At 41.8% G+C, this 144,179-nt stretch overlaps 2 protein-coding genes across 4 annotated transcripts in view; both read left to right on the top strand.

Annotated features, from left to right (window-relative positions):
• ror1 (receptor tyrosine kinase-like orphan receptor 1) overlaps positions 1-41,899 on the top strand; it is a 126,675-nt gene extending 84,776 nt beyond the window's left edge. The window contains exons 2-12 of one of the 3 annotated variants that reach the window (XM_085774891.1): positions 511-573; positions 8,235-8,525; positions 8,844-8,877; positions 29,796-29,923; positions 31,049-31,366; positions 31,947-32,192; positions 32,277-32,494; positions 36,115-36,294; positions 36,951-37,178; positions 37,450-37,814; positions 38,524-41,899. In XM_085774891.1, the coding sequence (XP_085631017.1) occupies positions 511-573; positions 8,235-8,525; positions 8,844-8,877; positions 29,796-29,923; positions 31,049-31,366; positions 31,947-32,192; positions 32,277-32,494; positions 36,115-36,294; positions 36,951-37,178; positions 37,450-37,814; positions 38,524-39,223 (2,771 nt within the window). In that variant the 3' untranslated portion in view covers positions 39,224-41,899. The remainder of the gene's footprint in view (positions 1-510; positions 574-8,234; positions 8,526-8,843; positions 8,878-29,795; positions 29,924-31,048; positions 31,367-31,946; positions 32,193-32,276; positions 32,495-36,114; positions 36,295-36,950; positions 37,179-37,449; positions 37,815-38,523) is intronic. The other 2 variants (XM_085774892.1, XM_085774893.1) reach the window with 2 other exon arrangements.
• A 17,235-nt stretch (positions 41,900-59,134) lies between these two features.
• Positions 59,135-142,579, top strand: cachd1 (cache domain containing 1). The gene is made up of 27 exons (XM_085774880.1): positions 59,135-59,713; positions 91,287-91,349; positions 97,471-97,619; positions 105,999-106,105; positions 112,584-112,710; positions 114,663-114,807; positions 114,891-115,107; positions 115,645-115,794; positions 118,230-118,508; positions 119,051-119,200; positions 122,087-122,210; positions 122,353-122,470; positions 123,959-124,127; positions 124,243-124,385; positions 125,391-125,572; positions 126,034-126,144; positions 127,075-127,197; positions 127,834-127,933; positions 128,317-128,433; positions 128,977-129,137; positions 129,386-129,472; positions 130,589-130,705; positions 131,038-131,189; positions 131,799-131,960; positions 133,122-133,199; positions 133,356-133,457; positions 138,878-142,579. The coding sequence occupies exons 1-27, from the start codon at positions 59,462-59,464 to the stop codon at positions 139,120-139,122; spliced, it is 3,930 nt and encodes a 1,309-aa protein (XP_085631006.1). The 5' UTR covers positions 59,135-59,461; the 3' UTR covers positions 139,123-142,579.
• Positions 142,580-144,179: the final 1,600 nt, after the last annotated feature.

Below are 144,179 nucleotides of genomic sequence, written 5' to 3'. Positions count from 1 at the left end.
TTTGATTAGAGGCATCACATTTATTCAGAGGGTCTAGATGACGGCAATGTAAGTGTTTCTGTGGCAGTTACTTGGTCTGTTGGGACACATTGTTTCTCATTTAAGTCTTGTTTAAGTTATATTATAGAGAATTGGGAAGCCATGAATCTGTGACACTTCCCTTCACGCAGTCAAACTCTTCTTAAAAGAGTGGAGTGCAATACATTTGTTCTCCGTGGCAATCAAAAGACATGTGATTGGTTATTGCATTGGCACATCACATGACTTTTGTGTAAAGTTTAAACCTTTCTAAAGTCACATCACTTGACTATTGTTTCTTTGAGCAACAGTAGACAGCACTATCATGTCCACTTTTACAAGAAGTGATACAAAAACACACCAAAACTGTTGATTACTCAATTACTGGGTTCACGATCCATCAAGTGAAAAGACTTGTTGAACCAGTGAAAGTCCACGCTGCCTAACAGTCACACACATACTAATAGTTGTCTCCATTTCCTCCTTTTACAGGGTCTGAGTTTCCCCAAGACCCCAGTGTGCTAGCTACCACTTCATGGAACACGTCTAGTGATGGTAAATGCACACACATAAACACACACACACACACACACACACACACACAAAAAAGCAGGGCTCAGTTTCATCACACACACACCTTGACAGCTGTCTGCTCGACCCAGCTGCTGAACACATCTGTTACAACAAAGCACTGATGATATGTTCACAAAACAATTAACACATGCTGCTGCGTTGAACCGTAGCACCGATGCTTTGCCGTCTGGAGTCACATGCAGTGATGTGTTAAAAGCGACCACACCCTCGGTCACTCAGACAACACCCACTGTCCCAGCCCAGGTCGCTGTGGACTACAGGATAATTGATGGAACGAATTACACATTGATCCACGCAGCATGTGGGAGTCCAGCCACAGGTGCACTGCACTTCACTCATTTCCACTGACCTACTTTTAGTTCTCTCTCATTGTGAAGCTTCAAAATGTGCTGCTGCTTTTAACCCGTCTTCTTACACCGCACATACTCAATGAAAGACCTCTAACCCCATCATTTAACAGACTTGCTCCTATTCATATTTGTGTAAAGAATACAGGACTGTACTGTATAGTGGCAGATAAGGTACATAACTTCAGGTCATTGCTGTATCAATTTCATATTAAAGGTTGGGTTGGAGATCTTATTCTGGATCATTTTTACTAATCTGCTAGAAATCCTCTTAACACCCAATTGCAACTGAGTAAATACAGGCTTTTTTACAAAAAAAATCACTTGCCTGGGAAATGAACAAGCCTCAAAAAACACCATCCAATCACGTACAATGTCACGTTATAGTCAATTGGATCGTGATGTGTCAATCAAGCTACTGTCTCTCTCCCTCCCTCCCTCCTCTCTTCACCGACGTCCGCGGAAAAGCCACATTCCGGTCTGGTGGGTATCAATATAGCTCTGGCAATGCGCGTTGAGTGTCTTCACCCACGTCTGCGGAAAGGGGAAGACGTGGCTTCAGACAGAAGCTGGGACTTTTGACTTGTGTATTTTCAATACATATTTTCAATGGCCTGATAGAAGCGATTTTCCAGGATCTCCAACCCTACCTTTAAATGTGACAACACTTGATGATGTATGGGATCCCGCTGGGTTCTCCAGCTTCCTCCCACAGTCCAAAGACCTTCACACTTGGTTAATTATGTACTCTAGAGTCCCCATATTGTAGGTGTTGATAAAGTTAGAGAGGGTTGGATTAAACTTTATTGGGAATTTGTCCACAGCACAATGCTACAGTGAAATAGAATTAAAAAACACCACAGGAACACACACAGCAGACAGTTGCTTGGCATGAAACTTCCCAAAAACACAATTAAACATCTAACTATGCATTTCCCACTGACAATGACATTGAAACAAAGAAAAAAATGACTGAAAACATGGCAAGATGCTTTGTATATATTGCACTTTTTGCCTATTTAGAGTGCAGCAGCTCGATGGAGGCCGGAACAAACGATAACTTGAAGTGATTATTATGTGATGTGTGAGTGTGACTGGTTGTTTGTGTCTGTATGTGTAAGATAGATCCTCTGATAGACTGGTGGTGACCTGTCCTGGTCGGGTGTACCCTGCCTTCGCCCATTGTCTAGGATTGGCTCCAGCCCGTTGATCCAAAACCCCGTTATAAAATCGAAATTCAATATGGAGATGAAAATGTCTTCAAGGCTGCTTGGTTGTCCTGAATACAGTTGGCCAGTGTTTTCCTTCCCTTTTCTTGATCAATACGGATTCTTTCCAGGGTATTAAATTATTTATTTTGTGGTGAGGATGGTCACGTCTCCTGGAGCTGCCCAGGTTTAGATCAGCGGATCCTGACAACGGAGGCATTTAAAACAGCTGGTCCTCTGTCAGCACGGCAGGAACAACTGACTCAGATCCTCATAATTTTCTGGATATTTTCTCAACACTGTTGCCCGGAGTTATCAGTCAAATCTTGCCCCCCCTCCTCTCCTCAGTTTCCCCCTGAGCTTGGAGAGCCAACATCCGCCTAATCCCCCCACGAAGACACCCCGACTTGGAAAATCTTCAGTGTAAAACTTTATTGATCTTGACCTTCATTTGTGCTCCTTCATTTTTCCTGGTTTTCTTAATTCATCTCTCACGAAGCCAGCTCTCCCACAAGAGATCCACCCCGCAAGAGAGGCTGTGTACACAAAAACAGACATTGTTAAACACATGGGCAAGAAGGAGGAGGAGGAGGAGGAGGACAGTAGTTTTCTGGCATGATTAAGCAGTTTAGTCAAGATAATGAGTATGGTGACCAATCAAGAATGTTTAAAAAGTCATCAATACAACGAGGAGCACTTCCAAACAAATCATAGAGACAGCTTTGTTTTTCCACAACATCATGAAATATGAAAATCTACAAAGGCTGCATGTGTGCACGCACGCACGCAAACCATGTGTTCAAAGTATTGTATCTGTGTGTGTGTGTGTATAAGTGTGTGTGTGTGTGTGTGTCATTTTGCTCAGCTCAGCCCCGTGACGAACATCTGTTTCTTATCTGATGGATGGATGGTGATTGCACCACTTGTTTTGTCTGCAGGCAGGGAATGGTTTTGATTGACCAAGCAGACAGCATTCAGGTAGCGTGGCTCTATCAGTATGCATCAGTAGCAGGAAGTTATCATGCTGAAAGAGGCTCATTATTGGGCTAAAATCAGGGGTGATGATAGTTTACTGAACTGATTTCCCCCCTGGCTTTCTTTCTTTCTCCCTTTCTTTTTCTGTTTCATTCGGTACACTTTTTTCCTCCCTTACTTCCTCTCCTCTCTCTGTTGGAGAGTGACCCAACTTTAATGAAATTCACCTTTAACCATAGCTGGCAGTGCTACAGTCCCAGCTCCTCGGTGTATCTGCTGAGTATGTTTAGTTAGCTGTGCAGCCACTCAGGTTTCTGAGCCCGTGTCTCGCTGAGAGCGGCCTGCCTAGCACAGCTCCACTGCCATGTATGTTATTGAATATATAGACATACATACACATATAGGACGCAAGCATTGCTGGTGAAATGAGACGGTATAGTGTAACGTGGCCAGTTCTGAACGTGGGTAATTTGTGTGCGTTGCGGTCGTGTGGGTGTGCGTGTGTTTACGTTTTGTGTGCTTGCGTGTGAGTGTTTGATTGTACGAAACCTCTGCGAGAAATGGTGCCCCGATGACAGGGCACCGTTTAGTCGCCTGCCACATTAAAGGGACAGTCCGCAGCGTGGGCTTGAGTTTCACAGCACTCCTGGTGCCAAATACCACAACACTCACCGCGAGACAATTACGTATAGAGTGGCTTTGTTACACACAGACATTGGCAGGACATCTTTGCAGTTAAATCACTCGTTGCTCTCTTTCCCCTCTTCCCTTCTCATCATCTCCCCTAGTCTCCTCTTTCCCTCTCTGCCGCTTTGTTCTCAGTTATTATAACAGCTAATGAAGTGTGCAGCCACACAACTCCAAAAACCATTTTCTTTTCCATCAACCCAACTAATGAGATGGTGATAAAGTGACTCACTTTGTGTGACCTTCTTGCCGTCTGCAAAACAACACGTGTCTTTTCAGGGCAGGTCTGTTTAATATTTAATTTACCAAGTAATACATGAAGCACTCTTCTGATTACAGGAATATAATCAGACTCAACAGGCAGATTAAGGCAGTGAAGTGTTTAGTCATTATATAAGAAGAAGGATTCAGTTCACTACACTCATAACAGTGTGTAGGACAGATTCCCAGCAGATCCCCGTGACTTTGTGTTGATAGTCGGGAATCAAATCATAATTAAAACTCACACCTACACACAGAAGTTCGCTTGGACATGCACGCTTTCATCCGTGCAGGGTCGCAGGAGGGCTGCAGCCAATCCCAGCTGATGTTAGAGAGAGGGCGGGGCACACCCTGGATATACTGTAGCTATAAAGACAAACAACCTCACACATTCACGGGTAATTTACTGTAGAGTCGCCAGTCATGTGGGTTTGGGTTTGGGCATGTGTTTGGACTGTGGGAGGAAGCTGGAGAACCTGCAATCTCCATCCAGACACACTGTCCTGTAAAAAGATAAATGTATCACCCAGCAGGAATGACCTTCGTGTGTGGTGTAACAGCTCTGTGACTGGTACCGGCATGTTCCTGGTGATGAGTGTACTGTGGATGTTTCAGTGTGAGCGGAGGTAATGACCTGTGACTGTGGGGAGTTGTTGCAACATCGAGTTTTCCTGATCTGAGTCACACTGTACTACGCACCAACCTAAAACCATGTTATGCCCTCGGGGAATACAGCAACAATAGCACAACTAGGCACAAGATCAAAACAAGCTTATCAGCACAGACAAACCAAAGTGTCATAGCTGTCACATCGACACTGATTTACTGTCGAAGTAAATAATAATTCTAGCTGCGAAATAAATGATTAGATTTTCCCTTTTCATTCACTCACACACACACATGATGGTGATACCGCTGATATGATCATCTAGACATAGAAGCAGAAGATGTTAAGAAGCTAATTTGACAAATTCAGAAATGCAAGAGTAATGAGACAAAAAACAACCGTTTGTGGCTCGACACAGAGAAAACACGGTCACATCCTTCATCTGATCCCGGCGCACTCTCAGTCGCCTCATGACATTTAAAGTGATTACTAATGGTAACATGATCAGGAGCGATTAAATTGAAAAGCAAAGCAAAACAAAAAGTGGCAAAACAGCAGAGTAAACAAGTTATGAAAAGAAACAAGTGACACAAATTAACCGAAGACACCGCTTGCACATTTTTCTGCCATCCCAGTCGTACACGTGTCTTTATTTATGATCATATCAGAGGTTGACCTGGTTATCTATTGTCTGTGCAATCCTCCTGATACACCACCGATTATATTTTGTTATTAAGTTTTGCCTTGATAATCCATTTACAAGGCTTGTTAAAGCAAACAGAAGAGACTGGGATCTGTGTCTGGGATCAAAGTGTGTTTGTGTGTGTCCTTGCTCCTGACTGTATCCACAAGTTTCCAAACGTCATCTATGGTATTAAAAAAAAAACGGAAGCCGGTTTTGCATTTCTGGTGGAATTGTACGTTTACGTTTCCATGGTTTTCAGTCGTTGTCATAGTTGCGGTAAAAGTATGGATCTATTAACGCTGGCTTTTAGCACGGATGTCAATTTGTGTGATATCCATTGTTAAAAGCAGGTGTGATGATCCATGCGTTTTACAGATTTTCATTGAAAAAAAAAAAAATCCATGCATTTACCGCGACTACCGAAACCATGGAAACGTAAACCTAAAATTCCACCAGAAGAGCAAAACCGGCTTACGTTTTTGACGTTTGGATAAAGGTGGATAGAAAGACCTGCAAGATGATGATGTCTATATGATGTAATGCAGGAGCATCTCTCCCCCACACACACCCAAGTGAGATTTGTTTTTTTTATATATCTAGCAGTGTAGCACATGCTTGGACAAGTGAGCGGAGGAGTAAGTAGATGGGAAGATACAGGAAGGAGTAAAGGGGGAGAATCTAAGTGGAGGTGATGGGTGGATGTCCTCTACCAATCATTTAAGTGTCTCATTAATTGTAGCCTATTAGAAATTGTTCTTTCTTTCTTTTCTTTTTTTTTTCTTCCTGAAAACCATCCCGATGTTTTTGGATACTGACCAGATGTTTTGTCAGATGAACTGTGGAGAGACAGAAACTGTACAAATAAGGAAGGCCGTGGTTTATGTAGAGAGAGGAGGACAGATAAAAAGTGGGTGAGAAGGGGGCGGTGGTGTGGTTGATGGTGGGAGTCTCCTCATATTGTCACACACTTGTTAGTACCACATTGCTGTGTTAAGCCTGAGGCTTTAGGGAGTACAGTCACACACACACACACACACACACACACACACACACACACACACACACACAGGCTGTATGCCAAGACAAATGTGCCCACTTCTCTTTTTAGCAGACACCTCGTAGGCACTTATGACAATGTGTTCGCTGTTGGCGTCAGCTAGGCTATACAGTACATACAACCACAAGGGTTGCTACAGTGACAGAGTAGCCTACCAAGTAAGGGCACCGGCATGCTCCAACCTGAAGTGTGAAATTGTAATTGTAACTTGGATTAGTTTTGTGACATTTGTCCATTTCCTTCAATACTTGATGTAAAACATGCTCAAACTACATCGACCGACCGTCTATTGGCCTGAGAGACACAGGTGCCTTACAGTCTGAATTCAGGGCGCACACACACACACACACACACACACACATATTATAGCTTCATACCAGCTATTACAGGAATTTATTTATGATTATCCAGGAATTCTATCAATGTTTTTCCTGCTCACCTCCAACATATTTATGTAACTATGCTGTCGTGAACATCAGAGGATGAACTGATATATCGGGGGAGATAAAGACTCGGAGAGCAGCTCGGAGGAGACAGCAAAGCCCTTGTAGGGAAAACCCAGGTTGCGGGGAAATGAGACCTGGTTACTGTGAAGTGTTTTGGTAGTTACGTGTTCATCGTCCAACATCTTTCCACCTCCAAAGTCACATTCCTGACACATCTCCCCTGGCCTGTCCTGTGATCTCATCAGACAGACGTCTCATATAGCAACCAGTCACAGTTTAAGTGTGTCCAAACCTGACGGATGCTGTGTCAAGCACTGGAAAGCTGTGATATTTTACAAGGAGCACAGTGGACGGGGCCAGTGAGTGGTGTTAAAAGTTATGTTGTTCAGCCCCGAGATGGTCGAACTAATTAATTTACACGGCATAGTAAAGATTTAAATGTGTGGGTTTCCCTGCATACGTAAGTGCCTGCCTCTATTTTTACTTCTCAACCTCTCTATTCACACTCGCTGAGGTTCATCTGAGTAGCGTTTGAGATTCCCCTCTATGTGCTTTTCTTTCTTTGTTTGTTTTGGCCAGTTTGTGTAACCAGGAGCATTTCTGCATACCTAAGATGGGTTTTTGGGGTTGAGGGAACTTTCCAGAGGTATTTCATGACATTAACACTAATGTTTTTCCTGCACATTAAACTCTTAGGTGGCCCTCCAGATTGTTTTTTTCCTGACCACCTCGGGGAAAAATGTGGTCCTGGAGATAATCATGCAAAAATGTTTTGCTCTGTATTTTCCAACACCTTCCCAACAGATTAGGATCACACTTTGCTATTACAATAAGTTTAGATAACATGATTTTTTTCCTCCGCCTCCTTATGGTTGTTTGGTCTTTTCCTGTCTTCTCTGTACACCCACTACACAGGTGGTGTTTCCTCATGAGATCATACTGTACTAACTGGGGAAAACCCTCTGGCATCATACAGCCATGATGAAAAGTGAAATTAGGTGTCACCACAGTGGCAACCACAAAATAACTTGCAAAACCAGGCTTTGAATATGTGTGTCTGAAAATAGTGAGTTGTTTTACCACTATTATTTCATACAGCAGCATGTGTTTTTTCGAAAATATCTGGCTCTGTTGTAGTTCAGTAAGTGTTGTTTGATTTATGTCTCGGCTCTTGGCCGTGTGTAATACAATGTCTTCCCTCTCCTATTGTCTGTTTCCCCCTCAATCATCTCTCTCCTGATATTTCTTCTCCCTTGGCCCCCTTCTATATTTTTTCTTCTAATTCTTTGTGCTCAATCCCCTTATCCTCTTTATTTATGTCACTCATATTCTTCTATTTTGTCTTCCAGAGCCCTTGTTTATCCGTCTTGAAGCTCCCCTGAACAACATCACCACCTCTTTGGGCCAAATGGCCGAACTCTTCTGCCGTGTGTCGGGGAACCCGCTGCCCACCGTGCGCTGGCTGAAGAACGACGCCCCCGTTGTGCAGGAGCCGCGCCGCATCTCCTACCGGTCCACGCCGTACGGCTCGCGCCTGCGCATCCGCCACCTGGACACCACCGACACGGGCTACTTCCAGTGCGTGGCCACTAACAGCCAAGGCACCGTGTCCACAACGGGCGTTCTGTTTGTCAAATTCGGTAAGAGAGAGATCTGGAAAAGTGAGAGTTGTATTTGATCCAAAGCTGCAAGAGCCAAAGCTTTTGCTTTTTAAAGACGTCTGGTGTGCAGATGTCACAGTAAATTGGATCTATGAAGAGTATTTTCTTCACTTTCTGTGACAAACAATGACATTTTTTTTCTTTAGTGATCTTTTCCTACTAGAGATCTGGCTCCTCTTAGCAACACTCGTCTCTACTGATTCTTGCTTGTAGCTGGCAGCGTGCACAGAGCAAAATCTGGGAGCAATATTGTTTATCCTGTTGTAAAAAAAAAAATCCCCCTGTCTTCTTTTCCAGATCCACTCCCTACACCTCTGCCAGGAAGACCAACGTAAGTTTCTCCTCCTCCATCCATTTTTCTCTCTCTATCAAGTCTGTTCATGCTATACAATACTTACCACACTGCAACAAGGGGGGTCTGGTTCGCACTTCTCTGACGCTGATATGAAAATGGTTTCTGGGTTTTATCTCAGAAATGATTGTCCATTGAGAATTGCAGATAGATTTGTCAAGTGCTGTTGCATGCTGATGTGGGAATGGCAAGTATGTTGTCTGTTTTGAATAGTGAAACCCCAAAATCACAGCTTGTGATTTTCACATTTGGTGGAATGTGACCCTGGATCACGCAAAGAGAGAGAAGGATGATACAATAATGACTCGTCGTGGGTCTGTTTTATATTGTTTAAAAACATTTTTTTGTTTTAGACAATGCAAATGACTTAAAGGCATAGATTTACTGTAAGAGCCTTTGACATATCCAACAACGTCCCCTCAGTTTGATGACTTATTGTTTGCGGTCTGAAAACTGGAAATTGTTGCATTGTTTTGCATCTTAAACTTCTCATAGTAATTTATTGCCTACTTGCAAAGAGCCACCCCGAAAAAGTCCTAAACAGCATATTCATTGGATAATAACTCACATTATAAAAAGGCCTGACCTGTACTTTTCCATATCATTGATACAGCCTCAATGTAGCTTAATGAATTTTTAATATTAGCCTTTAAATCCCTGTCACTCTGATGCTTTATGCTGCTGTTTCTGACCAGTCATTACAGCTCACCAGGGCTCACGTCTGAATACAGGCTGTGTGCAGCAGGAATGTGGACCATGTGGCTCTGTGTGCCAATCACAAACCAGCATGTGAAGCACATGGTGTTTTCAACATACTGAGCCACACTCAGTATTTGTGGGGTTAGGTTAATTTACTTTCAGACAGCTTTAATCAGACTCAAAATGATAACAATCTCAAAACCGGTACTATTCATTAGATTTCAGGGCAATAATTAGGCTTTCGTCTGATTTCAGGGCTATAATGAAGTTATTGTAATTAAGAGTGAATGTCCTGCGTCTGCTTTAGAGTTCAGTTGATGAACTGTCTGTGTGGTTGCTGTTATATGACGTTTTATAGGCGCCCAATTAGCCACCAGCTGTCTGAACGTATAGTCAAAGCCAACCTCAGTCCTGATCTCTTAACATGGAACACACATTTCAAATTAAAGGTCTCGAGAGCAGCAAATGATATAAACGATATAAAATGTTGTACGAAAGTATCTAAATTATCTTCCACTAAAACGTTTCCATCCCGTCCTGTCTGTAGCGATTCTGTTGCCTGACGCAAAATTTAGTTTGAGTCTGGTGAGTCTCCTTTGCTTTGTTTTGACGTCTTCTCAGTGTTATGGGATAAAACTCTCTGAACTTTCTCAGCTCGTTTGATTCCCGCAGGATCAAAGGAGTTAAGCTGGATGATTTTCCCCAATGACATTATGGCAAGGCCCGCTGCCATGTTCCATGCGGCGTTCTGTGAATCAAAACTGCTGGCACAAGGTGGATATCAGACACTTACTAAATCCAGCGCATGCACAGTCGTACACATGTGTGCACATCTGAGCACGTACCCGATTGCTCGCTCTCTCAAACATCTGTTTCTGCCATTCCTTTGTTTACATGTTTTTGGTTTTTTTCCTGCGCAGCTTAAATTAAAGCTTGTTGCAGAGATGAAAGAAATCACAATGCAATTTCTGGAGGGAAATATCAATAAAAGAAATGTAATCGATTTTGGCTTCACAATAGAGTCATGAAAATATTAGATATTAAATAAACTAATGGAGACCTTAAGCCTGAAGATGTGATTTTGGCTTCAAACTGTATATTTACATAAGAGATTATCAGGATGACATTTCAAGGCTGTCTTTTATTATAATGTTAGTGTGAGAATTTGTTTTTAATCCAAGTTCACATATTTAGAGGAGAATATTGTAGCAAATGAGATAACAGATGATTGAGTCACCCTCCCCACTTCTCTGGAAATGTGAAGTGAATCACAGCACATGCACACATTTTCTGTGGATTTGTTCGCCCAGTTAAAACTCTCGGTTTGCAGCTCTTTATTTAATACTGTTAACTATCTACACAGTATCAGAAGAAAACGTTTTCTCTGGCCAAACGAATACAGTGAATGGATGTAAAGTATGGCAACTTCCATAACCTTCCTTTCTCAACATCCTTTTTAATTTCCATTTACTATTTTCCAAAAAATGTGACTGTGAGCATCATACATATAACAACTTAGTAGATTTATATTTATAGAAGAAGAGAAATTGTAAGAATGTGTTTTTCCCATTGCCTAAACTTCATTTATTATCCCTGTCCATGTTGGGAGTGTCAGTGAATAAACAGGATACTTTGTATATTAAACATTATACTGTAGTTCTGTGCTGGAGCTGCAAGACCATGATGCATTTGAATTTTTTTAAAGTCTCAACTGGCGATACGTAACCTTACCTTAAAAAATCCCTAAAAGAGTTAGAAGTGATAGTTAAAATCACTATAATAAAGATTTTCATTCATTTTTCTTTGGCTAATTTGACTTTAGCTGACTTCAGATGCCTCGTCCTTAGGGCTTCCTTAGTGTAACAATCTCAAAGATTCAAACTCAGTTATTAAAAACCACACACTACTTTACACTTTACAAGTTCAAATATATTAACTTCTCCTTGTGTCATTCATTTTTCCCCCACTGCCAGCTTGTAAAGGAAAGTGTTGCAGTCGAGCGAGGAGCAGCGTGCAATCTTGAGTCTCATTACAGTCATTACAGACCTCATTTAAATAGACAGTGGCCTCCTTTGACGGCGGTGGAGCTGCGGCGGTGGTGGGCACATCGTCACTGCTGCTCATCATTAGTGTCACGGCCAACTTATTAGCTGTAAAGTCAGGGTGGCAGCCGTCAAGGAGACAAGGTCGCCTAATGATGACACATGATGACCTGTGCCTGCTTACCTCATAACGCAGCTGTTCCTATGTCAAAACTTCTGCTCCTTCCGCTTCTCAACGTTTTTGGAAAGACATCTGGCTCTGAAGCTTGTCACTTTAAATGAAACATATTCATTTGCATTCCAGTAGCCTACTTGCCCCCTTTTTTTCCCTTTTTTTTTAACCTCCAAGCTAGAGCGCCGTGACTTCCGTTTTCTTGGGATAATTTAACCACAAATATTACTCACAAATTTAGGGAAAGATTTCTCGCCACCCACCTCGTCGAACCTGAACATAACATGAACTTCATGTCCTCTGTGTTGTCTTTGCTTCGGTCTGTGCTCTGATTTCCATCCCCTCCACGTCGGCCTTAAGTATACACTCTGTGGTGTGTGGGGCATTGCTGTGTGTGTGTGTTCGTATATATATCCTCAGGGTTGGGTTTTTGAGAGTAGCCACAGGCAAACTCAAAGCTGACAACCATCGAGGTTTCGACCGTAACCCAGGCAGCTTGTGTCTAATACAACCAGGTCAGAGATACAGTCAGAAGTGGAGACGTGAGGATGAGCTGAGCTGCTCAGAGAAAAAGAGGGAAGAGATGGTGGAAAGTTTGAAGCATGAACTTTTCCTTAAGCACAACTTGGACAGCTTCCTTCCTTCCGGAGCCTTCTTTGAAAACACGTCCAGGTTCAAGTCATTCAAGACAAGTTTATAAGTCGAGTCTCACGTCTTTCGGAGCAAGTCTCAGGTCCTTGAAGGCAACTCTGAGTCACATCACAAGATAAATGTCAGGTCAGGTCTCTGGATACTTTGAAATGACGCAGCAGGATTTTCATTTCAAAGCTGTGATGATAGTGTTTCATTTAGTTGAGACCATGTCCTTTCACTGTAGAGGCCAAACAATTGAATGTATGAGGTGTTTGTGTGTGTGCACAGCGACATCTTATTGACCAATCATTTTTGCCAGGTCACAAGTTGAAGACTTGAGATTCTAAAGCCAAAACATTTTGGTTTAGGGTCAGTTCAGTGTCTTGCATGTTTCACATGAGTTCGATGAGCAGATCGCTGCCACTCGATGGTAGATGTGGACATGGCTGGAGCGAGCGGGCGCTTGCGCTGAAACCGCCGCTGCCTGGCTCTGTCTAATGGCAACAACATCCATCTACCAGCACCTCTCTAGCTCACTAATTAGCACATTGTAGCTTGTTTGTTTAGTCCATGTCAAATATGGAAAAGTGGCATTTTATGAGGTGCATGTGTCGTAGTGTCAAAGGCGAAAAATTGCTCCTTAAAGTCAAATCTCACGTCTCACTTCAAAATTTGACTTGAGTTCAAGTCGAGAGGTTTTTTTTGCATCCACATCTGGGATGCAAATAAATTTCCAAACCAAAGTTTTTTATCAGTTTGCCAGCAGTTGTTACTAAATAAGAAACATTAGCGCACCTCCTCTAAATAGCACCCACGCTCCTCCTCTACATTCTCCTCCCTCCTTCTTTCTCCTCCCTCCCTCACCTCCCGTCTTTGGAGATGTTTTCATAGAGCCAGAACAAACACAGGGTGAGGGGAAAAAGTCTCGCCTGCCAAAATCAGACCCCCAACTTTCTCCATCTCTCTTTCTCTCTCTCTCTCTCTCTCTCTGTGTGCTGCCACACTTCTTTCATTTGCAGCAAAAAAAAAAAAAAAGAGCTGGATGGAGACAGCGGGAGGGTGAAAAGAGTGAAAGAAAAACAGTGTTAGCGGAGTGGGAGGAGGATGGTACCATTAACACTCCGGGTCGCATGTTGTTCTTTGATTCCCGGGTTCTGCGGGGTCGGCAGTGTTCAGGTGTGATTAGCGGTGTGAGCCGACGGGAGGTTTAGCTGTAAGCTCAGATCAGAGACAGTTAATAACTCCTAACCCGTCGCCCTCCTCACTGAGGCCTGTATGCAAACTGCCCAAGCTACAACAGAGGAGGCCAAAAGTATCTTTGATGCTTTATCAGTCTGAATCATCAGCTGGATGAATTAGATTTGCTGAAATCTGAAATATAAATTACATTTTCTTCTTACTTTCTGTCTTTCTTGGAGACAGCAGAATGAGAAATTTGATCATGAGATATTATTGGAAAACTTGCAAGCCAAAGACATATAATCAAAATATAATGAGTGATATGAAAAATGTGTTTAGTGAGAATATATTTTCCTCTTCAGTCACTGTCACATTATTTTTATTCCAACTCTTTGATGGAGGGTAACACATGACGCATAGCCCATGCACACAAGCTTTCTTCAACTGGTATTTTGCATCGTATCCTGTATGTATTCACAATAATGTGAAACTTGTTGTTGGATTTCTATAGAGCTGAAGCATTTTTCAGCTAATAGTTTTTGGAGAAAAAACTTTTCATGCTCCATATGCAGCACGACGAATATACCTGGTGAAAGCAAAAGAGAAAAATGTTTCCCTCAGGAGGTAATTGAGGGAAAAAACAGCTAAAACAGAGCAGATATTACTGTAGGTTTACATTTATCAGGTGGCAAGAAACATGACTCCAAATGAATGATTATCTTGATTGGTTTCTACTGCATGAGGGACATGAACCTATATGTCAGTGTTTATCTTTACAGCTTGTTTCTGTTGCTCTCATGTGACCAAAAGATCCGTTTTCGCTGCTTTCACTTTTTTTTATTCTCGTAATTTCCTGTGCTATTTCTGAAAAGCAGCTGCTTTTACATTTCTAAAAGTGTTGCCTTTTCCTGTTCTAGAGGTGTTTAATCTGACAGCAGCGATAAACACACTATGGGACATGGCCGCTGATCCCAGAGTCTCTGTCTGTGTTTATAATAGAGGGGTTTTCTCTCTGTTTGAAAAGATTAATACCACTACACCCTGGCTGTCAAGGCTGTTTAAATTTCTCAAAACTTTCCCCACCACTTTTCTTTCAGCACAGGCAAAAAAAAAGCAATTACAAAAATAGCTGGGTTTTTTTCTCCTCCCTCTGCTGTGCTGCCTTTCCTGCTCTCTCCTCTGTCCACTCTGCTGCAGCATGAAGGAGAGACAGGTTTAACAAAGAACAGATTCTCTCTGGCCTGGTTTTTGCTGCCGTCTCTTCAGTCTAACCTCTCTGCTTGTTGCTTTTCTTCCATGTAGCTTGTCATTTGTGTTTTTGAAATATAGATGTTGGGTTGGATTTGACAGAAGATGCCCTCTGCTGATCTTTTTATTTTCCTACAAACACCAGCGGAGCTTATTTGAACAGAGCTTTACTCTCATGTGTCAACTGAAACCACTTTTGACAGTAGAGCCAACAATCACACACGCCTGAACGCGCTGGTTGGTTAATGATTAGATTTTCTGTGTGCACATGTACACGTTCATTTGGACATGTGTACTTAGATCTATGTAATCCTATAAGCTCTGTATTTACTCTTTGTAGGTTTGTGATTGATTCGACGGTTAAGATCTTGTTTGTGTGTAACTTGATGACTCTGAATGATTACTATAATTAAGTGTGTTTAACTGCAATACACTATAAACACATACACACTGTAACTTTTTCTTTAAACTTGTGTGTATGCCTCTGTTGTTCCAGAGTGATCTGACTGTTGCGTGTGTGTGTGTAGCACCCACAGCAGCACAGGGGTTGATTGACAAATTAGTTTAAGGAAGTCGTTTCCAAAATGTGTAATGACTTGAAGATGTCACACTAAGTTGATCTTGAAGCCTGCTCAAACTCGCTCAGTGGTATTAGGCACTGTGTGTGTTGTGATCTCCCTTCTGCTGTTGTTAGAGGCTTGTACTCGTCACATCATGTGTATTTAATGCTTGATTTATTAAGACGGCAGGTAACTACACAATCATTGCCATTGTGGTTCTGTAAGTGAGGGAGAATCTGATCTAAAGATGCTGTTTTATCTGGTTAACATCTGCAAAACATCCAGAAATCCTCATTAATGAAAAAACAACATGTCACAGCGTGTACTTAAGCTGCAGTAAATTAGATAATTATTCATGGAATCTGCTGCAAACATTTTGCTCGCAGCTGTATTTTGCGTTTTCCCTCTTGAGAGGTGACTGATCAACCAGCTGACACTGGCATCTACACAGCTTCCCACTTGGGTGGCAGAAATTCAAGTCACTGCAAAGAACCATAACATATCTGTTTAGCTCATTTGTGGTGTGTGTGAACATTACTTTCAGATTTGATGAGCAATTCACTGATGTGACAATTATTGCCTTTTTTTTGTTGTAGTTTCATTACACTCATTGCAAACTCCCCGGTGTCCTTTTCGTCTTCACCTTTTATCCCCTGTCCTTCTGTAAAATGCAGGGTAATTGAATTTTAGCCTCCCAACCACAGACTTCTTAATATACCTGCACCTCTTAATCACCAGGTTTTTTTATAGACCTGAGAATTTTTCACACAAACCCGGCTCTTGTAAGATGCTGGTACCTAAGTAAATCCACAGGATTATGCAATTAAACACAGATGTTTCCCCTCCATATTTCCTTTATCCTTTTATATTAGACTATTTGATTTTATTTTTATTTTTTATCTTTCTTGCCAAAAGCAAGACGAAAATACTACTACTACTACTACTGCTAATAATAATAATAATAATATTAATTTTATTTATATAGCGCCTTTCATTACAAAAAATGCATCTCAAGGTGCTTGAACAAAACAACATCCTTTTTAGAGAGACCCCGAGGAGTTTGCTTTTGGTTATAAAAGAGTCTCATATTAATGTGGATGAATCTATTACCCACACTTGTTAATGGGTCCATTTTTGATAAATATATTGTTTTGTCTTTATAGTTATTTTGATATTATTATTTAGTGATCGACTCGCCCAGCATTTCCTAGTTTCGGTTTCATGGGAATAACGCCGCTGGATTGCTAGTTGGTCAGACCTACGACAGTATCTGGTCGTCTTCGAACCTCCGACTTTCATTCTTGATTAATGAAAACATTCTTGGCAAATGCTTTCGCTTTCGTCCGTCTTGCGCCGGTCCAAGAATTTCACCGTGCGCGCGGAGGCTCATGGGAAATGTAGTGTGAAACACTATGCTTTCCGAAACTCCTGGTAGTCCCTTTAAAGGAGCAATAGAGTCTAAGGTTGTACGATCAATACCACTCTCACTCATGACTGTAATCCAGCAGGCAGTTATCTTATTTAGGAAGTTGTTTAAAAACTACTTATTATAATTATAGTCTATAGTCTTCAGAGGTGGTGGTAGAGTGTGCTACCTTAGAGCAAGACAGGCTGTTTTTGTTATTATACTAAACTTTGCTAACCTGCTGCTGGTTGGAGCTTTCGATTTAAAATACACAGAGAATATCATTCTTCTTATCTAGTTCTCAGTCAAGAAGGTAAATAGACATATTTACCCAAAATGTTGAGCTACTGCTTTAAATGCATAAATACTGATCCACTCATTGATAACATGTGGGTTGACAAACTGCAGAGCAGGGCTGGTGTGTCTGTTTGATAAACAACATGCCCCTCCCTCGGCGCAGAATCTGAAATGAGGCACAGAAGCCTAATGTGGTCCTGAGTGTCCTGCTCAAGGACGGCTGAGCCATATATGCAGGTTTGGACCCAGGTCCACTGTGTAAAGAAAAAAAAAAAAAAACACCCCTCCTCTTCCACCGCGCCACCCCGCTGCCCGCAGCACAGAGCGAGTGCTGTTTTTGGTCACAATAGCCTCTTAGCTCGGACCATGAACGTGTGTTTGCTGTATTGAGAAACCCTGGATTTTGGTTTCACTTCTCCTCACCTCAGTGCCAGTGTCAACACTGCTGTGGTTCTCAGATGCTGGCCAGGATTGATGATGATTTGCTCCACACCACAAGCATCGCACCCATTCAGACTGAGGGGGATGACAGGCCCACTCATTTTTTGGATGCACTGCTCCTCTGCCACATACTGATCCACTTCAGCGCTCCACATCAGACCCACGCAGGGGGCTCTGCTGAACTTATTTCAATTTTGGCGTCCAGTCGAGAAAAAAAAAAAAACACCCATCTCTCTCTCTCTCGGTATGAAATTCACTAAAACTCTATTCGGACCTGCCAACAACAGGCTCCGTAGCTGTGGAGTTTTCTCAACCCCATACTTTAACCAGGAGTCAGAGCAATAGCTGCTGTAGTATCCCCAAATTGCATAGTAGTCCTCTTAACTGCCAAACATGGAAAATGGATTAAACCTTCTTGGCAAAAGGTAAAATACGGTATTCTGGCCATGTTTGCATTCCCTTTTGGAGTCGTTAAATGTGTGTGTGTGTGTGTGTGTGTGTCTGTGTGTACGTTAACCACTGTGTGTATGTAGTTACACTGATACACAAGGAAAAACAAAGACCTCCCGAGACTTTCTTCACCTCTGTCCTCTACCCTGCACGTCCTATCCGGAGTGAGCTGGGGTTTTGTCTCCAAATGCTTTTACACACTCATGGTCACACAAAATGCACACACTCACACTTCTGTGTAAAACCTTAGAGTCAAAAGACCGACACACACCGTTAGCCGCACAAACCCTATCTCTCACACGTGTTTGGTTAAGTCCTCGGTGGGGCTTAATTGCCGTCTTGTTGTGGATTCTTTTTAGCGTGGTGCTGATTGATTGGGGATCAGGGCCCTAATATGGCTCATCGGGGACGGGCCCTTTGACACGGCTCCGGTCCCAGGGCACCGGCTCTATTTGAAACCAGAGATCCCACTGCAGCCCCCTCCCACAGGCCTGGATGCCTCTGGTAAAGGCTGCTCAGCTCAGGGGGCTTCACACACATGCAGGCCGAAAAAATGTGAACACACACACTCAAACTCACACATGTGGAGACTGTCATAACGTGTAGCCGACTTTAACCATTACAACAATTTACATTGTTAGGCGTTAGCGGGGGCACAAGTCCGTCTTTACCACACTTTACCACACACAGAGAGTTTCTTACACAACCTACTTTGTGAGCAGGGCTTTCACACTCAGCCGGGACAGGGCCCACTTCCTGTTTCCTGTTTCCCAGAATCCCCTGTGTCTGTCTGTCTGTTGGTGATCCTGTTGGCAGGTCTGGTCAAGGTCAGGTCTGGTAAAGTCTGTGGTTTAAGTGTGTGTGTGTGTATGTGTGTGAGAGAGAGAGGGAGTCATGGCTTCCCCCTGAGGGTTACAAGGGCTAGAAAGAAGGGGTATGTGGGGTTTCCCTGAACTCTGACCTAAACCTTGCATGAACACACACGCACACCCACTCCTGCGCAGAAGAAAACACACATGCTTGCAAGACAAGTATGCAGAGAAAGTGCTCTTTCTTTGCCCTTGCTGGTGGCGGTGGAGTGAGAGTGAGAGAGAGAGTGAGACAGAGGGAGGCACAGTGTACCTGGGTATAAATAGAGGCTTTTATTTGCAGCGTGAACTTGTATCCTGCACGTCTGAGCCAGGGGATGTTTAGTTATTTGCAGAGCTTAATAGGATCAATGCAGTTTGATGTAGCGCGTGTTGATCAAGGCTGCCCTTTCCCTGTATCAGTTGATGTCAGTTTATCAATCAGTTTTGTCGTCATTGGTCCTGGCGCCTTGCAAATTGCACGCATATGACCGGAGAACCTTTTTTGGGGGTTTTGATAGAGCAGAAAGTCAGGACTCTAAATTTATCTTTCACCTCTGAATGCTCAGTTCAGACAACAGTAGGCTGATTCAAATGACTTAGGTAGTAGTCCATGCTCTTTCTTTACACAGAGATCAGATAGTCAAATTGGACTAATGTGAATATTACATGGAGAGGCAGAGAGCAACATTAAATTCATTAAAATAGAATTGATTAGTTGTTAAGAATTAAACTAAACAGAATTTATTAAGTTTCATCATTGAGATAACAGAATAAATGTCGTTATGTTTTCAGCTGGATTTGTAATCTTTTACGGCCTGGGTGGAAAGAACTGGAGGCTGCTTTGTCAGTGTAGCCTGAATTAGCCCCAAAAGGCCGACATGTCAGTGAGCTCTGGAGACAGAAAGGCAGGATCAGAGAGAGACTTTAGCTCGACGCTGTTCAGTTTCAATTGAAAGCTTGGCTGCCTGTTGTGACCCAGATGTGCTATCAATTGAGTTTTCATGTTTACGTGTGATGCAGAAATTTTTTGAAAACACGAAAGCTGAGCATGTTTTTTCCCCCACAAGTCTAAGTCATAAAGCAGTGGTGTTTGCCCAGATTGAATTCATCTGTACAAGTCCACCATAACTTCATAGAAAGTGACGACCTGAACCTGACATGCAAACGGATGTACTGGTTTTGTTTATTGTTATCAGACTCAATACTGACTTCATGAAGGATGAAGTAACCACCACCACAATGAAAACAGTTTCAGTTGACAGTCAATGTCATTATAAAATCAAAGTTTACATTATTTGCTTCATTAATTCAGTCACTGACTTTGGGCCAACAAACACAGTTATTGGTTCCTCATCACCAAGGCCCATTGGATTAGCAGTAGGATCTCTCTGGGTTCAGGTCACCATTGAGGTTGATACTTACAGATGCTGCATTTGTATGTTATTAGAATTAAATATTATCATCCCTTCCCCTTCTGTCTTCAGTCAGCAGTTTATTTATTTTCTCTCTGCTTAGAGACGACCCTAAGCTGTAAGTTCAGTCTTTATGTGCACAAAGAAGAGCATACATGACATAAACACATCCATGTTGTAAAACATGGGTGACAGCTCTGAGAGCGTGTGTCTGGCCGTTGGTGCTATAGCTGAATAATGTGCTAGTTAGTCTTGTTTGGTTTTAAGAGTGCAGGAGCCTGTAAATTATCTTTTATTGGAAGATTCAGGAGCCGTATCCTGTCCAGACTGTTTTGAGAAGTCAGCACTTTGCAAAACTATTCAGTGCGTCTTTGTGTACATGTCAGGTTTCTTTTTTTTTTTGGTGTGCAATGTTATTTTATCAATCCGATAACTGGCAGCGTGTGTGTTTAGTCCGCCCTGAGTCCAAGACACAGGCTGTCTTTCAGCAGAGATGAACTTCATTAATGGTCTGTGATATTCAGTGCGTAACAGGAGCATTTTCCTCAGGAAGTGTCGGTGTATCTTTCCGTTGTGTCCACATTCCTTCAACACGTCTTATCTCCTTCAGCTTCATCAAACCGTAGCCTTTTTTACTTTTTCCCACAATCCTCTGAAAGTTCAGCTGAAATGCCTCAGTTAGCTCAGTGTCAGATGTGGATTTTATGCGTAGGCAGAGACGGCACTTGTCATAATTAGTCATCATTAGGTCACCAGTAAGTCCTGCAGCTGCACTGTATTCTCATGTGATGAGGCAACGGTTAAACAGTAAATTCATGAAAGCAGAGAAAATAACCAGATTTTCAGTGATTGGCATCAAAATGTACCATCTTCCTCTGATGATTTGACTTCACCACAGAATTGATCCATTGGACCAAGAGATACGGCTCATCAGCAGCATCGTCTGACTGTGTGAAAGTGTTACGCTGTATATCCTTTAACCAGACTGGAAGCCCCTTTCTGTTTGCTCTGCGTGTCCTGCAGACACCTCTGACAGCAGCAGTGTGTGTGTGTATAGGGATTATTTACGGGCTCCATGGTGTGACAGTGTTTTCCTTCCCCACAATACATGCCTTTAGTGACTCTTAATCGCTCTCATCAAGGATTACTCCACTTTCTTCAGGAAGCCACGCTTCTCTCCCGACGTGTGTATTCTTGCTCCTGCAGCTCCGTCAGTAGTCAGTCAGCCAGAACATGTGTCCTCCTGTCTGTTTTAAGTGTCGGCCTTTGTGTGTTCAGAGTCTGATCTGTGATCTAGGCAAATAAGCCGTCGTAAATCATGCAGGAAAGTGTGTGTGTCTTTGTGTGTGTGTGAGGGGGGCTTCGCTCTCGGCTATCTCTTTCCCCTTTTCTTTCATACTATTTGGTTTTCCTGTTATTATTATTTCCACACGGATGTTTGGAAGCAGCCTGGAGTCAAATCAAGGAATGCTATTAAAAAAAAAGGAGCAAAGACAAGAATTTTTACAGCAGCACAAATGGAAAACAAGAGGGAAGTTTGTAATATTGCTCCGGGGGAAAAAAGACATTAAAAAAGAAGTCGATTATGATCTGCTATTTTAGTAATGCTGTAATGCGGTACTAAAATACACCATCCCTAAAGAAAAACTGATTTTCATGTGTTGGCCCTTCCTGATTGTCTGTAAAAATATGATGATGAGTTATGTTTGGCTTATTAAGGCCATAAAGTAGGGAGCTCCACACAGTTATGATTAATTAAGCAATGAATGCATCTAATAGACAAAACATGAAGTGTGTGTGGATAGGTGCTTCTTCTAATGCTGCACGTGGCATCAACAAAGGATAAATTAAACGCAGACATTGGTGTGTGTTCATGGCGCCAAAGCGTGAGCTGTGTTGGTACCAAACCGGATAATTTACATGTGGACACGCAAACAGGTGAGGTCAGCCCTGTCAATGACGCGGGAGGGGGCAGCGAGTCAGAATAAAAACCCACACGCTACTACAGTAACATAACACACAGGCTGTGCCAGTGGCAGCAGCAAGCAACGGAGGAAAACACAGAACGGCAGCTCAACTTTTCTACATCGCTGTCGTGGCTTGGTGTGTGACCATGGCAACCACAAAAACCGCAGTTAGGGAAATTGTTTTTGGTTAAATGACTCACCTCCTCAGATAAATGAGGTGAACTATTTAGAGCCTTAACAGCTTAATTTATCCCGTCCAAGACAATAAATGTTTATAACACTAAGAAGCAAGACTTGCCACATTAATTGTGTCACGCTAATAACCATGTCAACTTTTTTTTTTAACTCATGAAATCATGACTAAACTGTGAAAACAACCTGCGGTCTAAAGGCTGGTGGGACTGGAGGAGGTAGATGGGAGCTGCCACTGATTCAAACCAAGAAACATGGAAGTTCCTCTTTGATGTTTAAACACCATCACTGCTGAGATAGTGAGTAGTGACATTATTGTAATGAAAGCACAACAACAACAGATTCTTTTAGCCTGATGTTGTTTTGAGGTCAAACACACACACGCACACAAGTACACACACATGAACACACACTAAATAGTTCAGCAGCAGTTGGACCAATCGACTGGAGCTAACTGTTTCCAGTCCTTCCACTTTCTCTCTCTGACTTCACTTCTCTTACTTTGCCTTCCTCGCTCAGACTCTCTTTCTTTCACTTTCTTCATCTCTGTTTTCTTATTCTCGCGGATCCGTTCATCCAATGGGTCGGTGATTAGTCAAACACCCCCTTTCCCCCTCCCACCCCCACCTCTAATTCACCCCTGTAGTAATGGATTCTACTGTGTGACCCCTGTGCTCCGTTTGTTTGTGTGTGCATGTGTCTGTCTAAACACCACTGGGTTTATGTTAAGTTTTAGGAGACATATTGCTCCCCTGTCCTGCTAATTGACAGGCTGATTGACACCCTCACTCCCCCAAACCCCCCAACTCAACTCAACTGCACCTCGTGATACCGCGCAACCCTCCAGGGAAGTGATGTCATCAGATCGGGAGCTTTTGCGAGGAGTGACGGGATTGATGTAGGGTCCCTTCCCTGCATGTCAAATCACTGAGTATGTGTTAACCCTGTTATTAAAACTCTTTAGCTTCATCCACAGTCGTGACTTCCAGCCTGTGTGGGCAAAGACTGGGCCCTGAAACAAATTCCTCGGCGGGAGCGCAGTCCAACACTTCAAACGGCAAACATCTATATGTGGGAGTCATTCTGCGCACTATTTTAGATCAGATTGGTATCCAAGCTCCAGTCAGTGAAATGTTAACATAAATAAATGTTTACTTTCTATCTCAAATCGAGAGTAATTCAACCGTGAGCAGTTTCATAAACGCTTTAACATTTACTCCTCAAGCCCTGCAGTGCCAACCATGTGTTTTATGGGAAAATTCCTCTTACTCAGTGGAAGTGATGCATTTCACATTGCTGGCAACAGAAACAGTTGCTTGTTTTAAATAAACACAAGCAGTGTCCACACCGCTTAGCATGAGCAGGGATACTCACTGTGACTTTATATTCACCATATTCAGGCACTTTCCTGTAAAAAAAAAAAAAAAAAATCCAGTGATGCAGAGTGTGGGTGTCAGATACTAAAACGTTGAGGTCAGTCAAATCCATTCAAGTATTTGCTAAATCTCTCTCGCATCTTTATTCATTTGCCACAACAGGATATGACTTAAGTAATAAGATAAGTTACAGGTGGGTAACTAGTAGGTAGATTCTCCAGAGAACAAAACATCAGCTGCAGTTACTTTTACTTTTCGGCTTATTTCCATGTCATCTCTTCTCCTCCTTCTTCCTGCTTCCTCTTTCTCTCGGTGCGCTCTGAATCTCTCCAGCCTCTCCTCTGACAGAAGCCTCTATTGTTGCAGTCAGTGAGCAGAGGTTACACAAGGACCCAGGTGGGCCTTCGCTTTCTCCATTGTATCTTAATGCAGCGCCTCAGTTGCCCTCGCTCACTGTTCATTCCCAGTACGGTCACGGGCCACTGGCAGCCACAGACCCCAGTCAACCTCAGCCTCTGGTGGCCATTTTGGCTCGCTGTCAGTGAAAGATCCTTACATACTGCAACCACACATGCATTCTCCAATTCTCCTGTGATAATTGAATTACACTGTCTATGAGCTGACGCCAGTATAGGAGGACTTAACACATGAATCACCTCCCTACAGTCATTGTTGGCCGTTGCAAAATATCAACATATTTCACCTACAGTGTACAGATAAAAGTGAAAAAGAGAGACCTTGGCAACATCCTAAATCCATGTTTTACTTCAGCATTAATTCTGTTGTACCTTTCATAATTGTAAACAGACAAGATAATGTTGAGCAGATTGTGTTTTTCTCATTTTTTCTTTTGTGTTCGACCGGCATCCAGGGAGGAAACACAGTCTCTAGAGGACAGCAACGACACGATCGTCTCTTGTTTTCTTCTTCTCATCCTTTTTGCTGATTCATTCCTTTCCAAACCCACAAGTGTCTTTGATTTGTACTTGGACACCTTCCCTTTAAAATCTTAACAAACAAGGGGGTACAATGCAATGTGTGTTAGCTATCATTTCTCCTGTATGTCACCTTATCTTGCTGCAAAATGAATTCCTTCATTTATCTTAATCAGGTGGTTTTGAAATGCTTTTTTCATACATTTTATTTTCCATTTCAGCCATCCATCTATTTTTATTAAAAATGTAATATTTATATATATCACAGTGAGGATGCACTCAAACTGCAGTAATAGTCATAATAATATGAATGCAAATAATTCATTTGACAAAATATATACAGACTTTATATCCACAATGAACCACACTTTCAGACACAGCTATAGAGAAATGCATGAAAAACTTATAGTACAGTAGCTGGACCAAATGTGAAGCATAAATTCTTATTGAGCAACAGAAAAAAGAAGCTAATTTTCATCTGTTTTCCCTGAGGCACCATGTGAATGGCCCTTTAACACACTTCTTGATTTCATTTAAGTTGTTGAATTGTTCCATCAAATCCTAAGTATCCAAATAAGTCACCACAGGCTATACATGTAGATATGTCTACACGTCAGCAGGGAGCTGGGGAGAAATGTGGCCCAGTAGGTCTTTAGAATAAAAAATCCCACACACACACATGTTGCGCAGACTAAAGGGGCATCCCCAATCAGGATCCAGCGGCTGTGACCTCACGCAGCTCATCTCCTCCTCACTCAGCAGCCACAGCAGCTCCTACAAACAAAACCTCCGAAATGTAAAATGTCCTTCGGCTCCGCCCCCCTCCCTCATCTATACTCGCCCTCAAATTGCATCCTCGCCGTATCCCCCGCTCCAACAAAGAGTGTTGAGTTTCACATCCTCTAAACCCCAAAAGTCAACACAACCGCGTCATCCCAGCCCGCAGCTTGTTGCCGAAAGATTTCCTCCTTCATCAAAACATAAAAACCAAAGCAGACCCAACAAGGGGGTTTATATTACTCTTGAATAAACAGAGAATGTGCTACAGTAGTAATGTCACATGTGTTTTAAGACGGTATTTTAAGAAGGTCTGTGAAGTCATTCTCACATAAAGGCCAATATTTTTTGAAATTGCACATTGTTGCTGAAGAAATTGTGGTCCTGTAGTGATTTTTGTTAAACTCACACTTCAACAGCTTTGTCAAAAAAAAGCTGCTCTGGCTTTGATGGGCACTGAAAGAGACAGCTGATGAAATAATGAGTGTCTTTCTTCTTCTTTTCTTTTCTTTTGTCTTCCTTTGCTGGTGTACTTTTACTTTTCATCTGTTAGTTTTCAGCACTGTGCAATTGTGTGACAGTCTGGGTGGAAAAAAAAAAACTAAAGAGTCATCTTTGCAGGAGAGAGTCGGGGCGGGGGTGTTCTGACATTTTGATTGATGGCGACTTTTAAAAGAATCCAGTTGTTCTGTCTTTTGATGCCAAATTGAACTTCTTTCTGAGGGTGATTAAGTGTGGAGTTGGCTCTAAATGAATCATCCGTGTTTTGTGGGTTGAATATTCAAACCTCCTCAATTGTTAATAGTTTATTAGTCATCAGTTATCACGCGCATAGCAGGGGAGAGTGTCTGTTATTGTGATGTTGTGTCTGTGAAGTGCATTGTATCCTGTCGCTGCCTTGCAGATATGTTGCCTTTTTATTTCTGGGGGTTATATTGTTTCTGGCTGTTCTTCATTTTTACATAAAATCACTTCATAATCGTTGAGCTAACTGCTACATAACTCAGAGGAAAGTTGTCTACATCATCTTTTTATGTGCATCTCTGCTAGGATGGATGGTGCCAGCCAGCTGCGTGTAGTCATATTGCTATTGCTACATAGCCAGTTTTATAGCAATAACAGCTTTTGAATTACCAGTACAAAGCAATACCAGTGTTAACTCTTGTCTTTATTCCATCTTTTCTTCGATTGAAAAGAATATTTAATCGATTCTGACTGTTTGAATGAAATTAGGAAAACTTGAGGTCAAAATGTCATATATATACTGAATATATTTTACTTTATCCACTTGATTTGCTCACACCTTTTTCTTGATTGAAAAATGTCATTACACTTCTGTGCATGTGCAGTTGTAAAGTGCTTGTTAAACATCCCTGTCTGGAGCCCCAGAGCTGCAGTCTGGGTCTTATTGGCACAACTCAGGTGTAAATGTATGTAACCATATGGATGTGAATCCGGGCGGTGCTGGAAAAAGAGCGTGGCAGCTTTACCGAGCGCTTCCCTGAATAAATAATGAGGTTGGAAAAAATGTAATTGGACAATGAATCAGTGTCCTGAATACATTGTTTAGGTTCTGTGGTGGAGCTCGCCTTTCTGTTTAGCTCTGGATTATAGATTGGGCCTGAGACGGAAAAGCCTCTCCTTGTAATTAAATATTATAAAACATTACACTGAGGGCCCGTGGCGTTGGTGTGTAAAATAAAAGGCCTAAACAGCCATCCACTGTTTACACAAATAGCAACCGCACTTGGCTCTCCTGGCCCGGGATAGCTTACACAAACACACAGAAATAAATGGATACTAGGGAAAGATTTTCAGAAAACCTCAGATGTCTCACAGTGATTAGGTTTTTGTAGATGTGTCTTTCCTACCCATTTCTCTCTTTAAACATGCTGTAAGTCATTTATGCCACACTGGACAGGATACAGGCACTTTAATGCTGCCTCTCAGACACGGCTTTCAATCTTAACTGTGCAAGGAGAAAAGCAAAACGAAACTCAGACACACACACAAGATGGGAGAGGGCCGAGTTGTGATTTGGACCGAGCTTGTTCGGCTCGGTCGAGGCCGTTTGGACCCGGGGCTTAGAGCTGTAATTTGCCCGCGGGGATCTGGCTGCATTGTGGTGGATCGTCTTGCTCTCCCTTGTCATTTACTTGTCTGTGTGTGGCTTGACGTTTGTGTGGATGTGTGTGTCCACCGTCCTCGGTGACGCACAACCAGAGCTAACCTCTGGACACGCTCCAGCCCTCGCTCCCTATCCTCTGTGTGCTTTTTCTCATGCTCCAGCTGCATTCTCATATTCTGCTTCATTACATTCAGAATGGTAGCAGCCCAATCAATCAGCAGCCCCTCACATCACTCAGTACAGTATGGAAGTTTTTTTTTGTTTTGTTTTTTTACTGCGGAGACTCTCCTCTTACAGATTTAATGCCAGACATGATTTTCACCTAAACAGAAGAAGCTTTCAGCAAAGGAAAAATATCTGAAGATGTAGCAGTTTGTGGTTTGATGAAGGGGTGCTAAGCCATGTGCAGGCGCACCACAACATGAGCTCATTATTACTGATATCCACATTTTTAGTAGGAAATTACATATTCCCAGGATAAAATCTGCTTAAACCTGTATTAAGCTATAAATGTTGTGTTAACATATCTCTGTGGAATCGGCAGTTTTCAGACCCATGCTCTATAGTTCTGTGTGTATGTTCGTGTGTGTCTGGAAAGCTCATTTAAATGTGTACAGACAGGGGTTGGAGTCAGAGATCTAACCTTGACCCTTCAGTCACTTAACACTCCTCAGAGAGCAGGAACCTCCTGACCTGAACTCACACCGTGCTTTCACACAACCTTGACATTACGAAAAGTTGAACGTGTGTGTTTTTCTGTGTGTTGTGCCCACATCGGTGCTGCTCGTGCATTTAGCTTGCACCTTGTTTTCAGGTGCATCTTAAAAAAAGCACTTTTTTGCAGGTTCTCAATTTGCAGAGTAATTAGTGCAATTCACACATTGTGACGTCGCCTGTAAAACAAGCTGACTCATGTTAACAGAGGCAAGCAGACATGGACGGGGGGTGATAATGAAGCGTTAAGCCACGAGACGCAGTATTTTACAGTCATTTTCAGTGTGAAACGAAGCATTGTGTTGTTGTTTTCATGAAGAAGGAGCCACAGTTTATTATAGAAGCAAAGGAGAAAATGTTCTGTTTGTTAAATCAACATGAAAACCCTAAACAAAGCTGGAAGTCTGTGTTATTATTTAAAATAGAGCTCTTTTGGGGTAAAACAGCTTTTCAAGTATTTTCACAGCCTTGTTAGTTTCAAACGGAGCTCTTGTGTTTGCTATTACATGAGCAGCAGTGTCTGACGCACAAGGATGTGCTTTCATATCAGCCAGTAGCTACTATATGCTTCTTTTGTGCTTCCCTGTGTGTGTGCGTGTGTGTGCACCATGCTTTCCCCTATATATTGTGGTTGTGCCTGGTCTTACAGTCCTCATATGGCACAACTTAAAGCACATGACACAGTGATCTCACACTGAGCAAATAGCCTGCTAGTCAGCATGTGGTTTGTGTGTGTGTGTGTGCACGTGCGTGAGTGCAGAGAGGTGAGAGATCGAGGCAGAACAAGAAAGTGGGTGTGAGATAAGTAGATTAAAAAGAGAACAGAGCGGAATAACACGGTACTTAACCTGGGAAGTAAAATCAGAAGAGGGGTGTAAAAAAAAAACCAAGAGTCACTGAAGGAGGTAAAAGTTGTGTGTTATTTTGAAAACATGGTCATCAGCCACTTCTCCCTCTGTGCCCATATGTTTCAAATTAAGGCTCATGATGACATCTCTGTGCCATAAACAGGAATAAAGTCAAACAGCTAAACATTAATTCTTAACGTGGGTTACAACTGTACTGTGGTTGAGTCTGTGTGTACATGTATGTATGTATGTGTGTGTGTGTGTGTTTTTGAGCGTGGGTGTGTTGTGTGTGTGGACCTCAGATCTTTTACTTAACTGTGACTTATCTTCAGCCAAGCAAAGGGAGACCTCTTGTTATAGTACCCACAACGAGAAATGTCCATTCTCTCTGCAGAAGTGCAACCAGATGGTTTTAAGTGTGATATACAAAGAGAGTCTGACATCTAGTGGTGCAGATGTGTATTGCACCCTATTTGGCATCTGTATTTAGCAGGGAGCTGTACTTACATTGCAAAGACAAATCTGAACTAACCTCTCTTTTCTCCTCCTCCTGTGTTTCTCTGTGTCGCAGGGAGGATTTTGATGAGGAGGGCTTCTGCCAGCCGTACCGAGGCATCGCCTGCGCCCGCTTCATCGGCAACCGCAGCATCTTTGTTGATTCATTGCAGATGCAGGGTGAGATCGAGACCCAGATTACAGGTGAGTAAGAGGAAGAGTTTTTCACTTGGTTGGACCCAGTATTGACCCTGTATCTTTTTGTTTTTTCTGATGTGTGACTAAGAAGCTTGGGAGATATTCATTATTTTAGATTAACATATTTGTACCCACATTGAATGTTGCCAGATCAACACAGCCCAACTTTTTTTTTTTAAGATCAAACTAGTTGTTCCCTCTGTTCAGCATCATTCTGTCCTGACTTGAAGACTCACATATGTTTCCAGCAACCAGGGTCTGTCTGATAGAACACCTTTGTGAGTCTACATCCCCTTAAATCAACGACAACCTTGAACAAATAAACCCCGTTTAGAAGGCAAACCTCAATTAAAAAGCAGCAGTAGGAGGAAAGCAGAACGTCACTCATGCAGTTCAGAGGAAGTTCAGCGGGGTCACCGCTGTATGCGGTGCACATGGCCCACATACCAATCCATACAGTCCTACTTGTCTGTGACTCTGCATCTGTGTTTTTGTTTTGTGTGTTTGCATGTGTATGTCTTCAGTGGTCAGATTAATGTGTGCGTTATTGATTACATCCGTGCAGCCGTCAGCTTTTTCCCCTCCGAACGGTTCGGGGACAAAGAGGCCATGAACTCAGACTGTAATGTGAAACATCAAGGAGAAGTGATAATTAAGATTTATGTTGCCACAGAGCTGTAATAAGCCTACTGTGGAACTGTAAATCAGTCATTTCATATCCAGAAATCATTTGGTAGCCATTCACTATCTAAAACTTAATGTCACGTTTACTGACCCTCATTATCATAACGATGTGCTGGAGAAGTGTTTGGACCAAAGCCAATGTTACTTTTTTAATTGTTTGTCTTATCGTCTTACTAACAGTGACCCCCACAGAAAAGCATATGTTTGCAATAACCGTGCAGTGAGACTATGAATCAAACATTTAAAGTTGCAGCTTTTAGTATCAGTTCCCCTCTTTTATACCACATGTTTGTAAATTCCCAAAGGTTCATACCAACATGAGTAGAGAGCTCATCACGTCTTTATGTCTTTCAATAAATGTAAGAAACAATAAATCAAAGAAATAATTAATTTCTACTCAGTCTCCTATCTGTCTATTAACCCCACCTTTACCCGTCTTGTTCCCAGCGGCCTTCACCATGATCGGGACGTCCAACCATCTGTCCGACCGCTGCTCCCAGTTCGCCATCCCGTCCCTCTGCCACTTCGCCTTCCCGACGTGCGACCGCAGCTCGGGCACCGACAAACCTCGGGACCTGTGTAAGGACGAGTGTGAGATCCTGGAGAACGACCTGTGTAAGACGGAGTACATCATCGCCCGCTCCAACCCTTTAATCCTGAAGAGACTGAAGCTGCCCAACTGCGACGACCTGGCTGCCCCCGACAGCCCCGAGGCTGCAAACTGTCTGAGGATAGGAATCCCCATGGCCGAGCCAATTAACAAGAGTAAGACTGGTTCACATGCTTATTTAATGAAGTCCTTTATTCGCACTTCTAAGACTGCTCATTATTATTGTCTGAGGAGAGTTATCCCTGCTGTAGTCATTAAAAGGAGCTGTTTGAGATTTTTAACTTTGTGGATCTGCTCATTTGATGAACTCCAGTGAGCCTTTCGAACTTATGCTTGAATAATTACTACCAAAATAGTTGGTAATATTTTATTCAAATCAGACAATCCTTTTACCACTAGTCGAACTTAGAAGAAATTTGTCCTCAATTGCTCTCAAAGTTGTCAGTATACTACATGATACTACTGTATGATATTTATAAGTGCAGAGAATATCGATCATTGACGATCATATTGTCTCTCATGATATTCATTAGGGAATTATTTCCATCTCAATTTGTTATTCAAACAAAGTGGTTTGCAAAGAATCGTCAGAAGCCATGCAGACAAAGACCCTACACATGAGCTTTTAACACACCTGGGTGTCTTAACTTTAGCCCCATGTCGTATCCACTTCCAGCCGAAAAAAAGCACCCAACACTCAAACCATTAAAGCACAACCTCGCCTTGCCTTCCCAGATCACAAGTGTTACAACAACAGCGGGTCAGACTACCGTGGGACGGTCAGTAAGACAAAGTCGGGGCGTCAGTGTCAGCCGTGGAACTCCCAGTATCCTCACACCCACCCCTACCTGGCCATCCGCTATCCGGAGCTGAACGGGGGACACTCGTACTGCCGTAACCCAGGGAACAAGCTGGAGGCCCCGTGGTGCTTCACGCTGGACGAGGGCGTCCCGTTGGAGCTCTGTGACATACCCGTCTGTGGTGAGAGACCAGAATATGTTCTCTGAATGAATACTCAGTTATCTGTAGATCTGATATTAACCACCTGTCCGTCCGTCCCCGTAGACCATAAAGACAACTCTGGCGGCGGCGGCAACATGGAGATCTTGTACATCCTGGTTCCCAGCGTGGCCATCCCATTGGCCATCGCCTTGCTGTTCTTCTTCATCTGTGTGTGCCGCAACAACCAGAAGTCCGCCAGGCCTCCTGCCCCCCGCCAGCCCAAACCTGTCAGAGGGCAAAACGTGGAGATGTCCATGCTCGCGACTGCTTACAAACCCAAGGTAGAGAACAGCACAGTCACAGAATATGACACTTTGTGTGGATGGAAACTAAATGACCAAAGTTTTTTTCCCTTTGTCTTGTGTTGGCTTTCTGCTACCATCTATGGTGTTAGGGTCAGTTTTGACCCATGTTTTAAATCAGCTGTAAAACACACTAAAAACATCCAATCTGTTTTTCTTCTCTTGGCTACATTGTTAGGCTTCCTTATCCATGAAAAGGTTGGTTTTGCAGTTATGATTTCAGTTTTTACTCTAATTATTGTTCTTATCGTTATAACCGGGTCAAAATTGACCCTAACACCACAAATGTCATAATTTTAACCAGATCATTTTAGAATTTTGTGAATTTTTTTTGTTTGTTTTATGTTGTTTAAATAGAGGTTTCTGACAAAGTCAAAAAGCTTTGATGCTATAAACAAATGTATGTGGTACCTTTAGGCATTTAAAACCGGAAAACAGGTCACTGACCCAAACACAAGAGGAAGGTTAAAGAACAAAATGTAACACAACTCACCAGCAACTCTAACTTGAGTCCACACATCAAGGTTATTATCTTCACGAAGGTAGAATTTACCTAGAATTAGACTGGCTGAGTTTTAGCCAGGTGTACCTAATAAAGTGGCAGCTGGGTGAAATCTCACACAGCATTTTGGACTTTCCTGTGGTGACTCAAAATGAGCACTGTTTTACTGTCTTGGTCTTTTTTAGTCATAAGAGCAGACTGAGGAAGGAGTCAAAACACTGGCACAGGCCTGTGTGTGTCAATGGAGATACGTTACAGCATGCAGAGGTTACTGAGTTGACTGTGTGTGTGAGAGAGAGAGAGAAAGAGAGAGAGCTTGTGTGACTGTCTATGTGTGTTTGTGTGTGTGTGGAAATGACCTGTCTCAGCCAGAGCTTCAGATCTATCATCAGAGCTCAGCAGGTCCAGGAGGGTTCAACTGCAGCTCCTCTTCTCTCTGTTTACGTCTCTCCCTCCGTCTCTCTTCCTCACGCTCCTCTCACTTAATCCGTCTTTCTTTGTTCCTCTTCTTCTGCCTCTCTCCCTCCATCTCTTTACCTCTGAAACTCTTTCCCGTCCCTCTCTCCACTCTCTCCTCCCTCCCCTCCGTCTCTCACAGAACCTCTTTGTAATGTAGATTAGCCACCACATCGCTCACATTAGGATCCGTATCATATTTCTTTCAAGGTTGCACACTCGGTCGTATCATGTCTGTTTATCTTTTTCCACATCATTTTGGTGGGTGGGTGGGTGCACTGCGGTTATGTAGACAGTGTGTCTCTGCTTGTGCAAAACCAGAGCCGATGCTCAAGGTAATGTGTATGACATTACCATCAACAGTTGTAGGGAGAGCTGCAAAATGTCACAGAAGCGTCAGAAGCCATTAATATCTCTGGTTCATTTTGTTTTTTTGGAATGGAACAAATGTTTCACTGACCTAAAAAGGCAATCTTTGCTTGCTGTGTTTAGACGGCGACCGACCTCGCATCTGCACAGAGTCAAGTTCTTACAGTACATGAAAGAAAGTTTTCAAGAGTGACAGGCAGCCATGTGCTTATGGAATTATACAGCTGATTTCCGATGCTCTTTGTGGACAGCAAAGGTCTCGTGATATGGTTCACACATATCAGACCACAGAGCCATCAATTGTAGGACGTCAGAAGCAAAACAACAAAGCGCAGCCATTTCCTGTTTTGCCACTTAGTGCCTAACTACTGTAACCTACCAGATCGCTTCAAACAGATAAGGATTTATATGAGATCTCTACTTTTTTCCCAAAGTGACTCTCATTCTTCTCTACCCCTCAAATCTACACCTTTGTGTTGAGTCGGGGTGAGGCTGCTACCCAGCAGGCTTTGCGAAAGGGGGGGGGGGGTCACTCAGGGGTCACTTGCCTGTGACAATCCATTTAGACACACATAAACATAGACGCGCTCACACACACGCACACACACATTGAAAACTGTGGTGGTGTGAGGAGGATCTGAGGGTTTGGGTGTGGGTGTGGGGAGGAAAGAAGGGGTGAAACAAACCCATAACTAAAAACATCTGTGTCTCTCATAACATCAGCAGGCCCCACACTCCTCTGATGCTCACAATCTGACACACAATCAGAAACACACACACACACACACACACACACACACACATTCTCTCACGCACACACACTGCCCCCCACCCCCACTCAGAGCTCTTACAGGCCTGTGTGTGTGTGTGTGTGTGTGTGTGTGTGTGATTGTGTGTGTGTCCTGCTCACCGAGGAATTTCATTATTCATCTTTGAGTTCCTGGAATCTGAAAATCTCTGCCAACCTCTCCTCACCTTTTATCTTCTCCCAAGTACAGCTACACACACACACACACACACATACTCCCACTGTTTCTGAGATCACCTGGACAGCTCTTTAGTTATGAGACTTTAGCTGGAGTCACCAAGCATAAACAACAAAACCAAAAGGGACAAAGGACTCCCGCACACTCATAAACAGATGTGCCGCTCTGATTACGTCCCTGTGCAGTTCTTTAGACAATTTGTGGGGTTTTTTTTGTTTTTTTTAATATCTTAAGCTCTTGTTTTGGATCTGTGGCCCTGCGGTTGTTAGAAGTGGCTCGGCAAAAATTATAATAACGCAGCCCGAAAATTGTCACGGGTCTAAGTTGTCAACAAATCCCATGAAAACACCAAAACCGATGTGACCGCACATCGATACTTTCCAACCTCCTGACTTGTTCCTATGTGAAAACAGAGGAAGTAGTGTTTACAGCTGCTGATTGACTCAAAATAAATTACAGAACTCATTTTAATGAATGAACTCAGTTTTGTGTTTTTGGACAAAAATGACATAAAGACATATCAGATTTACCCGTTAAGATCAGGTGCACTAGTCATCTGTGATTACAAGGTTTCTATGTTTGTATATTTCTATGAATCCATCTCTTACTTTGTTCCTCTCTCTCACCATTTGTGTTAAGATTAGATTAAGTCCAGCTCAGTTATGAAGCTTTCTTGTAGTGTTAAACTCTACAGTTCAGCTCAGCCTTGTAGGATTTAACTGTACAAATAAACCTTCCAGTCTGAGTCCTTCTCAGTGTGGGCACCAAAGACTATGAAGACAATGCCACCCCCTTGGAAAGAAAGCTAAAAGCTCTTTTCTGTTATTTCTGCAGCCAATTCTACAGTTTTACTGGAAAGAGAATTAAATGCTTAGCCTTCCTGAACGCCGCTAACCTGTCAGATAAATAACATTTTTAAGCTGCCAGATTGCATGGTTTTCCCACATTGCTTTCCAAAGGCTTAAAGGGAGTCATTATGAGCTGATGTAATGGATTGAGTCTGATTATGACAATTATCAACTCTCCAGGCTATACTTTTTTTTACGCGCACTGAAATGAGCACGCAAGCTCAGACACATATTTGGTGTTTTATCAGGCAGTTTGCCTGCATTGAATTAGAGGCAGCAGTGTAAACGTCGTGTCAACATTTCACTTTTCCATACGAGGATAATGGTGAGGAGAGAGAGCTGCCCTAACAAAGTAAATAATGATCTAATTTTTCTGTCACATCTCCTCTACCCACTGATCTCATTCCTCCTGCCTCTCTTTTCATTTTCTGTCTGCAGAGCAAGGCCAAAGAGCTTCCTCTATCAGCCGTGCGTTTCATGGAGGAGCTCGGAGAGTGCACTTTGGGGAAGATCTACAAGGGTCACCTGTATCTACCTGGCATGGATCAAGCACAACTTGTGGCCATAAAGACCCTGAAGGATCTGTCCAGTGCGCAGCATTGGGGCGACTTCCAGCAGGTACAGAATGGATCGCTGCCACCAAAGCCTTGGGTTTACTTAATATACCAAAATCCTTACATATCCGTCTTAAAAAACAGTCTATATAACCTATGCAGCAGCACTAAGTCATTTTAAAGGGCTGGCGGTTGTGTGTGGACTTGTAAAATGAAATGTGATACTAAAACACTGCTGTTTGAAACCATAAGGGACGGCTTTCCCAGTGGAAAGATCGTTCTTCCCACAAGACTTGAAGCATGACTTGTTATATTTCCACAGAAGGTGAATGTGGTGGGCAATGAGAGACTGCGTATGGCGAAAACTCACTGAACAGCAGATGAATTTGCTTGAAATAGTTCCAAAAATATACTGTTACTACGGGCAGGTTGTCCAGATAAATTTAGATGTTAAGGAGAACTGAAACAGATGACTTGTGTAAAACATAATCCTCACTTTCCACTGGCGAGACAGACCCAAACTGTCGGCATTTAAAGCGACACTGCACCCAAAAATCCCGACTTTCTCAGTATGAAACAAACCACCGTAGTTTTTTTTTAAAAAGGCAGCAAGTGGATCCAGTATCACTTTAAAGTCTTAGACCCTGTCTAGTCTGTGTTTGGGCCTCTTTCGTTTCTTCTCCAAAAGTCACCATTAACTTGTCTGGTTTCCCATCGCAGGAGGCTGCCGTGCTGACAGAGCTGCAACACCCAAACGTGGTGTGCCTGCTGGGTGTGGTGACCCAGGAGCAGCCCGTCTGTATGCTGTTTGAGTTTCTCCCTCAAGGCGACCTCCACGAGTTCCTCATCATGCGCTCGCCACACTCTGACGTGGGCTGCAGCAGCGATGAGGACGGCACGGTCAAATCCAGCCTGGATCACGGAGACTTCCTGCACATGGCCATACAGGTGAACAGATTTATTTATTTATTTGTTTGTTTATTTCGGGCATGTCAATTGAATCATCATCATCACACTTCATCTTAGTTCAAATAATACAATACACATGGCCGAAAGGGAAAGCGGGAGAAGCAAAAGCTTATCTAGTCCCACCCCCATTACCCACAGAATAAAATCTTTATCATATTCTTTTCTTTTCTCGTCCTATTTCATCATTCAATGAGAACTTTTAATTATGAGTTTTCATTAACTATTGTTTTTTCTAACTGATCTAATCTAGGTGGCCGCGGGGATGGAGTACCTGGCCAGTCACTTCTACGTCCACAAAGACCTCGCCGCCCGCAACATCTTAGTGGGCGAGCAGCTTCATGTTAAGATTTCAGACCTGGGTCTCTCCAGAGAGATCTACTCCTCAGACTACTACTGCTTCCAGCCCAAAACCCTGCTGCCCATCCGCTGGATGTCCCCCGAGGCCATCGCATACGGCAAGTTCACCACAGACTCGGACATCTGGTCGTACGGAGTCGTGCTGTGGGAGATCTTCAGTTACGGCCTGCAGCCCTATTACGGCTTCTCCAACCAGGAAGTGATGGAGATGGTGAGAAAGAGGCAGCTGCTGCCCTGCCCGGAGGACTGCCCACCAAGGTGTGTTTGTGGAAAATATGACAGGTCAAAATTAACTGTTGGGTAAATTATGAGGAGGTAAAATGGTGCGTACGATACATGGTTTACTCACACTTATGTATCAGTACTTTGTGTTACAAAGCCATTGAACTTCATCTGTGTCTTTGTTTATTTTGCAAGTCTAGGACCATAATTTATCATGTATTCTTCATACTATAGTTCTCTATCATCGAGTGCACCTGAACGCCTCCTGGATTCATCACCAGTGTCATAGCCAGCTAGATCTCTCTATATATGGCTGTGCTTGGGTTATCAATGACAGCAACCTGAGTTAACAAAATAAGCAGAACGTTTTTACGCCATTGCCTGTAGAGGTGTGTTAGTATTTATTTCAAGGTTTTTTGAGGACGCTTTTTTGGCCTTGAGTTAAGTTGAGAGAAAAGCAGGAAACATAAAGTGAGACGGAGAGTTGGCATATAATCGCACAGTTATGACATACATCTTAACCACTAGATGTCACTAGAGCCTCAGTATCAACAGTATGTACAGTTTTTATAATTCATAATTTATTGATATGTGATCCAACTGAAAATGTAGAATGAAAAACATCCAAAAATGAGATTTCAAGTTTATATTTAGTGTCTTAAGTATTAAAAATGTGTTTATTAAATGAAACTAAATATTGTGACAGTAGTCAGACATGATAACAACAAAATCTTTAACCCCTCAGGTTCTATGGGTTGATGACTGAGTGCTGGCAGGAGGGACCGGGACGCCGACCAAGGTTCAAGGACGTCCACGCCCGCCTGAGAGCCTGGGAGGGGCTGTCATCACACGCCAGTTCAAGCACACCGTCTGGGGGCGGGGGCAACGCCACCACCCAGACCACCTCGCTCAGCGCCAGCCCCGTCAGCAACCTGAGCAACCCCCGTTATGCTGCGGCCGCCGCCGCGGCGGGGTACCTCTACCCGGCCCAGGCCATCCCCGCGCCGGGCCAGATGGCCACGATCCCAGCCTGGACGCCCATGGCCGTGCCCCAAACCCACCAGCGCTTCATCCCCGTCAACGGATACCCCATCCCGCCAGGATACGCAGCTTTCCCTGCCCACTACCCCGCCCCGGCTCCCCCCACCAGGGTGATCCAGCACCACCTGCCCCCTCCCAAAAGCCGCTCGCCCAGCAGCGCCAGCGGCTCCACCAGCACGGGGCACGTCAGCGGCGTGCCCTCCACCACGGGCTCCAACCATGACGCCAACGCGCCGCTGCTGTCCCACTGCATCATGCCGGGGAGCGGCGGGGGGTCGGTTCAGATGTACGGACAAATTTCCCAGAAGGGGCAGCTGGACCACGCGTCGCAAACAGCAGCGCTGCTCGCTGGTGATTCTGACGTACTGATGTACAACGACTCGGTCATCACCGCAGACCTGTAGATAGACGAGACGGATACTCACACTCTTTTCCTCTTGGGACCCAAATATGAGACGATTCGCTTCTCACCCCGGGACCTGCTCTAATAATTCTCCTCCGGCCGTACAGAGAGCGAACGGAAACAGGCAGCACATCTGGGTGTGCAAGAAACACTGTCGCAGCTACAAGTATATACACAGCTGTTTGACTTTTTAATGCCTTATTGTCTAAAAAGCAAGTGTACTTACTACCATGGTTTGAAAATGTTTTTATTTTAACCTCTGTGTAAATACGGTACATACGTCCTGAATGAATGAAATACAAAGATATATATTCGAAAAAGAACATTTTATTATGGAAAAACACTTTAAAGTGGAAAAAGTAGTAAGTCCATCCTGTGTCCTTACTGTGTACGACAGTCTGACAAAAAGTTACTGCATCAACAGCTAAAATGACTGTTTCATGCAGACACTGACCTTCATATCATGACCTTTAGGTGCCTTTGCAGCGGTGGTGTGACCTGTTTGACTCTGGACATTAAGACACATTTGCTTGTACAGTAAAAGAAAGAAGCTGCATTTATCAAGCGACAGCAGCCTGAACAAAGCAGACGACCGGCACCAGTACAGCAGGCGTACAGGCGACGTTCGCTGCCCTGACGCTGGACCCTGAAGTTAACTTTAGATCCTTACCATAGAGCTCTCCGTAGAATGCAGCTGGAACTAAAATACTCGTCTTCACACAAAAACCTTTCAGAAATGACACCTGAATGTTTCTGTGCAACCTCAACAATGACTGTCTGAGACTTTTGCAACATGGATGCGGGCCTCTTAGCCTCTTTGCCTTTTTCAAACCTCAGTATACTGCAGGCTGTCCAGGCTGAGAAACAAGGAAGGAGTTTTGTTTTGGTTTTTCTGTTTGTTTTTCTATTGTTGTGATTGAATTTTAAACTCCACATCAGCCTTCCATTTTCTGAATTTCCCATCTTCCCTATTTGAGCATATAGATCATTAGTGCCTCTCAGTTTTCTCAGTGCCCCTTTCATCATTTTATCTTCTTCCCTGTGAATCTAACTCTTCAAAGCTGTCTGCAGAGAACAAATGACAGATCTATCAATAATATCACACAGCTCTCATATCCTCCTCACACCTAACAGCAGAACTGGACGGCTCTCAGGGCATCATCCACCATGTGAGTCCTGGAGTCATTTTTACTGCCCTTTACAAAAGAACAATTTTATAATAGATTGGATGTGATATTGAAGTATTTTTCTTTCTCTCATCAGTGTTTAAATTTTGAAGGAAATTACAGGTTTTATTGACCAGGCTGGTATTCATATCTCTGTCCTTTTACTCCCTGTTTTACAGCGTCTTCATTGTGCAAAAACTAATTATATATATTAACTGTGGACAGATTCTTGTGCAGTGTGCAGAGAGATGTATGCATCTTGCTTTTATCTGCATCTGTATCCGTTTTTTTTATAATATTCAGAACCAGCTGTTCTGTCTTTCAGGTGATACCAACAAGAGCAAGGTTTTAAAAAAATAGGATAATCAAATGAATTAGCTCTTTCTGTTTGAGAACTAACAGCTGCGTTTATCTGTTAACATGTCCGGTGTCCAGCAGCATTTGGTTTGGATGCATTTAGTCTGATAATCCTCTTGTGATATAAAGCATGTTCATTTTTTGAAAATAATTAACTCTAAGTCCTGGAATAACATGAGCGATGCTGCATCTGTCTTATTAATGTTTCATGATGATGCTAAATATGAAGCTTTTATTATAAAGAAAAGTGATAGAAGCAGCAGAAGAGAAAACAGAGTTCTGATTATCCCCATGGTTCCTTTGTAGTAGACAATCATTGGTTTTTGGTCATTTAAAACATCCCAACTGTGTGTGTTGCACTACAGATTATCATGTTACCAAAACAGCTGTGAGTGTGTCAAGCTTAAAGTGCAGTAAAAAAGAAGACGGAAAAAAAAACAGTGCATTGTTTCCAAGTTTTCAGTTTGAGAATGTAGAGGTTTAGTTCATCCTGTCTTAAAGTCACAGATAAAATTGGAGAAAATCAAAATAAATCAGATTTTCATCAATGAGATGAGGTCTATTTTACCCCGAGATCCTTAATCCAAATCAAATGTGAGCAGCTGCCATTAGCAATATGACGGGAGAGGCTTTTGTTTCCATCCACTCCTCATGTCAAATCCCGGCCAAATTTGAATTCAATCACTTTAGTTAATTTTTACCATCAAGTTTCATTTCTATCTTTTGTCTCCGTACTGTATCTCTCTCTTTTTTTCCGCTGAAGCAATTTGAGCTACCTAGGCATCTGAGTGTGTACACATGACCTCCGGCATGTAAAGGATGTGTGTGTACTGCTATAACGGTGCAAAAACCACTTGTACACAAGACTGTGAATCTTAATCAAGTCTAGGTATTTTTGTATTTGGCAAAAAACTAATCATTATTGTACCTTTTTTTTTGTTTTATTCTAGATCAAGTTTTTTCAAAAAAAAAAAGAAAAAAAACAACATACAAATAAATTTATATTTCAATAACAGTGTACCCATCACAAAAGGTTTACATTCATATCCTTTTGACCAAGAGAGGCCTTGTCTTTGTATTTTGTCTGAACATTTTTGCACAGATGTTTTGTATTGCAAAATCATTTATTAAATGATTGGTTGGTTAACGTTGCAGTCGATGAATAATCATTGTTTTTGCTTGTTTGTTTTTCTGGAGTTGTGATGGCAGTGTGAATCCACTGGGCGCCACCAAATCACCTCTACTGTGATATTGCGAGAGTTTGTTGCCTCTTAATGTCATTGACTGTCGTCGGCCAGGCGGTGGTGCCGTTCAGCCATCCCATTAGTGTGTGTGTGTGTGTGTGTGTGTGTGTTGGCTTCCAAGCAGCTGGAAATAATATCAGTCCAGTTAGAATTTGGCCAAAGATGGAAAAATGACTCCAGTATATAGTTCCTCTGTGCTCGCTCCTGTGTCTTTACTCTCATTTCCTGCATAAAGTCACACTCTCAATGAGCTGTTAGAGTGTGTGTCTGTGTGCGTGCGTGCATGCATGTGTGTGTATATATTTATGAGTGAGAGAGCTTTATTCATAATAAAGTGCAGTCCAAACTACTGTACACATCACACTAAACATACTTTTCAATTTTGTGTAATTTGAAGTATTTAAAGTAATTTGCTTTTAGTTTATCCTGTTATTATTTCATTTGAATAGTTCCTAAAGGCCCAACCAAAAGAAGTGTCTGGTGTTTTTTTGTTTTTGTTTTTTCAGTCCAAAACCCTGTTATTCTACCTGAATTGTGGTTGCGGGGGAAGCAGATATCTCGAAGACAGATCTCTCAAAACCTGGATAAATATAGTCAAAACCACCTGCAAGCGTATACCCACTTGAAACATTTGACTAAATATGTTTTTCGGCTTTTTTTGTGGGTGAGGAAAAATATGAGTGTCACTCTCACCTTCCTCTTAACCCCTAAATCTGTGTTTGTGTGTGTTTGTAGGCAAAGATGAATCGAAGAAAAGAGCAGAAAAAGCTTTTAGTAGCACACAGAGCTGACTCCTGAAATCATTTTCTGCTGCTGCTTCTGGAACAGTTTGTATAATGAACAAGCATCAGCAGCAGAGGAGTAAAGTCCCATGACATCTTCATCAGAGACACAGCTCTCTGAAACGATTGGATATAATTTCTTCCAAGGCAAGAACGAAAGCTATTTGTTATGCTTGCAAGTGCAGCCAGAGAGTGGAGGAGGAAAAAAAGGAAACACGACAGCTGTTCCAGCCTATCTACACAGGGATGCAACTAATTATCATCTTCGTCACAGATCGTTCCTTTTACTAGTCTATAAATTTAAGAAGCTCCCTTTGTCTGATTCAACCTCATTGGTATGTATTTCAACTTTTCTGTGTGGTTCATGTTGCTGACAGTGACTCCATGATCCATCACGTTCAAGAATGTGGACTTGCACATCACCAGTGAGTGCTGGGAAAGAATATGAATATCAGATAATGTACAGAATAAAAGATGGAGGCAAAAAATATTCAACTTGTTGCTAGGACGAGATGGCAGGAATCGCTTAATGCTTGTGATTAAGTGAAGGAGCAGATAAGCATGATAAATTACACACTGAAAAAAGAAATCTGAAAAAGATGTACAAGGAGAACTTCCTAAAATGTTGCAAAGTGACTCATTAGTGTTAAGCACCTCTGTTTCATCATTGTTTTCTGTTTCCTGGAATCAGAAAAAGACAATAATACATGATATACAATAAAACCAGTGCAACAATTTAAACTTCATTTTGTTTAGAGATCAGCAGATGCTGCACGTTATTTTTTCTCTGCTGCTTTCTGAGGTCTGAATCAAAAGCAGCTGCTGAGGCAGGTGATAATTATCGGCAGGTTCATTACTGTGAGACATCTTTCTTTCACATGTCTCCACGCTGTCATTTCATACATTGGCATAAAAGTTATTGATTAAGAAACCGTAAAGTCAAAATATAGGAGTGTTATCAGCGAAATTGAGTCTGGAACATTTAACATCTGTAGTGGACAAAGAGGAGTTAGTACTTTGATTTTTCATTTATTCTTCTCCAAATCCAACCTCGCTGTTTCGTGAAATATTCCAAGAGTTCACATCTTCAGGCCTCTATTAGTTATGATTTAAGAGAATCTCTTTGAAGTGTGTGTATATTAATGCAGTGTAGACTTTGTGTTTTATGTAAAATCCAAAAGTAACAAATAGCCTAACAGTAGCTGTTAAAATTAGTAACAACACTATGGAGCATCAACTGGGATAAAACTGAGATACTAAAGTAGGTCAGAGTTCTACTGGAACTGAGTTAAAGAAGTAAGTCTTGACCATTGTTACACACCGACATAAACATCACCCTCTCAGTCTGATTGATAGGTGTAGTGGGAATGGGTGTGTCCCTTTCCCAGTGCTAAAATCCCTCTGGTTCAAAGCCAGAACTTCTGCGACCAGACCGTGTAACTGAGGACGACCACTCCCTCTCCACCAGTGACAGACAAGGCCCGAGGGCGCTCTCTGCTGAAGGAGCCTCATTTAGCCTTTTGAGTTCACAGTGTAATGTCCTGTAATGGCCTTTGAAAGTAAAGGAGAGGCTGAAGAAGAGAATGGACGTGTGTTTGGCTTCAAGCGAGAGAAATGGTTGGATGAATAAACGGTGGAAGGAGAGGAAGACAGGTAGAGTGCAGTGGGTGACTGACAGAGGAGAGGGATTATCAGTGGTTTAGAAGTCGGCCTAGTGAAGGGATCATCAAGGTGAAATGTGCTTTATCGTGAGGTGTTCGTGGACACAGCAGTGAGTCAGAGAGGATGTTATTGTTTGAGCAGGTGAGCTGAAGAAAGAAAGAAAGAAGACTCCTGGATTTGAACTTCATTGCAGTTCTTGTAATGGCCACTTCAGGTTTATCCAAACTTCTCAGCAGAGGAACATGTTGCTACAAAACACTTTTGGTCTCTAAAGATAATTCCTCCCTCACAGATTTTTATTTATCAATGTCTCTGTCTAAATGAGGGCGTGGTCGCTTTGAGTGACGTATGCTCGCTGACGTCACGGCTAAACACAACAAGCCCCTCCTCTTTCCCCATTTACGGAGTACCCGGAAGTTTCGCAGCGTCAGGTAGGCTACGTTCAAGATGGCGACGTCAGATTCAGGTGATGAGTGTGACAGGACACATGTAGGTTAGCGCGGGTTTGATGTGTAGGTCTTGTTTGCTTGTTCTTTAGTTTTTTTGTTTTTATCTCGATTTTTTTGTTGAAATTGTTCTGAGTTCTGATTACCGTATCTGCTTCAGGTGTGATGATCAGTCTCACCTGTTTGAATCCCGGATGTCACCAAGGAGACGACAGAGGCATGATACAGGATTTGATCTAGAGTCAGACCTCCTGTCAGGTGATAATTGTCTTTTGTCTAGATGTAGTTTTATATTGATACAGACTTCAGTTGAAGTAGTAGGCTACTTTTACTGGTCCATGCTGCACCAGTTTGTCTGATGTCTTTTGCTACTAATTTAAACCCATCTTGTTTATGAGTAGCTCATCAGAGAGTTTTTTTTTAAAATCAGACTATAGCAAATCTTTTACAGGCTTTGTTTAGAGATTTAAAGTAAATCATAGTTTTAAAAAAATAAGGGTTTTGCACTAAAGGTCCCAGAGATTTCATGTAAACAAGTTTGTGTTTACATTCAGCTTTTCTGATTGTATGTGCCAAACAAATGTGTTGGATTTGTTTATAAAACATAAAACAATTGCAAAGCCGATTTTAAAAAAAAACTATTTTGAACCTTAATTGTTCACATCCAAGTTTCCTGTCCTCTACTCTTCATCTTCTCTATCTGATGTTGACTCATTTGGACTTTTCTTGGCACATTGTTCCCACTAGCTGTGTGGATCTCTGGGATACCTTGAAACTGTTTAAGTGCATTGCATCACTTGCTGCCTTTGTGGATTATAGCCGACATTCAAACAAGTCAGGGACTCTGTCTCGCTTGGTGTGGCCTTTCCAATTGTGGCTGGTGAGTCAGTAAAGGAGAAGAAGAGGGAAGGGATACAGTTTCACTGCCATCTCTGCTCTGTCATGATGGCGCTGGAAGCCTCCAACAAGCCCCTGATTGTTGGGGAACATGAGCTGTTTTTGTTGAGGGGCTGACAGGCGCTTGACCTCTGCTGTCCATGTTGCTGCATACTGACCTTGGAGAGGGGAAGTGAAGTGAGGCCTTTGAATGCTGTCAAGTGAACTATCAGAGCTGGGTTTAATTTCCCCCGGGGGCTTTGACAGAGATAAGATGGGTCATGTGACCTGTATAGCCATCTCCCTGACTCATACAATTTATTTTCTATGGTTATACATATAAGTGTGTTTTTTATATGAATGTAAACTGTTGAATTCTTTGAAGTTTGTTTTCATAGTACAGACCTGAGGGATATTTACACTAGCTGGTATAAACTTAAACTATGATGTAGATGTTATCACCAAGATGTTGGTAATCCCAGTAGCTGTCATACATTCACTGTATAAACATTAAAGGTGGATGTAGTGGCCTGTTGCTCAGGCCCTGAAATCAAAGACCACTAACTGAGTAAACTCCAATTCAAGTGTGAAAGCGGTCACAAAGTGTCATACTGTATACACATACAATATTAAATCCCTAAACTTCCTGTCAGTAACATTATCTGTGGAAGTGCTGAAGCGAGGCCTGTGTCTTTGACAGCTGAAACTCATTGTTCTGGTCGAAAGCATTCAGCTGTTTTAAACATTAACAGTCCCCTTCATTGTCAGACAGATACTCATACGGCTGCAGAGTCAGACAGACGAGCGGAGAGAGAACAATAGAGCGAGAGATGGATCTGCATTCTTTCTCCCGATCCATGCCTCACAGGTCTGAGATCACATGACCCCTCTTAGTGTGTTGTAACAGTCTCCACATCAGCCTCAGAGGAGTGTGGTGATGGTGTGAAGCTCAGGATTACATATTGAACATGATCACCTCATGGAGTGAATAACTCAGGTACCAGCTTTATTATTTCTCTTAACATCTCCTGAACACAGAAAACTGCGCACTCAGTCAAATCGACTAAACAAACTCACTTCATGCAGGTGTTTATGCATTAAATGATTCCAGTACCATTATAATAATCATCCCCACTTGGCCTGTAACGGCACTAATTTGACCTTAAACTTTAAATGTTTTGACTAAGTGCAACTTGTTTAGTCAACTGAATGAAGAGTAGACTGGTCTTTGCATCCTGAAGCCTAAAAAACACTGTAGCACTGTTTAATGAGATTTAAATGAGTAGAGAGAGACCACGTTGATTGTTAAATTGGGTGTGTGTGTGTTAAGTGCTGCCCTTCAGATTCAGTGCACAAACCTCTGGTAGAGGATAAGAGATGGATATCTTGTGACTTGGTGCATTTGATGGTAAAAGTGAGAGTGAGTATTTATGTAGAAGGAAGTTGTGTATAAATAGATCAGGGATTGAGGACATAAATAGCCTACAGCACCCACTGCACCTATAAATGGTGCATGTACACAAAGAGAGATGTGTGCATGTGTGTCCCCTCAAGATTATTAAAACAAACGCACTATCACCTGATACCAAGAGGAGCTTTATGCACATTTAAAACAATTAGTAGTTTAATGAGGTGAATCGGGAAACTGATCTCCAACTGTTTGGATAATTAGATTATTATTTCCTAAAACATAAATTGATTGGACATTGCACTTTTTTTTTTAGCTTTTAGGTGCAGCTTTTTATCTTTTTGGATCATTGGTGAGACAGAAGAAGACATTTGGAGACACCACGCAGGCCTGTCGGAAATTATAAAGTGTAATTTTCACTATTTTATAGCTTTTTATAGACTAGGGTCAGGAAATAAGACAGTTTTTTGGACCTTTATCTTGCTCCTATTAATTTTCCCGGCTATTACTTTTGTTTGGCTTCTGAAGGCATAAAAGGGAAATGTTGGTCTTTGATTCAGTCTAATACTCAGTCCTCCTCTTTCGCAGTGTCTCTTAAATATTCTTGAGTGCATGCAGTTTATTCTCTGTGTAGTGTTAGTTTCACGTATACTCCTTCCCCTCCTCCTCACTCCCCTTCTTCTTTTCTCCACCTCTCTCTGTCTTTTTACCCCACAGTCCTTCCCCTCTCTCCTTCTTTTCCCCTCTCTCCTCCCTCTCCACTCAGACTCTCTATCTAATAATCCATCCATCTTTGTGCTGGAATGGAGGTCTAATGCTTTCCATCTGTGTGTGTTACTGGTGGGGCTCCAAGGGCAAGGCCTGCCACTCTTTATTCACTCCCCTCTCTCCACTTCAACTCCTTTCCAACAAAACCCAGAGTCTGGTTCCACTCAGCTCTTAAATTCTAAGATCTCTCTCTCCGTGCTGGGGCCCCAACAGGCCCGAGGCGGCGGGAGGAGGTCAGTCGGGGCCCCTGGATCCGTGCACTTTGGATCATGGAGATGCTGGGTCACGATCAAATGGATGAATGAGCCAATTAATCACATACCTTAAGTTTCACAGACCAGAGTATTTTATGCAATGTCAAATATTCAAAATAGAAACAGTATAAAAGGGAAATATTTGCAGATTAGACGCCACATACTAACTCTCTCCTTTCACCTTCTCTCATGTGGCTACAGGCAGCATGTGGACTACAACGGGGATACTTAAAGAAGGACTAATTGTACGGAGGACAGCCCAAGCTCTGCAGGAGACTTTATAGTATAAAGACATCTGTTGTGGTGGAGGAATGAAGTTGTGCCAAAAAGGGAAAGTCCACCCTAAACCTGAACACCGCCTAATGATCTTGGTCCATTCTAATCAGATCGGGAACATGATATCAACTTATTTTAGAAGTATTTGAGTCCAGATAAACAAAAAAACTTGTGTTTGGTCATGATGAAACTACACCAGGACTTCAACATTAGCCCCAAATATCGCATGGGAATTCTGGTTTAGGATGGAATTCTGCGGCTACAAAAGTCAAACCATTTTAGCAAATTAATGGAAGAAATGGTTTGAGGGAGATTGTGCTTTGTATGGCTGGCACTGAGACATTCATACAACTCTGAGAAATGCTCCTGCTTTCATCTCACCCCCCCTCCCCTCCTTACATTGTGACCAGCACAGAACTGCAGCCTCAACAAAACTGGCTTTGTGGAAAAGTCCTCGTTTGGATTAAAAGCAGTGAATGTGTTGTTATTTCCTCGGCACTGTGCAGAATCGCTGGGATCAGATGTGTGGTTTTGATCACTGTCCTGGTTTCCTGGTGATAATGGATGTCTCTGCAGTGTTAAAGAAGGCAAAGAGAAACACATTTTTAATTTATTTGCTCTCAGATTTAATAGGAAGATTGATACTTTTCATGTCTCTACACTACATGTGAGCCAGTACCAGAGGTGGGTCATCTTTTAGCTTAGATTATTTTAGTGTGAAGACTGGAAATGGGGGCAAACAGTCTGGCTCTACCTTGTACCACCGCTAAAGCTTATGAATTAATAAAATTATGTCATGACTTTGAAGTTCAATTTAGTGTGATTTCAGTAGGACTAACAAGATAAAAGCCTGGATTCATTTGGACTAATACAATTAATTAGACTAACACACAACATCATGTAAATGAACTTATTGTTAAACGTTCCCTCGTCTCCAGTTGTGTGAAGCAAACTAGTTTGTCTCCATTAGCACAGAGACATGAGAGTGATTTCAATAGCTTATAAAGTATTAGTCTACAAAATAAGTGAACTTGTTGTTGTTGTTGTTGTTGTTGTTCTAAAGGTATAAGTCAATACACTTGCACCCCTCTAGCTCCACCCTGCCAAGTGCTAACCAAATGTTTTTCTTGGGGTTCATGTGTTACCCAGATTTGTTTCACCCCTGGACAGAATTGGACTCATCATTTCCCCATTTCCTGTCTTTATGCTCAGCAAAGCTAAGTGGCTGGAGGCCAGTTTCTTCTTTGCGTCATAGATATTATATGAGCATAGTAACACTTTCTGTAGATATAGTCCATGTTGTTGTGCGTGTACATTAAAAAGAGGCTAATTTCCATGTACCTGAGGTCTTTAGTTCATTCTCTTGTGTGGCTTGTGGAAAAGCTCATATACAGTAATTAATTTAACGGTTTCAACTTCAGGATACCTGAGTATTTTGGAAAATGCATGTATTCCCTTTAATACAGCCTGCTTTCTGACTAAATCTGGACTGAATTTAAATTCCTGGGAGCTACATGAAGCTTAAAAAAAAAAAAAAATCACAGATCTGTGGGTAGTTAGGTGTGAGCCGTGTGTTGATGTTCTAATTAATATTTCATATTTCTTTTACCTGTGTGAGACACAAAATTGGAAACAGGATGACAGCAGGCCATGTTGCAGTGCTCCTCTCCTCTTTTCTTTACCTCCTTCTGTCTTCCTCTGACTGTCTCTCTCCTCTTTCTCTCCTCCCCCTCTTCTCCTTTCATCTCCTCGCCTCTTCCTCTGCTCCTGCCGTCCTTCTCTTTTCATCTCTTCCTCTCTCCCCTCCTTCTGGTTTTGATTTTTTTTTTCTTTCAGGTCTGTGTCTGTACTTGCACGTGGTGCACACTCATACACACACACACATACACGCTTGCTCACACTTTAACACATGAAACAACATTTCTCATTATCGGTCCCGACCAGCAGGCAGCTTTGTAATCACACTGTTTGTTTATGTTTGTTACGCTGCAAACACACGTGTACATATACCTATCTCTTCTGCTTTTCCACACACATCCTTCATACACAAGCTAACTGAGTCATTTTCTCTCTCTCTCTCACACACACACACACACACACACACACACAGATGTCAAACACAGCACTGCAACAAAGCCACAGCCCCAGTGTTGAATAGAGCCAGAAATAGCATTGGGTTTGACTTGGAATCGGCTTAAGTCTTCAAAGAGAAATTTTTTGATGTAGCAAAGGGAGTGAGAGAGGGTGGAGGGGAGCGATGGAGGGAGATGGGGGAGTATACTGGGGGAGAACAGAGCAGATCTGGTTGTTATATCCAGCTGTAAAAAAAAAAAAAAAAAAAAAGGGGGGGGGGGCAAAAAAAAACTTCAAAGTCTCAAGTTGCCATGGTAACTGTATGGTGCCTGCTTTAGAGCCCCACCCACCCACCCTGCTCAGACACATGTAGAAAATGTATTCATAAAAATTGATGGCAGCAGTTGTGGGTGCACATTTACTCCCTAATACTTTTATTTTATTTTTTTTCTCCTTCATCTCCGTCCGTCTGTGTTTCATGGACACTGCTGCGTGCTCTCCCTGTCCGACAGAGATCATATTGATGTGTGTAGTGATGGGCACCACTGCCGCTAATTAAAACCCAATAGGGATATCAGCTAATGCTTTAGCTTGTCTCTGTGAAATGATTGCTTTGGTTTAATCTGGCAGTGCTGAGGTCGCCTCTTCATGTTTTTCCTGTATTGATGTTCGGGACTTGTTCTCTGTAATTATGAGACATGCTATCGCTCCATAGCCGGTGGATCTAAATACCATTTGTAATCAGATCCATCTCCTACTCTGTCTCTTCCTTCTCAGTGATGGCACACACCATCTTTTTGTATCTGTTGCTGTTCTTTTATTGACTTTTGAATTGATTTCCAAGCACCAGCACCAGCTTCTTCCTTTCACAGATAAACAACGGGGAAACGACTTTCTTATAGGTAAAAGCTGCCACAACGTGGAAACATGTAGTGTATGATGATATGATACATTTCTTGAAATGTGGCTTGATCTTTAATTAATAGATAATATCATCTGATTATATTTCATAATCTGGGCAAAGTTAGGCCTACTTACATTGTCAGGTTAATTTATCTTATACACAGTACATGTCTCCTAAAATACCTCTTTTTACACCAGCTGCCTTGCTCTCCATTTTGTTTTTGGTTTGACATTTGGAATCTAGATGGTTTGTATAATAATGTTCTTTTTAATTATGTTTTTAAAGGCGAGAGGGAGAGTTAGAGTCTGAGAAAGGTTAGGACTAACTGACCACAGGTCAAACATGTGGGTGGCATGTTACAGGCCATCACAACCCTTGAATTTTACCTGAAAATTGAATTTTTATTTTATTAGTTGGCTCATAAGTGATCTTGTGACTTCATAGTTGAATGAACACATATTTCACTAATCCTATTGCAGTGCAGAGGACATTAAAGAATGAGGTAAATAGTCCAGTGAATCTTACTAACTACACATTATGTTGAAACTAAATATTGTATAGTCATACTATCAATAGGTTGTTGATTCTGTGTGGGGAGAATAAAAAGTGTATCCAGTGTGTGTGAATGAGGCCCAGCTTTTTGTCCTCCACCCCTGTTTGAAGGTTCAGTACGACATTTTTTTTGTATCATTCCTGGAAACTGAGTGGTAATAATGTCATCAGGGATTCAAGGTCACATAGGTCAATAGATATTATGTCCAGCTGTGTCTCCATGTTTGTCCATGACCCTTGAACAATGTGAGCCTCGGCTGCCTTTTTGATCCATTTCTTAGCTTTCCTTTTTTTTCTTTTTTTTTGCAGCCTCACTCTGTCCTTCTTTCATGGCCATGTGAAGCACAGGGGTCTGTCATGCATTAAGAAGAACTGGGCCCTGCTAGTTTGTCCCCGGAGCGTTTCCTGTCTGCAGATGGATGGCTGCCCAGAGACTCTGAAGCTCTGAGCTGAAGCTGCCAGTGAGTTCACGTCAGCTTGGGGATCTGGGAGGTTGTTTACGTCTAAAGCGATTTCTGTTTTTACCCCTGGGTGACCACGCAGGCGCCATGGTCATAAAGAGACAAAATCAGGTTAGTCAGTCAGTATCACTCCTCTGTGCTCATATGCTATCTGAGGTAATTGGTGTTTAGAGTGCCTGACAAGCATATCATGTATGATGGTTTAACAATGGTGCCGTTGTGTTAACAGCATCATGAACAATCACGGGCGGATAAGAGCAACAAAACTGCAACTTTTTGCATGTTGTTGATCTGTTTTCCACTCTCCCTTCATCTCTCTGATTAGACTTGAACAGGGGGTGAATGGTGATTTTCCTTGACAGGATGATGCTGGTGACTAAACCGGAGCAGCTGTACCCAGAGCATTTCCTCTGAATGGTTTGAGGCTGACCCAGGACCAGCTGGGAGAAGAAAGAGACAGCAAGAGCTGTGGTGAGGACACATAGACAACATGACCATTGTCATACAATCTTGTACCTCCAGTCAGTGAACATACCCACAATTCACAAAACCAGGCTGGTTTCCATCTTAATGAATATTTTATTTCGCAATTTGTCATTTTTTCATGTCTGACACACGAACTAGGAGCTGTATTATTCGTCTTATTTTAACATGAGAGGTGACCAGACTCCTCATCAAAGGGATGTTTGAGGAGCTTTAATCCACCATTGCATGCAGCACATGCAACAAGAAACAGAACTACATCTGCAAAATCCACAGAGCAACAAACAACAGCCAGTACAGAGTAAAACTAAAATGCAATGCCAGCTGGAGCAGACAGAAAAGTTCATCCCTGCGTCACCACAACAATGTCCTTCTGTACATCTAAGGAGATGACGATTCAGTTTCCCTCATTCAACTGTAACTTTCACTAAAGTACCATTTTAATTTTTAGTCCCTTTTTAAATGAAGTCTGTTTATTTAATCTGCAGAAAAACTAAAATTAGAATGAAAATGGCAACATGACCCCTAAAAACCTTCTTAGTTTAGTTGCTAACATTTTGTAATTAGCTATAAACAGCAACAAGTGTGAGTCAAAAACCAGATTGTTGGACAAATTAAGTTTTTTGCTCTGATGCTGCTGGATTAAAGGTTAAAGAATTACCTAAGTTTTCCTGAACATTAAGTATAGACCAAATGTCATGGGACCCCATCCAGTCCGGTCCAGGGACATTAGACTCAGACATTATGAATGTCTTACTCTTGAGTTCACACTTCTTAGTCTCTGCAGTCTCAACAGAGTTTGTTGTAACCCGTTTGTTAAGTCAAACAACTCAAGATGTGATCAAACAAGCTGTTTTATTTGCTGAGGGTTGATTTTAAAAGGAGTATATTTTGTTTTCATTCTCTCGCTTTTGCATCTGTCTTTCATAGAGTTCATTTTAGTGACTTTCTCTCCGCTGCCGCTTGTGTTTCCGTGGTCATTTCCACCTATTATTTCTCACTGGCGTTCCATACCTCCTATGTTATGTAAGGCCCTTGTTTGTCGGTCGGAGTGTTGCTATTACAAGTCTAACAAGCTTCCACACGTCAGTATCAACCCCTGTGTTTACTGATTGTTGCAGTGGGAAACTGTCAGTCGCATTTGCTTTTGGCTTCATTTACACAGCATGAGGAAATCCAGTTGTCGCACACAAAGATGCCAAACCCAGCTCAACTCTGTTTTTATACTAAGAGGTGTGTAACCTCACATAATCTAGTCTTGGTTCACCGCTTCCGAAAGGTATCAAGTATTACTAGATCCTGAGCCAAATATTTCCTGTTTACATCCCTGTCACAGTCTTTGAAGCCAGATGTGAACTGCCAGCGTCTTCCTGTCACGTTTGAAGAGGACTTCCATGCATCTCAACCCAGATCTCACTTAATATATTCATAAATCCTGAATCCTGGACTAATCAGCAGCGCTTTCTCCTCCTCTACCCTTTATCTTCTCAAACCAGGTGGCTCTGTGGGTCTATGTTGTAATTAAAAAAAAATGCTAAAAAGGCTAATCCTGTAAAACAAAATCCTTCTGTCTCCGTTAATGAAGACCCCCAGACCGCTGTCTCGTGTAATGACATATTTGTCTCTGAATAAACCAGCGGTGCTCTCTCCTCGGAGATATGTCACTCAGGATTAGTCATTTTACAGACAGACTTTTGGCTGAGCAGCAGTCTGACAGTGATCCAAGAGATGGAGAGAAGAAAACAATGAGCACAACCAAAACTGGTTCTGCGGTTACTATTTATGGCAGAGACTCACCTGTGTTGGCTCATACATAGTGGCATGTCTTATTGCATTATAAACCAGCCTAAACCCTCTGTAATTGAGGTCTGATTTGAAGACATTCACAGACCCTGATGTTTTTCGCATAAGCTCATGCTTTAGTGTCATATATGAGGCGACAACATTTTAATTATAAACCACAGCAATGGAGATGTCAAGGAAATGTGTTTTTCTTCAAGTAATTTCTTGTCACTGAGCTGTCAAAGCAAATCTCAAACAGACTTGAAAAATCCAAATTCATAAGCAGTGACTCTGGCTCATACCCTATTGCTTCATAGCAAGTCGGGTCAATTTTTTTTTTTTATAATCCTGAAAAACAAAGCAACAGACAGACACAGGTGAATCATCAACTCCTTCACTGTGGTGTCAAAGTCTTGTGTCAAGATAGGATAATCCTTTATTCATCCCACAATGGGGAAATGTATGTCAGCGTAGCAGACAACATTGAAGGAATATATAATGTAATGATAAATTTAAAGCAATAAATAGAGCAATATTTGTGAGAGAATATGTACATTAAATAAAAATCTACAATGCAAAAGGGAAACATGTGGAGTCTCCGCCTGACTCTGACCCTTGCCTCTTTTTGCCCGAGCTGTGAACATGGTGCACCTGCTGCAGCACTGCACACAGTTATTTACAAGAACACAAACACATTCATGCACACATAACAGGTGTGCAGCAGAGTGAGTTGAGTCTATTTCAGAAAGAAAAAAAAAATCCCCCAGACTCATAAACACTTCTCCGACCGAGCTTTGATGAGGTCAGCTCAGTCACTGTGGCACAGAGCATGAGAGAAATTGACCATATGATTTTAAATAGTTGTGGCCTTTTCAAATTTTACCTTGAGTTATTTCCATCTGCTTCAGATTATGTTAATTTATGCATTTTTTTCTAGTGTTTGCACAAAGATCTTTAGAAATTTTCTCCTGCAGAAATATCTCAACTAATTCAGGAAATGGGTTGAGAAAAAAAAGGTGTAGTTTCTGTCCTCATGAATAAACAACAGTTCGGTTCTACCACAATGTGTAAATAAACTACAGAGCGGAGAGCTGAAGGTGAAACGACACAAAACTTATCTACAACTTCTGAAGAAATGATAATGTATGTGGTGCACACACTCGATCTAACCACTCAACAAACATCCTTGTGTTTGTAAGTGTCTAAAAGCATCTGACGGCCGTGCAAACATCTGATGGAGTTGGCAGCCAAAGACACAGACAAGCGGCCCATTCAGAAACATGGCAGAGTCTGAAGTCAGGAACTCTTTTCCTGCTGCGCAGCCATGTGTTTCGCCGGCTGCATCAATCACACTTCCTTCTTACAAACAGAGCAATCCATTTGTAGTAAGTCATGAGAAGACAATTGGAAGTTGAAAAGTTGGTAAAAGAGAAAATATTCTTCTTGTGAGAGGTTTACAGCCTGAAAAAGGCTCCACTGATAACCTCAATGTTTTCCTTTAAGTTAAGACTATTCAGTTTACAGACCTCACAATGAGTTTCACTGCATCCCAATGTAACAATGGAAGACTTTTTTTCTTCTTCTCTAAACACCACACACCAAAACTATTGCTGCATTTGACAGCTGATATTCCACTAAAGAGGCACTGGAGTTATTTTGGCTCCAGTGTGAAGCGACCGTGGTGGGCTGGCTGCTCTATCCTCTCTATGATCAAAACCGTGACTAACCGTGGTTGACTGGCTGACTAAAACATAGAAATTATACATTGACTATATATTTATGTATACCAACTCTCGAGAAAGCGATGTTTCATGAAGGATGTGAAAATAAAAATGAATCATCCAACAGTTAAAATGACACAGCTCATGAATGCTGTAGCTCCAGGCACAGTTTCCACATCTGCTTTGCAACAACTTGTTATGGGAAACATTTGTTTCTTCCATAGGCTGCTGTGATGATGATGATGATGATGATGATGATGATGTTGTTGACGATTGATATGAGCTGATGGATTAGTTACTAGGTAGACTCTATTTTCTGATTTGGTGTGATTGACACATAAAACAGAGCACTAAAATGCCACCAGGGGCTTCATTACATGACTAACAGTGTTGGGCAGAAAGTGTGTTTTTTGATCTCAATCCATCCGTCTATCACGTGTTTCTGCAGGTGAGCCCTAAAACTAAAGGACAGGTCTGGCGCTAGATAATATTTGTAATTATTACCTCTGGCAAAAAATATGAAATGTGAACAGGCATGACTGAGCTGCACTGTGCAGGATCAGGATTTATGATGGGTTATCATATTCTGTAAATCATTTATGACCCAGTGCCACTGCTTATCTCACCGCTGTTGTGAAGATTTACATGTTAGTACAGCAACTCACATTCATTCAGAAGAGTGTTGTGTACCCACAGGCATGTTCAGTAAGAGCTTACTAAATTAAAACTGTTATATAAGATGTTTGACTGTTCATTAGGGAAAAATGGGGAAAAATCTAAATTTATAGAGGAAAATGTCGAACCTGGAGGTTGAAAGAAGTTAATTGTGTGTGAATTTGGATATTGCATTTTGACAATTTGTAAAATTATTGTTTTTTTTGTTGCAGGATTGTAAAATCTAAAGAAACCAAGTGATTTGACGTTTCCCTGTTCCAGCAGCCATGGAACAAACCTTTTGTGTGTGTAATGCAGCGTTGGTTAACCACAGATTCTCCAAAAAGTCCTGAGAAGCAGTGAGATGGCCGAGAAGAGCCCAGCTGTGCAGCTGCAAATCAAATACACTCAACACAGCAGAGTGAAGGAGAGAGAGAGAGAGAGAGAGAGAGAGAGGGAGAGCAGTGATTAGAGGTCAGCTGTTGGATGGGCTAGAGTGCTGTTATGCTCCAGAGCTTCACATCATCGGCCTTGACTACAACACTCTTCACCAAATGAACTGTATGTCACTGATTCTTATTGTGCAGCCAGTAATTGTGCAGTGTGGATAGTCCAACCACACATACACACACACACACACACACACACAAGCCTTTGCTCTTTCTCAAAGCTGCTCCGCCAAAGTCAAAATGAAGCTGCAGTAAAACCATGAAGTGGATTCACAGAGAAGCGGAGCCTCTGAAAGTTACTACGCCCACAGCCCTGGCTGCTTTCATTCATGTCCATGCAAACACTGTAGTTTCCCACGTCAGTTTCCGTTCCAGAAGAGTGCTACCACAGTTGTGCGTGTGTCACCAGCACCTGTGTGGACCCAGGTCACGTTAACACACATTAACTATTCAACTGTGCAATCAGAAAAAAAAAATCTACAGATCAGTCATGATATAAAAACTAGTTGTTTGTCATAATGTCACTGCTGATCAGCATTTATCGCACAGAGGAGGTGTTTTTAGCGGAAAACATCCAGTGACCCTGTGACCTCAACAAAAGGCCTTAAACATATGTACGTGATGTCACATAGGGATCATGAAAGGCGCTGCGACTATGAAAAGAATATTTTGAGGACTCGTTCGTCACAACACAGACCATGTGACAAAAGAGTGAGTATATATGCAGCTGATATATATGTTAATTAATTCACCCCATGACAAGTTAGAGTGGAGTTAACAGTTAAAAGGGTTTTATGTTATATAATAGACTGAACACAATGTTGCTAGAAGAAACGGGATTACAAGGCACAATCACAATACAAACCATGTGTCATCCTCTGCTTTTATCAGCAAAAATAGGTAATAAATAAATATGTAGTAATAAAGAAAATGACAAATAAATTGTACAGTCTACAGGTTATATTGACAAGAGAGCTTGTTTTTTCATCTTCCATGTTTTATCCAGGAAACAAGCGAGGCTAAATATAAAACTGAATCATATAGCCTATGTTTATTCTGGGGAGAAAAACCACAACTCATGTGTAGAGGATTGACCTTTAAACTCATTTTGTGAAGCTAAAGGTCTAAAGATGCTTCAAAGCGTTTATAATTTGAGATTATATAAATAAAATCGAATTGATTTGTGCTATAATCCAGAAATTAACAAAAAGGAAATAAGAAAGAACCAGTCTATTTTACCATGACCATGACCATTTTACCTGTATTTTATTTGTTAGGATTTTCTGAGGGCCATTATTAAGAGGGAGGGGGGGACTAAAAACCTCGCTCCGGCCCTGCTGGCTGCTTAAGAATCACATGTAAGTTTATCATAATAATACATTTTTAAAAAAATTTCAGCTTGTTGTTTATGGAGGCTACTCTGTGGGTTACGCCTCACAGGCCGCTTTTTATTACCATGGCTCTTTTCCCAGCAGTAGCGCCGGCTGAAGGCGGAATGAAACCCTGATCCATTGATCCGGAGATCCAGGCGCCGGTAGGACTCTGGTGTTTCCACGCCTCCTACTTTCACCCCCACTGTGGTGATTCTCCGGCTCACACACACACAAACACACTTTGCCAGACTTCCAGGAGTTGGAGCGACTGATCGAGGACGGAACACCGACAGCGTTAAAGAAGAAAAACCATATCCTCTTTCACGCATGGATCTGTTTTCTTCTCTTGCGGGATTTCAAGGAGGTGCGATGTTTTACGCGGCTCGAGATTTTGGAGACTCGCTCCGGAGAGACAGAGCTCACGTCCTCAGCGCTGCAAAGTTGTAAAAGTAGTTTCCCTTGAAGTTTTTTTTCTCCCTCTCTCTCTCGCTCTCCACTGCCACCAGTTCAGACTCCGTGTTTCTCCAGTCTGCAGAGCCACAGCCATCATGGCGAGGCGGACAGTGGGGAGATCCGTGGTTTTAACGCCGAATAGTACGCGCGCAGCTTTCCGGGATAAACACCTCCGGTTTCACAGGGGCTTGTTGGCTTTTTCGTGGAGCTTCGTTTTAATCTGCTCGGCTCTTTCTTGTGGATATTGTGGAGCCGAGTCTGAGTTTTCCATCCTGGAAGAAGCGCAAGTTCTGGCCGATCAAATGAAGAAGCTGTCCTCCCAGGAGCTGGGAGTCTTCACTATGCAGGTAAGAAAAGAAAGAAAGAAAGAAAGAAAGAAAGAAAAAAAACAGCCGGCGATTTTCTAACGTGTCTTTGAATGTATGTTAGTGTGAAACAGTGAGATGTTCATGTGGCACTGCCGAGCTGCCGCCGCTTTAAAACACCGAGAAGTGTCTCCAGCAGCAGGACTGTCCGAAGCAGACCTACACGGTGAAACAATGTGAAATTCACAGGGGGGGAAACTTTATTGACAGAGATGTTACAGTGTTATGAAACAATCGGCTCTTTTAGTTATCAGTGCTGCAGTGCAACAACAGGCGCTTTGAAGTTAGGACGCGTTTATCTGGGACACCAACACGCTGGAGGTTTGGTGCTGTGTTGTACTGTGCTGTGTGGCCCGTTCTTCACCTTTTACTATTGCATTTCTCTTTATTCGTTTTAACAGAGGAGGATCTCATGTATTTAGACTCACTGAGTGTGTGTGTGTGTGTGAGTGTGTGTGTTGGCTTGAGTCTAATGAAACACGCGGATAAACTGTCACCCACCATGATCATCAGGAGCAGTCAGCCATGAAGCAGCGTTTCATTGTACTTTTCTGTGGAAGGGTTGTTCCCTCATCCCTCACAAATAGCAGCAGCTTGATACAATTGACTGTGATGTGACTTGAGCCTGGTTTAAAAAGGTGGACTCATCATGCCACGCTCAGAAAGACAAATGTAGCTGGGGTTTGAGGGTCGAGGAGAGAAAATATAGGTTTCCTCATCAGTTCAAAGGGAGAAATGCATTTTAATCTGAGCTCAGTCCATTTTAGAAAATCAAAAGTCAGCCTTTGGCCACAAGGATAAGTGGTCATTAATCGGTTTGTAGTATGTGAAAAGGTATACATCCTCTCCATCAGCTGTGGCTGGATCAGATTTGACTGTCATTAGCTGCAGCTCATGCTTCTCTATATATGTTTAATTGTTTAGTTGATAAAATGACAGAAATATCTCTTTTGAAAATCTGAGGTGTCAAAGATCTTGAGGTGATACCTTTAATTTGCCTCTTGTGACCATCCAGCAGTTCAAAACCCAAATATATATACAATAATGCATCAGTTTAATGAAGAGAATGAGCAGAATTAGAAATGTGAGAAGATGGAACCGGTGATTTTCCGGTCTTTTGCTTTTTTTGGCTTTGGCATTAAACATTTATTAAAGCTGCTCTTGATTTAATTATCTTTCAAATGATGGATTAAACAGAAGCGACCTGGCTCATTGTTGTGAGTCATTTTTCTGCCTTGTTGGAGACACATGGTGTATTTTTTTGACCAGTAATTGAAGGACATATTCCTGATTGATGGTTGCATTTTTTAGCCGAAATATTCAGTTCTTTAATATTTTAAGCACGATTTATAATTATGCCTTTTTTTGTTTCCTATATATGTGCACAGCAGAAACACTTCCCTGTGTGTGCCGAGCTGCACCGACTCACCAAATGGCAGGAGGGGCAGGGTGCAGCATTGCTGGGTGCTGCTGGGTGTGAGGAGGGGGTGGGGGTGTTTTAGCACTTCAGAGGCAGAGGAGCTCACAGGCCCTGAACACAGAGGCGAGGCAGCAGGGGGGCCTCAGCCCCAAATGGTGTTTCATCTTCTCTGCCTCCACACAGAGCAGCCTTCATCCCAGCTCTGGGAGGCGGCTTTGAGGGCTTCCTCTGATCCCCGCGGATCGGCCTTTGTCACCACTCGTGACCCAAGCTTCGGTTTGTGCTCAGTTTCTGTCTCGTTCCTCCTCTTCCCATTTTATTTTTTTGCTGCTGTATTTTCAAAATATCAATCACCTCCCTTTTAATTCTGTCTTCTTCTTTTGCTTACATCTCTGCCCCTGTTCCTCTTTTTGTTCTCTCCTCAGAGATTTTTTTCTATTAGCTTCAAAGATGCAATTAATGCAAAACAATTAAGGCTTTTGTCGCTCTCACTTAATATTTCATGACTCATTTCAATTTCACATTGCCCCGTCAAACCATCGTGAAAAAACATGAAGTCTGCATCATCCCTCTGTATCGTGGGAAAACAGGTCTGAGACGAACGTGTTGTCGTACAAACTGTGAAAATCCGACTTGGCGCGAAGCTAATGTGAGTTTAATTGAAACGGTGAATTTTATGGATTTGTGAGGGCGTTTTTTTTCTACCAATGTTAAGAGATGTGCATCCAGCAAAAACAGCCTGCATCTGCCCGTGAAAACAACTGCAGGAATCTGTCGGCCATGCTGGCTGCTGTGCGGACACCTGCTCTGCTGCTCAGATGTGGCCTGACTCTCAGTCTGCAGGTGTGTCAGTTGAACTGGATTTCACTTTATCTCTCTGTCTCTTTGGCCTTTACATTTTCTCCCCTGTGCAGTGCAGGAAGCCGATTTTTTCTTTTTCTTTATCATTAGTATTATTTCTTCTCCCTGTATAACAGACTCACTGACTTTCAGTTGACATTCATATTCTCTCAGACGTTTTATTTGATGTTTTCCTTTCAAGCTCTGGGAGTTGTTTCTGTGCTATTTCTGATAAGATCTGACGGTTTTCCTATCAGACGAAACATCCCAGCATCTCCATTTAAAGCGTAATTCTAACCCTCTCCACTCCACCCCTCATTCTCTGGCAGATGTGTAATTTGAGGCTTGCCTTGTCGGTGCTTTACTGAGTCACTGGGTCAGCCTTGTTCAATCTGTCATTGAGTTACTCAATTATCAGGGGACAAGCGGGTGTACAGTTAACACTTTGTTTAAGTCGATAGGTCAACTTTACAAAGCTGTTTTTCAGCGTAGCATTACTTTTCTCAGCTTTATACGGTAATAGCTTTTTTTAAAGATACATTTCAACGATCCGATTATTGATTACAGGTACAGATTTGTAACAATCACATCATCCATATTTCAGAGCTAATTAGTCAACTGTGCTGCCATTTGTTTCATTTTTGAGCAACAATGCCAAACATTTTCCTGGTTTCAGCCTCTAAACAGGACGATGATATGATGCTTTTCTTTGAGTGATATGATAGTAAACCTTATTGTCTGTGAGCTGTGTAGAACAGCGACTAGTTTCAGCCTTTTTATTTTACATTCGGTGTCCGTGACAGTCGATCGTGCAGCATCTAGTCCAATCCATCCAGCTGTTTACCACAGAAGTAATGTTATGTGGAATTATTCAGCTATTTACAAGTCACGTTTTCCCTTGTGTCTGATGTGTTATTTACTTCTGATTTGTTGACGTCTATCTCTTTTGCTCACAGAGCTTGCAGTAAAAATCCCCCACTCCCAGAAACTCTGCCATATCATTCACAAAGATTTATGAGTGTGATTTCTTGTGAGAGACTCTGCTGCATGGTTGTTGTGAAAACAGACAGTCGTCACTGATATGTAACTAATGAGCGTTTCATGACAGATTTTCTGTGGCTTACAGTGGGAGGTTTCGCATTGCAATCTGGATTTAGGTTTGGATCTAAATATGAAATATAAACTCCTTTTTCCATGTTATTAAAAAAACACGGGTGCCTGGTGCTGCTCGTGTCATGTGGGAGCCCGGACCACAGTTACATGTTCCCACCAGCAACAGCTACAGCAACATGGGCACTGTATAGGAAACTTTAATGTAAAGGCATGCATAGATTGCGAAGCCAAAGAGGAGAGATCACTCACCACCATGTCAAAAGTCCAAGAGCCTATTGCTTTTTACTGAGAGGCTATTTACGCCTTATTGGCTGATTATTTATGCAGGAAATTTCACCGTGTTAGTTTAAAGGGTCATAATCCACAGAGAAGTGTGGTTTGTTATTGAGGCCGGCTCGTCCTGTATCCCCGGCCCCCCTAATTGAATATTGATAGTAATTTGAGGGCAGTGGAGGTTTGTGCAGGAAAAGAGAAAATTGGGGGGGGGGGCTGGCACTGTCATTAGCCTGGGATTTTCTGGTTTGGGTTTGGTCCAAGGGCAACGGAGCCCAGATTCCTGCTTTGTTGTTTTCTTCCACTTGGACCAGACAATTTGATTAGGTTTGTTTTAACATGTAGGCCTATGAATATCTCTCTTTTTTTTTTTCATTCCACCTGCCTTTTAAAAAAAAAATCTTCTCACCCTCAGCTCGTTCTCTCTCTGCTTTCTCCTTTGTCTGTCTCTGGGCTTGCGATTGCTGTGTTTCCTTGCTTTTCCTCACTTTATATTGAAAAGGGGTTGCTGAGCCGGGCAGATAGAGAGGAGGAGGAGGAGGGTTTGAGGATGTACAGCAGGACATCAGAATTCCTGCTTGGTTCTCTGCAGTACAGCTTCAAAGCCTTCTTGCCTCTTACTGCATTGCCTGCATGGCTGTGTGCTCAAACAGTCAAGGTTACTCTGAGCCTCGCAGGCCCTCTGCTACATGTGGGACTATTACTAGCTCTCTCTCATCCTCTCTTTTGACTTCCACTCTGTGCTTTTCTTTTACACCATTTGAATGTCCAGCTATTTTTAATTTATATTAACATTGAGAAAAAATCGCTGCTGTACATTGTCTTAGCTCTTCATGCAGGGCTCGTATATGTTGACAACAGCAAGTTGAATTGAACATATAAAAGTAATACACAGGCTTTATGAAAGAAGAGCACATGTATAACATTTTCTCTTCACAAAAACACTCACCCAAAGGGCAAACGAACACTTGTGTGTCCAATAGCAATATGTATCTGTAAGCACATTCTTGAACTTGTCTGGTTGAGGATATAATGGGGCTCTTTTTGTTCCCTTCCCCTCGGGATAACAGAGGTTACATAATATAACCAACTATTCCCAGTTGGTGCCTTGTTGCAAATGACAGAATATGAGAGGATGGATGCTGCTCTTTATCTGTTACTCAGTAGATAACTCTGTGTATGTGGGATACTGAGCTAAACTCTGAGTTTGGTGGTGTGGTGTGTCTTTTTATTGCCTTTCATCTTCACATAAAACCCCGTTACGTAGGTACAGCATCATCTTATTGCAGAACCTAGGTGTTTTGTGTCCTTGACATGAATCAGAGAACTTGGGTGTGGTCACATTTATGAATCACACAAGCATTATTCTGTCTTTTGAAAAGAGGTTCAGATGAGGATTTGTACATGAAAATAGTTATAGAAGCAACTGTGTAGAAAAAATGAGCTAAACATTATTGGTCAATCCCTGTGTGAAGTGGGTATAGCATCACTGTTGGAAAAGGAAAAAAAAAAAAATGTCAGATGCAATTTTGATGTTGAGATCCAGAGGCTCATAGCCTAAAACGTACTGAAGTCTTTTGGCCAGTTGAAAACCTTGTTTGAAATCATACTATTCTTTACCCATTCACGCCAATGGCAATTCTTTTCTTTCTCACCACATTTCTGTGGAAACTGAGGTTTCTGATTGAACAGGATCCATAGTGGTATACCAGCGGCAGGGGCAATGGATATTTATTGTGATAACAACAGTAAACCTGAGGTTATAGCTGATGAACAGTGCTGGTTTGGTTAGGTTCAGGCTTAAAAAATGGCTTAGACCATGGTTTGAGTTCAAAGGTATACTTCCTGTGAAAGTCCTTTGTTTCTCACTACGTCACCTGACTTCCTCTGTCATAATTAAAACAGCTACTAGAGTTCTAATAACAAGAAAGTCTAACATGTTTTGTGAACAGATGACCAATGGGCTCATTTTTCACAGGACAGTGTCAGTGTTCAGGTCGACCGAGCTACAGGTGCTTTGCATTTGTCAGGTTTTAGTTGAGCCGTAAATCGAGACTTGCCTCAGTGGTTTATGAGCCCTCTGAGGCTCTGATGAACCATCTGCACCTTCTTCCATTTTAACTGGTTTTGCCAGGAGATTTTATTTTTTACACTCTACTTGCTTTCACACTCTGTTATTGAATTCTTCGTCCCAAGTTGCTGCTGATACATGAAGAATTTATAACTCCATGTTTTTCTGTTCTGTTTGCATGTGTCCTTTAGAGTCTATTTCTATTTCTTTTTCTTTTTCATCTACGCTTCATTGAATATGAATGTGGTAACTGGGGTGATAAGTTTGTTTGTATGTGACCTTCTTTCCAAACTAAACTTTTCTGTATTTAAGAAGTTGCATTGTTAGATTGAAATTAAGCGTCTTATTTATTTATGATAACAGGCTCTCTGCCAACAGCTGCACAGTCCCACTGCGACGTCTGCAGAGTTTTAAAACTTGGCACGACTTCCATATCAGTCTTTAAAATTCTTGGCTTGTCCAAAACCCGGGGAAACGGCCCAGTTCTGTCGACTGTTACCTTTATCTTCACATCACAATGCTGGAGAGAGCAAAGCAAAGGGCCACGTTTTCATTAAACGTAGAACTGCTTGTATGTTTTGGCCTCAGTCCAACCGCCTCGCACCGCAGCGTCTCCAACCTCCAAACCATACACACACCAGACCGCTGGACGAGACAGGGAATCGAGCGCTGCTGTCAGACAGACACCTTGTTGCTTCTGGACTGAGGAAAAACAACTGTATTTCCAAGTTTTCTGTCTTAAATACTTTGCATTCTTGCATGAGATCACTGGTTGGTTTCATGGGCTTTGCTATTTTCGTGTCATCATCACTTTTTCACTTATCCTGCATCTCCACATCCTTGTGATCCTTATCTTATTGCTGCCTAAGTAACTTAAGCTCTGAGGTGATTGAATGTAGTAGAAATCTATTTAAAAGATATTGGAAGAGTTGCATTACCTATATTTGAAAATGTGTAAAATTACAACTACTCCTCGTCGTTCATTGAAAAATCCAGAGTGGATTGGTGTGCTGTTAATTTCCGTTTCAAAACTCGGCCATGATCATTTTTGACATTTTGCCAAATTGCCTCCACAGAGACCAGAGCAGAAATCATTTATCATTTTGTGTCAGACTCCATCTTTCTTTGAATCTACCGTCAGCCTACCGTTTCAGTTAACTTTGTGCCACAAGTCTGATGGAAGAAAGATATGAGGGGGAAAAACATTTTGAGAGATTTTTTTTTCTCTCTCTCTCACCAGAGCTTTTGGACGACATGACTCCCATTCATTTCAATCAGATCCTTTTTAATTTTTTTGCCAGTGTAAGTACAGCCTAGCGCACCGTCTCTTGGCTCCTGCTGGACTGTGGTTGGGATGGAGCATGAAACTGATGTTCTTCCCCTTCTGCACCAGCTGTTGTGGTTTAAATCTGTCTGTACTGTCGTGGCCAGATCATTTATCTGACCGCTTTTTGATCTCTTTCCCACATTTCTCAGTTGAAGGAGGCCTCTCCTCTGTTTGGCCTTGACTGAAATTGGTTTTGCAGTGTTTTTGCAGCTTCTTCAGCCTTCGCCTTTTTTGTCTACTTCTCCTCAATCTCTATCTTTGCCTGCTCGTATCTTCGCGCTGACCTGCCCTGAAATGCCAGGCTCCTTAGATGTTAAGAAACTAGACGGTACATTGCTATCTCAGTGGATTATACAGTTAAACATGGTCTGATTTCCCATCCAGATGCAAACATCCTGTTGTTATCAGTTTCACCTGAGATTCACATCAGGATGACACTTGCTTGATGTTTGCATGCATGCGTTGATTGTGTCAGAACCATTTACCGGGCTTCAACGATTTGTTGAATAAGTGATTAGGCGATTGTTACAAAATTAATCCAACATTTTTGATTAAGTTAAGTTCATCTGTGCATTATTTATCACACTGCATGTCATGTGATTTTAAACTGGGTATGTTTCCATTGGAGACTGCTGGTCATACAAAATAAACAATTTGTAGGCGTCCCCTTGAGCTTGACCAGTGTAATGAACTGATTAATTCTATAAGCAATTAATCACACGTTTTAATTGTCTGCTTTATTGTAAATGTCAAATATTGAAACATACCATCACATATTGAGATAGATACTCATTAAGATAAATTCTTTATGATGACATAAGAACTGTTTCATCTCTGCAGCACTAATAATCAGTGTATTGAACTGAGCCCAGTTTATCTTCATACAGCCGAGCCCTCCAGGTTTTTAGTGAAAGTAGCTAACTCCGTCCTCTGCGTATTAAAGAGGAGAACTAATTAACTGGCAGTGTTTAATCAGCTCATTCTCCATTTTTAAAATGATTCACTCTCTTTCTCTCTTACCTCTCTCACTCTTTATCTCCCTTTCACAATCACCCACTCTGCCTTGTCTTTTCTTCACACAGCCTCTCTCTCTCACACACACATGCACACACAACGCGATAACAAATGCACTCAATGAGAGAGAGAGAGAGAAAAGGATCTTTATTAGTGATCCAGGCTTTGTGTTCTTCTTCTTTTTTTTGTCTCTCTCCAGATTCCTGCCAGTGTTACTTAGTTAGCTCCAACAGGGCTGACCTGGCAGTGTGAGCCAAGGGACCTCAGGCCACCCCTTAGCAAGTCAGTCCCTTCACTCGCCACAATGGGCCAGACTCAAAATGAACTTTCCCTCAAAAGAAAAAAGAGAGAGTGAGAGTGTGGGGGGAAAGGAAAAAGGCGGGGGCTTGTGGTGAAGGCAAGGGGGCAGTGAGCAAAATACCCATTTGGGAGGGCAAGGAGAGTAGAGGGACCAGCTCCCTCCCCCAGACACTATGCATTTATAAGGCCCCCATCCCCCTCAGTATGCACACACACTCGTGCAGAAGAGGCTTTGCATTCTCGATGAGGACAGAGTTGGAGCTCCTACTGTGGAGAAGCAGATCAGACAGTTTTTCATGCCTCTTTTCTCTCTCTGTTTATGCCTCTCTCTCTCCCAGAGCTCTGTGTTGCATACATAAACTCACAGTAAACCCAACCCTCAATTATTGGGAAGTGATGTCTCAAATTTCCGTCCACGTTTAATATGCCTGTTTTTGCAGTATTTCTGTATTTGGATAGGTGCAGCTTTTTTGGGTGACGACCTGACTGTGCATATATGTAACAGTGGGATTTGGGGTTTGTCCTCGAGGCAGAGGGCGGTTAAGGGTGCAGGGAGAAATGCTAAATTAGGTGCAGGGGGTGGGAATGAAAGAAGAGTGGAAGGAGACGATATGCAGCGGTGGAAGCTAAGAAATGGCAGGTTGTCAGACTGTGGTGTCTCATACACACAAAGCTCAGATACTGTCACAGCAGTTTGCATCTTTGTCTCTAATGCTGGAGGGATTATATGGCGCTTCTCTCACACTGGGGTCCACGGGGTTGTAAAGGTCGGCACAGTTAGTCCAACAGTTTGGCTTAAACATGAACCACTGCAAACCCTGAAAGTTTAATATGAATCAGTCACTCCTCTGTCCTCTATGGCTGCTGAGATTTCATGCTTTCTCAACAGGCAGTTGGCTCTGAGTATTTGCTGTGAAAAATCCCCAGGTGCTTCTCTTGGTCTTTTTTGCTTTCTGTTCTTTGAATTTGTGGATTGGTTTCTCAAAAACCCATGTGAGCATCTGTGCACCAATTTAAAGGCATCTAAGGAAAGCTTAGATAACATATGAATGAGTTAGTGAGGTTTTTTGGGGGGCAAGTAAGTCACATATGATGTAAAGAAAATGTTATAGCCACACAAGCTAGGAAGTGTAGCACTAAAATTGTCTGCTCACAACCTGGACTCTTAGGGGAGGCCTACAATATAAAACCACTTACTAGAACTGACTCTGGTTTCGCTGAGCTACCTATACAAATATAGCCTACACCATTTAATTTCAAGGAGGATGAACCAAATGTTGGATGAAAAGCTGAAATTAATTTGCTCATTTAAATCTCTGCAGGAAATAAAGATAACTGACAGACATTTTGCTTAGTTTAGCCGCATACAGTGGCAGCGGGTGAACAACTAGCATATCTTTGTTCAGCTTGAAAAAACACCTCCTAGCTAATTGACATGTTTTGTTTTGTTTAACTTGTACACAAATGGAAATGTGAAAGATCTTTAATTGGCCTATTTCTTGCCGTTTCCCTCGGCTCACTGCTCCTAAGCTAAGTTCAGCTAAGCTAATTGCTTTCTGACAGACTTGAACTTGACTCTGATGTCAGTGGTTTCATCCAAAAAGGCAAACTGCTGCTTCCTAAAAATGTCAAAGAAAAACCTTATGCATTGTGGTTGCTCTTTTATTTTGATTGCAGCTGTAGCTGTTTTACTGTCTTGGTCTGATATTCGAACTTTCATGTATGGTTTATGTTGGATTCACCACTGCTGGAAAAGTTGAATTCAGTAATAAGTGGGGGTTTAGTATAACATTGCTCCAGTGGGGTTTATAAGTTCTGTGGTTTATGTGCTTTCATATTCAGGTGATCTTGTGATATTGAAAGAAGCGAGATAAATGCCACAAAAATGAGGGAAAAAGTGTCATAATGTGCCTTTTGTTTTCCTTCATGCCTTGGGCTCTTGTCAGCAGGCTGATGAGATGAGATGCTGTCTGCACTTTCCTTCTTAGTTTCTCCTTTGTCTGTTTCCTTCACCATTGTCATCTTCTCATCTTCTCTGCTACCCATTCCCATTTCTCCGGTGTAATTGTGTCTGTGGGTGGTGGTGGTGGTGGTAGGATATGAAACTGTGTCCTGTGCCTTTTGTCTTCTGCTGGTTTGCCACCTTTGAAGATGAGTGAGGAAGTGACCGAGGCTAATGAGATGAACTTTGGACTTTTCTGCCTCTATCTCTGTAAGACAAGGCTGAGTCAGAAGATGAAAAGAGATGCAGTGTTTTTATTCTGGTAGAGAAAATGGCAAGGGGGGGAAATGTGATACAGCTTGCTAATTAGGAGCCAAGGAGGAGTGTCAGAGCTTTGAGTGTGAGATGAAAAATGGGAAGACAGTGAAACGACAATTTTTTAGTGTACTCAACACATGTAAACACAGAAAGTCACACTATTAATGCCATCTCTGTATCTCTACCTATACACACACATACTTCACATAAATATAAAGCTATGTGCATGGAGTGAGTGCAGCTGTGTTTGGCTATCAGTGTCTCTCTGAGCTCAGTTATGTGTCTGCCAAATGAGTGGCTTATTTGATCTGCTCTGACTCACAAGTAATGGAGAAGACGAGCACCAGGACAAACCAAACAGGCTTTGTGTGTAGCATGGAGACGGACGGTTGCTCCTGCTGGCATGTCGACATCAACCCAGTTCACCAAAGAAAACAGAGATAATCTCTCAGTCTTTATTCACAATCCCGGTGTGTTTTTCTCACATAATTATTTCAGTGCAGAGATTCACCTGCACATCCGGTTTGTGGACTGTTTTTCTTGGTTTGTTTTGCAACAGCTTTGTATTCGGCACTGTAGTGGAGATTTTTACCCCACTGTGATGTCAGCCCAGCAGAGAACAGACCTCAATTATGTAAGGCACAATAAACGAACCCTCAGGTTTTCAACTTATTCAGCTCAGTGCCCAAATGATAACCATAATGTCTCACACTGGATCCCGCTCTCATAAAAACATATTGCTCTTGTTGCGGAGGGACCATCTTGAAATCATCTTGCAGCACATTTTTACCTCTTGGCCACTCGTTCAAGATACCTGCCAGCTTTCCTCTGATTTTTCTATCTGGCTGCCTCTGTCTGGTTCAGGTTCTCTTTGTGGCGTCTCCAGTTTAGTTTCTCTGCCAAGATACAAAAAAACAATCGGCCGTTTGGTGGCTGAGACGGGTGGGTTACCTTGCTGGTTCACTAGCTGCGTACTATTCTTTCTCTGATAGCATTGATAAATGTTAACAAAAACTTTTAATCATTGCTTGCATTATGTAAAAGAAGATTTTGGCAGAAAAATATTTGGCATCAATGACTTGATGTGTTTTTTATGTTTCTGGCAGCAGCATCAGTTTGATTTGAACAATAAGACACCTTGGGAGTTTGCCTTTACTGCTCTAGACAAACATCTGGCCGAAACAACCAAAGGAAGAAAGACAAACAGTTTTACTCCTCTGGTTCAGGGGATCATCGTAAGACATACTCTGGCAAACATTCACTCCACATCTGCTTAACCAACAACATCTGCTCTGAACTCTTTTAGACTTACTCCTGACACCAGTTCAGATTTCATCAGTTTCTGTCAGAAAAACAGTGTTTGATTTCCCTGCAATGCAGAAACACCACAGCCTTGACCGCTTCAGGCTGAGCAGAGAGACATTTTAAACAACTTAATGGTTTTTTGGGTGAGGATGACTTCCATGTCAACCTGGTTTTGAATATCACCAGATTGTTCCTGCATGTTTTTCCACTGAAGACTCAGTAGGCTGTGGAAAACAGAGCTTTATGGAAGAAGAAATCCCATTGACAGTCTTTGTCCTTGTGCATCCAAATTGATATCAGGAAAATCTCACCACTTGTACTGTAACTTTTCTCTGTCACATATTCTTCTCGCTGGGATGGTGGTGGTGACTGTGGCTTCATGAGAGCTTTGGTCATTGTTGCATTTAAAAGACAAGTGGTTAAGATACACTCTGTAAGCAGTGCCATATACTCAAGGCAGATTCACTGAGACTGGATGGGGCTAGCTAGTTAGTGTGCTTATTCAGTAGTGTAACTTTCCACCTCTGTAAAGGAGTTAAAGCAGAAGTAAGCGATCCGGTCGTTTTGGCTAATGCTGCGTTCCAGGCCGGCTTTTGAAACCGTAAATTACAGCTTCAAGTCACAACTTACGACTTTGTAACGTTCCAGGCAACCCACTCGTGTTTTTCCGACCTGTTTTACCTGTGAAAGTCACTATAACGGCCACTCGTAACTTCCGACCCGTGAACTCGTACCAGATCGAACTGGTACAACCTCACAGGTCGGAAAAACACGAGTTACGAGTTGCCTTGAACGCACCATAACAGTCCTCGTCCTACGTCACCGCATTCACGCGCATCCCTTGGCTGCACACACAGCCCTTCATGCCGTTCTCTCTCCTCATTGGATAAAAATTGTAGGATACGAGAAAAATTTTCTCCTCGGCTCAGAGCAGAGCAGAGGGACTGAGAGACCCGTGATTCGGTCCAAACACTCTATGTAAGTGATTGCTGTCGGAAGATATAACTATTTAAGACTTATATTAACACAAAAATATCGCTTACTTCTGCTTTAAGGAATATAGTTTGATGCTGAATTTGCAATGTTTCTACTAGACTGTTAAGTTAACAGCTGGCTAGCTACTAGTCGAAAAGGCAGAACTTCCAAAAAGTTTATTGAAGCAGTCATTTGTATTTTTTTCCAGCAGATCAATTAACCCTTTTTACAAGAAACCCACATTATCGCTCTCTTCAGTCTTATCCAATCCTCTTCCTGTCATTCCAAACTTCTATGTCTCTCTGACTTCTTTTTTTCCCTTTCCAGACAGCCTGCATGTTGCCAGGTTTGGCTGGCTGGTGCCATGCCAGCTCTTCTCAGTCTGTCTAGCCCAGGCGCTGGCACCGTCAGCCAGTCAGGGCTTCTGCTGGCATCTCTTGGCAGCTGGTCAGGAGACAAAATATATCTACTGATGCACAATTTTCTTTGCATTTTACCGAACTTTTTTGATATTTAAGTAAAATGTTACAGTCAGATTTGCAGAAAATGAGCTTTGGCGATGCACCATATTGATAGTTGAGCTAAATTTTCAAAAGTCCTGAGTGATGTAAAAATTAAAAAAAAAGAAAAAAAAGAAATGCAGATAAAATAACACATACAAGTTATTTACAGGCAGTTTTCTACACTCTGTAGCTCCAAACAAATATCCTCTGTGGAAATCTTACAAATTTGATTTCACCGAAGCATTAGAAAGTATGATTTGTGCGGGTTTAGTGTGGCCCTGAGGGACGAGGTTCTTGGATCAGTATTCTGCGCTATTATCACTGGCTCTTGCTCAAATAACTTCAGGAAAAAAAACATTGGATCATGCTTGTATTACGGTCATTATAAATTGATAATAATCACAAAACCACACCAAACATTAATCACTGGGTCCACAGCAACTAAAACTGAAACAATGGGGAAATTGGACTTTAACTGCATTTGGATGCAGACTATTAAATCTGGTGGTATTTCAGGCGATGTCACACCGTGAACAGTCCTTAAAGGGAGGCAGGCAGGCTGCAGCCTTAAATCTGCTCCATTTTCAAGACTGCCAGTCAGAGGGGTGCAGCTGGTGACTGTGTGAACAGGGCAGATCTCTTACCTTTTCTGGACACGTTAATCCTTCAGTGTTACTCGGTCTATGTGTGAAAGGGCTCTCAGACTGATACTGAGCTCTGTGGGAACAGGAACCTGTGTGAATGTGATCATTTTTTGGTGTTGTCCCCATGTGTGTACAGGCAGCAGTGAAGCTATTTTCATTTCTTTGCCTGTGTGTGTGTGTGTGTGTGTGTGTGTGTGTGTGTGAGATAGGGGTTAAGCAAAATCACAATATACTCCAGACTGTAACAGAAATTCATTTGAAATCAGGACAGTAGATATCTGTGCCTTGATTTATCTGTTATTTAACTGAATGAAATGCCATCAGTAAAGTTATGATGATTATATTATTATTAATAGATGACTACTTGTGTGACAATGGAGAAATGAAGAAGGTATTTATTATCATGTCATAATTTCACATTTCACTTTTACAACCATCACAATTGAATCTGCAAACCTTCATTGTAGTTGAGGACATGTCTTATAAATCACTGATGATAGATAAATAATCTTATTTTCTTCTCCTACAATGTTGGCAACCTCAAAATAAAGGAGGACACTGTACATCAGAACTTTAGTGGAAACTGAATTCTCTTAACTCATCATAGTTGGTATAGTACAAAAGAAAATGTTTGTCTTGTCTTGCCAATTATATTAATGCACTGTATATCAATAACTAAATGACAAGCTGTTATATCACTTTCTGTTAAAATGTGAATATGTGAATATTTATTTTGGTGTTTAATGAGGTCCTAAACCAGGTGTTTTGATTGTCCGCTCTGGCAGGAGAACCAGCTGGAACGCTTCTCTTTGAGACGAGCTGTCATATGTCTCCTGCATACATCATAACACAGGAGCTGCTCTCCCTCACCACCACCACCACCACCACCCATTCACAACAGCAAAGCCACTTGTCATTTACATACCAGAAACTTGTGACTGTCCTTGGGGAACACTCGCTCTTCTTCCTCTCTCTGTTGCTCTCTCTCCCTTTTGAAAGCATTCACACTTGAGCTTCTGCACACAGCAATGATCGACTCATGAATCTGAATAGGCGAGGTTTCCGAGGTTTAGACAGCATAAGGAAAAAAAAGACTGATGCATATTCAGCTGACATCCCCCATAGGCCTGCCTGCTGTCTAAGAGCTCGACTTGACACGTCTGTGAAACGCAAACACTGTGTGTGTGTGTTTGCCTGTGGTTTACTTTACAGTTGATGAATGTAAGCTATATATTTTATCCACATATTGTGCATCTATGAGATATGTGCATATGAAATAATGCCTCAGATCTGAATCCTAATCCCTTGTTGGTAAATATTTTTTTTAGCTTTTCCAGTAATGAAAGTTCTTATATGGCTTGATGCGACTGCGCACTTGATGCTGGGATGCCTAATGAGGGAGGTAGGTGACACTTGCCATCCCAGTGAATTCAAATTCAGCTTCTGTGCTGTTGGACTTTACTGCAGCCCTGTCGTACCAGTGTTTTTGACACTTTTTCAAAAATCATTTTGATGCATGCGAGCTGCATAACCACCCACCACGAATAATCTGACCTTGGTATTCCTGTCCTGTAAATTATTGTACGGACAACATTTTTGAAAATTCTGATTTTTGGGGTGCAATGGGAAAACTTGGGGCCTTGGCAGGAAACATGAATATGCCAGTGGCTTCAGTTTCTCTTCATGAACACGATGTTGACGTATTTTATTTTTTCCCAGCGGGAGCTTGTGTTTTCATGCAGTAGAGTAGCCCTTGCAGGCTTTTGTGCTTACTCTGGTATGTCTCCACCTGTCCTTCAGGGATTTAAGTTAACATGTGTTTCACCTCTGAGCATGATTTTGAATTAAAGAGACCTGAGATATGCCCATATATTAAACCATTTCTTCTGGCAGGGTTGAGCTTCGTATGGCTGTCTATAAGAGTTGCACAAACAAGACAACATAAAAATCCATGGACATTGCATGGATGCAGCATGAATTAGGTGTCCTGCTAACAGTAGCTGATTGAATTAGCAGCTAATTTCAAATATGCTATAGCAAAATGAGTGTAGTTTGTCACATGAAACTCCGAAAATCGTGTGATAACTTTATATCAGTGTTTTATTTGAGATGAGGCATTTTTAAAGACATGCTTTTGGTTCTACTTCCTCTGTTCATAAGTGCATAAGCCTCTTTTTAAACCATTCTTTGCTTTGGATAGTTGTTGAAATGCCGATTGTCCCTCATCTCAGACAAAACCAACAGATTTGGATACAGATAGGGATCTCTCTTTGTTTGCATTTCTATTTTCACCTCCCTGCCTTTCATCTCTCTGGAGACCCTCAACCTCCCAAGTGCTTCTCTCAAACACGTCTCCAAATGTTAGGCCTGTCTGTTCCAGAGGTTTCTAATGAGGAAGTTCATGAAAAGTTTCTGTCAATATCCTCTTCTTTTCCTTCATTCTTTTATTTAGCTTCCCACTATTTTTGTTACATTTCGCCTCTTCATTCTCTAAATGTGTCTCCTGACTTCTGTTACAGATTGTGCTGTCCTGCAGAGGCAGTTGAGTAATACAGAGAAAAGGGAGATTTGTGTTTGTGCATGTATTTTATGTGTGTACTTTGGAATTGTGGTTTCCTGCCGCAAGTTGGGGTCGCAACTCGTAAACTGTCCTCCTTTAAATCACTGGTGTGTGTGTTTTGGGAGGGAACGAGTGCAGTTGCATTGCACTGGCGATGTCGACACGTCAGGTGTTAGATTGTTGTATGAAAAAGCTCTGGATGCATGGTGAGTTGCACGTGAATGCAGCATCTTTAGACTTGATTATAGTATAAGGAGATGTGCATGTGTGCAAAGCGCAGGCTGATATTTTCCACCCTAACCACATCCCCCAGGTTGTTGCTTTCCTCCCTCAGCACACTGACCAGTCAACACAAATCATGTGCCCAGTAAATCATCTCATGTCACAATGCCCTACTGTACTGCACTGTTATGCTATGACATTCATAAGTGAATTTTGAAAATCTTCCTCTGTCCTTTCCATTTCTGTCGTCAGGCAGAAAATCTTTGGGAAACTGTAGTAGCTACAAACAATTCCCTGTACTAGATCTAGTTCACTTCCAGTATATTGTGGTGGCTACAGAAGTGTCACATCTTAAATCTCTTAACTGAACCTGCAAGTGTTACTAGAAAGCATGTTTTTGTTATTGGTAAAATCTACCCAACAGACCAAATCATACAGGATGCACTTGGACTGGAAAGCCAAGACTGTAACAAAGTTTTCGTCGCTTACCAAGCATGCATGACAGTAATTTGTATAACAGAAAACCATTCAAATGTGAAACTCAAAGCTTGATGTTGTTTATTAAAATGGTGTTGCAACAGGAAGGGAGCAACAGACATTGTTTGTATGGGTTTCATGTCAGATGTAACTGAAGGAACTTCTGCTCTTCATTTATCTGGAAAGCAAAGGAAAAGCCACAGCGACAAAGCAAATTTTCCTTGTTTTTGTTTTTTTGTTTCAACTTTGGCCACTTGTGTATTTGGTGTGTTTTCACAAAAAAAAGAAAAACCTCTGATGCAGTAGATGATACAATATGATGTAACAGCCTGCAGTGCTTAAGGCTCTTTTTGGATCTGTCCGACTGTTCCAGGTGGATTTTGGTTACTAGTGTAAACACAAGACCAACAGGCTTTGTAGGTGTCGTTTATTAGCGGCACATAACTTCTTAACAAAGGTGTCCAGTGCTATATTTGCTCTGAGATTTGACATGGGTGTGTGTTAATGTACAATGTACATTTGTTCCTCATTCAGGCACCCTCTTAAAGGGGCAGTCCAATCTGACTCACATATTTCTTTTCTTGTGTGTATGCCATGCCAACCAGGGTCAGCAGCAGGACCACTCGGGGCTAGGTTTTACTTGGCAGAGGGAAAACCAGTATCATATGTAGCGTAAGCCTGTGTGCAGACTGACCCATGCCTTTATTAATCAGTGCGTGTAACTGGCCTAAGAGGACATGAGGTAGAACAAAGCACCCTGTCTATAGAGGGACCTCATAACAGTGGCCAGACATGATCTCACATCATGCTCAGAAACCTGAGAGGGAGACCACCCCGGGAACATTTTTCCCCCTCTTGTCCTGTGTCCTTTCTCTTCTTTATCTCTTCTCCATCTCACCGTCGTTCTGGTCGCTGGTCTGTTTTATTTTTTTTCCTTTTCCCCTCTGCTTCTCCCTCACGTTTACCTGTGTAGAATATGCACACATGATATTGTTGTTGTGGCTGTTTCTGTCTTTTCCATCTTGATCTTTTTTTCCTCTGTGCCTCTGTTTCCCTTATTTTTCCTATTCCTTCCACATCCCACGTTTAAAAATTCTTTGCAACTGCTTGAAACACAACTTTTAATTTTCTACATGGCAGTTCAGTCAGAGCTGGTATGAGTTCAGCAAAAGTGAAACTTAACATGGTGACAGTAACTTGTAACAAGTGATCTGTAGGCTTGCTCTTGTATACATATGGTGTATGGTGATGCTTGTAAACTGCAAGTAAAAGCCTCACAGATGAGTGCACAACATAGGAATGTGAAGATAATCCAGGATAGTTTGTGCAGACAGAGCAGGCGCCCCATCTGAACATCTTTTCACTTGGCTGAGAGGGGGGCTGTCTTGGCAGGAAGCGTATATCAAAGTTATAAATTTATTGGCACCGGGTGACAAGCTCTTTGCGCTGCGTCTCTCTTCCTCTGCCTTTTCTTTGACCCTGACTTACAGTTTATGTGCCTCACTTCTTTCTGATTCCTTTGACATCTTTCAATCCAGCTAATGTAGAAGTATGAGGGCTTTGCTCTGGCGGGGCGTACCACCAGGGTGTGACTGGGACTCGTGGTGCCAGGAGGTTATTGCCAGACTGGCGTTGCGCCCTGGGGTGGCTGAAGGTTAAGTGTTTTGGAGAATTTTGCTTGGTTTCCACCGCTGTGCTGCTGCCCGTTTGTTACAGTCATGCTATTTATCATTCTGGTAGGCTATTTGCTTCTAAAAGGGGTAATCCTGATGAGTTTATTTTATTTTGGTATTAACTCCAACTGTAAAACAAAACATAGGGTGGATGTTAACCCAGCATGTTTTTGTAATTTAGTAATTTTCCATTTCTCATTTCTGTCGGGGAACTTTTTTAAAGATTCAGTCTGTGCTTTCTTTGAGTTAAAAGAAGCAAACAAACAAAAGTAGTGTCAGTATCCGTTCCTATAGGGCTTCCACTGTAAATAGACCTGTGACCCAACTATAGGTCTCAACCAACAGTTAAAGGAACAGATGGCATGCATTGGCAAACCACAAGAGGCTCTTTTTTAGTTTTTTATGAACTCCTTCACCCCGATCACCACCGCGTTTTACTAGCCTTCATGTCATGAAGTTGGTCAAATGAAAAGCGCTTTGACTCATTGCCTTAGTCCTCACTTATTTACGAGATTTACACATCATCAGTGACGCTCTGTGCATGCCTGCATGGTGCTCAGTGGTTTAACTACGATTATTGTTTGGCCAGTCTCGCTCACGTTATACGCGAACACAAACAACATCATTTATGGGCCTTTTTGATATGGAGAAACATTTCAAAGCCCCTATAAAAACACAGAGTTTTCTCATTATCCCGCATTCTTTTGTTGAACTAATTTGACCGCAGTGTGTGAGGTTTTGTTTTCGTCCTCTTTCTCTCCTAGATTTTATCAGCTTAATGGAGGTGCTCAGGTATGCAGCTTTGATCTGTCTTTTGGAACGTTTTCGCATTGGCTCCACTTTACCAGCAAGTTGCTAGTCCCATAATGCACTGCTGACCTGGTGGTACTGCTGCTGCAAAGTGTGTGTATGTGTTAGACTACTGCATTCAGACTAAAACCATATCCAAGATCAATATAATTTCCTATTAGAATCTCGTGTTGTATATTTAAATATGATGAGGGTTTTCCAATTCCTAAAACCACAAGTTTTGCAGGGTTTTAGACAGTTATATAAACTATCACTAAAAAACTTGGAATAAGAATTTGTTTTAGTATGTCTAATTAGTCAAGTATGATTAGTGTATGTTACTGTGGCCTGAGGCCTTGTTTTAATGGCTGAACTGTTTTGATTTTAAAAGGCTGCGTGGAGAGGTAATAAGTTGGACCCAATGCCTCTGACCACATTTACTTGACATATGTTCCTGTGGACACACCTAGCAGGAGGAACGAGGATTATCAGATGTGTGGCTGGCCGCTGTGTGCGAGGAGGATATCACATTTATTTTCAAATTAAAACATTTAAGACAATTTAGGGCACTTTGTCTTGGCTGTCTCCCTTTTCGCCCGCTCCCCTCCTTTTCCATCGTTTGATGCTGAGCGCTCATAACACTTATGTCATTGTTTCTTGACACTCAGGGGGAGAGACAGAGAGAAACCTCATTTACATTCACTAAGCTGCTAGATTATGTGTCTCGTTTTAGTCACAATGCTTCATTTTTGGACTGAGGCTGAGGCACGATTTGCATGGTTCATTATCATCCTTTGTCTCAATAGGAGGGCTAAATGTGGTCATGCTAAACATGCTATAATGTATGTTTGATACCACAGCAAATATGCTTTTCCTTATTTTCAGTCAGATATTTGATGCTATATTGTCAAACAACCATATTGCATGCAGCCAAAGTTTCAAATACTGAGGTAAACACTTGTAAAAGTAATGATGCTCAGGCGTCTGTCTGCTCTGACTACCAGGTTAAACAAAGATTTCACAGATGTTTCAATCTCAGTTTGGATTTTAGTACATTTCTGACATGTACAACTATTAACAATGGCCAGTTTAGACTGATTTATATACACAAACACATAACGAGGTACCTGGGTGTAATATTCACTGGACAGAGATGTCCTCTGTTCTTTGTTGTTGATATTCACACTGTCCACTCTCATTTGAAGAGTTGCCATTTCCATTTAGTAACATTGATTGTGTTATTTTGCTAAGTAGATTTACATGTTGCTTCAAAAGCAGTAGCTGGAGGATGCATTTATGTTTGTAGATGTTGGCCACTCTGAAAAATGTAGGCTGGAGTTTAAAGAGCCTGGAGCTAATATCGCCTGAGGGGTTGCATTACAGGCAGTGTGAGGTAAATAAGGATTTTTCTTACACAATCATGCAAAGCTCCTCTAGTGGAGTCACAGAATAACAATTGCTCTGTGGAAATGCATATCATTTGTACACTGTTTTTGTTAAAAACCAGTCTGAGGCTAGGGGTTATGAAGCAGTTATGAAGCAACAATGGGAAATTTATGGTGAAACAAAAGAACAAAACAATGTTTTTTTCCCCCTGAAGAAAAGTTGTTCAGTTGCAACAATTTAAAAAAAAAAAGTGTAGGTCCATGCCGCTATAGCACTGTGTGTCCTTGATTCAGATTTGACAGTTTCTCTGTGTTATTATCAAATAAAGGCTGAAACTCTATTAGATTGTCCAATTTAACATCTTTATTCAGTCACAGCTTCAAGTAATCACTAAGCTTGGCTCTGCTGTGGAGACATCAGTATCAAACCATGGTTCTCTATCTGTCTCTTGTCCTTACTCTGGTCTGATTCCCCCCTCCCACCCCCCACCCTTTTGCTCCTATATTCTCTCTTCCACCCTCCATTCCCTCCCTTCTTTCTCTCACATGTGGAAAACATTATATGCTGTCTGGTGGAGAGAGGGAGAGCAAACATCCCAGGCCGAGACTGAGAGCCTCTCGTGTAGGTGTAGGGGGCGGCGGGGAGGTTGCTGGGATCTGCGTGGTGGTGGTGACTCTCTCTCTCTCTCCTTCGCTCTCTTGGCCCCGACACTGTTTGGACAAAAGGGGGTCTTGTTATTTCAGAACCGCAGCACCCGATAGTTGACAGGCTTCTCTCTCCCACTGCACTGGACTGGAAGAGAGCTTGACTGAAATCAGGGAGGGGGAGATAAAGAGACTCCAGTCAAGAGCTCCTTGCTGACTGGGACATTTTGTGGAAATGATATTTATAAAACACTTGCTGATACTTGGTCATGTGTAATGGTCATATGACGTGTTTTCCTGAACAGGTTGCTGGATCTGTATTGTTGAACCCTTTTTGAACAGTCTTGTTATCTCCATAGATTTAACAAAAATGTCTGAAAATAAATTGATGTTAATACTAAAATATGTGGAACCAAGGAAAACATGCAGTCTCCAAATGTACAGGAGAGTTTCTACAATCGGTCAAATGGTGGTTAAGGATAAGGACATTTTTTGAACCATTTCTGACGTGTGTTGTTTTATGGAGCTTTTTAGACCACTGTTTTTCTGAAAGCTGCACCGTCCACATTTGTCCACTTAAATGCAGAAGCACTTCATCAATAAGATGTCAAACCATTTCTGGAGCTGAATTGAATTGGACTTAAGGACTCTGGTGGGAAATGTTTAAACACCATTGTTCTGTGCTGCCTTTTTTTTCTTTTTAAAGACGTTGCTCCACACTGAAAAGCAATCATATGTGGTCAGTGTCCAGTGTCTTGGACACATGTTGAACAGGTTCCCAGTCTTCAATTTATGTCTTGGAGCCGGACGAGCTGACAGCTGGCTGAAACCGCCACCACACCCTTACTGCTTGGACTCACTTGGATGTGTAGTTGTGTCCACTTCTCCAAACTTTCATGCAGTTGTGAGGTCCGGCATTGGTTTTTTCTCTTATTGGTTACACTAGTACAATTATATAGTTCATTTAAAAAGCAATGGCAAATGGTTAGCTTCAGAGAATCCAACCATTTTACTTCCTTTCCCAGTGTTATGAGTAAAATTTAGTTCAGCAGTCACAGTGTTTAACAATGGGTAAAATGTGACAATTCAGTATGTTTCTGTGAAGCACCCAGAGCAGCCTGGAATTTTAGACTTTGCCCTAAAATAGGATCTTAAACTATGTCATCCATTACAGTGTTAAGTCAAATCACTATGACAACCAAGTTATATTTTTATGAAGACATAAAAGCTGAGAATCATTAATGCACGTGGCAGCAGTCCTCCAATTTTTTTTTGCTTTTTTTAAGTGCACATAAACATCCATGAGCTCACAAGACTGACAGTGGAGCTCAGTAAATCAGAGCTCACTCTGTTTTTTTGTTTTTTCTTCTGATTCCTTTGACTAGGAGGCCGTGCACAAACACACACACTCCACACACACACACACACACACACACACACACACACACACACACACACACACACACACACACACACACACACACACACACACACACACACACTCTCCACTCTGACACAGTGTGTGGGCTGAGGCTTTGGAGCCATTGCCTCAGGTTGTCCGTTAGTTAGATTCAAGCAAATTAAATTGACCCCCAGCACCCTCTAAATGCAGCAGCAAGCAGTTGGCAGACACCGACGGCCAGTCATTTAATTAGCCAACCTGCTCCACTGGGTTGAAACAGAGACGCACTTAATTAGCAAGGGTTTGGCTTCTCTATGGCCATTATAATGACATTTAGAGATTCAGATTTGACGTGTCTCTTCCTGCTCAACCCCTCCTCCTTTCATTCCTTCTTCTTAATAGAGCCAAGGTCACAACCTTGTTGAATTTGGATTCATTTCATAGAAATGAAATACGCTTTGGAAATCTGTGTAGACTCTTCAATGTCTTGTGCAGTAATGATCAATCCATGATTAATCCCTAAGATTAATGGGAAGATTATCTATTGATTTGTTGATGCTATCAGGGACATCAGTTGTCAAATAAAGATACATCCTTTTATGACCTAAGTTCCTTCGTGTGCTGTCTGGTTTATGAATGATGCTGGTCGGTGTTGGCGTTGGTAAAACAAACCTGTTTAAATTAGATGGATGAGAAATGGCAACAGACAATGAATTAAAACCCAGAACAAGACCTGCAGGTGAAAAACAAGATAAAGATCAACACTTCTTTATTGGCTGCCGTTTAGTGCCGATGTTCATCACATTCGAGACTATTTCAAATATGTGTATCTAAAGCTTTCACTGAGGGGTTTAGTTTTGATGAACTCAAAGTAGCAATAACACTCATTTCTCCCACTTGGGTTTTGCACAACAAGCTGTAAACACAACATTAACACATTACTATTTAATAGAGGTATTTCCAGCTTTTACAACAACTCAGGTCTTTTTCAAGCTGAAATTGTGAAGAATTGTGTTAAATATTTGCAGATTTCAGACTTTATTGTCATCTCAGTAAACTGAATATTTTAGGGGTTTTTTGACTTTTGGTGGAAAATGACAAGGCATCTGACTGAGGCTGAAAAGTTAATAGAGCTGCCAAGTGAAAAGACTGAGGAGAATTACATCTGCTTCATAACTGAGCTGAGATTGTTTTGTCATAATTGATGGAAAACACAGTGAATCCTTTTAAAATGGACGTGAGTTTTTACGTCAGTGCACCAGGCCAATGTGTTATGGAGCTCTAAACTGCAGGTGCAATTATTTCAGACCTTTTTTTTGTTGTATTGTGAAAATACAGAAATACAGAAATCTTTGTTTTTGCACTCCTAGATGCCTGTTTTCTGACACTGCTTTGTAGCGTTGAGGGGAAAAAAACATAGAGATGGGAGGGTAAGGCTCAGGATGGAGACATGGCAAAGGGTCTAGGAAAAGCATGCGTGCAAACACACACATACACACATGCACATCAGGGCTTTTCCTCTGATGTGTGTATCCCCAAGTCCACCCTTTGTAGTGCAATGAGCGAAGAGTTGGCTGGGAGCAGGGAGGGAGGGGGAGGGAGAGAGGAAAAGCCAAGGGGGAGGAGGAGGGGAGGTAAAGCACTGGTGGAAGGAGAGAGGCTGAGCTGTATACCAGCAGCATGGAGGAAGCAGCAGTTACTGTCCCTTGGGCTACAGGCTTTTATCTGTCAGTTGTATTGAAACCAATCTCTCAGGCCCTACAGCTCCCAAACACCTACGCTCCAGCCGTGTGTGTGTGTGTGTGTGTGTGTGTGTGTGTGTGTGTGTGTGTGGGAGACATGCACATTCATTGAAATTTCCTACAACGAGATAAGCAGTGTATGAGCTACACACACTCATAATAACCCTGTGCATGTTTCCTTATGCATAGCCCACATAGTTATTTGATTCACAGTTGGCACACAGTAGCTTTGAGTTGTTTATACACACACACACACACACACACACACACACACACACACACACACACACACACACACACACACACACACACACACACATACATTTTAATCCTGTCTTTAGGGCTTGTTGATCAGTGGACCAAGGTTTTATCTGTGAACACACTGGAGGGCACATCATTTCGAATGAGTGTGTATGTGTGTGTGTGTGTACAAATTGTATGTGTGTGGCTCCAGTCCAATTACTAGTTCGTGTGGCTCATGTCTCCACTCTTGGCCTTTGAAGACGGGTGAATTGCTAATAGGTGTATTCCCAATTCTGTCCTACCCCTGCAGTTGGCCTCCACTTCCTTACTTCCTCTTTCCAAACTCCCCCCCTGTCTTTCCTGTCTCACCTCCTCCCCCCTTTTCCCCTCACTGCACATCTTTGTGTTATGTTCAATGTCTCTCTTATTTCTCCATGTGCCTCCCCTCAAAACATGCTCAGGTGACTCTCAGTATCTCTGTCCTTGGACTGGTCTGGGTCTGGGTTTTATTCAATGCTCCACTGAGAACAAAAGAGTCACTTAAAAGGAGAAGAGCCTCTTGGGGCAGTTTGTGGTATCCCCGAGAGAGGCTGACAGAAGGGCTGAAGAGGTAGGCCCAATTAAATGGATGCCATGTACATGGCAAGTTCCCATGGTTTAACCATGGCCAGGCTATAAGCTGCTATAACATGGTGCTGTTGTTTGAGGGAAACAATGGTTTTGTGTGGGATTCACCAGTGCAATGTGCAGGGACTAAAACCCATGGTATTTTTTTGTTGTAGGGAAATTTGCTTCATGTTAATCCTCTTAACTGACAAGAGAACAGGTTAAGATATAAAACTCAATACAGCTTGGTAGGAGTGTAAAGGAAAGGGTAGTATTAATTAATTAAACCAAACCTTGTATTATAATAAATGTAGGCTACTGCAGAATTAAAGGAACAAAAACCCAGAGGTTCTGGTAGTTATCTTTGTAACTTGTGGTTTGAGCCTCCGCTGAGGTTTAGTCATTCCTGTGAACCACTCATCTGTGGTTAGGGTTAACCCCAAGGTGGGTGGATTTAAAAACTGGCCTAATGAGACCAGGGCTGGTGCTCTGTGATCACTGGGCAGGAGTCTGAATATAATTCTTGTGAGCTTATAGCTGCCTGTTTGGAAGAGGTGGCTGTTAAATATCTATTTTATGGTGCTCCCTCAGACATGGCATTAGCCACCAAACAAATTGAAGATATTATGAAAGAGCTCTCATTACTCATAGTAAATGATTGCTACTAGTACACTCCACATGCTAATACTGCAAAATGATGTTGTCCTTCAAGTGAATAATGAGTGTGATATATGTGTGTATATATATATAAATATAACGATATCCACCGCTCCATGGATTGCGTTTTTGCTGGCTTTGTTGAACAAATGCATGGCTGGGGGGGAGGGTTAGCAAAATGGCGGAAAAGCGACCGGACTTGCATAGTTCCCCTTCCACATTATAGTTCTGAATGACACTTTACTTTTTGCAGAGGTTAAGAGAGCTATTTCTTTTTTTTTTTTTTTAAGTATATTTTTTGGCTTTTTGCCTTTATTTTGATAGTGATGACAGTAGAGATAGACAGGAAATGGGGAGGCAGAGAGAGGGGGAATGACACGCAGGAAAGGTCTGCCCGACGCGGGATTCGAACCGGGGACGCCTGCGGCGAGGACTGCAGCCTCCACATGGGGCGGCCGCTCCATCCGCTGCGCCACGCACCGCCCCAAAGAGAGCTATTTCTATGTTACACATAGCATCACATCCTGAGGAAGACCTCTGTATCGAAACGTTGGTTTTGTTTGAACCTTTATATAAAAAAACCCAGTTTGACATCGTAGCTATGAGAGTGCGAATTTACCTTCTTTTAGTCAGTTTTGCTGACACTGGTGTGCGCTCCCTCCTTGTGTCTACATTGCTAGAATTAGCAGTAACAGCTGCTAACTTTACAAGAACATGGAGAAAGCTTCATCCATTGCATTTACTAGCTGAAATGTTATAATATGCCCTCTGACCAGCGCTACCTCGTACAGCCTGGATGCTACAGTGACTCTGTATCAGAAAACGACAAGATAGTCCATTGGAGCTATGTTAACTCCAGGACAGGAAAAAACGAGATTGAGATAGAAAGTAAAACAAGAGGGTGACTTTACTACCAATAAAGACAGGCCTCGGCGAGTGAAAGAATTAAGTGTGCGATGCTCAACCTGTTTCTTCCCGACTACTACATAAACAGTGGTTAATCCTAACATTCTTAACAGCAATAAACAAATAGCTCCTTTGCACCTAAAACTGATTTCACTGGTAAAAAAAAAGAAAAGTTCTGGTCTGTGTGCTGTCCATCTGCTGAACAATTCAAATGTTTGTTTTTGTCATCTTTTGGTTTGGTTTGTGATATTTTTTTTTTCTACAATGCTGCCCAGCCCTGCCCAGAGGAGGAAGCTTGCAAGGTGTCCTGGGAAGTTTGAGTACTTTTCTGACACTTGTGTGTAACAGCCAGTGTGCGTCTGTATACGTTTCAGTGTTTGATTATGGGTCAGGGGAGGCCACAAGCCCACGGTGGCCCAGCCAGCCTAAGGCCTCTCAGGTTTCTGAGTCGAGCATTCCTCCCTGGCTGCTCCATAGCTGTGAAAACCGCAAAGCAGCTCCAACAACAAACACTCGAGGCACTGGGGGAAAGACAGCTAACCTGTGGCTAATCAACAACAGGGGTTTTCTCCCTCGTCAGAATCGTGTCCCAGCTTTTCAGAATCGCTGGCTTAAAAGAGTCAAAGTATTTCTCCATCCGAGTGCCTATTGCTCCTCCCATTTTCCCCTCTTTTGTTAGTGTAGTGTTTTGAGAACACATGATTCCTGCTAAGTAGTGGCAGCTCTGTTTGTGTGTGCTTGTTCATGTTTATTTGACAGTTCCACATCTTGGACCTGTTGTTTTTCCACTAAGAAGGGTGTGGAACAGTAGGCTGTCTAGGCTTGGTTTTGCACTTTGCAAATAACTAAGCAGTGAAATATGTAGCTGTGTGTGTGTGTGTGTGCTTTTGTGTAATAATAACATTATAAAACTGTTTGTATAGCACTCCACTGGCACATAGTCTATAAAAGGAAAGCAGTATGCACAAAAACAGCCATAACAAGGACTTCTGACTCCACTCAGTCAATCAAGAATAAAAGATGTAGGAATGCTAACTTATTTCCAGCTTTTTTTTTTTTTTGACTAATTCCTGCAGTAGACTAGCCTACGTCATGTTAGACATAATTTAATTTCTAGAATATTTCATACATACAAATGTGGATGAAAGGTCTAATTACCCAGAAGAGAGTGTTGTGAAGAGATATGAACAACCAGTTGTGTCTTTCCCTGCCTGACTTTGTGTCAGTGTTTGTGTATGTTTCCCTTATTTAGAGCTCCAGTTTTTATTTGTCAATTATTTGATCAAAAGAAAAGTGATCATATATTTAAAAAAAAACAACCATTTAAGTCAGCTTTCAAGCACAATTTGCATTTACATTTCATCTTCACAGATTCACTTCTGACTTTATAATAATGGAAATATATTGTGACTGCTCACACCTAAGGATGAACATTTTTTATTGAGAGATGATGAAGCAGGTAGGATCCAGCAGGTTAATTGGTTGATGTAATCCCTTGTCGCAGCCCTGCCTTTAATACAAAGCCAAGAAACTATTTAGAAAATGAGGCAACCGGACTAACTCACGTTCCTCTGATCGGTGTTGTGCCTGAACGCGTTCAATGAATGACCGTTAATGAACTCGTTCATATTTTAGGCGAACGTGAACTGAACGTACTGTATTTCCGCTTGATAAACGTTATTGTGAACACGTTTTTGAATGGCTCTCACGGTATGACTCTGTTCAAGAGTGTGCCAGATTTCCATAGAGCCTTCCAGGTGAAAACCTAGCAAAAACACATCGTAAACATGCCTCAATATGTAGCGGCAAAACCACCCAATCTGGCAACAGCAGCCACCACAGTGTCGCACGCGTTGAAGCAACAATGGGGAAATGCCAGTATTCTGAGGGCTGTCCCCTCAATGCTAATGTAAACCATGGTTGGATAAGGATTCAAAATTGGATACAAAGATGAAATCTGACACATAGCCTAGTTTCAGGGTTACAGCTGATAAAATAATTGCTGTCTGTGGTTTTATATGGGCTGGGGCAATAATTTTGAAAAAGAATAGCTCGCAGCAACGTATTGAAAAGAAAAGAACTATGAACTAGTTAATTTTTGGAACCGAGAACTTTTTAATTATGAACTATGAACTGAACTAGTTCATTTTAAAATTTGTAAACTGAACTTTGAACTAGTTCATGTAGAAAGTGAACTTTCCCGAACACCGCCTCTGATGTTCAAGAAACCACAGTATCTTGAGAGATCTGCTCGTGTTGCTGTTGGACGGTGTGAAACTGAAGCTTTACTTTGTTTTGTAAGCTTTTGTAGAAATCCATTTAAAGGGTATAGGAATGTGTACTTATGGGGCAGGCAATAGTGGTCTGAAGTGAATCAGCTCCCGGGTGAGTTGGACGTGGTGCATTCTGGGTAATTGGTGTCCTCTGGAATGTGTCTCACAAAAGGTGCGGACAGGCAGCAGGAAACGGTTGTAGCGTGGAACCAGGCAATTTAAGGCTTTGTGAGCGGTGGGGCAGCTTACAGTGAACCACCTGCCTACCTGCTGCCTCAACACAAACATTAGTTTTACTGTGTTTGTAGCTGCCACATAGTGCTGCTGCCTGTGTTTTGGGAAGTGTGTGTGTGTGTGTTTTCTCTTATGTGTGTTAGAGAAAGAATATTTAGCTGATGGACCCCCAGAGACCATCTGAACAAATGCCTGTGTGTGTGTCTGAGCAGGTCCATATTCAAGCTGCTCTTAAAATCTTTTTTTTTTTGCTGCTCTCTGAGCGCTGAGGTCACACCAGGACTCATTTTCTCCATGCCTTAATGTACTGCTTCTCTGCCTCTTATTCACTTAACAATATAAATCAAGGACTATTAAAATGCTTCAGTCTGGAAGCTGAATGGGGGAAATTTACCATCACCTTGTGGTTCAGGCTCATGAAAACCATCATTTTGGGTTATGGCTGATCTCCAGACGTTAGACAGGTGACGCATTTTCCTCCCCAGCCTAGAAACTGATGGAAATGACAGGGCCATACTGTCTGGGTCTATGGGCGGGTTGTTTGGGAGATAAACAGGTTTATCATTCTCTCAGGAACAGTAATAAAATGTCTCTGCACCTGTCTGCATAGAGAAATTCATCAGAACTGTGAATGTCAACACTACTTAATGCAGCTAGAGCCAAAACAGTAACTAAGTAACAGTAACAGATTCAATGGGAGTTTATTTGATGTTAATTACCTGTATTGACACACCTGTATGTAAGACACCATCAACACTCACACAACACTGTTAACCTCCAAATACATCACATCACAAAGCAGTAATTTGCTTTGCACCCCATGTTTGTTTGGTTGTGATGTTGTAGATTTTATATGATTGATTGATGACTTGGTGGTTGAACTGTTTCTGCGTTTGACTTGTCGCAGCAGGAGAAGCTCAGGTTTAACTAATGACCTCTGGCGTGTGACTAATGTTTTTGTCACATTTTGATGTGCCAACAAGTCAGCGGGCCAAAGTACACAATGCCAGAGCCCTGACGGAAGAACACCTGCGCAGAGCGTAGCTACCATTAGTACTTTTATTATTAGAAACACTTATGCATGGCAACTAAGAATATCTGTCGCTTTGACGACTCATTAACATGTTTTTTAGTCGTCATGTTAATGTCTGGAAATTATTTACACTAAGCGGTGATCCGAGACTCTGGGTCCTACCACTCCAATCCAATAGGTACACAGGGGCCCTCCTTAATGCCCTGGCAACAGCAGTGCACTGTAATATGAGGGGCAATTAGGAGACACCTTTGCTGTTTGGCCCCAAATATTTGCCCCTCCAGGTGTATGTGTATAATTGGAAGTGGTGGTTGATGCGGTTCTGTGTTCTGGTATTGTGAAATGTGACTTGTGGGTGTTTTTATTGCAAATTTTAGTCTCTAGGTTATGAATAGTTACACCTCCACAATGAATGATCAAACTGTTGAGTACTGGTTGAGTAATAACAATGCAATAGTATATAAATGCCCCATTTATTGGCCAATTTTGTGGCTGATGTTTCAGCGTGTTAATAACAAAGCTCTCCGCTCAACAACGCCTGAAACAAAAAATTGACCTGTTTAAACCAGCACTCATTCTCTCAGGTGGTGGTTTTTCAGTTATTGCATCTACAGATCTCCACGTTCACTGTCTCTGCTTCGTTCTCTCTCTGTCTCCCCACAGAGGATTTTCAGCTCGTTTGTGTACACCGAGAAGACATCAAACGGAGAGACAGAAGTGCAGCAGGTGAGTAACAAAGGCTTCTACTTCCCCCTGTGTGTGTGTGTGTGTGTCTGTGTGTGTGTGTGTGTGTGTGTGTACTCTGTCTGGTTGTGCATGTATGCGGTGGCATGGATGGTGTCTGTTTGTGGTTTTGTAGGTTTCAATTCAGCCACAGTGAACACACACACACACTCACACACACTCTTGCCATCAGAGGAAAAATTGGGTTTATTAAAATTCTACGGCTGCTGCCTCATTGGCTTTGAAGTTCTGTTTTTCTACTCATCTGTGGTCTGTCTGTCTCCCTCTATCCCTTCGCTCATAATGTGAGTGCAGAGCTGCAGTTGGACAGAATAAGACAGTTTGAAGGAGAGAAATTGTATCTTTTTTGGAAACAAACATGGCAGCACAGCACCAGAGTCCAGAGATTAGTTGTAAACGACTCTGAATCACAAGTCAGAATTTATGTGTGGCATTCGAGTCCTAGATCGGAAAAATATGCAGGGAATTTCTGGCATCTGGTGTCTAAGTCAACCATGATTGTATGCAGGCATCGCATGGTGTGAGTGTGTCTGTGTATGTGTGTGTGGTTTCACTTTTGTGTCTGGGATATTGGAAGAATGACAGTAAACAACAGACTGGTAAACAGCCACCAGCAAGAACAGGCAGGTTGATGTTTTGTTTGCGTGTCTCCCGTGACCGTGTGCACCAGTTTATCCATCTGTGTCAGTGTATGTGTGTGAGAGAGAGAAACGTATATACTAATACCCTTTCTCACCTTTCGACTATTTACTATTCCTGAAGCAGCTTAAATTGCCCTTGAAGTGTTGCTGATTCTTGTTCTCTACTGAAAGATAGCTTTCACAGAGCTGGTAGTGTTTACAGGCCACAGAGTGACACTCATCCTGATCATCATAACCTGTTGTGCAAGTCTAAGATAGTGGGCCAACTCTTACAAATAATTCCTTTCTCAGGAACCTCAGCTACAATATTCAGTCGGAGGTTTTCAATAGCGGTCACATGGACTTGGTGTATTTTAATAAGCCCCAGTCCCAGTGCAGCGCTGACTTCATTCATTCTGGATCCGTGCTGGAGGAGTTTAACTATTTTATATCCACAGGCAGCTCATAGACTGCCTATACATTCTGCCCGTAACCCTACTGAGGCGGCTGCCAACTAATTCAGATGACAGCTCTGGCAGAGATGACTTGCTTGTTCTCTCTGGGCAGACGGGGGCTGTGTCCCTGAGCCAAGGCAAGGCTCAATTAGGAGGAGTATCTGCAGAGGAAGAGAGGGCCGCGACCGAGCGAGGGAGATGAGCCAAGGAGCTACGGAGAGGAGCCACCGGCTTCTCGGATGAGTTTCTCCTCTGGAAATTCATTATTCAGTCAGACACGCAGACATCTCAGCTCTCAGTAATGACTGGAGCCTTCCCTCTCTCTGTCTGTCTTTGACTCTGTTCCTGACTGTTTTATGAATGCATTCTGCCTGTTGCACTCACTGATATGTGCTGTCAGAGTGGATCTCGTGAATTAAAACTGCTGCTCGCATGTCAGTTGTTACATTGGTTCATGGTTCACCAAGGGGGCAGTTGTCGGTCTGAGAAGTGAAGCTCACTTCCGCGTTCAAAAAACTGCAATCCCCTCTAATTCCTCTGGGGGCTGGTGTCAGAAGGGAGCATTCCCCATAGACCCCCATGTTAAAATCACTGACTTTACATCCTCAGTAAACATGTTAAAAGCCTGGTGTCAGAACGTTTTTTCCTCTCAATCGATAGTTTCTACCCCCGCACACACTCTGAGGGGGGTGAATTTTTTTTTAACTTTGCCGTTTTACTGTTATAAGGTTAAGACTCTGGCCAATTAGGGCGCGGAAACGTTGAGTGACAGGTCCGAGCAGCTCCGTGGACAGCTGCTTCGAGGCCAGTGGGCGGGTTCTCGGCCGGTAAATCCAACATGGCGCTGTTCAGGCCGCCATGTTGGAATCACAAAAACGACTCCCCAAAACCAATGGGTGACGTCACGGACGCTACGTCCATTCTTTTTACAGTCTATGTGGTTCACATGCGCACAACAAAATCGTTTTAACAGGACATTGAGGTGTTTTTATTGTTTCCCCCTGTGTGAAGAACCAAAATCATAAATAATACATTTTATCAAGCTTTATTTCTCTAATATAATCCATCAAAATGTCATGATTGGACCCCAAGACTAAATGATTCAAGACATTCCCACCATGATGAGGATTATTAGGATTTAAAATTGACAGATTGCGTAAAGATGGTGTTTATAAGATGATGCAGAAAATAAAACAAAAACTATTGACAGACTTGAAACTAAATGGTACATACTTGAAAAAAAACCATATAGGCTACTATCTTGTAGGTGCTGTATTTTGGAGAAACAATGCTTAAAACAGTCTATTGGACAAAGAAAGGCAGTGAGATTAGAAGTGAATCTCTGTATTGCAGCTGTGACTTGGGTAGATTCTTCCTTCATGAAGTGACATTTAAGAAATGGAAGGAAAAGGGCAGCAAGAAATTGTTCTATTCAAGTCAAAAATGAGATTTTGAAAATTTCACCATGTTCCCCTCCTGATAAGTGTCCGTCAGCTGCAGTTAGTTCTACAGTATACTGAGAAAATCAAGTAGAGATGCTATCCTTCATTGATATTTAGGATATGGTGGCACAAACAGGTCTTCATGTCAGTTCCTCTTGTTAGTATGGAAACTAAGATCATGAAAACAATCTATGTAAATTTCATATAAGATTGGTGTGCATGATGTGCATTGCGTTCATGCTTTGACTGTGGTGCCTCCTCCATTGTAAACTGACAGTGTTTTCCAAACAGACCCGTAGGCAGGAGGAGGCATTTCTATTTGTGGGTTGAACCATTTTTTGTTCTTTTATCAAATCATGTTAAATATTTACATCAGCATCTGTACGGTGAACAAAGCCTACAGTGTAAAAGCTCAACGGACCATTTGAAGCATCATTGGAAGCACCGGTTGAGATGTGCTAATTCAATAACAAAATCAGTTCATCCAAGGGGAAGAAGCAAAACGTGTACAGACCGGTTTCTACCATGTCAGAGCTCCTGAAGTCTGCAGAACAGGCCCATGTGTCCGTTCCTCACTCGTTTCCTGCATTGACTTCAACCCTAACTGTCCAAAGTAATACTCACAAAAAACAACTCTGCCAGTGGCTGTGGTTGCAAACCTTTAAAACCCAACCAGCACCAATTCCACCCGCTCCAGCTCTGTGGCTCAACCAACCCCACATGGTGCTGAAAACCCTCCAAACTGGTTGGATGGGTCAAGGAGCAGAGAGAGGTGCTCCGTGTGTCGAAGAGTGTGGTTAATCTGAGGACAGGTTGGCGTTGGCTGCGCGGCGGCAGACCGTAACCCAAGCTTTAACTTGCATGGTTTAAAGTTTCTGGTTTCTTTTAAGTCACTGTTAAAAGTTTTGAGTCCTACTTTCTCCCTCTGTGTGACTCTCCCTCCCCCCAGCTATGGAAACACTGCTCGGCTGAACACTGGCCCTTTTTCCTCTTTTTTTTAATACAAAGTCCACTGCAGCTAATTGCCATGCTGCCGTGCGTGGACAGTACTGTGTGTGGGGGTGTACAAAGTTTGTGTGTTTTAAGTCCGTGTGTAAAAGTGCATATGTTAGTGTCTCGGTGTGTGTGTGTGTGTGTGTGTTCCTTGTGGTGGAGTAGCAGTAATTGTGGGGTGTGCCTCAGGCCTCTGTTAAACCCCTAATAGGAATAGCGGGCGACTGATTAGGTGTACAAGCGGTCAGTGGGTCGCGGTACATTTCCCTGTTCCTGGCTTGAATCACAGCTCTTTTTACAGACACCAGTAATTATGGGATGTGAACAAAGGGGGTCCAGTTACTGTGGAAATAAGCCTTTTTTGGCATTCAACGAGGCTGAGTAGGTAACTTAAAATGGTTTTTGCAAAGTATTCAGGCCACAGCCATGAGAAATCTCCTCCAGTTTTTGTTAATTTTTAATCTGAGAAAGAATTTACATATGTATGAAAACACTTTGAATTCAAACCATGTGCTTCCATTTTATTTAATCATTCATTTGAGTAGCCACCCTACCTTTGGAGTTACCCACAAAGAGAATTGTATTTTCAAAGAAAAAGGTGTTGATGCAAAACTGTCACTAAACTGTCACTGCAGAAAAAGGAAATATGACTAGTTTTGTTAATTTTTGAGGTCTTTCTATACAGAATTGTTTGTTTTTTTGCCTGTAATCTACCAGGTGTTAGGTCAGATGCTATAGTGGTTGACAGGTTAAATAACTAGAATCAAATACTCAGTTCTACTGAGTATGCATCCAGCTGCAGACACTAGGATACATAGCCATTTCTTTCATTTATACTCTGCTTTGAGGATGTGTCTCGCACAGTAGATCATTGTCTGCCTTGTCTGTGCTGCTAAAGATGAACTGTAGAGGTTGGGGAAGAGGCAGACTTCCTCACACATCCTGCTCTTTAAACTGCCCGTCCATGTTTGTTTTCCAGCCCACGCACTATTCCCTTCCCTGGAGTAGTGACATAACAATTTGAAGGATATGTTCGCACCAGAGCCTCACGTAGACCGGCTGATGACAAAATTTAGGAGGGACACACACACACACACACACACACACGCACACACTGAAAACTTATTGAAAACTACATAATATACACATGCCAAGAAACTGTCTTGAGACCTAAGAGACCTGTTGTCTTGATAAACAGGGGGAGCATGTTGGATGTGTAATCTGGAACTAGTCCAGTCAGTGTTTTTTTTCCAGACCCGGGACAAACGCTTGACGTCAGTCCTGGTTAGTGAGAATTAGAAAGTGGCGTCTTACTGGGCTACATGACCAAGAGGAATGATGGTGATTAGTTCTTTAACAGACCTTGAGTAAAACAATGGAAGAACAGCTCAAATACATGTGATGTCTCAGATTGAGTGGAAGTTCCTCACGCTCCATCCCAACATCCCTTTTAAGGCATTATGGCAAAAAAAAAAAAAAAAAGCGAGAACAGGGCTCTGTTGTGAAGAGCTGCTGGTGCGCTGGTTATTAATGTCCCCCAGGGGGCTGCTACGGCGCTGGTTATTAGTTTCCCCAAGAGAAGCTGGAGCTGCGTTTTGAAAGAGCTCTGTGAGATGTGTGCTCAACCAGAACCTAGCCCTTCAGAGGAAGAAAGACAAAGCATAATGTATGCATGTTGAGGGGCTTGCATTAAGGGTCCCAGTAAACACAGCTGAATTAGCCATCCAGTCTTTGTTTAGCAGCTCCTTGCTTTCTGGTTTCCAAGCCTCTTGAAGGCGAATCCCACTCTAAAACAACCACTCTACCCCACTAGAGACCTCTAAGAACCTTTTATGTGACATCTCTCCCTTTTTTTATATAAAATTAAATGTGCAAGATGACCACCAAAATAAATGTGCCACACAAGAGAGAAAAAGAATCCAGTGCATTTTTATAAGAGCCGTGCGATGCAACTGGTTTCCACTATTTGCTCCAGCTCCCCAACTTTCACATCTGGCTGGAACTGTGTTGTGTTTTCGGGGAGGATTTTCTTATTAAATGATGAAGGGTTTGCTGTGTGGAAGTGGAGAGCAGCTAATGTCCTCCAGCCTCACACATCCATCATACTGCTCTGTTTTTAGCAGTGATGGATTTCACACTTAGTGAAGCCTGAGGTCTTGGCATCTTTGATGTTGTTTAGCATCACTTCTGAATATTAACTTAAGAACTGACTGCGTTCCTTCACATGGACACGTGTCTATGTAACAGTGTCCAGTAGCACCTTTAAACCAGAGTTACTAGATTCATGTTTCTCTCACCATATTCTGCTACAGTGGAAAAACAGCCGCCTTGGTGAAAAATAATGATGTGGGCTGAGGTTTGTAGAGTTAAATCCTGGCAATTCTGCCAATACCAGATGAGAAGTGTTTGAACAGTCTTATTTAAGTATCAGTAGTATCTCTCTCTGCATTTGTGTGTGTGTGTGTGTATGTGCATACTTGTGAGAGTGACGATGTTCCATACAGCCTGGAAAGTAAAAGTTTTCTTAGTCGGTTTTGCAGATGTAAAACTGTAATCATGGTCTAATTAACATGTCTGTGTTTACATTCTGCAGTTGGCCAAGAAGATTCGGGAGAAGTTTAATCGCTACCTGGATGTGGTGAACAGGAACAAACAGGTGGTGGAAGCCTCGTACACGGCCCACCTCACCTCTCCGCTCACTGCAATACAGGACTGCTGCTCCATACCGGCATCTATGATGGAGTGAGTAACTTCCTTTAACACACTCACACACTTACACACACACACTTATTCTTTCTGTGCACAAAAAAATCTCTGCAGGAATTTCATTCTCTGTGTGCAAACCCGCCTCCCACTGTTAGCACCTGCACTCAGCTCTCTATACATTGCTTTATTCTCCAGCTACACACGCAAACCCCCGCCTCTCCCTTGTTTAAACATGTTTTGATAATCCTTGGATTAGTTATAACTGTGTTTCAATCCCATCATTCATGGCCTTGAGCAGTGTGGCGTGTCCTCCTGCTTGGCACTGCTTTTAAAATAATTTCAGAACCTATTTGATGATTAGTGGTTTGTGCCAGTTGTTGCTTTGCTGCAGTGTAGATCAACAATAATAAGTTTTATGGGGCTTGGAGGCCCTGGAAGGCAGGGGCCTGGGTTTTCATAGGTAATGAAGTTTTTGAAAGCCTGGGGATTACAGGGCCGTGTTGGCATCAACGCACACTCACTATATTTTCACATTCCATCATAAAATTGCAAAACTTTCAAACCTTTTGCATCACAAATGCCAGTGCTATTAATGATGCAAAATTCAATTTCCAGATGATTACCATTGTACTTGGTGAAGGGGGTGCCGTCTGTCTATTCTTTTTTATGAAACTGGGTGTGAGACTTAATGTGTCAGATTTAAATCCTGTGCAGAGAAAATTGCCCCAGTCTGCAGTGTAAACTTAGCTTTTCAGCCAATCACCAACTCCAGCAGGCAAAAACACAGTTCAAAGCTGAGCTCAGAGAGAGAGAGGGAGAGAGAAAGAGAGAGAGAGAGCTGCTTTCAGTTCTAATCTACAGAGCGGCAGCTGTCTCTACCCCTCATCCCCTCTCTCCATTTCTGTCTATCTCCTTCCCCTTTATCAGCCGATGTAACCTGTCATTGCTCTCTGAAGTTTTTGCACTGCAGACTTCACAGGCTGCAAGGTCACCTGTGCAGAGGGGTGGGAGGGTGGGGGCTGTCTGGCTGAGGGCCACTGGCCACCTGTAGCCAAACCGTGCACACAACATGCCGCGCATGCTGTGGATTCAACACTTGTTCGCATGCAAACATGCTGTATATTAACGTCTCTATTTGTTGCACACAGTCTAAAACCATCAATGCACAGTTTTCAAAGACAGTCAGAGGCAGAAATTGCAGAGAAAATGATTATATAAGGGGGTGGGTAGGGAGGATGGAATGATGCAGAGGGAGTCACATGGCTGGTGGTGGTGGGGTTGGACATACCAAACTGAAGCTGCATTTGATAGATCCCCAAACTTCAAAGGCTCTTCCTCAAGGGGGGGAAAAAGCAGAGCTCTCTTGCTTTCATATTTTGGGTTTATGTAGGATCGTGAGATACTTTCAGGAGCTGTATGTAGAATAATTTAGCTCTCCCCTCATGTGCACTCTGCACTGGGGAAGCAGCCTAAGATATCTCTGTTTTCTAAGTTTGTCCAAATGTTGCAATAGTGCCTTACCATTGAAAATAAGTTCTGAAAACTTCCCTAGTGTGTATCTGAGAAAATCTTGTTGTTTATCTATAAAAGAATACATTTCCAAACTGAAAGAAATAGTTAATCTCTCAAGAAAATAAGACGATTTATTCTCTTGCAGTGAATTGGATGAGGAGAATTGTTAATATCTTGATGGTTGATAATGTTGCTGGAGTCAACAGATGCTTAGCTTAGATAATCATACGGACCCAAAACAGGGGGAATAAGCTAATGCTATACCCAAAGATACCACATTCACAAATAAACGTCTTGTTCAGAGCTTGAGCCAGGAGGCTCTTAGCTCAGCATGGATGCTTATAGTCTGGCACTTTACAGCTGATTAATAATTGAGAGAGTCCAGATGGTTACTTACAAACTTTTAAGGTGCTGGCGAATGTAATAACTTTGAAATAATATTAGAAATTTGAAGAATTCATATTTCAAATCTTTATGCTAAGCTAGTTGCCTCCTTGCTTTAGCCTTCATCGTGGCTAATGAGAGTGGTATCAATCCTGTCATCCTAACTTTTAGCAAGACAAATGAACAAATTCTCCAAAGTGTTGAACTATTAGTTCTACAACAACAAAAAATATATCATGTGTCAAAAAATCCAGTGCGTTTGTAGTTTGAATCAGGGCGGTAGGCTACTTTATCCCTCTGTAGTCCACTTCAGAGTGCCCTTCATTAGTCTCAGGCATCAGCTGCTTCTGGGGGTCTCAGTTAGGTCAGCCAGTTTAAAGGCGGATCAGGTGATTCACAGGGTGTCCATGTCTGTTAGCCATCAGGCTAGCGGGCTATCATTTCGCCGAGAGGCCACAGAGGGCAGTGCTTAGCGTGCAGTGGTATGCTTTAATCATTGCTCGGTCTCAACAACAGGCCGCCCCTGAAAATAGAAAAAGTATGTAACTCGTGGAGTTGGCGTCCGTGCACGAGCGTCTGTATGTTTGTATTTTTAACATGCAATTTCAAGGTGCTCATTTCAACAGTTCCACTGATATGCAGTTGTAAAAGTGAGAAGTGTGCTTGGGAGCAGGCCAGATGGCATTTGATGGTCTCGTTTCACCGGCGGCTCATGAAGAGATAAGCTGTGAGAGGACTGTGCTAGAAAAATGCTGCTCACATGATCCTGAGCAGTTCTTTTAGGCGGAAAGCTAAACATCTATCTCGCAAAAGAACAAGAAGAGAAAGGTAGAGGGAGACAAGATATGACACAAAAAGTATTGGTGAATATAAATAAAAATTCTGTGGTGATGATGCTGCTGGATAAAAAGTGAAGTCACCAAAGTCGCCACAATTCACATCAATGTTTGCTCCAAATTTCATGACAACCCAACCAGTTGTTGTGGAGATTTTTCTCAAAACTACCCTCATGTCTGTTTCAGCACCACTTCCATAACAACTTCTGACAGATGCTGATGCATCCTCATGATTTTATTTTCCAATATCATGAGTATGAAATATGTAACTTCTATGTTTTGGAAGAACTTTTTTTCAATTGCTAACTGTTTTGTTTTTAAGTTTCTGACCATGCAGAAACCTCCTACTTCACACCAAACAGTGTAGAAGTTGTTATTACTGATTTTTGTAGCCTATCCAGCTGGTTTTGTTTCAGCAGCCTTTGGAAAACTTTACACAATTTCCCATCCATCAAATGCAGGTCTCTCAACTAAAGATACTAAAGTCTGCACATGTTGAGCTGCAAACTTGTCTGTGGTGTGTTCTCGCAGTTCAAATCAATATTCCCTTCACATGAACATGGCTCCAACGATCACAGCATTCCTATACTACAGCATGTAGTAATATCATATACGAAGGATGATGTTGCACCAAGAACTGCAGTACCTTCGCTCATAAATTAAACATAGAGATTAAACACACCATAGTGCTCATTCCCAGCTCCTGTTTCTGACGAAGAATTCTCACTATCTGAGCTGCAGGCAGATTTACAGTCTAGATCAAGAGTATATGTAGCAGCAGTGAACAGCTACTCCGACTCCGTGCTACAGATCAAGCTGATCTCCTGGTAAAGATATCGTCATCGTCAGCGTGATGAAGATTCCTCTGTTTAAATATTGGAGGAAGAGATGGCAACAGGTGTACATGCTGAGCCAGTATCAGAACCTTTCTCTCTCTCTCTTTCCCCTCACATGCCTCTGTTAATGTCACCCTGTTCCTCTTTCACTCCCCTCTTTTTTTTTTTGTTCCACTCTCCTTGCCTCCCTGAAACTTTTCCCTTCCTTCCATGCTTATACAATCGTTTATTCTTCCTCCCATACTCTGATATACTCCCTTATTCTCCCCAGTCTTTCCCGTCCCTTTTTTAAACCATGACTTCCACCTTGGTTGATGTTCAAGGACAGATTAAGCAGTGAGAGATCTGGGTCTCCTCTCTCTGGCCCGACTCACCAGTCAAACTTGAATCTGCAGAATCTCAGTAATCATTTAACATCCATATCAAAAGAATAAACTCCCAAGCATCATGAAAAGTCAGAAATGCATTAATCTTTTAAAAAAAAAAATGAATGAAATGAATAATGATGAATGAGAATGTCTATGATCTAAATGCATTATTAGTTAAACAATAGGATTTCTACTACTAATAAAGATGTCTTATGGTGCTTATAAACAGCAGAGCATACATTTCAATATGATTGGGGTATAAAAAACATACAATTTCATACAAAGTTCCCTAAAGACTGTTCAGGGTAAAAGTATATTAGAAGTGCACAGCTCTAGCAATGGCAAGAGAGCTGAACCATATACCCGTTTGTATACAGTGCAATTCAGTTCAGCGATTTTACAGTGAAAAATCGTCCTTCTTCTGTCTTGACTTGGATTGTATGAATTTAAAATGCACTGTTAATATTTTCTCCATTTGAGAGGCTGCAGCAGAGATGAAGAAGTTGAAAACACTCATTTTAATATAAGTCCACGTGAAAGGCCAGAATCGAGCGTTTGATCCTGCGTTTCCCTTCGTTTGAGTGGACTTCTCGCTTTAAGCCCCAGACGCCCTCTGAAGAGCAGCTGGACACCAGACAGGCTTCCAAAATCCACTCTGCATATTGATATAACAATGAAATCTGTTTGGATAGAGCCAGGTATATGAGAGGCCTCCTTTAAGCACTCTTCATCCTCCAGCTAGCATGTTGCCGGCGTCACTGCTGCTATTCACCGAGGGATTGCAAACACATTAGAAATGGTATTACTCTTGACGTTGGAGCTCGCACAACAGCAAGCCTCTTCAAGGTAATTGTACTCACTGGGCTTTTTGAATGGCGTGTGATTGCCTCCTTTGTGGATATACATGGTTCCTGCAGCAGGGGTGCAGCTTAATATAATAGATTTTATATAAACAGTGAATGCCTGGTGCTGAACATGACAGGTGCTGCCTTATTTAGAGGTGTCTGCCTATTTTCACTCTGTGCAATAAGACACAGGACTCCATGTCGTTTCTCTAGTTTCTGAACCTAAAGATTTGTATTTTCCAAAATTGGAAAAAAAAAAACCAAACATTTTTTCCTCTAGCAAAAGACCACCTGTGGTTTCTTAGATTGGATACACTGCACGCATTTGTTCTTCTTTTGTGGTTAAAAGCAGAGAAAAATGTCAATTTTAAGTCAATATTCAAAGAAAGATGAATAAATTTGAGTTTGAATGTTCCTTAAAAGACAGTCACAGGTCTTGCGCTTGCTGTTGAATTGTCTTCAGGACCATTTTTAATTACTCCCCTTCTGGGAAATATGGTAATACAGCAAGCATTCCTACAATACATTATTAATATGCACATTCAATGGAGGAATTATTTAAAGCGTCACACATTGCGTTTATAACATTCATGGATAAGTAAATAAGACAGTTTTTGTCAATAGAATTATTTTTAATTTTTAAATCGAATCCAGTTTGTATTGGTGCTAGTTGTGTGTGTGGCGAGTCCAGTCTTTTTTTGCAAAGCAGATTTTTCTGCCCTCATTAAGATGCCTGATCAGAATAGAAGCCCTCCCCCCTCTCTCACTCTCTCTCTCTTTCTCGCTTTCTCTCCCTCCCTCTCTCTTTCTTTCTCATATGTTTTTTGATGTGGAATTCAAAGTGCCTGCAAATGTATTTTTTATCTGGCACACATTTTGCTGAGCGTCCTGCCCAGCCCTTCTATGCAAAGTGGGTTGAAGGAGAATAGTAATGACTTTGGCCTTATGGGGCTCTAAACGAGTGAAGTTCAAACGCAGCCTGTACATCACAGCAACTGTCAATCAAAACGGGCGAGTGCCAGGTCTGCAAGCAGAGGGAGCCAAAAGAGGGTGTAGAGAGAGAGAGAGTGTGTGTGTGTGTGTGTGTGTGTGTGTGTGGTTTTGTCTTAATATATTTGTGGGGTCCGAAAACCAGGAACCTTCTGTATTTTTGAGGTCTGATGGCTCTGTGGCGACCAAAATACCAGACGTGGAAATGGCCATTTGGTTGAGGTAAAGGGGATAGGGACAGAATTATGTCAGTGACGCCTCACCACAGAGATAGGTGTGCAATGTGTGTGTGTGTGTGTGGTTATGTGCACACGTGTCTGAGTGTTGCTAAGCCAGAGAAGTGGTGGAGGTGGAGGTGGAGGTGGGAGGGGCGGTCTAGTTGGAGGGATGGAAGGATCAAAGCACCCAGGGTTGGTGCAGTGCAGAACAGGCTGCTCCTCTGCTCTGCATACCTACCTCCCCCTGTTGTCAGCGCTTAACTCCAGAGATGAAGGCTCTGGAAAACGTGCTTTGCCATCATCATCATCATCATCATCATCATCATCACCGCCGCATATGCACACACACAGGAAAGACGTTTTAAATTAACACTGCTTATTCTGTTGCTTAACACTCAAACTAATTACTGAAAACGGATATGTCATGTGTGGATGTGTTTGCAGAAACTTGGTGTGTTAAAGACGTGCTGCTGATTGCGGCACAGATCTCATTGCTTGGCACCTCTTTAACACTTTTGGCCGTGTGTATGCTCAAGGACAAAGCAGTAGCCTATTCTTTCACACCACACCACAACACAACACACGACCAATTACAGATGAGGCGAGCTGCTCTGGTGGGACTAGCACGACATTTCAGCCGTTACATTCGTTCATCATTAGCTCATCCTGATTGCAGATGGAGGCAATATTTCTGATACTCTTTACGTCAAAACTTTTGCAAGTGTGTAAGCGCCATCAGAGACATGTCCTCAGGAATCATCATTATCTAAAACACAAGAGAAAGAACGTGGGAGAAGATATTGTCTGAGGATTCAATGTAATCTTTATCTAACATAGGATATAATACCGAATGTTAGGCCGGGTAGTCGAACAGGTTGCATCAAACAGATTAAGAAAAAAGCAACTGTAATTTGTGTGAATTTGTTTTCTCCATAGCTGTGTACAGTGATGCAAACATTAATAACTGAGCAGGATGACTCATTTCCTGTCCTGAATTAGCCTTTTTATGGCAGTTGTTCCAAAGGATTTTCACAAAGCAGCGCATTATAACTACACCCAGTCCCTGCCAATATCAAAAGTGGGTCGTCCTTATTTTTCCGACATGTGTGTTGCTGCCTCCCCTGTTAATTTTTTTTTTTTAAATGGGCTTTTGCATCACAGATCCATATCAATCGAAAGCCACACTCCTCTCTGCGTTTTCCCCTCTTCTTTGTGTCCATCTATCGCTCTGATAATGATTAGAGAGTGTCTGTTTCTCAAAATGCACTGACCCACATATGAGTGTCTTCTTCTTTCTGAAGTTATTTAATTGCATCTATGTAAATCAGCTGCTTTCAGCCTGGTTGATGAGGAGTAACCATTTGGTGGAAGGCCCAAAATCTGTGGCTCATAAAAACACAATAATAAATGAAAATTCCACACATGCAGAAGCAGAAAAAAACAGCCATGTATTGTATTGGCTGCTGCTGATTGGGATGATGTAAATGTCTGAAGGAGTTACTCTCGCTGATCGCAGCTGTGAACATATTGCGAAGAAAATATGTCTTCAGAACATGAGTTATTTACTATATGTCTTCTCATCTGTGTCTATTTCATCATTGTCTCCATCTTATCGCTGTCTTGTCTTTAGCATCGTGCTGAGGCAGGGAACAACCAGAGCTGATGTTGATATTATAATCAAGATTGCCATAATCATCACCATAACCACTGGGAAAACAGTGACTCACTAGCAAACAATAATTTGACTACAAAATCGTCCGCCGTCGGTGTAACGTTCAGTTGGAAGTAGCACTTGGGGAATGAGTGGGAAAAATTGACAGAGATGTGACAATACAAGTCGAGGCTCCGTGACAGATGATTTCAATCAGTGAATTAAGCAGGCAGCCACTGCTACAATCACATTCAGATGTATTCAGGGAACTGGGTATTAGCTTTGTTGGGAGAAAAGCGGAATTCAGGCAGTTTTCCATGGAAAATATTATTCAGCGGCCATAACTTTGACTTTAATTTGACGACTGGGCAGCAGATGATATAGGCAGCGAGTTTACAGTTTAGCTAGAATGAAACGAGCAGTGGTTTGTGCGTTTCAACAGATGTTTGCTCTCACTGGATAAACACCATCATATAGATTTCCAAACTATTTGTGTAAATCATGTGGATGTCAGTCAAAATGTTTTATTTATTTATCTATTTATTTGGTTTAAACATGAACATTAACCATGAAGTCGGAGGTATGTGTAAACCTGCGTGTTTAGTTTTATTGGACATAAAGCAGAAGGAGCAGTAAATCTGTTAGTGCTGAAAGAAAGGTAAAAAAAAAAGAGAGAGAGAAGAAGGAAAAAAAAGCTGCTACACCAACAAATGAGTTGGACGCGCTCTATAAATTTCTCAAATCTCGCCTCTCGTTTGTGTGTGTGCGTTTTTAGGTTTGATGGAAACTTCAATACCAACGTCTCCAAGACCATCTGCTGCGATAGGCTTTCCCCCACCGTCAACAGCCGAGCTTTCAACCCTGGAAGAGACCTCAACTCAGGTTTGTCATTCACACACACACACAATTAAATATACACACACGGACACAAACCCACACACACCTTACAAGCACAAAGAATTTTCTATTATCTGAATTGACCTACTTTAACAAATGAAACAGGGATGCGCACTGTTACACTCTTCAAACTTTGCCATCCAATTTTTTGACAATGATCTGTGCACAATTCGTAATAATTTAACATGGAATTGCTATGGCAACCCAGTTAGATGAAGAATGAGTATTATCTTTTCTATCTCTCTGATCTTCTGAATGTTAAAAAAGAAAAGGACATAGATCTAAGACAGAAATAATGAGCTGTGCTCCCCCCCCCCCCCTCTCTCTCTCTCTCTCACTGTCTTTCCCTTAACTCTCTGTTCCTCCTCTATTTTTTCACCCTTTGATTTACAATGTTTTTTTATAGCCTGAGATCAAATGCACTCTGGTTTGACTTTGAACTCATGTCTGCCGTTGCAATCAGGTAGTGTAGGTTTTTAACATCCTGTTGTGAAGCGCTTTGTTAGTCCTTTTTTTATTTCAGTCTTCACTTCACTTCAAATAGAAACTGCATCAGTCTTTACCGTATATGTACGTATGTAACCTCAGTTTGCCCCTAACAAATCATATGAGTAAGAGCTGTGGAAAACATTTTGATGGTGTTCTCACTGCTCCCACAATCCATTTTATCGAGACCCCAGGTTGTACAAGCACATAGCAGCGTATAACCATGTAAAACCCACATGTGTCTGCACCACATATGTCAGTCTGCATTTGATTAGGAGGAAAATGGGCCGAACTGAGTCAAAACCAGGCAAAGGCCAACTTTCCCCTGCTGCTTTTTGTGTTCTCTTGCCATGACTTTGGTTTGCTGCGTGCTCCTCCTGCTTCCCAGAGAAGAACTGTCAGCCCGTACTAAATGCTCATACCCACGATGCTGTTTGAGATTTATTCCAGCATGCATTGTAAAATAACTTCCAAAATTTTCTCATGGAATTTGCAATTGTATCACTGAATTAATTCAAAATAATTCTGCTAAATGCTTGGATGTTTTTTCGAAAATGTACATTTCCAATACCAACTTTAAAGACAGTCACAGTTGAAGAATGCCGTATAACCACTTCTACCAGCCAGAGCAAGATAAAAATCTTCACACTTCACTAACACATTTCTTCTTAACTGCATAATGCGGGCTGTTTCCCTTTAGCACGTCTTGTCAGGTAACTCTCAGCCCCTCAAGGTTATTATTATTGCTTTTAATAGGGATGCAGTCATCATATGTTTTTGCCAGTGATGATGTTGCTACTGATGATTTATGAATCAGCTATTGAGGACTGACACACACACACACACACACACACACACACACACACAAACATAATATGCTTTACTGTTGGTAGTCAGTTGGAAATTTTTCACTCAAATCAATAATAGACCCTTTTGCCTTTAGATGAGGTCATACTGAATACTTCATGTTGGACCCTCTGCTTGCCTGTTGCACACTGGATATTTTGATCAGCCCCACCCATCACCTTCCGCCTTTTCCAGGAAACCTCCATTGGCATTTGTTCTTCCTCTGTCATCCCATCGCTGCCCCTCATCCCCCCCTCCTCCCTCCACCACCACCACCTCCTATTTCATCCAGATATCCCAGCCTGCTCGTCTCTTTGCAAACCATTCATAATGACCGCCATTCATAACATGTCACCATCGGCGGGGTTTTATTTTCCTAACGGGCCAGTCACGGCGAGTTCAAGTTACCCCTCCGCCTCCCCTCTCCTCTCCCTGCACCTCACACTCAGCCCTCCTTGACCCCCATGCTCCCAGCGTATTCATTCTCTCCCATTTGTCTCGGCCCAGTCTAAACAAGCAGCCGCAGAGGGGAGGGGGGGAGCGGGTGAGGGAGTGAGGGATAATTGAGAGGGAGAGAATGATGAATGAAGAGGAAGAAAGGAGGGGTGAGAGCTGATTGAAATGGAGTAATTGTATCAAGACAGCAGTGTATTCCTTCCATCCTCGCTCCTCTCATCTTCCATTTTGCCTGTTTTGGAGAGGGGGAGGAGGAAGGGGAAGATGGGAGAGAGATGGTGAATGTGGGAGGCATCAGTGGTGATACCAGCAGGTGGGAGTGAAAAGACAGGTAGATGAAAGATGAGAGGGGTTGAGTGCTGTGAGATTGGAGGAGCAGTTTGATCCATCTTCTCTCTTCCATCCATTTTTTTTCCATCTTATTTCCCGAGCAATTTCTCTGACTTGTTGATGTTTTTTGAGACTCTGTTTGCTGTTCTTCATCCAATCTTCTCTCCATCTTCAACCCTCACATCTTGAATGATTCTTGAAGGATGCATTGCTTCTCTTCAGTGAACTTAAAGGGATAGTTCAACATTTTGGCAAATTGGCCATAATCCCTATAGTCATAGCAGTAGATTCATTACCTTTAATTGTCGGTGCAAGTTATTTTTAGAACGGCGGAGCAGAGCCGTGAACTGCTCAGATAATAACAGAACTTTACGAGACCAAGTTTTTTAAATGCAGAGACTGCTTGCTGAAAAACTGCCCCCGACGGGAATGCGCATCAGCGGTTTTGCATGAATTTACCTTGAAAACAATTCCGTCTCATAACGTTCCGTTATTATCTCATAGCGTGGTGAATGTGCAGGTCACAACTTGTCCACCAGAGCGTTGTGGAGTTGTTGGATTGTGTATTTGATGAGTTTGATGAGGGAAACCAAGAAATCCCATTAGCCTCCGTAGCGTAGCTCTGAGCAGCTCGTGGCTCTGCTCCGCCGTTCTAAAAATAGCTCGCACCGACAATTAAAGGTAACAAACCTACTGCTATGACTATAGGGATTATGGCAATGGGCCAATTTGCCAAAATGTTGAACTATCCCTTTAACATCCCTGTATGTAGGAACATGCTTATATTTTCCAACTTCAAAATGAAAATACACTTTGTGGCTCTTTGAGTACGCAGCTCTTATGTTTCTACATGATCTTAATGATTCTCCACAGCATGCAACAGTTAAAGTGGCACATTGGTGCGTTTATGTTTGGATGTAAATACAGATTCATCAAGTAAGTCATTTGCGGACAGTCGCGAGCAGTGAGGCTGGAGGAAATTTGGGTCTTATTTCTTGGCTTGTCTGTCTTGTTTCTGGGAGGATCTAAACATTGGTGGCAGAGTGGAGCACCGTGGCCTGACAGATGTATACAGAGCCCTTCTTCCACTGTCAACACAACTGAGTGGTTCCTGTTTATGTGAGCCCCCCGAGATGGATGGAGTCACCGGGCAAGGAAAATATATGATGAGCGAGCATGGTGTGCAAGAACCTGCCGTGTCTCAAAAAAACAAGTTGTTCTTTGCCAAGTATGTGTAGCCAGAGGTGCTTTTTTTTTTTTTTTTTGGTACAGTTTATAATTTTTGGCAGTTGGATGATTTCACAGTTGTTCTGTAATTTATCTATATCGCAAGTGTACAGTAAATGCTTCATTTCTCTTAGATGTTTAACGTCACTTGACTGTTTGACTTTTCGATTTTCTTTGGCTCGTCGTATCGTTCGAGGGTTGCAAAAGGTGATTAATTCACCGTGATCGCAAGCCAAGAAACACATTTTGGGATTATTTCTAACTGGCTGGCGTGCAAGAATGGCAAATAAAGCGTGTCAGGTAAAGAGTGTAGACTTAATTAACAAGGTATTTGATATCCTGTTCCAGGTCATGAAAATCCCCATCTGAGTCATATCAAATAGTCATCTAATTAGCAAAAGCATTTGAATGCATTCAACTGCTAATGAACTGCAGGAACCACAAAGAATGGTTTATTAGAAGAAAGGAGATGTTAGAAGTTAGAATAATGTGGTGAAATCAAACCAAACTTTCTCTCTGAAAAGAGTTTACTGGCCTGAAAACGAGACCAGATTCACCTCGAACTAAAGGAAGTGGTCGTTTAACAGGATTTCAGTAATGACACAAAACAGAGGCATGTATCAGATTTTTTTTTTTCACTTCTGTTACAGCCATGTTGCTTGATGTTTCCACCTCCTGTATCCTAACAGAATTTCTGCCACATCGTCCAAGATTGTTAATTTGGTATATCATGAATTCTGGGGGGAAAAAAGTGAATGGATTTTCCATTCCTGGTCTGCATCCCTGTGTATTAATAACGTTATTGTAACAGCTGCATCACTGTTTATTTTAATGAGGCCTGCAGTCTGTTTCTTTCCTCTCTGTGTCTCTTTCAGCCTGGTTAAAGGCCCAAAGTTTCTATTTGTGTCTCCCGAACTCCCCCCCCCACCTCCCCCGCTCCCTCTCCCTCTCCCTCCCCCCCTCCATCTCTTTGTGAAAGGCCGTTTTGTGTTGCAGTGAGCGGAAAGGAAGTTGCTGGCTTTGTGATGGGATCTCTGTGAAGATACTGTTTACTCTGTGACCCAGTAAAAAAAAAAAAAAAATCTGCCTGTTAGTATTGAGCAAATACTCAGGCTCGGTGTCTCAGCAGTGAGTTTATATTATAAGGCTGTTATTTCAGCTTGCCCCGCAGTCACAGTCATGCCACACGGATCAAAATCCGGTATCCAAATGAATGAGATGTACTGTACACTTCCCAGGGGCTGAACAGGTCAAACTTCTTTTTTCCTCTTGAAGTTAATTTATTCTGTGAGAGGTGTTAGAGGGGAAATGCATTTACATGTGTGTGCTTTCTGTCCAGCCAGAAAGGGATGTTTTTGATTCCTTGTCATGTCTGAATGGGCAGGCTTGTTTACACCTGCAGTGGGTTTGCAGCGCAGCCAGAAATGGAAAACAATGCGCAAATGTTTGAGTGGGAAAGTTTGTGTGTGCGGCCGGCGGCTTTCCACTAAAACATGTTTTACTGTTTGTTTGGACAAAAATACAAAGCAAATGTTAGTGGCTGCACAGTTGCATACACAATCAGCCGAGAGACCTGGTTGGGCACGAATGCAGCGCACTTTTGCAAAGTGTTTGCTGAGGACCAAGCAACTGACTAGCCTGCAAATGTTCACATCTATGGTCAGACGAGCTGACACCAACTGCATGTTCACAAATTCAACATAAAGCATTAAACTGCCATTTTAACTGGACATACCCAACATTAGGTGCAGCAGCCACATTTTCTATTTCTGTCGCATCACAGCATTTAATATCATATTCCACACCAAGTTCAGTCAAGTCAAACTGTCTAAAAACATTAACACAGTAAAAAGCATGGACAACATGTTACAGTACATGAAGATACAGTGTGTTTATTTTTCTCACCTTGCCATGTGAGAACTTTCTGTCTCACACTCGTATTCACACAGGACTCACAGTTGACCTGTGAACCTGTGAGGGAGAGGTCTCCCTCCTGGAGGAGGTTAAACCTGAGATAGAGAAACACTTTAAGTCCTAAACTCCTCAGTAGAAAACAGACGACTGGTCTGTTTTCTGCCATTCTCATCTATCTCCCTCCCTACATCTCTGACATGCTCACTGAGTACACACCAGACAGATCCCTGAGATCATCAAGTAAAGGTCTACTCACTATTCCAAGAATACACTCAAACTCAGCTCATGGTGCCTTCAGTCATTATGGTCCTACTCTTCTTATCTCGTATCTTCTTTTAAAAGCAGACTAAAAACATTTCTTTTTTCACAAGCTTTTAGTTTTTAATTGTTGTTTTTCTTTAATTTGCAATATTTCCCTCTTTCCTAACAAGTTTCTTAGTTTTTAAATTGATTTTAATCTGCAACACTTTCTTCTTATTGTTTTCTTATTGTGTTTTTTCTATACATATTTTACGAGCTGTAATGTTGTTCTATTTTTGTGAAAGCACATTGAGTTTGCGCTTGTCGCATGAAATGTGCTATATAAATAAAATTGTTGTTGTTGTTGTATCTATCTATCTATCTATCTATCTATCTATCTATCTATCTATCTATCTATCTATCCATCTATCTATCCATCTATCTATCTATCTATCTATCTATCTATCTATCTATCTATCTATCTATCTATCTATCTATCTATCTATCTATCTATCTATCTATCTATCTATCTATCTATCTATCTATCTATCTATCTATCTATCTATCTATCTATCTATCTATCTATCTATCTATCTATCTATCTATCTATCTATCTATCTATCTATCTATCTATCTATCTATCTATCTATCTATCTATCTATCTATCTATCTATCTATCTATCTATCTATCTATCTATCTATCTATCTATCTATCTATCTATCTATCTATCTATCTATCTATCTATCTATCTATCTATCTATCTATCTATCTATCTATCTATCTATCTATCTATCTATCTATCTATCTATCTATCTATCTATCTATCTATCTATCTATCTATCTATCTATCTATCTATCTATCTATCTATCTATCTATCTATCTATCTATCTATCTATCCTTTTCCAACACATTGTGATCAGTTGTTTAATTTTTCCTTCTCTCTGTGTCTTTTCCTTCTACAGTGTTGGCAGACAACTTGAAGTCTAACCCGGGGATAAAGTGGCAGTACTTCAGCTCAGAGGAGGGCATCTTCACCGTCTTCCCCGCCCATAAGTTCCAGTGTAAAGGCAGCTACGAGCACCGCAGCAGGTCTCCAACAAACTCTCCTCTCTCCTCTGTTTTATTTATTTATTTATTTATTTATGAATTATCTCTTTGACTTAAAACGTTATACATAACTTTTCCATGGTGGCTTGGGTTTATCTTTCAAGTCTTCCTTGAAACATTTTCCCCCTCCTTCCCTCCCTCCCAGCGCCTCTGCCATGATCTGACAGCCACCATTTTTTTTATTTTTATAAAATGATACATTTGCTTATAAACATTGTTATTCATTATTATTACATCATTATTATATGTGCCCCTACATATCAGTGAATTAGAGCAGGAATATTCACTATATCATATTTGATATCACATTTAAGACACTAGGTCATCAGCTGGTGAGTCCAAGAAATAAATCTAATATTTTCTAAATTTTGACCATTAACATGGGCATTTGAATCGCTACTAACAAGGAAAGTGAATTGAAAAGACCCCAATATTGTCCAGAAACACATTTTCCAATTCATAGAACTAAGATGTTTTGCTTCTAATTCGCTGAGATTCACCAACTTACTTTCTCAGGGCAAGAACAAGAATACAAATCTGCAACCAGTACAGACTGGCTGAGGTTAAACCCATTCCTGCCTCCTTCTCCCCCTCCTTGCTCCCCCTCCTCCCCCCTCCTCTGTCAGTTGCTGTGGGGTGGCCCAGAGGGCATGTTGATGGCATGCTGCCCCCACACACCCTGACACACATGCCCTTGGCAGGAATGTGGCTATATACCACTAAAGCCCCCTGGAATTTGACACCTTCAGTGTTGTGGGTTTTTTTCTTCTTTTTTTTTTTCCAACGGCCACGTCTGAAAGACATCTCTTTCTTTCTTGTCCCCTTTTTTCCGATATCTTTGTCTCTCTGCTGCCTTTTAAGAAAAAAAATCATGTCCATTGGATTTTTTTTTCATGCCGTTCGAGTCAGTGAGCTGGCGTGAGGCCATGAGAGAAATTACGTTGCCTGGCTTGCTTCAAGTGTGAATGAGGCTTTGTTAATACAGTGCTCTCCTTTCTCCAGCCTGTGTTACTGTCTCCTTGTCCAGCAGACCACACACACAGAGGTGCTGACCCCCCCTACCCTCTGTACATGTATTATCAGCATGGTGGGGTACAGAGGGGTATAAAGAGTGATGGGCACCAAGTATAGAAACTATTCTCGTATAACCTCAAAATAATAGATTTAGACCTGTAATTATTCAAACCAAAAGCTGGACATCCTGTTTTTATATTCAGCCATCGTTCACCTTTTCTCATAAAAAGATAACAATAAGATTTTTTCTTTTTAACATTTCCTCCGTTTTCAGCCTATAAAGCCTGAAAAGCTGATGTCATAATTCAAAAATACATGGGGATGAAGTGAAAAGTTGAGCTGTAACTTTTGAGCCTTGAAGACGTCCTATATTGTTGTTGGTGCTGGATTTAAAAAAAAATAGGAAAGAGAAAAGAAAAAGAAATCTCTGCAATGACAAAGTGAAGCACAGAGAGCATCAAATCTCAACCAAAAATAACAATGAAGGGAGGAGAATCTCTTGGGGAAGGTGCAGCAGAGTTCAGGCTAGATGAGGAGAGACACCTCAGACTAAAGTTATCAGGGGAAGAAGATGAGGAGCGAGGAGGAGAAAGAGAAAGAGAAAGGCGAAGAAGTTCTGTTTTGTCAGCAGATTCATGACTCGGTGGTAGAGTCAGGTTGCTGCCTTCGATAAACACCCTCAGCTTATAGAAGTAGTTTATAGAAATCTACATTGTTTGTTTCCGATGTAAATGCACTTGAGTCTGTTTGTTTTTCATGTTATTTTAGCATTTTATCATCTCTGCACAAAATCCTTTCACAGTTCATGTTGACATTATCTCAAGCTGAGGGCTGCATTTCTTTCTAGACCAGCGTCTGACCTGGCTGTGCATGTTTGTGTGTATTTGTGTGTGTGTGTGTGTGTGTGTGTGCTCCTGCAGGCCCGTGTACGTGGCTGCAGTGCGTCCCCAGTCGAAACACATCGTGGTGATGGTCGACCATGGAGCGTCTGTAACCGACACCCAGCTTCAGATCGCCAGAGACTCTGCACTCGTCATCCTTAACGCCGTAGATGAACATGACAAGGTTAGAGAAAGGGACATCAATCGTTGTGTATTTGCAGTATTAGTGACATTAGTGTTCACCTCACTGACTTGTCTTCTCAACAGATTTCCATTCTGTCGGTGGCGGAGACGGTTCGCTCCTGCTCTCTGGACCAGTGCTATAAGAGTCTGTTGTCTCCAGCCACCAGCGAGACCAAGAGGAAGATGAGCACCTTCATCTCCAACATCAAGGCATCCGATGGAGCCACACAGCACGCGTCGGGCTTCCAGAAGGCCTTCCAGCTGCTCCGCAACACCACCAGCCTCAGCAAGCAGGGCACCAGTAAGAACAACCCTGATGAACTTAGCCTCGTAAACCAGCCTCTCGCGGAAATGCATTTCATTTCATTTCTCGGGAGAGTCTGGCCTCATCCCCCCTCTAAGCGTTTGGGCTGGGCGGGAGCTGGGCGGGAGTAGTAGCAAAGACGGTTTAATATCTTTGGTATTAGCGTTTACAGACAACCCCATTCAGCCAATCAGCAAGTTGGTGTAGTGACGGGGCTTTGCACCAGTCGGTCCCTGATTGGCCAACGTGCTGTGTCAATCACAGCGGACGACGCTGATTGGCTCGGCCTCCTGAGGGTTTCAGTCCAAACGCTTAGAATGGGGATGAGGCCAGACTCTCCCTCGGAATGAAATGAAATGCACTTCCGCGAGAGGCCGGTTTACGAGGCTATGATGAACTACTATATAATTGAATTATGTGCTTGTTACCTCGGTGATCAGTTCCAGCTTCTGTTGCACAGCTTTTCACAGCATCATCGACTCTCCTGTGCTTTTAATTGATGTGAACTAATATGTGCTGTGTGTGCTCCTTCAGCGACAGACATGGTGATCATCTACCTGTCGTCTGGCATCACGTCTCGAGAGTCGTCGGAGCAGGAGAAGAGAGCGACGCTCAGCGTGGTCAGAGAGGAGAACCGACATCTCAACAACTCGGTCATGATCCTCACCTACGCGCTCATGAACGGTAGGTTGCTCACGTTTAAGAAAGAGTGGGAGCTGGGTTGTGTAATTGATTTACATCTGGATTTTATGTTCACATATTCAAAAAAAAACCAAAACAAACCAAACCAAAAAAACAGCAGTGAACATTTTCTGTGACTTCTTGATTTTATTTTTTGCTCCACACATATCTAGAGCTTCATTCTTCTTTCCTTCTGCTTGGAGCTGTTTCTGTTTTATCCACATCCATTCTCTTGGGTACAATGTGCTCCAGAGAAGACAGAAGGTTTTAGAGAGGTGCTCAGAAACCTCAAAGGCTTTGTGTGTGTGTATGCTTCCTTTTCCTCTTTCATTGTGCTTGTCCATGCATCTGCCTCCTCTAATTCCCACCTCCCTCTGCAACACACACACACGCACACACACGGACCTCTGCTGTGCATGCATTAGTCCACCATTAATACAAATAATTTTTGCATCGGAGAATGGAAATGAGGGACATCTAAGAGAGGAGAGAGTGAGACTTCAAAGGGCGTGCTGCTCACTGTGTGTGACTGACAGAGGACCTTGGCTGTTTTTAAAGAGCTCCATGATGAAAAGGATGCAGAAATCTGCCGTCCTCCCGAGTTTATTAGCATTGCATATCCCGAAAAACATTTGTTTTGTTGCTAACACTGTTGCGCGCAGCTGAAAGCCACACTTCACCGTGTGTGTGTGTTTGTGTGTGTGTGTCTTATTCCCCCTGCATCCCTCTGCCAAATGTGAAGTGCTGATTGTTGAAGGAGATCAGCGCTCTCCTGGCAGCAGAATACACTGTTGTTTGTGTGTACGTTGATGAGGGGCCCACCTCTCCCTCACTGGAACTGTGTATGTTAGCCAAACTAAAATGCTGCCTTGTCAACTACTGTATGTTTTTTATTAGTTTCCACTTTCCAGTCCACATGTTAATCATTACACACCACTCTTTTTGGGTCATTGATGGTTTGGTGTATAAAATTTCAGGAAAACATCCTTTCACTTCGCCCAGATCCCCAAATTACGTCTTCACCTTTGTTTTTATCTGACCAAAGAATGACTCTAAAACCACTTAAATATTCAGGATCATATAAACGGGAAAAAAAATGGCACAGTTTCACATTTACAAAAGCTAGAGCCAAATGTTGGCGTATTCATCTGGATAAATACCGTTTGTGAGCTAATAGATTTGGCTCTATTTGGGCTTTTGTGGAGCTGTTCTGATTGGAGGACCCTTCATCCCAAGGCAGCAGGTCTCACTGCAATCAATGTCTCTTCAGTTTTGTTCACTTCAGAGGTAGCCTAGAGAGGTTTTGACCAGCAGTGGAGTTTTTAGAGCAGCGTTTCAGGACCATGTTTTGTTTGTATCTACCTCCCAACTGATGGGAAAGAAGAAGGAGCATCAGTAACAGCATTCTCAGTATGTGAGGAGGACAAACATATCGGAAGAACAGTGTGAAAAGTCATCGTCAAATATGAAAGTGAAGAGAAACCTGTGCTGTCAGCAACTTTCCCCTTTGTGTTCGTTTGACATTGCCACCCATGACGACACCAGCACCCGTCAGTCGCCCACAGCGTGATGATCAGCAGAGCAGAGCCTTGGCATTAGAGAGGGATTCTGCTGTAATCCAGTCAATGATTGGATACTGGCAGACATTCTGCGCTCTATCCGCCCTAATAGGTTGTGGTGATGCCAAATGTTTCAGGTGACAGCTGTAGGGGCCAGCCGTAGCCATCCGTTCTCCGCTAAATGACCTTATGAAGGCTGGAAAGATAAAGTCTCCGCTGCATTTCTTTAAAGTGAGGAGGGATTTATTCCTGGTGTGATTTCTGAGCGTGACAGATGAGAGTTGTTTCTGGCAGATGCATGGGATCGTAGGATATAAAGCCTATGGAGATCATGACATAGGATCGCAAGTCAGGGCCTGCGTATGTGAAAAATCTCTGTTGCTGACGTCAAATCAATCTGAGAAATCCTTGTGACAACATGTAATATGCGCTTTGATTAATGATCCTGTTGAATACAGGCCTCATGCAGGTTCACCATGTGAACTGCGTGAGGTTAATTGTTCTAAAATACACCTCGTCTTAGAGATACTTGATGAATTCAGGCTGTTTGACCACAGGAGTGTGATTTCCCGTTCTGCAGCCCCTTTGAGGAATTGTTTTTTGCAGCTAGAGGGGAAAGAGAACTGTCAGTTGCCTTTTTATAACAGGAATTTGAGTCATGTGCTCTTTAGTGAAGAGCTGTTTACTCTTTTTACCTCCCTGTCAACCACTCCCTCCTCTTTTCATTTGCACAATTACTCCATTCAATAGGCCTTTAGCCATGCCATCAGTTACGGATTTGCTCTCAATATCCCTCCTTGATTAAATCAAACAAATTCCGTCATCGACTCTCCCGCCCGGTCCTAAACTCATCCCCTATCCCTTCCCCTCCTTCCTCAGAGGGAGTAACAGGCCTGAAGGAGCTGGCCTTCCTCAGGGACCTCGCCGAGCAGAATTCGGTGAAGTACGGCGTGGACAGGACGGCAGACCGCTCCTCTTTGGCGTCGTCGTCCGGTTCGTCCGGAGCTTCGGTGATGCCGGTGGTGAAGGGCAGCATGATGGTGCTGAACCAGCTGAGCAACCTGGAGACGACGGTGGGCCGCTTCTACATCAACCTGCCCAACCGCATGATCGACCTGGCTCGCTTCAGCCTGCCCTACACCGACCCCATGGGAGACGGTGAGTAGTCTGGGTTGATACTAAGTGACACCTTAGCTAATGACCAAGTAATGGACCATTTGTTGTCAATGAATGACCAGATGATTAAACTGGATTTCCTAATGACATCATGTGGGTGGCAGTTTGTAACTCAACATTTATTGTGTCAATCAGTCTACCTGTGTAACTTTTTTTTTCTAGTATTGTGCAAAAGGAAAAACAAAACGAGTATTAAAAGTGAAATAGCATCAGTTCTCTTCAGTACATTTTCAGATTTGGTACAACTCAGAATTTGGGACTGACCCACTGATTCATGTCCACAATGTTTTGTTCATTTAAATAAGAATCTAAGCATCAAATGTCCCTTGAACATGATATTGATAAAGATTATGCTTATATTCTTGATTAGAAGCAGACATCACATATACAGGAGGTGATTCTAATGCCTGGAAACAACTAATGAACAAGCTAACATCACAATTAAATTTGAGTAGAAATTGTTACAGTAACACAACATGAGTTTCAATAATTAACCTGAAGCTCGTTTCGTCCTCTTTCTCCAGGGTTTATTATGACTGTGAGTCGGCCGTGTTACTTTGGTAACCTGCTGCTGGGCGTGGTCGGGGTGGACGTGAACCTGGCCTACATTTTAGAGGATGTCACCTACTACCAAGACTCGCTGGCTTCATACACCTTCCTCATTGACAACAAAGGTCAGTCATATAAAAACAGGCGGCGGTTGTAACCAGCTCTATTGTTGTTGATGAGCAGGATCTACTGTACTGCTTGCCACCCTTTTCTTTTTCTTTTTTTCAACTTGCGGTCAGCCACTTGTGGATGTATTAGCAAATAAAGCTTTTAATCGTTATGGGCTGTTGTCTAAATAAAGTTTCCTCCAGGTTATACACATTACAGCAGAACAAATCAAAGTCACTCACTGCCTGTGGCTGAGATTGCTTAGCCAGTACCTAAACAAACATCAGGAAATATCTTGCAGTCTTATAAACTCCAGCGGTATCAATCTTCATTTGTCACGGTCTTAGAGAAACACTCCAAATAGTTGGAAAAGAGATTATTTTGGTCTTCTTGTTTCACATACAAGTAGAATTACACTTTATTTTGTCCGCTTCAACTTCCTCCACGACCATTATCCCTTATTAGACTTAATTGACGTCTTCTTGGTAGCACTGGCACTTCTTTGGCATTTGGTTCTGGGCTGAGCCATGCCTCAGTGCATTGCCACAGTGCAGGGCGGTAGTGCTCACGTCCGGTCTCGGTTTGTCTTGGCCCCAGCTGAGGGGGTCTTGACTGAACCACTGGTGCTGTACACTGGTGCTCTGTGGGCCTGTGGACAAGTGTCATTAATGGACAGATAGTTATACAGAAAGTGGAAACACTGCTGTGGGTTATGTTGTCTTCCTGTCAGGCTGAGATGAGAGGTAGTGGAAATCAACTTCTAACTTTTTGGAAACCCGTAAACTGGCTTTTTAAAAATGCATTTTCAGCTAAAACACACCTACTGTACATAGTTACATACTTTTAACAACAGCTTCCTTTACTTCAAACATGTAGACACAGAGCCATGCAGAGCTATTTTCCAGCAAAAATTATCTAAATTTCAGTTGCAGTATTTCTCTGTCTTCCCTGAAAGCACACTGTGTCTGCTGCTGCCAACACACAGGTGAAAATGCACGCTGTCGTAAGAAGGAATGTCAGGAATGTGAAGGGCAGAGTTTGTGCAGCGCTTGCAGTTTGTCTGATTTTCACACCTTAGTGGATAAATGTGCTTCTCAACTTGTATTTCATACCTTGTTGGAAATGCCGCCCCTTTAAAAAACTGTTTAAAAAAAACAAAAAAAACTAGAAATATTACTCTGGGGACGGATCTTTACCCAGGCTTGATTTGTAAATGGTTCGGGGCCTGGGAGGCTGAAGTATGGTGATTAAATTCAAGGAGGAGGAAAGAGAAAAAAGCAAAAAGCTTAAGTGAACAGCAGCAGAAGTTTGTGAAAAAGTTAAAGGATGGCTGCGAGGGAGATGACGGACAGGTGGGAGACTTTACGAGGTGAGGTAAAGTGTGGTGGAGGACAGTTATAAGACATTCAGAATAAATGACAGGCACTCTCCTGGCTGGTTGGTGTGTTCAGCATCAGAATTTTTCAAAATTAAAGTTAATTATTGCGAGTTAATTTTTGCAGCTGCGGGAGTTTTGTTCCTCTACTCCACTCATCCAAACTTCTTTTTTTTTTCCTCTAAAATGTTTATTATTGTAATAAATATGCCATCAAATTATAGCTTATTACTGCACAGCTCTTATTAGTGCAGCAACTTGGTGAACACTGACAAATGACTCCCATTAAAGTTATTAGCTGGTATTCAAATCGCTGCCAATTAGAGTTTAGGTAAATATAATTAGGTAAATATGCAGCTGACAAGACTCAGACGAATATTAGACATATTTCTGCATTTAGATGATCTTATTTATTGACTTCATGCATGAGACTGTATGTGCATTGAACAAGCTGCTACCTGAGCGCAATTACATATAGACTTATGTATGAAGAGCACTGTAGTTTGCTGTATTTAATAAGAACAGAGATGCCTTATACCACAGATGGATTTTCCTTCATGAGTGTGATTCACCACACCTGCTGCTACTTTGTTAAATACACACACGCTCTCTTTTTCACTAGATAAACACAGTGTATTAGAACTGTGAAAGAAAAAAAAAATTGTTTGTTGACTCCCTTCAAAACAGATGGGCTTTTTATCCAGTTTCTTCGGGGCTTTTTGGCTCCCAAAACGATTCCTGCTGCTGTTCGGAGCTGTGTCTATTACAGCACCTCCCTCCTCTGCGCTGTGCTGGAGCTGCGTTACAACAGGCTAAATGTTGTTGTTGTTGTTGTTATTTTTTTCGGTTAAATTTTGGATGTCGGGGATTAAAAAATGAGCAGCTCTTTACTTGAAATCCTCGCTCTTATTCAATAGATGTAGTACGGTAGTTAATGCCAAGGTTTCCTCCTGCGCTCACTTGTCCTTCACTCGTGAGTCACTTTTGATAAAAGCATCTGCCAAATGAGTGGATGTAATGATGTGATGTGTGCGTATATATATATTGCCTAAAGAAATGGTCTTTATGAGTGTGATCTGTCTACCACCCACAGCTTGACTTTGGGAGAATCTACAAATGTTTAAATTTATGTGGTGTGACAAGCTGCTTAGTAAGACTTAGTAATTCCACATTGCCAAATAGAAACATGCAGTTTTTTTTTTAACCGCCTTTGGAATCTATTACGGTGGATTCAGATTATGATGTTATGTTGTGACTTAATGCTTAAATCAAAGAGACTCTTTCTACATCCTGTAATGACAAAGTGAAAGGAAAATCTTAAATACCAGACTGACGCAAGTATTAAGACACTTTGCTGTGAAGCTCAGGTGCGTTCAGTTTCTCTCAATCAACAGCGACCGGAAACGTCCTTCTCTTTCACAACAGTTTATTTATCCAGTTAATCATTCAAATTGAGTTTTTATTTCATATCTTTTTGTTTCAGTATGTATTAGCAGTCTATTTAATGTTGCTGTTGTTTGATTCCCAGGTTACACCCTGATGCACCCGTCGCTCACACGGCCTTACCTGATGACAGAGGCTCCCCTCCACACTGACATCATCCATTACGAGAATATCCCAGGATTCCCTGCTGTCCGACATAACATCCTCAGGTAGGAAGTTATCACTTAATTAAAAAAATTAAAAAACACAAACGCCTTTAAAATTGACGGTAGCTTTCATTTAAAAACAGGATTGCAGTCAGCTATGGATACGTAACGTTGTTTTAACACTGATTGTGTGTATTTCTCACAGCCTCCCCCTGGGCAGCCAGGTCATCGCCGTTCCAGTCAACTCCTCTCTGTCCTGGCACACCAACCGGCTCAGGGACAACAGCAAAGACGCATACAACGTCAGCTATGCCTGGAAGCTGGTATGTGATGGTGTTGACGACCGAGACTGAAAAAAGGAAGACATATTTACTAGGTTTAGTTTCTGCCTTCAGCCCAGATTAAACCAACTCTCTGCTTGCAAACACATAAAAATAAGAAAACCTACATGTATTTTAAAGCCATTTACAGTAAGATAGGCTTATATACAGTAGTGCATTTGTTTTCAGTTGCATGAAAAAACATGAAAAAACCTGCAAAGGAGTCGATGTGGAAAAGTGAGGAAAGGGATCTTTGAAGCAGAACAAGAATTTGCTCATTCACACAGACCAGAGACAAATGATCATCTTTGGCTCAGGGCCAGTCAGGCATTATCACTCTGGGACAATAACTCACTCATATACAGTACTTTCTCTCTCCAACTCTTCTATTCTGTCTGTGGCTCTTTATCATTACCCCACCGCTGTCTAAAAGCAGTATATAGATTTATGTCCCCAGCCTTTGTGTCTCCACCAAAGCCCCGCCACCTTAAATGAGCTGGTGTAATAAAGACCAAGCGCTCCTACACCCAGAAACTTGTCTGTCCCTCCTCGGATCTGCTGTTCCTCTCAGACCTTTAAGTGTCGTGTTTTAGGAACAAGTGGCATCAGGACAGCAATAACATCACGCCATATTGACTCCTTTTGCTTTCTGACATTTAGACTTTTGGCAGGAGCAAAAATATCACACTTAATTCAGGCATTTCACTTTTAGCCTTTTTTGAAAAGCTTCTGACATTTTGGGGTTTTTTCCACACGGGCGAGTTCAAACACGTCACCTTTGCCATGGGTTTGGCCGCTGTCTGTGTTTTTTAAAATGAACTTTCCAGGGCCAGAAAAATATTAAATTGACTGAGGGTGCATCAATCCAAAAGAGTTGTTGTTTCCTACTCCATTCTGCACTCTTGTCAGCCAGATATTATCAGGTCATTCATTTGTTATTTCATATTTTCTGTATTTCATGAACATTTTTCTGACCGGAATTTAAACTAATGTGGTGAATTCTCAACTGTTTCCTCTTCATTTACCAGAAGCTCCTAGATCTCTCTGAAGCTGTTTACCCAGGATTTGACAGTTTGCATGATTTAATAACAACATTTCAGACCAGACTAGTCCTGCATGGTTCATTTAGACTCAGTCGGGTGAAAGCAGTTGTTAAACTGGACACATTTATCTTCTCTGGAAGACGCCTGCAGCCTATAAAACACCAGCTATGATGTCTGACGCTAAACACAGAAAAAAAGAAAAGAAAAAAGAGGACACATAGGGATAGAGAGTGTGTGTGTAATGTCACAGTCTCCCTGGTGTCTTGTTTGGACAAAATATGATGGAGCGTAGCCTATAAGATACATTAAAGGCCTGTGTTTTATTCAAAGGCGCACCTTGGTTGCAGAGCATGTTCTTGGGGGTGAAAGCTGTTTTCTCAGTGATGATAATGGGATGAATATTTACAAAGGTAACTCCTCCTCCTTCTCTCCTGTCTTGTCCTTGTAGGTTCAGGACACGTCGTTCATCCTGTGCATCGTGTACGTGCAGCCCGAGATCCCAGTAAAGCAGCTGAAGAACCTGAACACGGCTCCCAGCTCAAAGCTGCTCTACCACCGTTTAGACCTGCTGGGTCAACCGAGTTCCTGTCTGCACTTCAAACAGCTCGCCACCGTCGGTAAGAAAAGGCACCAAATCCCACACCCCATGGAGCCGATGTACGATAACTCGAAGTAATAACTTTGCCTACAAACTTGATTTAAAACAAACACCTCTGACCGTCTCTTTCCCAGAGTCCCCCACGGTGATGCTGGCAGCCGGGAGCTTCTCCTCTCCCTATGAGCACCTCAGTCAGCCAGAAACAAAGCGCATGGTGGAGCACTACACCGCCTACCTGAGTGATAACACCAGGCTCATAGCCAACCCAGGCCTCAAGGTACACAACAAGCAGCACACAAGCCTGGAAACTTCCGTGCAACTCATGGCAAAAGCCAGCCTGGTGGGACGTGCACTCAAACGCAGGGGTTCATGCTATTTACCTGACAAACATGTGGCACGCAGCCAGCCCAGCGGTCAGGTTACACACATGTACACAAATATTCCCACATGCAAATATGTACAAACACTATTAAGCACAATTTATTTGCCCCAAGGCAGTTGAGTGGATTTTTTTTATGCATGTATGAGTTGCTTTAATACATCTTTAATTCTGACAAGTGAGTCAACATTTTTAGACTTCTTAAAATTCACAAATTTCAAATGAAGCTCTGCATCTTTAAGTCAGGGATAAAAACCCCCACGTGGTTTTGGCAGTCTGTGTGCATTCCTGTCCTGGGGGGAGCAGGGGGTTAGAGTTTGAACTCTAAGCTCCAGTCTCAGCTCTGATTCCCAGGCTGGTCTTAAAGGCCCCCTCCAGTGACCTGATCACCTCTTTCAAACCTTGAAGCTTCTGTGAAAATGGTGCTGAGATCAGACTTTTCAGGGTGTTGTTTGGGGTTTTAGGGCTTATCAAGTCTGATTTATTCCTGAATGATGGTTGATATGTGATTTCTTGACCAGAATTATTCTAATTTCTTTACAACAGAGAGATACAGGAGAACCATTTTAGTTTAGTTTAGTTTAGTTTAGTTTAGTTTAGTTTAGTTTAGTTTAGTTTAGTTTAGTTTAGTTTAGTTTAGTTTAGTTTAGTTTAGTTTAGTTTAGTTTAGTTGCACCATAGTTGTGCCTGTATGAAAACAATATAAACTTCTTTCTTTTGTCGTTTTCGGTTTTGGAAGCCAAAAAGTTTCCCAGACTTTAGTCGACTTACATCTGAACCAACCTGAGATTAAATCCCTCACTTCTCACCCCCTCCCTCCCCTCTATATTCCTCTTCCTGCCTCCTCTGTCTCCTCTCCCCTTCCTTTCTACCCTTCTGCCTCCATCCCTCCATCCTCTGCAGTCCTCTGTCAGGAACGAGGTTATGGCAACCAGTCACGTCACGGATGAGTGGATGACACTAATGGAAATGAGTAGCCTCAACTGCTACATTGTGCGCCGTTACATAGCAACCCCCAGTGGGGTGCTCCGGATTTACCCAGGATCTCTGATGGACAAAGCCTTCGACCCGACCCGCAGACAATGGTGAGGCTTACTTTGGAGGGTGTGAAGAGGGGGAGAAAAGGAGTGAAGGTGTGTGTGTGTGTGTGTGTGTGTGTGTGTGTGTGTGTGTGTGTCCGTGTTTTAGGAAAGCAACAGGCCGTATGAAAGCTTGTTGGGTTGGTAGGAGTTAAAGGGAATGAGTATGTGTCTAAAATGCAGGTGCGTGTTTGTGCTTAATGATCTACACCCTGCCCTTAACAAAGTTCAATCCAGTTATCCTTCCTCATCAAACTGTGAATAGAAATGAGCCAACACTACAATACAAGTCAATAAAAATAATTATGATCATCAATAAAAGAGGACAATTTGTGTCTTCCCATGAAAAGTTCACACACAGGTCACATTCTTTAGTTTCTGGAAGCATCTTAAAACGATCAGGGGAAAGTTATGAGGTGGTATGAACTATATGAGATAACCCTCCGCCTGTGTGATATGTCATGCAGGTACCAGCATGCTGTGGCTAACCCCGGCCTCATCACCTTCACGGGGCCGTACCTGGATGTGGGCGGGGCTGGATACGTTGTCACAATCAGCCACACCATCCACGCCTCTAGGTAAGAAAAACAACAAACTCCTCTGAATTGTGATTGTGATTTTTTTTTTTTTTTACACTTGGGCAATAAAATGATCAGTGTGCCTTACTGGATAGTTGCTCATCAGCAGTTTCAACTGTTGTTGTTATTATGAGCACAGACATGATTGTGGACAGTTAGGCTCGGAGCCCGGAAGTCACTCCTGCCAGATCTCACCATCTCTCAAGACAGGAAATAGTTTGAGGGAAACTAAAAGGAGACCATTGACCAGCTTTGCTGCGGGGCTGTGTAGTGACTGACATAATATTCCTCAACCAAAGGGTCTGGGTTCAGCCACTGTTATCTTCAAGTATGTACTCCTCCAAAGTCGCCTGGAGCAAGTCATTGTATTCCCATCCACTGAAGGAGGAAGAGCCAGATAACAAATTGAGTTACGTCCCTTTGGCCAAGTTGTAGAAGTTGGAGCAGCAGCCAGAGTGAGTTTGAAGCTCCCTTTGGCTGCTGAGATTAACATGTTTGTGTTTCTAGTTTAGTGCAACTCATCACAATGACCGGTGACACTGTTTGCATCAGTGCAATAACTGTTTACCACGGTGCATGCAAAATGTTCAGTATACACACACAAACAGCCAGTATCAACGTCTGATGAAGCAGGATTAGTGTGCTGTTGTGTGCTGGCTCAGTGAGCATATAATCACACAGCCTGTAATCTGTAAATACAGAGCGTGCAGGTGTGCTGCTGTGTGTGTTTTGAGTTTAGGTGAGACTTTCATTCATGTAACCCCAAAGGTCTGCAGGTTAATGAGACACAGATCAGCAGACAATTACTCTGAGTGTGCAGCTCAGTGCAATCACAGCAAAGTTTGATTTCTTTTCTTTTTTTAACCTTTTCCTGCTTTCTTCCTCTGTTTGTTGTTCCTCTGCTCTCTTTCTCTTTCTCTCTCTCTTCAGCTCTCAGATGGCTCCTGGTTACGCAGTTGCAGTGATGGGCATCGACTTCACCCTTCGCTACTTCTATAAAGTCTTGCTGGACCTGCTGCCCATCTGCAACCAGGACAAAGGCAACAAGATCAGGTAAAAAAAAAAAACAGGGAATGGACGTGATGATGAGTCGACTCGTGTTCTGTTCTTCTTGCCACTTTCTGCAAATCATTGTCCCTTTCCCTCTGATTTTTTTTTTTTTGGATTGGCAAAATTTCTGTTTTACTGAGCAAGAATTCAGCTTGCAGAGATCAAGAAGAGAAAAAAAAGAGGGGAAAAAGAGATAAGCTGATTATCACGGCATTCCTGCTGGAGATGTGGCGTAGCTGCTGCCTCAGTCCTACATACTTTCTCCAGCTTTAATGTCTCCCTTTTTGGTTTTTTTTCTCTTCATCTTTTCTTTTCCACCCCCTCCACTTGCGGTCCCCTCTTCTTCCCCCCGTCTTCTCTCTCTTTCCCTCCATTTCCTTCATGCTCTCTCAGCTGGCGTTCAGGGGCCATATAAAACAGGATTAGCTCAAAGGGGGTGTGTAGTAGAGAGGAGCAATATTTGGCAGAATGTTTAAGGAACAGAGGGAAGCAGAATGGAGTTTATTATGCAAATGAATTAAGCTGAATTTAGCACCAGGGAAAAATACATATTGTTATATATTGTTTTAATCAATCCAAACAATTTCCCTGCTGTCAACCCATGAAGAACTGACATTTACATATCTGTGTACATTGTAGGTGTTTCATTATGGAGGACAGAGGCTACCTGGTGGCACATCCCACTCTCATTGACCCCAAAGGCCATGCCCCAGCAGAGCAACAGCACATCACACACAAGGTAAAGCACCAAAAGACAAATGCACAACGATGTAGATCACATCAGATATAAATGAACCATTTAAAGTTTCTTTCACTCAGACATGCAACAGTAGTATTAGTCACTCCAACATGTCCTTAACCAATAGCAAAATATTATTATTAAAAAAATACTCCCATTTACCTGTACAATGATTGTCTTATACATACTCTGTCATCAACAAAAAGACAAATTTATTTATTTATTTATTAAGCCTTTATTTCGAACATGTAAGGTAGTGTAAAAGACAAAGCAAACAACAGCAAAAAAAACACACAGAAAAAAACAAATAGTAATAGAAAACAAATAAATTTAGTAAATTATATTCCCTCCTCAACTTGTCCCTCTTCTCTTTTTGATGGCAGGAGCCGCTGGTGGCCAACGACATCCTCAACCATCCCAATTTTGTCAAGAAGAACCTGTGCAACAGCTTCAGCGACCGCACTGTGCAGCGCTTCTACAAGTTCAACACCAGCATAGTGGTGAGTCAGAGACCGGATCTCCTGTATGGATGGTTACACAGGAGAACACATGTCAGACTGATGATGCTTCAGTGTCTGACACAGGCTCCTCACTCACTAAAGGCCTAACATGTTAATATTTAATAGTGTAACACTGCTTCCTAGTGGTGATCACTGGTGTTACAACCATGACATTTTCCTACACTGTTTTTGTGTAGTTACAGTAATCTTGAGTCCCAGAGTGATTTATCCCAGTTTAAGGTTGCAACTTTAGCATGTTTAATTTATACTCTATTTAATTTATGTCCACTTATAGATTGATAATGTTCATTGTCACACATTTCTCTAAATAAGTTGCTTTCAAATTACTTAATTGATTTGTTTTTATGTGTATGGGTCCTGTGTTGTATTTATGAGTAATTATGAAGAAAACCATCTGTTTTTGAAGGGGGGTAAAATATGGTTAGAGGTACAGAGGTACATGAATCTTCCAGGTAACCAGTGACATAATATTGATTGATTGATTGATTGATTGATTGATTTCACTCTCTAATCTTCTTTTAGGGGGACCTCACCAACCTGGTTCATGGGAGCCATTGTTCTAAGTACCGTCTGACCAGGATCCCTGGCACCAACGCCTTCGCCGGTATCGTCAACGAGACGTGTGACTCTCTGGCGTTCTGCGCCTGCAGCACCGTTGACCGGCTCTGCCTCAACTGCCACAGGTCTCTGCTCCACCCACACACTGATTAGAAGGCGACACCTTGGCAATATGGATGATATTTGTTGTATAAGTTCATAAAAATAACCCTTTAACTAGAAAGGCTAGATCCAGATGTGATGGAGAAAACTCATCAAATTAAATCTTACATATCTAGATGATTGTAAGTCGTTATTACATGACCACAGCCAATATGGTAAACGACAGCGATGAGCATTTCTCCCACTGAACATGACTATCTGTGTTTTTCAGGATGGAGCAGAATGAGTGTGAGTGTCCATGTGAGTGCCCTCTAGAGGTCAATGAGTGCACAGGCAACCTCACCAACGCTGAAAACAGGTCAGTGCTGAAGCGTTCAGACACCACATTTATATCCACAACTTCTACTCCTGGATTGATCTTCATGATGTCACATGGAGAAAAAACAACTAGTGAAAAATGCTTTAATACCAGTTGTTTATAAAGCACTGTAATGTAGCCCCTGAGGTGTAGTCATATCTTAAATTTCCCCTGAGTGCTTCAAGTGTGTCTATTTGGTTGTCTTAAAAACAACACACATAATAACAGAAGCCAATGCAAAACAATAGTCCTTAATACTAGAATTTATACTCAATTAAAATTTTTAGTGTTATTTGTGATAATATCACAGTTTTATTTGTTTGTTTGTTTTCTCCCTTTCCCTGGAGATATGGTTATGGATATAAAGAGTTGGCATACTTGGTGTGAATGTCGGATATTGCAACACTATGTGACTTAACTAATTTATTTGCAGGCTCAACACAATTTTTCTCATTATATTATATCATTATATGTAGTGTTATAAAAGTATTATTGCACTTCTTAGTCTGTCTACTTGCCTGTAGTTTCCTGAAGCGCGTCCCTTTCATGGTCCTGTTATTATAAATTTAATTATAGACACTTACGTGCGTCAAACATCCTGGGAGCTTTTGAGATGTTTGTGGGTGTTTCCTCGGCTTTACATCTCTCTCTCTCTCTTGTTTCATGTGTCCTAGTCTTCCCCTCTACTGTTTTTACCACTCTGTCTATCATGCTCTTTGCCTCTCACATCCTCCTCTCTCTCACTCCGTCGCTCTTGTTTCACCCACCTCCTTTCATCAGCCATCAGCAGCCTTTGACAGCACGTCAGTGTTTCAAATGCCAATCCCTCTTTAATTTCAGGAAGATGTGCAATTATCATTTTTCACTGCCTGTTTTGTGTCAAGCAGCATTGATGTTTTCCTTTTTAAAGCTGATTTACATATATTGACAGGCCAAAGACAGTACTTTGTGTGTTTATGCTTGGATTTTCTTTCTTTTTTTTATGTCAGTTTTACTGTGTAATCGTGTTTCATGCGAGGATTTGGATGGATTTTGTTGGCTGAATGTATTGACCAAGGACATGTTGCTGTATCGCCACCATTCAGCATTTTCACCTCGTGTTTTTGTGCTGCACAGGAACCCCAGCTGCGAGGTGCACCAGGAGCCAGTCAGTCTGAATGTGATTGATCCCAGTCTACATGATACCTTGCCCCAGTGCATCAACACCCGCTGTAGCCAGAGATACACCAGCAGGTACACGCACTAAACAACACACACATACACATGCACAGTACATACCAACATATTGTTATTCCAGCAGACACCATGGAGACACGTAAATCGACTATTAATATTACTGGTAATGTATGGTGCCCTCCAGTGGTAGTAAATGGTAAGTATAGATTTAAGTTGAATTTGGATTTGACATTGAATTTGTCTGTGGAAAAAAGAGAATCCAAAGCAATTTAATGAAACAAAAAGCAGTTTTTTAAATATACATTTATCAATGATGTGGTAAATTTAAGAAAAATCAAAAACCACTTGGTCAATCTCTAAAACAAACTCCATTCTGTGTCATGTTTCAGTGACTGTTTTGGTGTATTGGACTGTGAGTGGTGCATGGTGGACAGTGATGGTAAGACTCATTTGGACAAGCCATACTGCGCCCTGCAGAAGGAGTGTTTCGGGGGCATCGTCGGCGCCAAGAGTCCCTATGCAGATGGCCTGGGGCTACTAGGTGAGACTCTTATACCAAAGAAAGACTGGAGAAATCTTTTACTCTGTGAATATTGTGGATTTTCTGTGTGTTTGCAATGTGGCTGAGCCAGTCAGACTCTTTGCATCATCAGCGTGTCTCATAGGGAACCTGTGGCCAAGTAGAACGCTTTAGCTTGATTCAGCAGTAATGACACATTTTTCCTTAATGCACTGTGGGCCATTATGTTAGCCAATAGCCTAAGGAAACAAACAAGCAACAATAGAAGAAGACAAAATTCTAGTTATTTCTACCGTCCTTGAGAAAACAGAAATGTAACCTACGTAGCTGTACAGGCTGAATATTTTCTGTTGCTTGCTTGGTTATTTTCCTTTAGTTCTGTCATCAGTTTTTTTTTCCAAAGGGGAAGTGGCTGTTTGATTGCTGTTGAATAATTTTTCTATGGCATTTCCCTCTGATGAGAGAATAGAAAAAATAGTAGAAAATGCAGCAACATCGCAGCATGAGCTGGGATCTGAGCCCGAGCTGTTTGATACCAGCTTGTTGTTTTTCACTTCTCAATCCTTTTGAAATCCTTTGTAACTTCTTTAAACAACTCTCTGCCCATTCCTCTTCTCTCTTGTTCTGCAGATGAGGAGGTGGCATCTCTGAACATGATCAAGAGTGCCCCTGTTGGTCCGGTTGCCGGGGGCATTATGGGATGCATCATGGTGTTGGTGCTGGCTGTGTATGCATACAGACACCAAATTCACAGGCGCTCGCACCAGCACATGTCACCATTGGCAGCACAAGGTGCGTATGACCGATAGTTGGTTCTCTCTCACATACACACACCTTTATAAAGTGAAGTTTATAGTTCAGTTCAGTTTCAGTTTAAGTGAGTAGTTTTACAGTTTCCTCTTCACATGACATTTCTCTAAACATCAAAGACAGAAAGTTTTAAAGCAGCATGATTAACAATCAGTGTGGCAAGTGGTGCTGGTGCTAAAAAGCTGACATTAGCATCATGCAGCAGCAGCTGCTGCTATATTTTTTCTGTAATTACCCAGTAATACTGACAAAAAAATCTAACAAAATTACAACCTTGTTAAGTTATGTTTGATAGTTAGGGAAACAACTTACAGCTGATGGCAGCTTTGTTATCACAGGGCATCTGAGTGTGTGTGCGTGGGGCAGGTTGCACGAACAATACACAACTTTTCCCAACTTCAGGCTCAGTATGATGTTTTATCAACTAAACCGATTAGATGCTTTCAGATAAGGCACACGCACGCACGCCCACATACAGACATGTATGTCTTATTTGTGCAAACTATCAATCAACTGTCCAAAATTGCAAGTTTTTAGGAGGAGGAAAATGAGGAGATGAAGAGAAATTCAAAACTTAGACAGCTAATATGAACCACATCAGTTGATGCATCTCTGACAGAAATGAGGAAAAACTTAAGTGCATGTGCACAGAGCTCAACAACAGGGCCTTAACTACACTATAAGGTTAAATAAACCACAGTGAACCCAAAGAATCAAGACTGTGAACTATACATAACTGCAAGTCTGCAACTCCTATTTTACTTGCTTATTTGGAAAGGTGGTTGTCTGTTATAGTGTGCATGAGAACATTAATATAGTTTAAAACTTAATAATAAGGACTGAATGTGAAACCACATCCATCCATGTAACCATTAGTGTATTAATAGTTGTGTGAGAATAATTTTCAAGGAATCTGCTGCAAGAAATGTTAAAAAAAAAAAAGTTTAATTCAGTGTAATGAATAAACATGACGTTATCTTTTTTGCTGTTAGGTTTTGGCTTGATAGAGAAAAAGAGTTTTGCATATCTTTCCTACTTGTCATGCTTGTGATACCTCATCACATTTTAAGAATAGTAGCATCCACCTCATGTCGGCCCTGTGCTTCTTTCCTCCCACTCTCTTCACCTCCAACATCACTTCAGAAATGTCAGTGAGGATGTCTAACCTGGATAATGAGAGAGACGAGAGGGATGAAGACAGCCACGAGGACAGAGGAATCAGTAAGTTCTGTTTGACATCTGATGGAGAAACATTTAAATATAATGGTTTAAACGCTACAGCGCTGTAATCATTCCTTCCCATTTCACAGTAGACATATTGGAGTACCACTTAACTGGGCCTTTGTGTGTTGACCTCTGTTCTCTCCTCATTTTCAGTCAGTAACACTCGATTTATAGCTGCGGTGATCGAGAGACACACACACACTCCTGAGCGGAGACGACGGTACTGGGGGCGATCCGGGACAGAGAGCGACCATGGTAAGACATTTTATCTCTGGATCCCCAGATAGATTAAGAGAGGTGGGGAGATTTGCAAGAAAAAAAAGGCAGGTAATGACACTACACATTGGCCTGAAATGCACCGGTATTTTAAGAAAGAGGAATTGAGAGGAAAGTTTTTGTATTAAATGTCAGTAATGCTGTCAACCACAAATGACTATCGTCAAAATTTCCATCCCTTACTAATAGTGTTTTTTCTGACTGAAACCTTTTGAAACTGGACTAATACTAAAAATCATCCTGATCAAGCTTAAGATGCCAAGGAGGCGACACATAGTCATGATCAGCTTAGCATGAGGATGATTTTAGCAATATCCCCCCCGTGGTGCAGTATATTGAAGTATATCTATCTGCCTATGGTGTTATACAATAGAAAGTTCAATCTAAAAGAATCTGCTCTGCGGAAAATGAGTCAGTCATCCATCCGCTGGTTATGAAACAGGCCCGATCATGCACAGAGGGGCTGTTTGCCACTTGAGTTGTGCTGAAGTTTTGCCGCTACTGCTGCACATTAGGATATAATCACAACCATGTCCCTCAACAGCACATCTACAGACAACAACAGGTGTTATACCAAACTACTGGATTAGGAGGCTGAGTTGTTTAGACAGAGAAGTGTGTGTTGTCCGGGTACGGGGTGAGGAGCTCAGATATTCAGGCGGATCTTGGAGCAGAGCCGCTGCTCCCTTGTGTGAAAAGAAGCCAGTTAAGGTTTTTGGTGTTTAATCAGGAAGCAGGGAGAAGATTCAAGCAGGGACTCCCCCCCCGGTCAGCGAAAGCCCCCGGATTGCCAAGAAGGAGCTGGAGGACATGAGATAAAAAATGTCTGGATTACCTTGATTAACCTTCTCCCACAGTGACTCAGACCCACTGACAGGAACAGAACTAATATCTTTTTTTTTTCTTTTTTACATTAAAAGCTTTTTTGAGTGTGTTTGCATGCACACTAGTATCCTGGTTATGGTTATGATTTTTGTAGTATCCTGAATTTGCACATTTAGAAACATCTTATCTAAGGGTCTTAAAGCCTTCAACAGGTTTTGCAAAACCTGGATCTGCCACCCACAAAAACAAGGAGAATAAACTCTAACATGATGGCACCTTATCCAGGTTTTGTGAATATTCTTTGTTGGTGTAGATTGTTATGACTGAGCTAGAGTAATGAAGGTATAAATGATCAGAAACCTTGATACCGTAATGATCATGTAAATGGGGATCAAAACTAGGATAAAAGTCAAACCCGAGGTACTAATGTGTATGTGAGCATACTCGGAGCGTGAAATCTTAAAACCATAATTTTAAGCTTCACTGTCAGATCAGATTTGGGGCTTAGGTTTCATCTTTTTAAATGAATATTATTCTCCTTTGAATGTTACAGCCACAAATCCGCAGTTAGCTCTCAATTCACTGGCAGCGGTTCAGCTCCTGGTTTGTTCTTTTCATTATATCACAGCTCAGAAGCTTGTTTTCACTCGTCTCTAGCTTTGGGAGAGTTGCTCATGTTCACCGTAACCATTTGTGGAGCTTGTAAGTCTGACACTCGACGAGCGTGGATGGATAGTTTCACCCACATGGGCTCTTACCACCTACATATGGCATCACTCCACTTCCTGGCAATGAGTGTCTATGTTACTTGTTGCATAACTGATGATGACAGAGAGGATGAATATGAAGAGGGGGAGAGTGGGCTAAAGTGAAACAAAGACAAGTCGGCTTAAACCAGGGAGAATAAAGATGTGTGGCATACTGTAGAGACGTAGAGGAACAGATAAATTAATTTATTAATAAGATGAGCTCATCTATAGTAACTGTAATGTTATTTTTCTGTATCTGATGAAAGATTATATTTTTTATATATATATATATATATATATATATATATATATATATATATAGTGAAGTTTGAGTTGAGATAAGTGTAAACACCACAGGATTTTTTTTTTTTTTTTACACATTTGCAATTTTTGAAGAAATCTTTTGAGGAAGACATCTGGATTGTCTCTCTTGTATTAAAAGATAAAGAAAGGGTGAAACTTAATGATTAAAAAGGCCTAATAAAAAGGGCAGCCAGGGCAAGAAAGAATGTCTCATGTTGGGTAACTGGGGATGAGAAAGAAAAAGCTGGAAAATTGAGAACAAGTGCAGAGATGCAGATATGCAAAAGTGATGAAAGAGGGGAAATTAGAGTGAAATGGAAGGGCAGGAGGACAGGGACAGAGAGGAAGATGAGTTTGAAATAATAGAGAGAGGGGGTGTTAGACCGTCAGGGAGTAAAACAAACTCAGAAGTTGACGCAACAAAGTTGCTGCTCTTCTGTTCGGTCAAAGGTGCCCTCCCACCACAGTCCACACACTCATACTGCATAAGGATGTGACGCCCAGACACAGACCATCACCAAAGGGCCAGATAATTGTTAAGTGAGTGACGCACACATGCAGAGTGCTGTTTGGCCGTTGCAGTTGTCAGCTGCAGTCATTAGGCTCCACGGGACGACTAGAACTTCCCAGAGCAAAATGAACATTATGCATAACTCTCCACATTCAGTCCAAACACACTAACATTAAAGAACTAATGTTTTACTTTCAATAGAACTGAGCAATAGAGAGGAGCGGAGGCACACATTTTACATTTGAATATATGCATTTCTAGCTCAGTTCACTTAAGAAGTCATTTACTTCCAGACCTGTTTGCAAAGTTAATCTTGGCAGTTTACATTGAGGATTTTCAATTGAGAATGATTTGTGCATGATTTCTGGCTTTTAACATTAGATAAGAAACCCCAAGGACACAATCTTCATTGTGGGCATTTGATAAGAAGATACCACTACAATGTCTTTATGATCAATGTGAAACTATCTAGTTGGTTAGCTTAGCGTAGTTCTGATAATTTTTGAGAAACACATTTCCATGTTCATTGTAGGTTATATAGAATAAATAAACTTCAACATGTTAACTAAGCACTGCTTGTGCTGGTTGATTTTTGTGCCTTTTGGATCGAGCCAAGCTAGCTGTTTCAGGTATTTATGCAGAGTATTTCCAATGATATCAGACTATTCTGATATGTCATTCAGTTTGTCACACACTTTATCACATGTCTTTCACTCACATTCAACTGTCTCTAGTATTTGCGTCCAGCTGTTAAAGGAAAAATCTGGAAGTCTTCAGAAATCTCAAAGGTCCAGAGGTGAAATAGTTTTCCCATGTTTCTCCACATTAAGAGGGATTTGATCACCTTTCCTGATACAGCTGAAAATCGTCAATAGGACAGAGTTAGCTGTAGACCTGCCTGAAACTCTCGGCTCTTGCTTTGGGGAAAAGGGGGATAAAGTGTGCTGAAGCTGGTATCTTCCAAGTCTGGAACTCCTTTGAAGTCTCCATCCCTCCCTTTTCTTTAATCCTCCCCTTCCCTCCATCCCTACCGCAACCCCCCCTCCTCTCTTTCTCTCTCCTTGTCACTCCCTCTGCTCATTTTTCTGTCTCTCTTTTTTCTTTGTCTGCTGTCCTTCTTTTGGTATCAAAGCCAGACAAATCTTTGGAGAATCAGGGGAGGAAATTTGGAAAAAAAACTTCTCAGTCTGACTTTACCACAAGATTTTAGGACACCTCACTGAGACATGAGGGATATGTCCTTATTTTTCATGACAACACACTGTGGGACCTTTTCTGTGTTTTTGCTTATTAACCAATGATAATATTAAACTTAGATGGTTAATATAGTAAACAAAACCTATTTAGCATCAGCGCTGTCACTTTGAGCATGCTAGCATGCTGATATTAACATTTATTCAAGCACCACAAATTACAGCCTCATAAAGTTGCTAGCATGGCTGTGAACTTGAGTTGTGTTTAAAGTTGCAGTTGGTTTTGGACTGACTAATAATTAGCCTGTGGATATCTAGCCAAAGTCCTCATAAACCCACAAAATCTTGAGAAGCATCTTGAGGGATCAGATGCAAATGTGACGGTTTAGACTGTCTGCAGGATAGAAAAGGTTGTTGGGAGATCAGTTTGACACAAGGCCACACAAATGCATATACATCTAGCTACCGCCTTCAGCCTGCATGACACACACTCACAGAAACACATACACGTTCTCAGAAATGACTTGGTTCAGTATCTGTGGAGGTTTAGTGTTTCATCATCCAAAATGGCAACGATTCTTCTATAAATATAATCGTCAAGGCACTCAGGCTTACAGGGTTATTTGCTCAAATAGTAATAGCAGATGTTCCCAGCGTGCTGAATGTTGCTGGTGTCATTTCAGAAGCTAAAAAAGCACGGTGCTAAAGGAATTAAGGAAAATGGGTTTATTTCCAGATCAACTACCAAATATTTTTTTTATAGTCAGACTAGGTGTTTCAGATGGATTTCATGGCTCTAACGGTGACGAAGCCCACTCATTGGATGAAGGGTTGTGTTGAATTTGAGTTCAAATGAAAAATGTAAGCAATTAAGAAAAGTGCATCAACACAGGGACTACAAGGTTTTCATGAAAATTGACTTCTATCTAGGAGCTTTGAACTGTAAGAGTTGATAATTAGTATCTCAATCATCAGAATTGTAGAGGTACTTAGAGGTAGTATAAATTATAAATTGTAGCTAGTGTCATAGAATATTACTGTCCTTATGTACAATCTGTTATTTACTTAGTATTTGACCCAGTAATCCCTTTTCCCTGTCATAGCAGTACTGCCCTCTCACTGCTCCAGTTACCCATGTATCCTAACTGCCACATTGGCTTATGATGCCATCTCCTCGGGCTAAACGTATGTGCAAGATATGTAGGAAAGTGGTCATAAATATGTATGCTCCTTTGTTGTCAAGTTGTAGTGAGAAAGCTGAAAACATATGGAAAGAAGAAAATGCCCAACAGGGATATTTAGTTGTCAGCGCACCATAAATGTATGGCATTAAGAAACATTCTGTTACTGTAGCTTCTATTCAAAAGCTTGTTTCTGTGTTGAATGACTGGAGGGCGTCATTTGCTGAGTAGTTTCTTTCATGGCGTCTTCCCATTTCTTTGTGCACAAACCTATGGTACAATCCTTTGCTTTTTTTACTAAGTGCTTGAAGGGGGTTTGCGATATAATACTCAAGTGTGGTTGCTTCATGTTGGATTCTGTTTATCTTTTTCTTTTGAGAAATTGTGTGGGTTTTCAGGTAAATTCTATAATCAAATGGGTTTTTGTGTTTTTTTTTTTGTCAGTTAAAGTTGTAGGGTTAATGTGGATTATATTCAGTTTGTGTGAAGTGTTAAAGATGACAGCGTTTACAGGCAGGAGTTTTTTTTCTTTTTTTTTCTTTTGAGGGATCTCCTCAACGATTTCTGGCTGATGACCAAACTTCCAGGCTCCGACATTCTCCAGTAACGCTAACTTCTCCATGTTTTCTGTGTCTAGGTTACAGCACCATGAGTCCGCAGGAGGACAGCGAGAATCCGCCCGGAAACAACGATCCGCTCTCGGCCGGTGTCGACGTCGGTAACCACGATGACGACCTCGACCTGGACACGCCTCCTCAGACGGCTGCTCTGCTCAGCCACAAGTTCCACCCCTACCGGCACACGCACACACACCACCATCCGCTGCACACGCATCACCTGCAAGCCGCGGTCACCGTGCACAGTGTGGACGCAGAGTGCTGATCCTCAATAAGGCATGGCCCCCCGCCTGCCAGGGATGGGACCCTTTTTTTAATTAAAGACTATTATTAAAAAAAAAAAGAACACATTTGTGCTTGATTACACATTGGTACTGTCAGGACGGAGGGAGGAAAAACTCCACAGCTGGACACAGACCCGTAGTGCCACCGAGCAGCTGGGACCTCCGCCATGAACGGATCTTTAGCATAATATGGGCCTAATGGTCTGATTGTGCCAATATCTCCATCTCAGCCCTTTCTTCACTGATACTAATCCAAAAGCTGGGAAGTGTACACAGTTTTACAAAAACACCGAAAATGACAAGACCTGAGCCAGTGGGAATAATCACATGGGAAATTTTGTTTGTTTTCTGAAGACATTTGGCATTCGGAACTCTGTATGAGCATACAATTATTATTGGGAGCAGACACAGCACTGTTTGAGCTCATTCATTGGCCATTCAATGTGGAGAGGACCCGACTGGAACCTAAAAGCCTTCAGAGAGGACTAACTAGTTCATTTTTCAAATGGAAGACCAGTGCAAACAATTTGTTGGATCAGTGGATGATCAGATTAAATGTAGTCTGGCATGGACCCCTGTCGCCTCAGGGCTTCGTCCCAGCCTCCATTCAGGAGCACTCCTTTCATTCGTGAAACCAGCCTGATGTCTCTGAAGAATAAAAAAAAAAACATAAACTTTCCAACACTTACCTGGATCTGATATGGGATTATGTTCTGGATTCTATTATTGCTTTACTCTCCTTGATTCTGCAGATAATCACTCCCAACTTTTTTTTTTTTTTTGCCTTTTTATCCAAAGGAGTAGCTGCTGATCTTACACAAAATGGCTTGGGAAGACATTTGGACATTTTCATGAATGTCTGTGAACTTCAAAGTAGGAATAAATCTTCAGTGAATCACATAAAAAAAAATACAGGAAGAAACACTTAAAAAGAGGAAAATATTTTTCTACTATTTATTAAAGAGGTAGATTTTCAGGACAGATGAGCAAGCAGCTGCCGCTAACACAAGCAAGACAGCAGTCAGAATAAGTAACATGTATCAGCCCTCTTCCTATAACCAGCAGATCATATTTAGGGCTCATTATTTTTGTTTTAATTCCCCCCATTGTTTAATTCTTTTTCAAATGTGAATACTATTCCTTTTAGATTTTTTTTTAGTATCAGTAAAACAGCAGGCCATGTGAAAATCTTAAATTCTTGATAATTATTTTAGTCTATTTTATTTTAGATTATTTTATTTTGGCAATGTTAAGTCACTTTGGTTTAAAATTTAGTAGCTCATTTGCATTTTCCTTCCATTTTTCTTCCCTCCTTCTATTAGCAGAAGCAACCTCTCTCTCCACTAGAGGATCCTGTTTACCATGTAGTATACTGACAAGTGTCCCCCTTTAAGTGAATAGAAGCATTTGTGGATGAGCATGGACCTAAAATCTCAGCCAAAATCAGTTTTAAAAAAAAGAAAAGTAAATATTAAAAAACGAAAACAATGAGCCTTAACCACGTCCTGTGTCAGAGCATTTAGAAGGAAGTGGTGTTTGAGATGACGTACATTCTACTGTCTGTCTTCACAGTTTTGAATCACTGAGTTGTTTTTGTGGTCTTGCGAAGTAAGGTGATGTTTTGTGCCGAACAAGCTGAAAATGTCCTCTGTATCAGGAGGCAGAGCGTTTATGCTTGCTGGCCTTTAAAAGCCTCCTGGGGTTGCAGGAGGGAAAGACAGGAGACACTAACACCAGCAAAACATTCCTGGCTTTAGTCACTGCTGGGGATTTGGTGTGTGAGGATAATTGGGGACCATCACAGAGGTCCTGAGAGATTCTCAGATCGAGTGCTGCCCTCTCTTACTGCCCGAGTAGAAAAACCAGAACAGAATGTTGTTTTTTATTTTATTTTATTCATCTTATTTTACCACAAATTTTTTGCCTCTGAGGCCAAGCTGATATTGTATGTGTGTGAAGGCTGTGTGCTGGATTTTGTGCAAAACAATTTCAATTTCCATTCATGTCCGAGATGGAGTCTCCTTCTTGTCAAAGTGAGTGAAAGAGGGAGAGATGCTGCTGTTGATGTACAGAGGTTACACCCATCTGTCGGCTCCTCTGTGGTTAACCACTCAAAAAGTCTTTTCTACACATCTCTAGTTTAACTGTTGTTGTGTGTGTGTGTGTGTGTGTACAAGTGTGTGTGTGTATGTGTGAGCGAGTGAGTGAGAGAAAGAGATGAATGAATGAGTATCCTCCTGGCATATTTTCATGCATTATTGTATTTTTTTCAAGATAGTATTAGAGAATTATAGGTGAAATTATTATGATTGAAAAATCCACTTATTTTTATTCTGATGAAGAGTCACTTGACCCTATCTGTGCTTCATGGGTTTGATTGTTCAGCAGGTCAGATCCTGTCAGTGTGGCACCCATTTATCTCTGGGCGCCAAAATGTCTATTGTTCTTCAGAGATTCAATATGAAGTGTAAATACAGAATCACAAATAGCTATTAATGTCCTGTACACTCCTTTTTTTTTATGTTGGTAAGACATAATGTATGCTTCAAATGATGCTCAGATATTCGGGTTGATATTTTGAATTGTCTGTTCATGGCGTCTTACTATATTTTTGATGCCTTGGATGTTTTTTTTTTAGATTTATTTTTCTTTAGGTCCATATTGGATGGAAGTCAGTACTTGGAAAAAATTAATACACACTTTTTTGTTTGAGAGACTTCTAGTTTTTAAAGTTTTACTGTGTGTCTTCAAAACGTTAAAGAAAACCTTATCTCTCCATTAACTAATTTAGAATTGCAAAATAACGGTACATCATCTTTTCACTGAGGTAATGGCCAAAGCACCAATCTTAAGCTGTGCAATGGCTCTGTTGCTACTAAAGACTGTCAGCCATTTTCATTTACAGTTATTTTAGTTTCACTTGGGTAGAATATTTACATTTGCACACTCCATGTGAGCTCATTAGGCTTCCATGTGGAAATTAGTAAATTATTTAAAAAGTATTAGTCCTGTGTTGAGGATTCAGTATTTCATTAGAATTAAAGAAAAGTCCATCACCAAAGCTTAAAATTTTTCCTGTTTTCACTGTTACATGGTACATAATTCCGGTTCAGCTGACACAGTCTTGTAGCATTTTCCTGGCAACCTGTAGATCAAATGCAGTCTTGCGTGTATCTTTCCACATGTGTGTATGTTGGGGCAAATTGTTTTCTGCAAAGTGGTTTGTTGTTAAAAGCATATTTTCTGGAGAGCTTTTAAACAGTATTTACCAGCCGTTGTAAACAAGTATATTTGTGTGTGTCTATACAGAACACTCTGAATCGCATTAAATAATGTACTGAAGGAAAATGTGTACATCACCCCCCTCATGTATCATATAAAGTTATCAAATTGAGATTTATTGCAATGTGAATGTGATAAAGTCCATTTTACACTTAACTTGTCTGTCTTGTGTTTTTAGCCACTTTTTAAACCATTTTTATAGGGTCAATCCTCACTAAAGGATAAAACTAAAAGTACAATGCCTACTTCAACAGACCGGTCCCTACACTACCCAGATGCAACTCACCACAGACACTCGACACGCCACGTATTTGTTTTTACAGGTACTTTCTAATCTTAAGAGTAGAAGAACATTGAGATATTAAACTGCTCTCGCTTCCATACCATGTGCAATAATAATTTACCAGATGTTAGAAATTCAAGTTTAAGTACTCCTGGAAAAAGGGGCCAAAGCACACAGACATACGACATTTCCTTATTATCTTATAGCCATAATAACAAAATATGTCCAAACGGCCATTTTTAGCCTCAGTAGGTAAAGGGTTAAGAGAGAATGTGTAATGTCATTGCATGATAGCAAGGCTACACTTTACTTATTAGGCTTAGTGTCCTAATGTAGGTTAATGAACTGCTGCAAATACACAGCAAAGCTAATCAGGTGACACAAAGTTAGCACTAGGGTTAACTGCATTGCACTTCTGCGCACTACATGAGCATCATCTTTAACATTATGCACTGCATCATGTTAGTGACAAATATGAAGCAGCAATGAGGAGGCAGAGCAGATCTGTTCTGGTGATCTTGCTTCTATCTCCACCACCATTCACACTTCACACACTATTTACAGACATGTAGGTTTCAGCCCCAACCAGCATTGACTCAAGTAGCCTAACATCATCTAAAACAGCCTTCACCTATAGCCTACCACTTTCCTCCATTCATATCATACAGTCTATGATTCTTATTATTGTTCATCAGTGATCATCACTAAAAGTTGAGGTGTTAACTGTGACCTCGTGTTACCCCAGTTCAAGCCACGCGCTGACCCGTGACGTCACCACTAACGTTATTCTTTTAGCAAAAAAAAAAAAAACTTAGCACCTGTTGCTCCATCTTAATTGGGCTGTAACATGGAGAAGGCTGGGATTGAAATGTTGTAATTTTTCTATTTATCCTGTGTTGACTCAAGTTTTACACCTACTAACGTGTATTTATGCTTGGTTACTTTTGAAATACACAAGAGCTACATGTTTAACACATCAACTTTTGTTGGGGCTAACATGTTAGCAAACAAAACAATTACATACCCCGTCAGGAGAAGAGAGGAGTAAAGACTTTAGCAGCTGCAGGAGTCGTATTGACGAACACCAGATTAATGTAAGTCAAATATTTGCTCTATTAACTTGAGATAAACGTATATCTATCACGTTTTCTCCACGACTAAGTTCGAGGTTCATGTATTTCTGCTCCAGCTAGCTAACGTCAAAGTTTGGCTGTGCTAGTTGTGCTGTGTCGTTTGTTTGGTGCTGGGCTTTATCATGTATCATATAAGTTAGCCTGTTTGTGTTAAAATTGGTTTGGTTAGATCACAGGAATTATTCATATTATATTAATAAACATAGCTCCATGTGGAAAAAGCTCACATTTTGACTGTCACTCTAGTTTTGAGAAAGTGTGCGTAGACTTGACCAACTTCATTCAAAAACACAAACTCTAGCCTACACTAGTGAAACCCAAATCCCCTCATTGATATTTT

The sequence above is a fragment of the Trachurus japonicus genome, chromosome 4 (assembly GCF_045865225.1).
Source record: "Trachurus japonicus isolate A0001 chromosome 4, Traja_1.0".
Lineage (NCBI taxonomy): Eukaryota > Metazoa > Chordata > Actinopteri > Carangiformes > Carangidae > Trachurus > Trachurus japonicus.
Note: the sequence above shows the minus strand (reverse complement) of the source record. Positions and strands in the feature narration are given on the sequence as shown.

Coding starts and splice junctions, on each gene's coding strand:
- cachd1 (XM_085774880.1), top strand. CDS start 59,462: ATGGCGAGGCGGACAGTGGGGAGATCCGTGGTTTTAACGCCGAATAGT. Junction 122,471..123,958: donor TCAGCTATGCCTGGAAGCTG/GTATGTGATGGT, acceptor TTGTCCTTGTAG/GTTCAGGACACGTCGTTCAT. Junction 128,434..128,976: donor AGTTCAACACCAGCATAGTG/GTGAGTCAGAGA, acceptor ATCTTCTTTTAG/GGGGACCTCACCAACCTGGT.